The 103,735-nt window shown below is 37.9% G+C and overlaps 1 protein-coding gene and 1 pseudogene across 2 annotated transcripts; one reads left to right on the top strand and one right to left on the bottom strand.

Annotated features, from left to right (window-relative positions):
• Nucleotides 1-15,676: 15,676 nt before the first annotated feature.
• LOC110214634 (large ribosomal subunit protein uL1 pseudogene) lies at nucleotides 15,677-16,319 on the bottom strand (annotated as a pseudogene).
• An 8,020-nt stretch (nucleotides 16,320-24,339) lies between these two features.
• On the top strand, nucleotides 24,340-102,793 carry TRAP1 (TNF receptor associated protein 1). Of its 2 annotated transcripts, none has more exons than XM_020995521.2 (18): nucleotides 24,340-24,561; nucleotides 43,126-43,290; nucleotides 44,618-44,700; nucleotides 45,972-46,112; nucleotides 65,624-65,695; nucleotides 70,101-70,261; nucleotides 79,755-79,864; nucleotides 81,067-81,140; nucleotides 85,171-85,326; nucleotides 86,645-86,765; nucleotides 87,320-87,389; nucleotides 88,917-89,064; nucleotides 91,757-91,942; nucleotides 93,097-93,235; nucleotides 95,485-95,570; nucleotides 97,243-97,388; nucleotides 101,922-101,994; nucleotides 102,389-102,793. In XM_020995521.2, exons 1-18 carry the CDS (start codon nucleotides 24,465-24,467, stop codon nucleotides 102,488-102,490), a joined length of 2,130 nt encoding a protein of 709 aa, XP_020851180.1. In that variant the 5' UTR covers nucleotides 24,340-24,464; the 3' UTR covers nucleotides 102,491-102,793. The 2 variants fall into 2 exon arrangements, with proteins under 2 accessions (XP_020851180.1, XP_020851181.1); XM_020995522.2 differs by lacking the exon at nucleotides 24,340-24,561 and adding an exon at nucleotides 24,975-24,997.
• Nucleotides 102,794-103,735: the final 942 nt, after the last annotated feature.

The following is a 103,735-nucleotide window of genomic DNA, read 5'->3' as shown; positions in this document are numbered from 1 at the left end:
AGGGGAGGTTTATGGCACCTCAAAATAATTACAATAGTAACCTCAAAGATCACTGATGGCAGATCACTGTAACATACAGTAAATAATGAAAAAGTTTGAAATATTGTAAGAATTACCAAAATGTGACACTAGAGACATGATGTGAGAACATGCTACTGGAAAAGCCAACAAAAAATGCAACATCTGTGAAGCACAGTAAAGCAAAGAGCAGTAAAATGAAGTATGCCTGTAAAAAATGAAGTAAAACTCCTAAACTAGAGAAAGGGTAGGCAAATGAGAGCAGGTAGGAAGGGAAGGAGGAGAAAGGAACCTATGGCAATACATTGCATCAAAAATAGCTGAAGTCAACAAAATACGAAGACAAAATGTCATGGGAGACTGGCCTGTGAGTCCAGTCCTGAATGAGCATGAATATACTGCTCAGCTAATGCTGAGTTCATGGACTTTACAGCATGCATGGTATTGTATAACTGCATCTTATTTGCTGACCATATGATGCAGAGGCAGGCTGTTAACTGGTTATACAGCCTGAACTGGGATGCGTTCAAAAGGTACTATTCAGCCAGGCCTACTCCCTTGTGCTGACTCCTTCCTATCCTCCTGTGTTTTGGTAAAAAGACAGACACCATTTGAAGCCAACATAGAGCTTAAAAATCCAGGCTTCTGTTCTTTTCCTTTGGCTTAATTCTTTCCTGTTTTAAGTAGAGAGATTGAGTAGGCCTATGATTTTGTTAGCTCTGAAAGTTCAGGAAAGCAAGCCATCAAATCTCTCTCTCTTTCTCTCTCTCTCTCTCTCTCTCTCTCTCCTCTAAAAAAAAAAAATCCCTTAAAATAAAAGAGAACTGACAGAAAAGGAGCTGGGAAATTTGTCTTTAAAAAAAAAATCCCAGAGAGAGAAACTTTAGCGCAGCTCCAAACCCCATGGCCCACCCAACCTCCAGTCTTGCCTTCCTGTACACCAGAATCCCATCTCTGCTATTCTGTCCTGGATCCCCACGTATCCTCCTAGCCTACACATGTCTGTCATTGGCCCCATCATGTTTGTCCCCACCTCTCATGTATTTCTGTTTTGTCAATCCTCAGCCACCAGCCTTCTCTAGCTCTCCTCAGGTCTGTGAACCCTACCCTTGGTCAGTGAGATCACTGCTCTCTCACTAGGCTTCTTCCTCCATAAGCTGCCTATTTTTGATATTATTTTAGATTCCCCGTGGAAAGTTTTTATTTATGGGAAAAGGACTCACTGAAAGGAGGACTATTAATTGGAAAGTTTTGTTGGAGGCAGGGAATTTAGTCTGGGACTCAAAGCCCAATTTGAAATTAATCAAAATTTAGGGGAGAAATGGAAAATTCCAACTAGGGATAGAAAATTTCAACTGGAAAGATTGAAAATTGGGTACTACTCAGAAAAATCCATGTATTGTTTGTTTGGGTTTTTTTTGTCTTAAGCTTTTGTTTGGCTTAACTCTTTTCAGCAATACTATGATCCAAGACAACTCCAAAAGACTCATGATGGAAAATATTATTCACTTCCAGAGAAAGAGCTATGGAGTCTGAATGCAGATCAAAGCATACTATTTTCACTTTTGGGGGGTTTTTTGGGTGGTTTTCCCTTTTGTTCTGTTTCTTCTTTCACAACATGACTAATGTAGAAATATGTTTATAAAAGATTAATTGAAAAGTAAATACCAACTAACTTCATTTATCATCAGCTGCTCTGCTTAATTTCAGCTACAAGAACATCACACTCCCATACAAGGGATTCTCTGGTGCTCCCCTCTTTTCAGCTTCTTTTTGTCTATTGCATTCCCGTGCTAAACTCTTTGAAGACAGGGACTTTCTTTTTCTTGTCACCAGCATTTAGCATAGTGTGCTTAGTAAATATTTATTGACTACTGATCATACAGCAAAAACAAAATCTATGGTAGAAGAAAAGAAAGTGAAGCCCCATTCAATATAACAACAAAATGAACTCAATAACAGTATTCAATAAACCCAAAACTAAATTATTTAGGAAGGAACCCCCATTTGATATATTTGATATTTTCTGGAAAACCAGAAAGCAGTCTGAATAAAGTTGGGCTGGGAAAAAATGTTCTAAATCACTATTGATTAGAGAAATGCAAATTAAAACAACTCTGAGGTACTACCTCAGGCCTATTAGATTGGAAAATGACAAATGTTAGAGGAGAGGTAGGAAAATTGAGACACTAATTCATTGTTGGTGGAATTGTGAACTGATCCAACCGTTCTGGAGAGCAATATGGAACTATGCCCAAAAGGCTATAAAACTGTACATACCCTTTGACCCAGCAATAACACCACTACATCTGTATCCCAAACAGATGTATCACAAAGGAGTATATGGTGTATTCAGGGAGGATTAACATCTGTGGTGAGAGGGCTGCTCACCCACCTTTGGTGTCCACCTATTACCCAACTCTAACCTGTGACTCCAAGAAGCTGTAGTGTGCATAGTGGCCACATTCCAGTAAGTCATCACCAGACAAGCCAAACCACATTGAGGGTAGCCAACAGGATTCAAACCTGTTGGTGAATTAGGGGGCTAAAATAAGTGCTTGTGGAGTGTGCAGAGCTTGGTAAGACATGGAAGATGCCAAGAACACCCACCACATCCTGGGCCATCTCCAGCCATCCTGACTTTTGTCTGGCTGCTGGACTTTGATGATTCTGGAAGAAAGTGAGGCTGACTATTTTGTACAACTCTGCCTCACAAGGGAGGGAGGGAGAAAAATTTGCAACTCAAAATCTTACAAAAATGAATGTTGAAAACTACCTTTACATGTAATTGGAAAAAAACCAAAATACTATTAAGTGGAAAAAAAAACCCCAACTTAAATCCAAGTCACATGAAAGTCAAGATATCACTCATGTAATGTCACTAGTCTTCTTCAAAAATGAAGGATGAACAACAACACTCCCAAAGAGATTAGAGGGAAAAAAAGAAAAGGACCCACATGTACAAAAATATTCATAGCAGGTCTTTCTGTGGTGGCAAAGAATTGGAAATTGAGAGGATGCCCATCAGTTGGGGAATGGCTGGACAAATTGTGGTATACAAATGTAATGGAATACTATTGTTCTACAAGAAATGGTGAGCAGGCAGACTTCAGAAAAACCTGGAAAGACTTTCATGAACTGATGCAAAGTGAAATGAGCAATACCAGAAGAGCATTGTACACAGTAACAGCAATATTTTAAGGATGATTAACTGTGAATGACTTAGCTATTTCAGCTATTTCCAAGACAATTCTGAAGGACTTATGTTGGAAAATGCTATCCGCCTCCGAAGAAAGAACTGATGGAGTCTGAATACAGACCAAAGCATACAATTTTTACTTTCGTTATTTTTTTCTTCATTTTTAAATGTGTTTTCTTTCACAACATGACTGATATGGAAATACATTTTGCATGATCGTACATATATAAAACCTATATCAACTTGCTTGCCTTCTCATGGGGGAGGGGGAAGGAAAGGATGGAAGGAAAGGATGGAAGGAGAGAAGTTGGAACTCAGAAATTTTTTTTGAATTGTTTTTACAGGTAATTGTAAAAAAAAATACTAAAAAAAGAAAGAAATTGGGCTTGGACCAACATCTTACATCATATTTTACCACATTAAAAATGGATGTGACAAAATTGTAATGAAATTTATTTAAAGGAACAAAAGATCTAAAAGATTAAGGAAAATAATTTTTTAAAGTGGGAATAAAAGGGAATTGCACTTCCACATTGCAAATTTTATTACAAAACATTAATAGTCAAAATTATTTGGTACTGCTTAAAAATAGAAATTTAATTAATGGAGCAGATTAAACAAGGAGGAATCAGAAATATCTGAACTCTGTAACCTGAGTGCTCAACAAGTCTGAAAGCATAATTTACCAAGGAAAGAACTCCCTATTTGACAGTAATTGTTGGGGAAAAACAGACAGTTTTCAGAGAAGAAATCCAGGCTATCAATAGCCATGTAAAAAAAGACTGTATCTCTAATAATAAGATAAATGAAAATTGAAGCACCCCTGAGGTTCCACTTCAAACCCATTACATTGGCAAAGATGACAAAAAGGGAAAATGACAAATGATGGGAAGGCTATGGGAAAACAGGCACATTAATGCATTGTTGATGGAACTGTGAATTGGTTCAGCTATTCTGGAAAATAATTTTAGAACTATGCCCCCAAAGCCACTAAAATGTGCATATTCTTTGACCTAGTGATATCACTGCCAGCCTATACTATAAAGAGACCAAAGAAAGAAGAAAAGGACCCAAATGTACAAAAAGGAAAGGAAAGGAAAGAAAGGAAAGGAAAGGAAAGGAAAGGAAAGGAAAGGAAAGGAAAGGAAAGGAAAGGAAAGGAAAGGAAAGGAAAGGAAAGGAAAGGAAAGGAAAGGAAAGGAAAGGAAAAGGAAAAGGAAAAGGAAAAGGAAAGGAAAGGAAAGGAAAAGGAAAGGAAAGGAAAGGAAAGGAAAGGAAAGGAAAGGAAAGGAAAGGAAAGGAAAGGAAAGGAAAGGGAAAAGAAAAGGAAAAAGAAAAGAAAAAAGGCAGCTCTTTTTGTAATGGCAAAGAATTGGAAACTAAGAAGTTGCCTATCAATTGGGGAATGACTGAACAAATTACAGCATGTGAATGAAGTAGAGTATTAATGTGTCATAAGGAATGATGAAAAGGATAGTTTCAGGAAAAACCTAGGAAGTTATGTGAAAAACCAAAAGCCATACCCCATTAAAGAACTGGTCAAAGGATATGAATAAACGTTTCTCAAGAGTAATGGCAAACCAGTAGCAACCATGTGAAATATTGTTCCCAATCACTAATAATAAAAGAAATATAAATCAAGACAACTCTGAGATTTCCCCTCATTTGCCAGCAGAGTGGCAAAAGTGACAGAAGAAGGGAGGAAAATATGGATTTATGTGGTGCCTATTACATAGGCACTATATAGTATAATATAAATTTATATTATTATAAATTTAATATATTACATATTTATTTGTACTATTAATGTAGATTTATATAAAATCAGTTGCTTTATGTAAGTATTATCTCAGTTGATCTTCACAATAATCCTATAAGTGCTATTATTATCTCCATTTAACAATTGAGGAAACTGAGGCAAATAAAAGTGAAGTGAGTTGCCCAAAGTCACACAGCTAATAAGTGCCTGTCTTCCTGACTCCAGACCCAGAACTCTATCCACTGTGCTACCAGCTGCCTAATGGAAACAGTTGCTATTGGAGGGATCATGGAAAGAATGAGCACACTAATTCACTCTTGGTGGAGCTGTGAATTAATCCAGCCATTCTGGAAAGCAATTTAGAATTATGCAAAATAGCCATACTCTGTTTGGCTGTTTCTACATTTTTAAAATGTATTTTCATTTCATTAATATTTCCCAATTATATAGAAAAAAAATTTGAACATTCATTTTAAAAAATTTTGAGTTCCAATCTCTCTCCCTCCTTCCCTTCTCTTACCCTTGAGAAGGCAAGCAATATGATATTGATTGTACATGTGAAGTCATACAAAACATATTTTCATATTACCCATATAGCAAAAGAAAACACACACACACGCACAAAAAAAAAACCCACAAGAAAAATAAAGTTTTAAAAGTATGCTTCAATCTTCACTCAGAGTTCCTTAGTTCTCTCTCTGGAGGTGGATAGCATTTTTCATCATGGGTCCTTTGGAATTGTCTTGGATAATCGTCTTGATCAGAATAGCTAAATCTTTCACAATTGATCATCCTTAAAATATTGCTGTTACTGTGTAACAGTTCTCTTGATTCTGCTCGCTTCACTTTGCATCAGCTCATGTAAGTCATCTCAGATTTTTCTGAAGCCATTTTTCTCATCATTTTTCTTATAGCATAATTTTAACACATTCAGCTTTTTCAGCCATTCCTCAATTGATGGGCATCCCCTCAATTTCAAATTCTTTGCCACCACAAAAAGAGCTGCTATAAATATTTCTGTACCTATAAATCCTTTTCCTTTTTCTTTTATTTCTTTGGGATAAAGACCTAGTAGTGGTATTGCTGGGTCAAAGGGTAGGCACAGTTTTATAGCCTTTCAGGTGTAGTTCTAAATTGTTCTCTAGAATTGTTGTATCAGTTCACAACTCCACCAACAGTGCATCAGTCTTTCAATTTTTCCACATTCCCTCCCGTATTTGTCATTTTCCTTTTCTGTCATGTTAGCCAATGTAGTAGGTGTGAGGTGTTATTTTAATTTACATTTCTCTAATCAATAGTGTTCATACTCTTTGAATCAGAGATTCCACTGTTACGTATATACCCCCAAGGAGCTCAGTGACAGAAAGAAAGTCTTCCTGCACATTAAAGTATTTTTAGCAGCACTCTTTGTAGTAGTAAAGACCTGAAAATGAAGTTTATTTCCATCAATTGGAGTATGATTAAGCAAATTGTGGTACATGGCTACAATGGAACATTATAGTAATATAAAAAATAGTGAATATGATAAATACAGAGAGGTATGGGAAGATTTAAATGAACTAATAACAGTGAATTAAGTGGAACCAAGAACTGTTATGAAAATAATTGTGAAAATAATATACACAGTGTGTACAACAATACAAATGGAAAGAACAAGACAATCAAAACTGAATACTGTGGTGTTATAATGAGCAAGGCTGATTCCAAAGAAGAGGCATGAGAAGACATATCCCCCTCCTCCTTTGCAAACATGGAGACTATGGATGTGGAATACTGAATAAAATGTCAGACTCTAAAATACATGGATTAGTTTTACTGAACTTTCCCCCCTTTTTAAAAATTTTTACTCTAAGGAGTAATTTCTTGGGAAAGACAAGGAAGAATACATTGGGAAATGTTAGTGATGTAAAAATAAAACTTTATTAAATAAAAAAAAGACACCTGACTCCATCTATTGGGCGTTCCTGCTTCTACTTTTCTTTAACTTCAGATCTCCTTGACTTTGTCACTCGTTCTCTCCTTCCTTCCTGTAATCTCAGAAGTAGTGGTCTTTGACCATCCCTTTACTTGTACCTTTGATTCTCTTCCCTTCTACTACCTCTGGAACTTTGCCCCTTTTGATCATCCCCTGTCTATAATCTCCAATCTCTCTTTATTCATTGACTCTCTCCCTGCTTCCTGCAACCAAGATCTTCCTCTGTTGTCATATCACCTCTCTTTCAACTAAATTGTTGGAAAAAGCTGCCTATTCTCATTTGCTCCATTTCCTCAGCTCCCACTTCTTGAATACTTGCAATCTTGTTTTTGACTCCAAAACTCATCTGAAACTGTGCTTCCAGGGTTACCATGATCCCTTATTTGCTATCTCAGTCCTCATCCTTTGTGACCTCTTTCCAGAATTTGATACTATTGCCTGCCTCTTCCTTCAGGAATCTCCCTCTTTTAGATTTGTGAAACACTGCTCTTTTCTGATCCTCCTTCCACATGTCTGACAGCTTCTCCTAAGTTTCCTTTACTTGATAATTATCCATATCCCACCTCCAGTGTTTAGTGATCCCTGAGGGCTCTGTTTTGGCCCTCCTTTCTTTCTCCAGTCTCTTGGTGATTTCATCAACTCCCACTGGTTCAATTGTCTCTGTGCAGGTGTGACTCCCAAATCTGTATACCCATTCCTCTTCTTTTTCTTGAGTCATACATCAGTGTCTCCCTGGACTTCTCTACTAGGATATCCCATTGATATCAAATGAATTTCACTGAAAATTTAACACGTCTACAGTGGAACTCATTGTTTCCCCAAACCTATTCTTCTTCCTAAACTCCCTTATTCTGTCAAGGACACCACTATTCTTCTCTATTCACAATATCTTTTTCAATTCTTCCATCTTTTTCTCTCATATCCAATCAGTTGCCGAGTCTTATTGATTCACCTCCACAACATCTCTCTTGTCCATGCCCTTATCATCACTCACATGGCCAGCACCCTAGTCCAGATGCTCATTACCTCTCTCCTGGTTCATGGAAGTAGATGCCATACTAGCCTCTCTCTACTTCTAGTATATCCCCAGGCCAATCTGTCCTCCACACTGATGCCAAGTTGACTTCCTAACACACAGATCTAACCATGTCAATGGTGTCCCTGCTCAGTCAATTACAACGGTTCCCTGTTGTCTCTAGAATGGAACACAAACTCCCCATTTATCGTTTAAATTCCTTCACAATCTGGCTCCAACCTGTCTTTCCAGGCTGATTTCATATCACTTCCTCTCACTTTACATTTCAGCTAAACTGGTCCATGTCCTCTGCCCTGTGCACAACATTCCCATTTCCACGCTGTTCCACAGGCTTTCTTCCCTTCCCCAAGCCTGGAATGCTGTTCCCTCCTCCCTCCTCCCTCCTGCTTCTTTGAATCCCTAGCTCTCTACAAGGCTTAGCTCACATGCCACCTCCTTTCCTGATCCTCTCCTTGCTAGTCCATGCCCCCCAATTACTTTATATTTATATTTTTGTGTTTACCTATGTATATACACATATATTTACCTTCCGACAGAATGTAGGATCCTTGATATTGGGGATTGTTTTGTTTTGTTTGCTTTCTGTTTTTATATTACAATACCTGCTACAGAGTAGGCATTTAGTAAATGCTTACTGAATGATATTGACCTTCTCTGGACCTCAATTTTCTTCTCTATAAAATGGGGATAAACCCTGAGCTTCCAAAGCGATAATATGGTTGTGAAGATTAAATTAGAAGATGAATGTGAAATTGTTTTAAGGATATAAGGTGCCATGTAAGCGCCAGGATTAAATAGAGTAATTTGAATTCCAAATGAAGCATGGAGTCCATAGGAGACTTACTGTTCCTGTGGGGCTGGGCAGGTCAAAGGCTTATGAAGTCCTTTCTCCTGGAAATGCCATACTTTAGGCTGACTATTTTGTCTTAGATAAATTTAGCCCTGAGGCCTTAAAATTGACTGAAATGCCAAGCATTCACAACTGATTTTCTCTGGGGAGGTTTTTCTTCTCTTTCTCTTCACTTCAAAATGTAGAAACTACACGATCTTAACAAAAAATAAAATACCTCCTACTACCCTCCCTTTCTCCAAACTTTGTATTGGACTTCTTGATTTATCTAAGAGATTTTTAACAAGTTCTTACGAACCTGAGAGGAAGTGGCTGTGACTCAGGTAGAAATTTATCCAAAAATTGTAGCTTAAATCAACAAAAGCCAAAGAAAAAGGAATGAGTCAGAGCTGAGTTTCCCTCATCAGCAGGAACTCTGCACATCCTGCCTAGCAAAGGGATTGGTTGAGAAACCACGGACAGCACCGAGGTGGCTATGGATATTAGTCACCTTTTTTCTTCAGCTCCCAACTCTATGTCTGTCTTTCTTTTTCTCTGTTCAGAGGCAGAGCACCTGATCTTACCTCATTCAGTAGCCATTTCCCAGAGCCAGCCCAGCCTGCTGGATGCAGCCTTCTTCTTTTTGATCCAGTACAATTCAGCAAAGGCTTATTAAGTACCTGACATGTGTCTAATATTTCCCCTGTACTTTTTCTTTTACCCCTCCCTGACCATGCTGTCTTAGACCTCAGTTGGCCCCTCTGTTGACTATAAGAGCTAAAGAGGTCACTAACTTTGGGAGAAAGCATGGGCTAAGTCTCAAGTGAATAACTACTGATGTAGCCAGTTTGAGCAACTATTGGTATAACCAACATAATGTCGGTATTTGTAGGGCCATATAGAGTATGCCTCACATGGTCCATTTGCTCTGGCGATTACAATCTAGACCGCTCAACCCATATTCCTTAGCAACATGATGGAAAGACTGAAAAAACACTGGGCTGAGTCAGAAGACCTGGATTTTAGGTACATCTTTGCTACTAATTTGCTAAATGACCTTGAGCATATCACTGTATCTCACTGGGCCTCAGCTTCTGCATCAAGATGTTGATTTATTAAGAGATCATTGTACGTGTGTGTGTGTGTGTGTGTGTGTGTGTGTGTGTATGAGAGAGAAAGGGTAGGGGGAGGGAGGGAGAGAATGAGAGACAACGAGAGAGAAGAAGAGGAGGAAGAGAAAGAGAAGGAGGAGGAGGAAGAAGAGAAGGAGAGAAGAGGAGAAGGAGGAGGAGGAGGAGGAGAAGAAGAAGAAGAAGAAGAAGAAGAAGAAGAAGGAGGAGGAGGAGGAGGAGGAGGAGGAGAAGGAGGAGCAGGAGGAGGAGAAGGAGGAGGAAGAGAGGGAGGAGGAGGAGGAGGAGGAGATGGAGAAGGAGAAAAGAAGAAGGAGGAGGAGAAGAAGAAGGAGGAGGAGGAGGAGAATGCAGTGGGTATTGCTGTACCTGGAGTCAGGAAGACCTAACACTTATTAACTATGTGACTCTGGGCAAGTACCTCAACTTTTTTTTAAGCCTCAGTGTCCTCATCTGTAAAACAGGGAGAATGTCTATGTACAAAAAAAAAGCCACTCATGGCCCCAAGAGGTGGAACTTGCCTTCTCACTTTCCGCTAAAGGGGCCTTCTCAGCTCTAGACCCACACACAGGAACCAGATTCAGTCCTGGGGTAAGTTGGCCTCTAAAGGGAAGTGTTAGGCTCTCTCATACACTTTCCAAATCTTTAAGCCCAAGGCAAATAATTTATGGCTTGAGCCTTTCCAGAACTCTGTGATGAAGAACTTTGCAAAATTTAAAGCCCTACATAAAAATGTCAGTTTTTGGTATTACTAGTTGATCCATGAGGCCCCTTACAGCTCTAAACTTCTATGATACTGTGATTTTGGTAGGACCAAATCTTCTTAACTTTAGGAAGAGAATTTGCCTTACTTTAATGAATACCCACAAAGGGAAATTACCCAACCTCCTTCACTGGCCTAATCCTGTGTTGAACAACCTTTACAATAAAGAAGAAATTCTTTTTTGTTGTTGCTAAATTCTTTGCCCAGTCCTTTGAGTACACTTCCTTTATTCTGTCACCAGTCGAAGCTGAAGTTCCTGTCATCTGTTGGAGTAAAAACTTCATAAAGTACAAATCCTTCTTGACTTAGAGGTCTTGGGGACAAATGAATTGGACCCTCCTTTAGCTTTTCCTCATGTGCTTTCCTTTCTAGTACATCATTCTTCCTTCCACTATAAACCTTGGCAGTATTTCTGGGCTTTTCTTTTCTTTTCTTTTCTTTTGGGGGGGGCAATTGGGGTTAAGTGACTTGCCCAGGGTCACACAGCTAGTTAAGTGTCAAGTGTTTGGTCTAAGGCTGAATTTGAACTCAGGTCCTCCTGACTTCAGGGCCAGTGTTCTTGGGCTTTTCTTAAATTAATGCATCAGATAGGTGGCATTTGAGGAAGATAAAACAGAACCAGCTCGTTCATCAAAGCAAAGTATGGTAGAAGGATTGCTTTGTGGTTCCTGAATCTCAGACACAATCAAAGAAGGGTCTAACATTTCACTTTAGAGATGAAACTCAGACCCAGAGAGGGGAAGTAACTGGTTTAAAGCTATACACAGCAAGTAAACTGAATGGGCAAGACACTCTCATGTCCATTTCCTTGTATTTATTTCAGAGCCTGAATTTTGGGGATTTTTGTTGCTCACTACAGCTTTTTAAAGTGGTTCCTTCACACACTATCAAACTTCCCACAGAAGTCCCCTAGTTTTCACCTCTTTCACCCTTAGGTGGAATGACCAATTCAGAATTCTACCAACAGTGTGGTAGTCTTCCTGTACTTCCATAGCTACTTCAACATTGGCTATTCCTTTTTTCTGTTATGTTGGTCATTTGCTGAGTGCAAGGTAAAACCTCAGAATTGTTTTGATTTGCATTTTCTTATTTTTAGTGAGTTGGTGCAATCTCCAATGTAATTGTTAATAATTTTTTATTCTTCCTTTGAGAATTGCAAGTTCATATTATTTGATCATTCCCATTAAGGAATGGCTTTTGGTCTTGTATGTTTATCTTAGTTTCCTATATATTTTGGAAATCAGACCTTTGTCAGAAATATTAGATACAAACAGATGTATGGAGCAGTAAGCAGAACCAGAAAAACAATATACAATTACTATAATAAAGAACAACAACAGATATCCCAAAGGAAAACTCTGTAATTATAATGACCAACTTTGTCACTGAAGAAGAGTTGAGGAAATATGCCTCCTTTCGTTCTTTTCAGAGGTGGGATACTATGGGTATGAAATACTTCAAATGCTGTCAGACTCAGTTGAGAGGTTGGTTAGTTTTGCTGTATGTATTTTTTCCATTCTTCCTTTTTTATTTTTTGTTACAACGATGGTTCCCTAGGTAGAGAAGGCACATATATAAAATTAATTTTGAATAAAAATAAAAGTTTTAATAAAAATAAAAATCTACCCCTTCTAGAACCATTCCTTCATAAACTCTTGAGTTGAGTTAGGGCCCCAGAAGACAACTAACTACCATTCAGAGTTCTAGAGGCTATTCTGTGGGGAAATACTTCTAATACTGTAGCTCACAAGCCCCTACCGATGGACTTCTCATTAATTATCAACTTCCAGAAAAATTATCTTTTTATAAAGGCATTTGCTAAGAAGGTATAATAAGAATAGTTGGTACAAGACACGCCCCCAAAGTCTGTAACATATGGTCCCTCAGAAACACGTAGGCCCATGGAAAGATTAGGCTTAAACTTTAGAGTATAATGGTAGTCAGTTAGTTAATCATCAGGCATTTAGCAAGCAGGGGCTTTGTATCAGAATACAAAGAGAGACAAAAACATGATCCCTGACGTCAAGAAGCTCAAATTCTAACTGGGGAGACGTTGTGCAAAAAAAAAAAATTGTTCCTAAGAGTTATGTATAGTGTAAATGAAAGTTAATTTCAGAAGGAAGGCACTAGCTGTAGGGGGCACCAGGAAAGGCCTCCTGTAAAAATAGAATTTGAGCTGAGTCTTGAAAGAAGCCAGGAGGGGGAGATGGGGAGGAAGATCCAGGTTATTAAGAGCTTTAAAATCCAGAAAAAATAATTTTGTATTTTATTCGTGAAATAATTTGAAGCCATGGAGTCTATTAAACAGGGTGACATGGTCATACCTGCACTTCAGGAAAATCACTCTGGCAGCTAAGTGGAGAATGCATTGAAGTGGGTAGAGAGATAAGTCAAGGAGACCCACCAGAAGGCTATTGCAATAATTAAGTAATGTAGTAATAAGGACCTGTACCACAGCCACCAGGCTTTGTGGGTGGAGAAAAGGGGACATGTGGAAGAAATGTTGTGGTAGTAAGGCACACATGCATGACACACATGTGACAAAGGTATGACTCATAAAACCTAGTACTCTATGACCAGGAAGTCCTTTCTTGAGTCCATAGTTGGCATTCTTCGCTGGGGCAAGGGGTCATGAATCTTGAAGCTGCCTTCTTCCTCAGATAACTACCTTTCTTCATCGATCTATCCTTCGTATTTCTCTGCTCCCAACTAGATGTATGCACTGCCTGCTACTGGCCAGTGTCTCTGGTGGTATGGGCAGTGGAGTAGGGGGAATGTAAGATTTTTCCCACCACTGATCTCTGGTACAGGCACATGAGTTATTCCCAGAAAGACAATGAACTTGCCTCCATGATACAGCTTGCATCCATTCCTTTGTCCCCAATTTCTTTGTTCAGTCATTTTCAGTCATGTCTGACTTTTCATGAACCCACTTGGGGTTTTCTTGGCAAAGACACTAAAGTGTATTGCCATTTCCTTCTCCAGCTCATTTTACAGATGAGAAAATTGAGGTAAACAGACTTAAGTGACTTGACTAGATTCACACAGATAATAAGTGTCTGAGGTCAGATCTGAATTCAGGAAGATGAGTCTTCCTGACTCCAGGCCCAACATTCTATCTACTATGTCACTTGGTTGCCCTAACTACTTATCTACATAAGATTGTCCCCAACTACTTATATACATAAGATTCCCAAGGGAGTATAGGAGAAGAACTGATTATATTGAAATCAATCTCCCTAAGACAAGTTAGAATGACTTACTAAAGAAAAGAGCTTTTGAGCTAGGATGCATCTTTGAATAGGAGAGGCAAAACTTTTACCTAGAGGTAATAACCTTAATGACTTTATAGTCTCAGCTCTCTGGGAGCATAAGAGAAGAGGTTTCTGTTAATTCTAAGCTAAGGGTCATTGCCCTAGCTGAAAGAGCACCCTGGCTGAAAAGAAACACCACAACACCTCAGATGATGAATGCAGTGCCATCTAGAAAATCAAGGCTAAAAGCAGAAAGACAACAGTTATTCAGAGGCAGAGCATCCTATCTTACTTCATCCAACAGCCATTTCTAAGTGGCAGCCCAGCCTGCTGGATTATAGCTCAGCAGCAACTCAGCCTGGTGTGGATCCAACACAGTTATCAGGTAAACTGTTTGATCCAGCTGAGCATCAGACTAACCTATCTAGCCGAGACACTGAACTCTACAAGAAATGATCTCCACTGAGTCATCTATCTAGCTGGGACATCATGGTCTTTGAAGAACCAGCCCAGCTGAGCACTGGAACAAACATCACGAGAGAAAGAAGACATGGAGATCCTGCCTTTCTGGAGACATGAGTTGCCTTTGCCATGTGCATTCTCTACAAGTATGTCTCATTACCGCTATACTTTAATATCATGTCTACTCTTCTCTCCATGGACTCTGTGGTCTATCTCCTCCATTAAAATAGTGCTTCCCTGGCATTGAAGGAAATGTTTTGTAACTGCTATTCTTGCTATTCCATTTAAGTAAATGCCTTTTGTTAAATAACAGTCTATTGGTTGATTGTTAAGAGGAAACACACTGGTTGGGGTTTGTGAGCTAGTATTAGGGTGATAGTCGTTTACAAGTATACTCTACGAAATCTAGAAGTGGTAGCAACTAGGTGGCTGCTACTACTTAACAAACACCATATAAAATAAACATTACCAAATACATAGTAGAACAGAAGGAGTATTATACATGAAACTGAAAATCTTTATTATATACTACTTCCCTTTCTTTTCAATTAAAATTTCTTTTTTCATAAAATTTTATTTTTTCCAATTACATGTAAAAACAATTTTTAACATTCATATTTAATGTTTTAAAATTATTTTATTTTTTCACAATTACATGTAAAAACAATTTTGAACATTCATTTAAAAAAATTTTGAGTTCCACATTCTTTCCCTCCCCTCCCCCATCCCTGAGATGATAAACAATTTTATATAGTTATACATGTGCAATCATGCAAAACATATATCCACATTACTCATATCATGAAAGAAGACATTGTCTAAAACATGCAAAAAATAAAGAAAGTTAAAATAGTATGCTTCAAACTGTATTCAGACACTATCAGTTCTTTCTCTGGAGGTAGACAGCATTTTTCATCATGAGTCCTTTAGAATTGTTTTGGATCATTATATTGCTGAGAACAGCTAAGTCATTCACAGTTGGTCATCCTTAAAATATTGCTCTTACTATGTACAATGTTCTCCTGGTTCTGCTCAATTCACTTTGCATCAGTTTGTGTAAGTCTTTTCAAGTCATCACAATCATATACAACAATTTGTTCAGCCATTGCCCAATTGATGGACATCCTCTCAATTTCCAATTCTTTGCTACCACAAAAAGAGCTGCTATTTTTGTACAAAAGTCCTTTTCCCTTAAAAAAATTTTTTTTTGATTCATTAGCAGCTTCCGTCATTTATTAACACCATGTCGATTTAATATAGCCACTGGGGCTTGCCCATGGTGCTCTTGATGTACAATGCCCTCACATTTTGCCAGTTTTTCTTCATCAGAGAAACCAGGAAATTGACAGCCAAATGGATATTATAGACAAGCTCATCATCTGTCATCTTCACATGGCCAACAGCCACCACCAGACACAGCACCTTCTTCATCTGGAACTTCATAGCAGATTGAACCTCACCAGCCTTTGCCACCATATTCTCATTGTGGGTGAGCAGAGATGGAAACTTGCCAGCTCTGTTCAGACCAGAGCCCAGGATTCGAGGGATTTGCTTGATCAAGGACTCAGAGGCCAAAAAGGCACCATACTTTTTAGCCAGCTTCTTGACCAATTTCTTGTTCTTATTCAACTTCTTCAGGGCCTTGATATCCATGTGGGGGATTTCTACAGCCTTGGCCTCATCACAGTGCTGCTGGTCTCCCAGGATACACACAGAAAATTTAGGGTGGGGTGCGGATTTGAGCCTGACGGTGCCAGAGAAGCATTTGTCCTTTTGGGGATCATAGGATCTGCAGCTCCACAGTTTCCAAAAACTTTCTGCGTTTGCACTGGGTTCCATGCAGGACCTCCAGCATAGCTTCATAGAGTGTGTCACAAGAAACTTTGCTGCTCATGGCTGCTCACTGGTCACAAGCCGGTAAAAGAACCTTAAATTTTTTTTAAATTAAATTTTAAAATTAAAATGTAAAATTAATAAATTCAACCTGTAACTTTTAAAGCTGCCCTGTTTATCTGTGATTCTTTCTGACTTTCTCTCTGTTCTCTCCTGTACTCTAAAAATATGCTTCAATATTCCTCTCTCAGTCTCTGTCTCTGTGTTTCTCTTCCTCCCACCCTTGCCCCCCATATATTCTTGGAGGCCAAAGTCAAATAATTTGCCTGATTTTTTCACATTCTGAAATTGTATTTCTTATATTAAAGACCTAGTGGCATCTTTTAGTGGTGATGTAAATGAGCCATGATTTTTTAAAAATTCTAATATGAAGTAGATCTATATAGCACCCCCTCTTGCAGCCACAACCCTGTCTTATAATCATGGGTAAGGTCCCTAGAGGGCAGCTGCTGTCACCACAAGTTATGGGGAATCCTATGAGTTTGAGTTCCTTCTACTAAAGTCTACAAGTTCTCCATCAGTGTGCTTCCTTTTAACAGGCAGCCAGTTGACAGGATTAGTTCTTGGCAAAGGCATTTACTAAAATGGTGAAGTGAAAAACAGTAGCTACAAAGTGCAAGAGAGTAGTCTATGAGGGGATGCTGCATATTGATATTATTAACTAGGTTATGATTGATTGCTTTATGTAATTTTGAATTCCCTTCCCATATTTAGGATCATAGGTTTAACAAATAGGTTGTTTTTTAAATTTGTTGTTGTTTTAGCTATATTGAAGGAATAAAGGACTATCAAAGAAGGGTTGGGACTACTGCTCAGCGCAGATGGAACAATGAGAACAGATGATGGAGAAAAGGCAGAAGCTCTCAACATGTATTTTGTTTCTTTTTCCTCTGCTAAAGAGAAAAATCTTTGAACTGCAAAGAACAAAATAAAAATGGGCCATAGGAAGTTGAACTCCCAAATAGGCAGGAAGAAGATAAGAGAGCCTCTTCTGCTCCTTACTGAATATAAGTCATCAGATGCAGGACAATTATATCCTAGGGTACTCAGAGAACTGGTAGATGTGATTATCAATGATCTGTGAAAGATTATGGGGATCAGGAAAGATGCTTACAGGTCTTGAGAAGGGCCAATATTTTCCCGAATTTCAAAAAAGGGAAAGGAATCAGCAAACTATATGGCAGCAAGTTTTATTTTTATTAATAACAAAATTCAGGAATGTATTATTCTTTATTCTTTATTTTTCTCAAACACATTACTAACAGACTAGATAGTCAACATCTATATAAGGAAGCTTAAATCACTAATAACCAGCATGAATCATAATTTAAGATTGGAAGTTGCTTTAAAAATAATTTATTTCACTTTTCTCTCCCCACTTTACAGGTGAGAAAACTGAGGCTGAGAGAGTTTAGGTTACTTGCCCTAGGTCCCATTGTTAGTAAGGCGTACAGTAAAGTGATTCAAATTCAAGTCATCCTACTCTAAACCCAGTGCTCTTTCTACTACGTGAGGTTTGTAAGATAGCAATTATATTATTAGACTATTAATTTCCTTAAAATAGGCATAAGTTTCTGCATAAATTATTGTTGCTTTCTTGGCTTCTATAGTCCTATCCAAAGGCTGTCTCATAGTTCCTCTGTTAAGTTCCTTTTAGTCCTCTGCTTTCCCTTGTGATGGTTTAGGCAAGACTATTCCATGTTATATAATAATAATATCTAGCATTTATATAGTAAGTTCCTTTTAGTCCTCTGCTTTCCCTTGTGATGGTTTAGACAAGACTATTCCATGTTATATAATAATAATATCTAGCATTTATATAGTATTTTAATGTTTGTGAAGCCCTTTTACAAATATTAGTTCATTTTAACGTCATCACAACCTTGGAAGGGAGGTACTATTATTATCCCCATTTTACAGATGAGGAAACTGAGGCAGGCAGAAATCAATTAACTTGCCCTAGGTCACATAGCTAGTATGTGTCTAAGTCTGAATTTGAACTCAGTTTTTCCTAACTTCAGGTCCTACACTGTCATTATACTTCCACACAACTCTCTTCAGTGATTTAAAATTCCCTGTGCCCCAAGAAGCATTGAGTCACTCATTTTATGGGTATCAATCTCAACTATCACTCATGCTTTCCAAGTTGTTTTTAAAAGTGCTTGTCAAGTCTCTTGTAATCAGGCCTCTGAAATTCATGATGATGTGTTCCTGATTTAGTTGCTATCTCAAAATCTGTGGTAGCTGGACCCCTAGTGAAAAGGTCTTCAGAACGATACCTATTTCCACATATACTCCCAGTGATCCTTGGTAAGTCTCTTTTATGGGTATTTGCTGCAAATCTTAATTCCAACCTGTCCATCAGGTAATTACAAACTGATGCCAAGAGTAGGATACAGGACCTGATGTTACAAGTCTGTAGGTGATTGAGAATAGTGAGGAATATGCAAGAGTAAATGTTTAACAGTAGACTCACACACAAAAAAAGGACTCACTTTTAATTTTAATCTGTTTAATCTAATTTAATCAATTGACATTTTCTTCATCACTTTCTTTAAGTCTAGACAACCAACAAAATAATTAATCAAGCCCTTATTTGTAGCTTTTGCCAATTCCCAGGGTGTAAATGGTCACACAACATTTTATAATTGGCTCTCCTGAGCCAATATGAGCTGGCTTCAGCATACCTCTGAAATATTTGGCATGAAAGGGAACCAGGATAGTGTAGAGAAAAGCCTTCCCTCAATCTTGGCTTGTAGTACTAAAAAGAATCTTGGTATGGTGTAGGTGGAAGGCAGTCAGATAGTGAAGTGGATAGAGTTCCAGGTCTGGAGTCAGAAAGAATCATCTTCCTAAATTCAAATCTGATCTTAGACACTCACTAGCTGTGTGACCCTGGGCAACTCACTTAATCCTGTTTTCCTTAGTTTCCTCATCTGTAAAATGTGCTGCAGAAGGAAATGACAAACCAATCTAGTATCTTTGCCAAGAAAATCCCAAATGGGGTCATGAAATGATTAAAACTACTGAACAATAACAAAAATGGGATAGGTGGCTCAGTAATTGAACTAGGTTGTCATGAGTCATTTATTGGGACCAGGAGGAAGTTCCCACTGACAGTGACAGGTGGGAAAAGAAAGAAAGTAAATACATAGGAAGGACAAGTAGATGAAATTTTATGTCCAGAAATTAATGGCAGATCTCCAATTGATAAATGGTCAAAGGATATGAATGGGTAGTTTTCAGAAAAAGAAATCAAAGCTATCTATAGTGATATGAAAAAAAATGCTCTAAACCACTATTGATTAGAAAAATGCAAATCAAAAGAACTCTATGGTACCACCTCACACTCATGAGATTGGCTAATAAGAAAGAAAAAGAAAATGACAAATGTTTGAGACGATGTGGAAAAATTGGGACACTACTACACTTTTGGTAGAGTTGTAAACTGATCCAACCATCCTGGAGAGCAATCTCCAGCTATGCCCAAAGGGCTATAAAACTGTCCATACCTTTTGATCCAGCAATACCACTACTAGGTCTGTATCCCAGAGATAAAATAAAAAGGAAAAGGTTCTATAGGTACAAAAATATTTATAGCAGCTCTTTTTTTCCCCTTTAATAGTATTTTTCCAATTACATGTAAAGACAGTTTTCAACATTCATTTTTGTAAAAACTTGAGTTCCAAATTTTTCTCTTTTACTTCCTCCCTTCCCCCCTCCCCAGGACAGTAAGCAATCTAATATAGGTTATACATGTACAATCATGTTAAACATATTTCCACATTAGTCATTTAGCAGTTCTTTTTGTGGTGGCAAAGAATTGGAAATTATGGGGATGGCCATCAATTGAGGAATGGCTGAAGAAGTTGTGGTATATGATTGTGACAGAATATTATTTTGCTATAAATAACGATGAGCAGGATGGTTTCAGCAAAACCTGGGAAGATCTATGTGAACTGATACAAAGTGAAATGAGCAGAACCAGGTGGCCATTGTACACGGTAACAGCAATAGTATGTGATCATCAACTATGAATAACTTAGCTATTCTGATCAATACAACGATCAAAGACAATTCCAAAAGACTTATGATGAAAAAAGTGCTATTTACCTCCAGAGAAAGAACTGATGCAATCTGAATGAAGATTGAAGCATACTTTTTTGACTTTCCTTCTTATTCTTTTTTTTGGGGGGGGTCTGTGCTTTCTTTTGCAACAGGGCTAATATGGAAATATGTTTTGCATGACTTCACATGTGTAATCTGTATCAAAGTTCTTGCCTTCTCAAGGAAGGGGGAAGGGAGGAAGGGAGGAAGAGAATTTGGTAATCAAAATTTTTTAAAAAATGTTAAAAATTCTTTTTACCTGTAATTGAGAAATATTTAACGAAATAAATAAAATACATGGGGGGGGAATTAATAACAGAGTAAGATAACCCTACTGCCAATATAGCTGTTGCTGGAGTCTGTTTATTTGTTCCAAGCAGTTAGAGACTTCTTGAGGGACAAATACAAGAATTCATCTTGAGAATAGCTGAGTTATAGCATCAGCTACATCAGCAATCTAGAAAAATGCAAAATGCAGAGTAGTCTCTGGGCTGGTAAGCCAGGCTATGAATTTAGAAATAATACCCTTACCTCATTTTTTTGTAAGATAAGGCAGTGGGCAGAGGAAGTTTTAAGACCTAGCATAGATCCAAGAAATTAGCAAATGGATTTTTCAAGCATTAAATCTGTATTTGTGTACATGTCAATGTTGACACTTGTGTGGTTTCTTTTTTTTTTTGCCTTTTAGTATATGCCTAGTTCAGAATGTAAAGTTCAAAATGCATTGTCTTTGTTTTATTTTATTTTGTTTTTACAGAAGGTGCCAAGAGAGCTGTTAAAAATTCTCTAGCAACCTTTACTCTATGTGCATATGCATATATAGGGAGAGGGGGTGAGGAGGTTGGTGGTCCAAAAAGCAGTTTCTATGACTCCCAAGCCAATCTGATTAAATGTACAGTAAAAAGTTCTTTTGAATCTGGCAGCATTACATTTGTGAAACTATATTAATGTGTTATCAGACCTAACATCTCAAGCCTGGCCAACTTAAAGGAGTCAATTTAATGCAAGATTATGTATGAGGACTTAAATGTCTGTAAATATATAGATTCCATTGAATCTATGGGAAGGATTTTGTCCCCAGGATGTTTAAATTCTGCTTCCTAAGCTTTTTAATGGTTCGTCTTTTGGTTATGTTAACTTGAACGTGGTGCGTTGAAAAGTATAATGAGGTAGAAATTAGATCATCCCTCCTCAAACCTCCCATGGCACCCCTTTCCCCTAACCTCTCAGCTGAGGACATTGTTTCATACTATACTAAAAATACTGGGGTCACTCACAGAAAGCTCTCTTCTCCCCTTTTCCTCATTTATATCACTCAGATATCTTTCTATGTTTTCTCTTTTACTTGTCTCACATGATGCAGTGATCTTACACATCAGAAGCAGAGTTTCATGTGATATCCACAGGAATAACAAAATCATTGTGCATGTGATAGTAATGGCTTCGAATCATTGCAGACACAAACTTATGTTTCAAACATGCACATGCATGTTGCAGAGGAAAATATATATATTTGTAATATAATTTAGCATTTATTTACTGCTTAAGGAATCATTAATGAATTTTTATCACAAACATCTTAGACTATCATCTCACAAACCCCTTGGAGTTCTCAAACACTAAATGAGAACCAATGCACTAAATTAATGTATGACGTTTTGTTTAACAATTCCCTCATGAATGGGCATCTATTATCTTTACCATTCCTTGATATTACAAAAGTGCTGCTATAAATATTTTTTTGAGTGTGGGATCTTTCCATCAGTGGCTTCCTTGGGGATGGGGGTATATATATGCCTAACAGTGGAATCTCTGAGTCAAAGGGTATGGATATTTTAGTAATCTTATTTGCATATTTTCAAATTGCTTTCCAGAATGATTGGACCAAATCACAGTTTCACCAACCATGCATAAACGTTTGTCTTTCTAAAATCCAATATTGATTATTCCCAGGTTTTGTCATCCTTTCCAATTTGATGAATATGAGATGAAACCTCAGAACTGTTTTGTTTTACATTTTATTATTAGTGATTTAGAATATTATTTCATATAGTTGTTAATAATTTGTAATACTTCATTTTAGAACTATTTTTATTCCTTGTCCATTTATCCACTGGGGATCCCCACTGGGGAACCCCACTGAGGAATGGCTTTTGGTTTTATATATGTGTCAATTCTGTATTTTACCACCAATTGACCACTTCCCTTTTTGTCCTTGTTGCATTAATTTTGTTTATGCCAAAGCTTTTCAGTGTCATAAAATTAAAATTATTTATTTTATCTTTTGTGATTGCTTCTATCCATTTGGTGAAACATTCACCTCTTAGTCATAACTATGAAAATCAATCAGTGGGTCACCAGCAATTTACTAAGTACTTACTATCAGGCACAGTGCTTATGCCCCAGAAATACAAAGAGAGGCAAAAACTGTTTTTGCCCTGTACCACCCACAGTATTTCCAGTCTCAGTGCCTTTGCATTGATATTGGTCCTCATGCCTGAAAAGCACTATACTTCATCTTCACCTCTGCCTCTTAAAAGTCCTATTTCTTTCAAAGCTTAGCTCAAGCTCATGAAACCTTTTCTGATCTCTCAAGAACTAGTTTCTTCTCTTCCAAATTAACTTATGTTTATTTTGAATATATTTATGTTATATGTTATCTCTCTCAGATAGAAAGTAAGTCCCTTGAAGGCTGAGGCTTATTTTGTTTTTTGTCTCTCTATAGCTTAACACTCTATACAATGTAAGCACTAAGTAGATAATGATTGTTGCTTGATTGCTCTGCTGGGATTACATATGGAGTATTGCGTTCAGCTCTAAGCATCCCACTGTAGGAAAGACATTCATAAGCTAGAAAGCCTGGGGAGGAGGGTGACTAGAACAGTGACGGCCCTCAAGATCATGCCACATGAGGAATGACCTGGGTGAAATGGGATTAAGACCACTGGCTTAGGAGAAACATGCTAATCGTTTTCACGTATCCAAAGGGCTTTCATGTAGAATGTGGATTAGTTCTGTCTGACCCCGGAGGGAAGAACTTGGAGCAAAGAGTGAAAGTTGCAGAGAGGCAAGTTTGAGGAGAAATGTCCTAACAATGAGAGCTGAGACCGCCCTCGGGAGGGAGTGGGTTTCCATCTCACTACAGGGCTTGAAACAAAGGCCAGATGACCACTAGTTCTTGATCAGGTAGGGGCTGGACTAGAAGACCCCTCTTCTAACTTGGATTTGGGGAGTGCCTGTCTGAACAGGGGAGATGGGGGGGTGTCCTTAGAACTTCGAGATAACCAAGCTCCAGAACTTGGTAAATTTTAATGCGCTACCTGTCATCATCATCATCATCATCATCATCATCATCATCATCATCATCATGAGTAGCAGCAGCAGCAGCAAAAGCAGCCGATGCAAACCCTTCTTTTTACAGATGGGGAAACAGGACAATGAGAAGCGATGTGCACAAGTTTCGTACACTCGCGGCTTCGACACGATCAAGCAGACGGGTCTCTTTCTCTCTCCTCTACTTTGGCGCATCACAGGTCACAGGTCACACTTTATCATCACCTTCTTCCAACCCCACGGAGGTGCCTTGGGAGGCAAGCGGAGCGTTGCCCTTGGCGACCAGACAGAAGGTCACCGAGGTCCCCTTCCGGATCACACTGCAGCCGGTATGTCTTCGCCTAAGCCTGGCCGGCGTGGGAGTAGGTATGCCCGCATTCCAATCTCCGCTCAAGGATGCTTTTTGTTCTCTCCCCTCCCTCCCATGCTCCAGCACGAGATGCACAGGCTGTCGAGGGGTCGGTGGGAAAGCCTCCGAGGGTCACTTGAGAGGCAGAGGACCCAGAGCAGGATGGAGGGTGGCGGCGGAGCAGGCAAACGGCGTGGACGGCCTGGTCGCGCAGCAGGTGACGTCAACGGTCCCGCCGCGCGCCTCGCGAAGGCCCCGCTTGCTTCCTCGCTCTCAGTTTTCAGCTCTCTCTCGCCGACCTTACTCCTCACCCTTACCCGGGTCGGCTGCGGTGAAGCCCTTTCCCGGGAGTAAGACATGGCGCGGGAGCTCCGCGCACTGTTGCTGCTCGGGGGCCGACACCTACGGCCTCTGCTCGGGCCACGGGAGCCGGGGCTGCGGATTGTCGCCGGAGGTAAGGAGCCGGCAGGGGTGGCGACCCCCGCCCCCCACCCTCCAACCCCCGCAGCTTTCTCGGGCCTCTCCGGAGGAAGAAGTGAGGCGCAGCCCGCCGCCGGGGGAGTTGGGCTGGGGAGGAGCCGCGGCCGGCTGCGGAGGAGCTCGGACCCCGGCGCGGAGGCAGTCCACGTGGGATTGCAGAAGCCGGGCTGGCCCGGGGCAATGACGATAATTTCAAGCAACGAATGTTTTCGTTTTCATTTCCCTGGGTTGTTTTCGGTCTTGGGATTTGGCCCGATTATCGATTAGTAGGCGCTTCAAAAAAAATGTTGGGTAACCGACGTTTTTTAAACGCGGTCTGTATGGAAAACACTGAGGTAGACGCTGGAGGAGATTGAAAAAAAAAAAGACCCAGCTCCTGCCTAATAGAAGAGACACCAGCGGGAGCTATGGTAGGATATATTCGTGTTAGGGAGGTGCAAGAAGAGTGTTAGGGGAAGCTTGTCCGGATGGGAGACACTTTGTGAAAAGTGGCCTTGAGCTGGAATTATCAAAGAGATGGTGAAGAGAATGCTTGAAGGGTCTCAAGATCACAAAGGTCAGCACGGACGGTTCAGGTTGAGCGTGGTAGATTACCTTGAAGTGAGGAATGGGAAATAAGACAGGAAAAGTAAGACGGTATCTGTCCAATTGTGGAGGGCCTTGAATGTCAGGCTAAGGAATTTGAAATTGAGCAGGAGGGAGCCATTTAAAAGTTTTCAGCAGAACAACTAAATTATGCATAAGATTAGTTTGTCCATGAATTCTTTGGCAGAGTGGAGATGGCAAGGCCTGTTAGGAGGCTGATGTAATGGATTGGGTAGTTGATGATTGTCTCCTTGAGGGTAGTGGCTGTAAGGGAGAAGAGAGAAGGGTGGGGAGGGACAAATGAAATGATTGGGTGAGAGAGATTGGGGAGAGTCGAATCATTGACTTTTCCGCTGTTGGAGGCAAGGTGCCTGGGTGGTACCATTGACAGAAATTGTGAGAACAGGAGGAAGATTGGGTAATACCACAATGTAGTACAGTGGTGTGTGAATTAACTGGGACAAATTAAAAGAAGTTTATTAACATACACAATAAACATTACAACTTTTACTTCTTTAAAGAACTTTTAATATGCAATATATCCCTGTGCTGCAGTCACTTGCTTTACATAGTTTGATTGTGAGTGTGGAAGAGTTTGACATTTTCTTTAATTCAACGTGAAATTATCTTTAGGCATAGTTGATATTACTCATACCTTTGATAATGTTTTTTCAGATCTATCTATATGAGAACCCAGAGATTAAAAAAAATTTAAAGGGGCAGCTAGGTGGAGCAGCGGATAGAACACCGGCCCTGGATTCAGGAGGACCTAAGTTCAAATCCGGCCTCAGACACCTAACACTTAACTAGCTCTGTGACCCTGGGCAAGTCACTTAACCCCATTGCCTAACCAACCAACCAAATAAAAAATTTAAATTCTGAATTTAAACACCAAATAACATTTAGTATGCAGTACCTAGTATGTATGTAATAAATTAACATAGTTTTATGCCCTGTTTGTTTACCTCTGGCTTTCTTTCTTGTCTCTTTTGTATTTAAAAATATTTCAGTGACCTTTTTCTTTTTTTTTTTTTTTTCCTTTTTAGGCAATTGGGGTTAAGTGACTTGCCCAGGGCCACACACCTAGTAAGTGTCAGGTGTTTGGTCTGAGGCTAGATTTGAACTCAGGTCCTCCTGACTGCAGGGCCAGTGCTCTATCCACTGTGCCATCTAGCTGCCCCTGACCTTTTTCTTTTGACAGCCCCAATAGCCATTTTCTCATTTTCCCTTCCACTTTCTTTACTGTCATTGATACAAAAACAAACAAAAAAGCAAACCTCTTATGCATAGTCAAGACAAAATTTTGACAGTGTTCTCTGAAAATGGCAGACCATTCAGTCCTGAGCAACATACTTCCGTATTGTCCTCTGGAAAAGGGGTTGGTCATTGTGTTTTTAAGTCTTTCAAGTAGTTCCCCCTGCTCTTCATGTTCATGGTACTTATTGGTTCTGCTCACTTCACTCAGCATTATTTTATATAGATCTCAGGTTTCTCCAAATCTATTACTTTGATCATTTGTTGTGGTGAAATATCCAACATTTGTATACTATAATTTGTTTAGCCATTCCCTAGTTGATGGGCATCCTCTTAATTTCCAATTCTTGGACACTACAAAAAGAGCTGCTGTAAATATTTTTGTACATATGAGTCCTGTTACTCAATCTTGGTATGTTTGGCCTGGAAACTTACTAGTGGTATCACTGGGCCAAAGGACCCCACAGTTTAGTGACTTTTGGGGGCATAGTTCCAAATTGTTTTTCAAAAAGACATACTCCCAGCAACACCAATAACACATTGGTCAGCTGTTTTTCCTGAAGCCCTTCTTACAGTTGCCCTTTTCTTTTTTAATTTTCTTTGTTGGTCTTTAATAATAAATGTGATGAGGAATCTCAAATGTATTTTGATTTGTACTTCACTATTACTGATTAGGAATATTTTTAATAGGGGTGTTGATAGCTTGGATTTCTTTCTTTGAGGATTACCTGGTCATATCCTCTGGCCTATTTTCTTTAGGAAAATGGCTCTTGTTTTTATATATTTTAATTATTTACATATCTTGGATATAAGCCCTTTATCAGAGAAACTTACTGCAAAGATTTTTTCCCCTCAGTTCACTGTTTCCCTTCTAATTTTAACTGCACTGGATTTGTTTGTGCAAAAGCTTTAAAATGTTATGTAACTCAAATTTTCCATCTTATCTCCTGTGATCCTTTCTTTCCTCTGCTTGGTAAAGAATTCTTTATCCATAGTTGCTAAAGGTGTCCTTCCTTGCTCTTCTAATTTGTTTTTGATGTTTTATATCTAGGTCGTATATTGTGTGAGGTGTTGGTCTAAATCTAATTGCTTCCTAAATACTTTCTAGTTTTCCCAGCAGTTTTTGTTAAGTAGTGGGTCCTTGCCCCAGTAATTGGGATTTGAGGGGGTTATTGAAAATTGAGCTACTGTGGTTTTTTGCTTCTGTATGTTACATATCTAATTTGTCCCACTGATCTCCCTACCTCTCTGTTTTTAGACCTGTATCAGATAGTTTTAATGACTACTGTTTTGTAATAAAATTTGAGGTCTTTTACTTTTTTCATTTTTTCCGTTGGTATTATTGACCCTTTTGTTATTGTTTTTTTCTGGCTCTATAAAGTAATCATTTGGTAGTTTGATTAATATGGTGTGGAAAAGGTAAGTAATTCAAGTAGTACTATTATTTTTATTGTACTAGGATGCCCTAACTAAGTAACTAAGAGCAACCAAAACCTCTGGACTTTCAGTGAGGTTTTAAATCATCCAAATTCCCAAACCATTGATCTATGTTTCTTCATCTCTTTGATAAATTCCTTGTGGTATATATATAGAATGGTGCAAAACTATGGGGGTATTCAATCTGTATTTGGGAATTTTTGTAGTTCTAGAATAATTCTACTTCTCAGTATGTCAGTATTTTTATCAGAGTTGGCCATTTCCCAATAGGTACATGTTTTCTAAGCCCATTTAATTCTTCTCTACATTGTACTTGGATTTTAAAAGTGGAATTATTCAGTAACATGATCTTTAATTTATAAGTTGTATTTTTCATATTACATAAATAAAACTAATAAAGCCACTGTTTTAACAAGTTTTCTTTTGGGAAATGATTTCTCTTAGTCTGACTTCATTCTTACTCCTGAACTTCCTTGATGGAATATGGTACTGTGGAAAGAACATTAGATCCATAGTCAGAAAACCTACATTCAGATTTTACCTTCAATACTACCTCTGTGTGACCTTTTGGCAAGTCATTTCACATTCCTGGTCCTGTTTTCTTATCTGTAAAATGAAAGTGGTTGAATTAGATTGCTTTTCCTGTCCCTTCCGGCACTAGATATATACTCAGATGATGTTTATTATTCTGTGGATATCTATGGAATTTTAAAAAATGTGGATAAAAATAATATTTTTGGGATGAATTAAAACGTATTTAAATAGTCAGCCAAGCTGCCAGTGTATGAGAAAGCAGTATACCCCTACTTCCCCCACTACTACTCCAGTAAAAACTGTCAGACAAAGTAGTGATTAGGAAATCTAAGGAAAAAGTAGAGTGGGGAATCTTTCTAGCCCAAGATCACAAATTTGACCCATAGGCAGATGACCAAGGCAGGAACTGTAGAAAGGTGTAGTCCAGGATTATAGACTCAGCCTTGGACCTAGTCAGCAGTGTGGGACCTCCCTCTGGGCCAAGAACAGTGTTAGGCTAGCAGTGCAATAGCTCTGAACCTGCTGTGCCTTTTAGCTAGCTAATGGGGGAGGGAGGGCCTTAAAAGAAAAGCACGCAAACACTAGAGCACCACCCTGAGCTGTGTTGCTTGTGCACAAGGCTTTCTGGGTTCCTGGCCACAGGTTCCTCCACTCCTGGCTAGGAGGACAGTGACCTTGATCTAGCATAGAGCTTGCTGAAAGTCTGCAGCTTCTTGACTTAAGTTGAACCCTTCAAAAAAAGGTGATTTTTTGAAGGACCTAGTACTCACTCAGTATCTGAAGAATACGGCAACAGGACCCAGGATCATCCAAGACCATATGGTTACACATATGTTTGAACCTGTTATTTATATATCTTGGATATAAGACCTGTGCACAGAACGTGTCCCAATAAAATAAATAAAATAATGTCCCAATCCTGGAAATGAGGCTGGAAGAGTAACTAAACAAAAAAAAGATAAAGAGCTACCATGATGCCAGAGATGCCCAAGACAGAAACCTGAAAGAGAGAATAAAACACCTACAAGCAAAACTTCAAGGAAAAAACCCCCCCAAAACATAGCTTGAACAAGTTAGACTCCAATTCCTAATCTAAACAAAACGAGATTTGAGTTAAAAGTTATTAGTAATGGAATGAGATTGATAGAGCAAAGAATTGGAAAAGAAATGAGAATTAAAATCTTAGCACAAGAGGTACAAAACCATACCCAAGCAACAGACTCTTTGAAAGTTAAATGAACCAATTAGAAATTATTAAATCTAGTGAAAGTCTGTGAACAGGCAGTTTTCAGAATCAAAGCTATCTATAGTCATATGAAAAAAATATTCTAAATCATTACTGATTAGAAAAATGCGAATTAAAATAACTGTGGTACCACCTTACACTTATCAGATTGGCTAATGTGACAAAAAAGGAAAATGTCAAATGTTGCAGGGGATATGGAAAAATTGGGACACTGATGGTGCAGTTGTGAATTAATTGTTCCAACCATATTGGAAAACAATTTGGAACTACACCCAAAGGGCTATAAAACTGTTCATGCCCTTTGACCCAGCAGTACCACTACTAGGTTTATACCTCAGAAATTAGAGAAAAAGAAAAAGGACCCATACATACAACGATATTTATAGCACTTCTTCTTGTAGTGGCAAAGAATTAGAAATTGAGGGGATGCCCATCGATGAGGGAATGGCTGAACAAATTGTGGTATGTGGTTGTGATGGAATACCCTTATGCTGTAAGAAATGATGAGCAGGATGTTTTCAGAAAAACTTGGAAGATTTACATGAACTGATACAAAGTGAAATGAGCAGAACCAGAACATTGTACACAGTAATAGTAATATTGTATGATGATAAATGATTGTAAATGACTTAGCTATTCTGATAAATACAATGATCCAAGACAATTTTGAAGGAGTTATGATGAAAAATGCTATTCATCTTCAGAGAAAGAACTGATGCAGTCTGAATGCAGATGGAAACATGTTTGGTTTTTTTTTTGCTGCTTTATTCCTTTTTTGGCGGGGGGTGTCCTGTGTTTTCTTTTCCAGTAGGGCTAATATGGAAGTGTTTTACATGACTTCACAGGTATAATCTATATCAGATTGCTTGCCTTCTCAAGAAAGAGGGAGAGGAGGAAGGGAGGAGATCAGAATTATTTAAAACAAATGTTAAAAATGTGTGTTACACATGTAATTGAAATTTTTGTTATACATGTAGGTGAAAAAATAGAGATTAAATAAAAAAGATTGACTCTATGAGATAATATGAAATATTAAAACAAAGTCAAAGGAACAAAATTTTGAAGAAAACATAAGCTATCTTGTAGCAAAAAACAGTTGACTAAAAAAACATTAAGGAGAGAGAGAGATAATTTAAGAATCATTAGACTAGCTGAAAGCTATGATCAAAAAAAGGCCTAGATATCATTTTTCAAGAAATCATAAAAGAAAACTACCCAGACCTGTTTGAACCAGATAGCAAAGTGAAAATAGTCACTTTGTGAAAGAAACCCCCAAATGAAAACTCCTAGGAGCCATCTTGGCCAAAATCCAGAGCTTTCAGGTCAAATAAAAAATACTACATGCAGCCAAAAACAATTAATTCAAGTACTGAGAAACTACACTGAGGCTCACACAAGATTTTAGCAGCTCTAATGTGAAAGAATGGAGAGCTTGAAGTATATCCAAAACATAAAAGATAAAGGCTTGCAACTATTAATATACCCAGCAGAACTGAATATTAATGGTGCAGGAGGGGAAATGGATCTTTAATGAAATAAAGGTCTTACAGGCATCACTGATGAAAAGATCTGAGCTTAGCAGAAGCCTTGAAATACAGAGACAGGAGTAAAGAGAAGCAGAAGCGTAAAGTGGTAATGTATAAATGAGCAATTGGGAGAGACTTTATAAGGTGAAATGTTTGCATTCTGTTGTGGGGATGATAAAAGTAATCTGTCAGAATTTTAATGACATCAGTGGTTATGAAATTAAATAAGAGAAAAGGGAGGCCTTGTAGTAATTTTATTATGTTTTGATGATCTTAAAATAAAGGAAAATGAAGGCTAAAGGAATACTCTGGGGAAGAAAGAGGGAGGAATAAGAGAGGGAAACTTATTTAATTGGGAGCCAGAAATAGAAGTCTACATATAAGGAAGGAATTGAGGAGTGGGTATTATAGAAGTAACACTTTTAAATGAATCATTAAATGTGGATAAGTGGAAATGAATATTAATAAGAAAAAGATTATTTGTGAAAGATTCTATATATGTAACTTCTAACTTGGGTCTCACTCAAGCTAACTCCTTTGGTAGTTTAGATCTGATAGTGGAATGAAGTGGTACATTTGTAGGTCATTTAGCAGTTTATATAGCAGGAGGAGGATATGTAGCAAGGACACCATACACTGATGCAGCTAAAACAGAGCTCCCCTGCTTCTGAGTTGCCCATAGGAGTCCACTAGCCAATCACCAGAGAGACAAGAGCTCTCTTACATCTGTTTATACTTAGGGGATCACAAAATGATGTCAACAACCTGAGCCAGTTGCATCTTGGAAGGTGACTTCAGTGCCTTTTCAGGTGTACAGTTTTTAAGCCATGTGTTTTGGAATGTCATGAAATTGTGGAAAATGTGGTATCTGTAATTGCAGCTTGCCCTGCCTGCAAAGAATATTCTAAGGCAGACAGAAAAAGGTGTCAGTGGGGTTGTAACTTAGTTACAATCCCTAACATTTCACTACTTAAAAAAAAAAGGACAACTTTTAAAAAATTGTTTGCTTTTGATCTTTTGTTTTTACATCGCCTAGATTTCCCCTTTTGTCTCTTGCCCTGCCCCCTCTCCTTCCCAGAGAGCCATTCCTTGTGACAATGTTTTTTTAATAAAGAAGAGAAAAAATTTACCAAATCCAATGATTCTGACATTATCTTCAGTGTCCCCTAGCTACACACTCATTACCTCTGCGAAAGAGTGAAAGGAGTGAAAGGAGGTGAGACACTTTCTTCTATGAGGGGCACTGTTAGTGAATGTGACATGAATGAAGAGCAAGGAAAGGAGACTGTTGGATTAATTGGATGGATAGAAAGAGAGCCAAGAGAAATCAGTGTCAAGAAAATCAAGAGAAGAAAGAAGATCCAGGAGGAAGTGATAATGTCAAGTGCTGCATATTAGTAAAGAAGACCAAAGTTGAGAAAAGGTTATTAGATTTGGCAAGTTTCTTTTGAATGATGAGTGCTTAGCAACAATTTATTAAATACCTACTAAGTAAAGTATTATGCTGGGCTTGGAATACAAATCCAAAAATAAAGTTTTTAGAGAACTTGCATGGGGTAGAGTAGAGACAATACATATTTATATGTAAATGGGTAAATAACTACAGTCTAATTTGCTGAGGGAGGGAGCACTAGTAAATGGAGGAATCCACAAGATCTTCAAAGAAGAGATCACCACCAAGCCTTGAAGGAAACCAGGGATTCTAGGTGGAGGAGTAGAGGAAGTGCATTCCTACCCTGAAGGACAGCTTTCAGTAGACATGGAGGTGGGAGATGGGATGTATAGTTGGGTGAACAATTATTGCACTTTTCCTGGAATGAAGAGTACTAGAAGGTTAGTAATATGAACAAGTTTGGAAAGGCAATTTGGAGCCAAACTGAAGGACTTTCATTTCCAAGAAGGACTCTTTGCTGCTATCCCAGGTGATGGGGAAATGGTGATTACAAAGAGCCAACATGTCTTCTGTCAAGAACTAACCCCATTTCCTTTTTTTGACAAGATTCCTAAAATAGATGAGAGGAATGCTGAATGCTAATATAAAATACTAATTTACCTAGATTTTAGTAAACCTTTCAGTAATGTATTTTATATTATTCCTGTGGAGAAGATGGGGAGATATGGATTAGAGAAAACATAAATAGATTCAGAAGTGGTTGGATTGTGGGCCTCAAAAAATTAATTGTTAATGGTTCAGTCTGTTTGTCTGTGGAAGGCCTTAGGGATTTAAATGGTCTTGGGCTGTTTAACATTTTTATCAAAATAATTGGATTGGATAAAGGCATAGATAGCATGCTCATTAAATTTGCAGATAACACAAGACTGGGAGGAACAGCTAACATACTAAATGACTGTGAAGATCCAAAAGTATCTTGACAGGCTAAAATATTGGGCCAAACCTTGTAAGATGAAATTCAGGAAGGATAAATGTAACATTTTCCCTGCTTTCTCTTATTGATATACGCATTTAGGGATGTAAATGTTGGTCTATGCCTAGTTTCTGCCATATTTTGTTCCAGTTTTCCCAGCAGTTTTTGTCAAATAATGAGTTCCAGAAAGCTGAAGTCTGGGTTTATCAAACAGTAGGTTGCTATAGGCATTGACTACTGTGTCTTGTGTACCTAACCTATTCCACTGATCCATGATTCCATTTCTTAGCCAGTACCAAATAGTTTTGATGACTGCCGCTTTATAATATAGTTTTAGATCTGGTATGGCTAGGCCGCCATTCATTGCATTTTCCCCCCTGTTAATTCCCTTGATATTCTTGACCTTTTGTTCTTCCAGAATGAATTTTGTTATTATTTTTTCTATAAATAATTTTTTGGTAGTTTGATTGGTATGGCACTGAAAAAATAAAATAATTTAGGTGGAATTGTCATTTTTATTATATTAGATTGGCCTTCCCATGAGCAATTAATATTTTTCCAGTTGTTTAGATCTGACTTTATTTGTGTGAAAAGTGTTTTGTAATTGTATTCATATAGTTCCTGGATTTGTCTTGGCAGGTAGACTCCCAACTATTTTATATTGTCTGCAGTTATCTTAAATGGAATTTCTCTTTCTGTTTCTTGTTACTGGGCTTTGTTGGTAATATATAGAAATGCTGAAGATTTATGTGGGTTTTTTTAATAGCCAGCAACTTTGACAAATTTATTAGTTATTTCAAGTAGTTTTTTAGTTGATTTTCTGAGTATACCATCTTATGTGCAAAGAGTGATAGTTTCCTCATTGCCTAGTCTAATTCCTTTGATTTCTTTTTCTTAATTGCAAAAGCTAGTATTTCTAGTATAATATTGAATAATAGTGGTGATAATGGGCTTCCTTTTCACTCCTGATCTTATTGGGAATGCTTTTGGCATTATCCCATTACAGATAATGCTTGCTGATGGTTTTAGATAGATACTACTTACCATTTTAAGCAAAGCTCCCTTTATTCCTATGCTCTCTAGTGTTTTTAATAGGAATAGGTGCTGTATTTTGTCAAAAGCTTTTTGTGCATCTTTTGAGATAATCATATGATTTCTTTTGGTGTTATTGATATGGTCAGTTTTGCTGATAGTTTTCTTTTTCTTTTTTTTTGGCAAGGCAATCGAGGTTAAGTGACTTGCCCAGGGTCATACAGCTAGTGAGTGTTGTGTCTGAGGTCAGATTTGAACTCAGGTCCTCCTGACTCCAGGGCTGGTGCTGTATCCACTGTGCTGTGCCACCTAGCTGCCCCAGATAGTTTTCCTAATATTGAACCAGCCCAGCATTCCTGGAATAAATCCCACCTGATCGTAGTGTATTATCCTGGTGATAAATTCCTGTAATCTTCTTGCTAATATTTTATTTAAAATTTTTGCATCAATGTTCATTAGGGAAATCGGTCTATAATTTTCTTTCTCTGTTTTGACTCTTCCTGGTTTAGGTATCAGCACCATATTTGTGTCATAAAAGGAATTTGGTAGTCTCCTATTTTCCCAAATGGATTATACAGTATTGGAATTAATTGTTCTTTAAATGTTTGGTAGAATTCATTTGTAAATTCATCTGGCCCAGGGGCAGCTAGGTAGCACACTGGATAGAGCTCCAGCCGTGGAGTCAGAAGGACCTGAGTTCAAATATGACCCCAGACACTTGACACTTACTAGCTGTGTGACCCTGGGCAAGTCACTTAACCTCAATTGCCTCACTTAAAAAAAAAAGGCAAAAAAAAATTCATCTGGCCCTAGGGGAATTTTTTCTTAGGGAGTTCACTGATAGCTTGTTCAATTTCTTTTTCTAAAATGAAGTTATTAAAGTATTCTATTTCCTCTTCTGTTAATCTGGGTAGTTTATATTTTTATAAATATTCCTCCATTTCACTTAGATTGTCAGAATTATTGAGATACAATTGGGCAAAATAGCTCCAAGTTGTTATAATTTCCTCTTCATGGGTGGTTAATTCACTCTTTCATTTTTTGATACTAGTAATTTTGTTTTCTTTTTTTTTAAAAAATCAAACTAAGTAGTTTTGTTTTTTTTTTAAGGCCGGTGTGAGGCCGGATTTCAGCTCAGCTCCTCCTGACTTCAGGGCTGGTGCTCTATCCACTGCGCCACCTAGCTGCCCCTAAAAAAATCAAACTAATCAATAGTTTATCTATTTTACTGATTTTTTTTTCATAAAACCAGTTCTTAGTTTTATATATTGGTTATTTTATTAATCTCTCCTTTGATTTTCAGGATTTCTGATTTGTTATTTAATTGAGGATTTTTTTTTCTAGCCTTTTTAGTTGCATGCCCAGTTCATCGATCTCTTCTTTTTGTATTTTATTGACATAAGCATTTAGAAATATAAAATTTCTCCTAAGTACTGCTTTGGCTGCATCCCATAAATTTTGATATGTTGTCTTATTTATTGTCATTCTCTTTGATGAAATTATTAATTGTTACTGTGGTTTGTTGTTTGACCCACACGTTCTTTAGGATTAGATTATTTACTTTCAAATTAATTTTTAATCTGTCTTTCCATGGCCCTTTATTAAATGTAATTTTCATTACATCATGATCTGAAAAGGATGCATTTAATATTTCTGCCTTTCTGCATTTGATTGAGGTTTTTAATTCCCTAATAAATTGTTAATTTTTGTGCAGGTGTCATGTATCTCTGAAAAAAAGGTATGTTCCTTTCTATCCTCATTCAGTTTTCTTCAGAGACCTATCATATCTAACTTTTCTAAAATTCTGTTTACTTCCTTAACGTCTTTCTAGTTTATTTTGTATTTAGATTTATCAAGTTATGAGAGGGGAAGGTTGAAGTCCCTTTCTAGTATAGTTTACTGTCTGTTCCCTCCTATAACTCATTTAACTTCTCTTTTAGAAATGTTTACTATTTGGTACTGGCTAAGAAATAGAGTGGTAGATCAGTGGAATAGGTTAGGTACACAAGACACAGTAGTCAATAACTATAGCAATTTATTGTTTGATAAATCCAAAGACTTCTGCTTCTGGAATAAGAACTCAGTATTTAACAGAAACTTCTGGGAAAACTGGAACATAGTATGGCAGAAACTAAGCATAAAACAACACCTCACACGGTGATACCATAAGCAAATTAGGAGAGCAAGGAATAGTTTACTCATCAGATCTATGGAATAGCGAAGAATTTATGATAAAACAAGAGATAGAGAACATTATGAAATGCAAAATGGATAATTTTGATTACATTGAATTAAAAAGTTTTTGCACAAACAAAACCGATACAAACAAGAATAGAGGGAAAGCAGAAAACTGGGAAACAATTTTTACAGCCACTTTCTGATAAAGGCCTCATTTCTCATATATATAGAGTTGAGTCAAATTGATAAGCATGCAAGTCATTTCCCAATTGATAAATGGTCAAAGGATATGAACAGGGAGTTTTCAGAGGAAGAAATTAAAGCTATCTATAGTCATATAAAAAAATGCTTAAAATCACTATTGATGAGAGAAATGCAAAGTAAAACAACTCTGAGGCACCACCTCATACCTATCAAATCGGCTAATGTGACAGAAAAGGAAAATGATAAATGTTGGAGATGTGGGAAAATTGGGACACTAATGCACTGTTGGTGGAGTTGTAAACTGATCCAGCCATTCTTTGGAACTTTGCCCAAAGGGCAATCAAACTCTGCATACCCCTTGATCAAGTAATGCCACTACAAAGTCTGTATCCCAAAGAGATCATAAAAAATGGAAAAGAACCCACATATACATAATATTTATGTCAGCTCTTTGTGGTGGCCAGGAATTGGAAATTGATGCCCATCAGTTGTGCAATGGCTGAAAAAATTATGGGAGGGGAGAGGGAAGGAGAAAAATTTGGAACTCAAAATCTTACAAAAATGAGTGTTAAAAGCTATCTTTACATGTAATTGGAAAAAATACTGTTTAAAAAAAAGATTTGGATGCTATACTATTTGGTGCATGTATGTTTAGTAATGCTATTACTTCATTGTTTATGGCAGGGCTTAAACTTTTTCCATCTGCGAAATTTTTGCGTTTCAGCAGCATTCATTGTTGTTGCCTGGTGGGAGGACATGTGTAGTACAAAGTGGCAGTGCTTCGTATTTAGAACTGTTGCCAACTTTGTAAAACTTTGTATTTACTGTTGCCAAATTTTTTGAGACCACATGGGGTTGTGACCCACCATTTAAGAAGTGCTGGTCTCTGGTACCTTTTAGCAAGATATAGTTTCCTTCCATGTCTTTTAATTAGATCTAGTTTTGCTTTTGCTTTGCTTGAGATTATGAAAGCTACTCCTGCTTTTTTTTATGTCAGCTGAATTGTAATAGATTCCTCTCCAGCTTTTTACCTTTACTCTGTATATATCTCTCAGTGCTAAATGTGTTTCTTATAAACAATATATTATAGGATTCTGGTTTTTAATCCGCTCTGCTATCAGTAACATTCATAGTTTTGATTACTTTGTATTTCCCAACATCCTATTCCCCTCCCCCCCTGTTTATACTTCTCTCTCTCTCTCTCTCTCTCTGCTTTCACTTCTCTAGGAATTCTTGTTAGGTTTTGTCTGGTCTGCATTTTTCTTTGAAGCTTTGCTTGTAGAGATTTTCAAGTTATTCTTTTCTGTTTGAGTCTTGAGCTCCCTTGTCACTGTAAGTATCTTTTTACGGTCAAGTTCTTTTTCTCTTTGTTCATTTGTGTGTGTTATTTTTTTTTTAATTTTGGAGGCAGTGGGTCAAGGTCATACAGCTAGCTAGTAAGGGTCTCAGGCTGGATTTGAACTCAAATCCTCCTGACTCTAGTGTTGGTGCTCTGTCCACTGTGCCACCTAGGTGCCCTGTCTTTACTCATTTTTCCAGACTGCTTCTTGACTTTGGACTTTATGTTAGTACTGGGGTGTTTGGCCTGAACTTCTGTTCTTTTATATCCGTCTGCTCTTTTCTCAGCTCAGTCTGGGAGTGTGAAAGTTTTCAGCGGTAAGATTTAGCAGTGATTATGTGATACAGAGGTTTTGAGCCTGAGAGGCTATGTAAATGGTGGCGTCTTCAACAGAAATAGGAAAGTTTGGTAAAAAGGTGAGTTTGATAGGAAAGATGACGAACTCTGTTTTGGGCATGATGAGTTTGAGAAACATCCAGCTGGAAATGTCCAATAGGATATAAGCTCAGCAGAGAGATGAGTTGATATTTAGATCTGTGAGTCAAATGGCATGGAGATAATAATTAAACTCATGGAAATTGATGAAGGTGTGTGTGTGGGGAGAGAGGAGAGAGAGAAATTGTTAACTGTTAACTGAAGCAGTTCAAGTAGGATGAGGACTTTGAAAAGGTCATCAGATTTGGTAATTAAACCATTGATGACTGGAAAGCAATTTCAAGAGTTTCCCGTCTGCTTGGGAAGACAAAGTTCACGAATATGTGAAAAGTCAAATAATAGTAACAGAAGAACTATAACAAGGGTCACTTTTCAGATGCATGATAAATTAAGGGGTATGTGAAGCCAGTGTGAGCTGACCACTTGGTCAGGGCAGGTAGGCTTCATGGAGGAAGAAAGGTTTTGAGCTTGGCTTTGCAGGATAGGTAGAATTTTGGTTGGGATGAAATCTGTAGCATTGTCCTTCTTCCCTAGGCCTTTTTGTTTTTGTGGCATATTCTGCCTCTTAATGCTTCCTATTTTTTGTGACCTAAACCACCAAATAATTTAACACTAGAACATTGTATTGTGTCATTGAGGTTTGTGGTTTTTCCTTTGGGGCATTGGGGGAAAGAGGCAAAGGAAGAAGCATTGTAGATAACATGTTTGGTATCTGGTTTAAATAGTATTGCATTATCTATTTGAGACTTAATTCTGTATGTCCTTATTCACCTGAAATCTAGTTGGTTACTAGGTGGGTTTCTAATTATTATATCCTTGGAATTGTACTGAGAAATATTAGAAGTCTCTTTTGGAAACCATTATGGATCACGTCCTTCACCTCTTTCCTTTTCCCAGTTCTGGGTTCTGCTTTGAATTTTGACTTGATGGAAAGGAAGCCCCAAGATATTGGAATCTCATTCCTCGGATTTTTCTATTTCTTGTGAAATTCATGTGTTTTTCCCCCTTCTGAGTTTAAGTGCAGGGGGAGAGGCTAAGAGGAAGAAAAGGGGCCAGTTTTAGTTAAGGAGGGATGAAGATCAGGTAGAATGTATGAAGGTCCCTGAAATAGTTTGTGGTTGTTTCAAGGGAACGAAGATTAGAAAAAGAGCAAAGCTGGAGAGAATGAAACTTTGAAGAAACACAGTTTACCAAATGTTGTTCAATGGAAATGAAGCATGAATTACTTATAAACAGGATTTACTGCAGTGAAAAACTGGCAGCCTTTCCCCTTTTTACTATTTAAATCCTTTATGTGCCAGTAAGTCAACAGGCACTGATGAAGTACCTGTTCTATGTCTAACCCTGTACTGGTGCTTTTGGGGGAGGTAGTCAAAATGAGCATTCCTGGCTTCAGGGGCAGATAACATGTGAACAGGTGAGGATGAGCATCGCATTTGTGAGGAACAGTGAATAGACAATCTGGCCTGGTATGGAAGAATAGATGAAGGTGGGACCAGTTGTTGAAGGCCTTTCAGTGTCAGAATGAAGTATATTTAGATTTGGTCTGAGAATCAGTAGGGAACCAACCATATTAGTTTTTTAGCAAGCCAGACATTGACAGTGAAATTACTGTTGAAAGACTCTTCTGTTGTTAATATAGATAAGATAGGTTGATAGGAGATGGGAAAAGGAGTTATGAGGATTTTTATGTGGATATAATTATAACTATTGGGTTTTGAAGCACTTAATCGTTACAGTTCCTTTATTTCAAGTAGACCATGAACTCTTTGAAGTTAAGGGACGGTTTATTTTATCTTTATATCCCCAGGGCATACCTAGCACTATACCTTTTCTTAGTGGATCCTTAATAAATGCTTGTTAAATTGAATGCTTTCTTGGCCATCCTTTAGCCTGTGAAATTCCCTCCCTCAGAAATTCTGGTCTGGCACCTCGGATCAGCTGGTCATTCATTGATCCTTTGCTATCCTTTGTTCTTCCAGTACATATCTTGTTCAACTTTTTTTTTCTGAAGTAATCCATTGAAATTTAGTATTGATTTATTTTGTAATTATAACCTTCCAAGTAAGAATGAATCACAGCAGAAAAGTATTGATTCAAACCAAATGGCCCAAAGGGCATCGGCTCTTTAAAAGTTTGTGCTTAGATTCTCTTTGACCCAGAAAGAGCACCCCTAGAAGATTAAAAAAAAAGAGGGAGCAATTCTGTATGTCCAAAAAGTATAGGAGTCCTTTTTGTGGTGACAGAAAACTGGAAACTAAGGGAGTTCATGTCATTTGGGAAATGGGAGAATGAATTATGGTGTATTAATGTAATAGAATACTGTTGTGTTTTAAGAAAGGAAGAAAAAAACAATTTCAGAGGAAACATAGATTTGTATGGATGTCAAATGAAGTGAGTAGAACCAGGAGAACAGTTTTTTTGTTTCTCCACTTAATAGTATTTTATTTTTTTCCAATTATATGTAATAGTTTTCAATATTCACTTTTATAAGATTTTGATTTCCAAAATTTTCTCCTTCCCTCCCCACCTCTCCCTCCTACCTCCTTCCCCAATATAGCAAGCAATCTGACATGTTATACATGTACAGTCATGTTAAATTTGTATCCACATTAGTGATGTGAAAGAAGAATCAGAACAAAAGGTAAAAACCACAAGAAAGGAAAAAAAAGTGAAAATAGTACACTTTGATCTGCATTCAGATTGCGTAGTTCTTTTTCTGGATGTGGACAGCATTTTCCATCCTGAGTCTTTTGGAATTGTCTTGGATTGTTGTATTGCTGAGAAGAGCTGAATCTGTCATAGTTGATCATCACTCAATGTTGCTGTTACTGTGTACAGTGCAGGAGAGCAATTTATGCTGTACTATCAACATGTAAAGACAATTCATTTTAAAGATTTAAGAACTTAGGATCAGTACAATGATTAGTCTTGATTCTAGAGGACTGATGATTGAGTTTTCAGTCCACCTGATGGATTAAGAAAACTTGGCACACATTTTTGGACATGGTTACTATGAATTTATTTTTCTTGGCATGCTTATTTGTTATAAGGGCTTTTTTTTTCCAGGTGTAGGGAAGGAGTGGGAGGGAGAAAAAGTTGTTTAAAATTGGGGAAAAAAAATTAATTTAGAAAGCAAAAACAAAACACAAAAAGGATAGTACTCATGCTGCCAGCCAATGAAGTTGATCTTCTTGGTATCCAATAATGCATGTTTTAGTTTTTGTCATATGTATATACCTGTCTTGTCTGTGCTAAATGATCAGCTCCAGGAAGGCTATCTGTCTTCTCTCTCTCTCTCTCTCTCTCTCTCTTTTTCTTTTCCTTTCCCTATACCATCCTTCATTTATTCATTTATAATATCCTTGCCCTTCAAATAGTAATTGTTTAATAAAGAACATTCAAGGTCCTCTGTAATAATGGCTTCCACTTGCCTTTCCAGTTCTATTTCGTATCACTCATCACTCTTTGTATACTTTTTCAGTTAGACTGTCCTGCTAGCTTTTTCTTGTACAGGATATTCTGTCTCCATCCTTCATATCTTTGCATGGGTCATCCACCATGACTTATATGCCCTCCTTATCTCTGCCCATAGAATTCCTAGCTTCCTTCAAAGCAGAACTCACATGACACATCCTATCCTGTTAGAGCCTTTTTTCTGAATCTCCTTGCCTTTCCCATGCTGTTACTACTTTCTCTATCTTAAAATTAGTTTGTTATTTCCCTTCCAGCAGAATGCAAACTTCTTTCTGATAGGTTGTTTGTTTTTAGTCTTTGTAGCCCTAGTACGTTTATTTGCTAATATGCATTTAATAAATGTGTGTTGAATTGAAAGGATTGTTGAATGGATGATGTAAGTCATTGTAGCAGTTCATATGAATGATGGGTTTATGTTTTGTGAGTTTACCCAATATCCTAGACTATATTGACTTTTTGAGATGTACGATGCAGTTAAAGAAAACATGGGAAAATTTTGAATTAACTTCAAGTACTTCATTTTTTGTGGGGAGTTATGGGCATTTTTGAAATGCCACCAATTGGTGGCTTTAGAAAAATCCACACCCTTTTCTTCTAGAGGTCATAGTTAGAGTACACTAACTTGTTCACATCTATTAATAGGCAGCCAGATGGAGCCTTGGATAGAACCCAGGACTTGGAGTCAAGGAAGACTTGAATTTGAATTCTGCCTCAGATGTTTACTTAGCTATGTGACCCTGGGCCAGTTACTACTTCTTTATGCTTTAGGTTCCTCATCTGTAAAATGGGAATAAAAATATTGCCTACCTCAGGGTTTTTATGGTGATAAGGTTACTTAACACGTAAAGCACTTTGAAAACTTTAATGTGCTATATGAATATTATTACTATTATTATTTTCCAACCATTTTGAATTTTTTTTGCAGGAAGACTCTCCCCATGTCTGTGGAGAACTGTTGAGATTATGAGCCCTATGCGAAACCTGGCTGTTTCTAGCATCTATGGTGGACAGAAATATAGTACACAAGCAGCTGAAGATAAAAAAGAGGAGCCACTGCATACTATCATCAGCAGTACAGAGACTGTTCAGGGTATTAACAGGAATTGGTTTGGGTATTGCTATTGGACTCAACAATAGGAGATAGTTGAGATGATGGAAACAATTATGTGATAGAGCTATCTATTAACTTTGAATATAGCAGGCCTCAGACACTTAAGATGTCTCACTTTTCCCTCAAAATAATGTGCCATCTCTGTACAGCAAGGACTTCTGGCTTTCATCCTAATGTGTCTCACACCCTCTGGTGGCTGCCTATAAAACTAGGGGATGTGGTGCCATCTCCTTAAATGATGATTTTACTAGTGATCATCAGAGGTGGTAAGAAGTAAATTTGGAGGTTACTGGTGGAGCTTCTCCAAGGATTCTTTTCTTGGAATTGTATCTTTCATTACCCAGGGGTTTAAGAAGCTTTCTAAAGATTAACTTCACAACCATTTTTGAAGTCTATCCATTTCTGGTTTTCAATGTCCAGGTAAAAACAAAGGGTGTGAAATAAAAAGGAATGAAAATAGATTCAGTTTCTTGGATATCGTCTCTAAGGGCTGATAAGTATAAAAAAATTTACCCTAGAGATTGTCAGATAATTGTGCTGTCTGTAGCCTATAAAAAGAATATCTAAGACCAGTTCCACAGTCTTAAAGTATTTGCCAAATTGATACTAGTGGAATCTTTTTAAAAGCATGAATCCAGTAGTATAGTCATTTTTATATATGTATTTTTTCTTCATCAGTAATATTTTTTCATATTTTTTTCATTAATTACCTGTTAAAACTATTTTTTAACATTTGATTTTTTTAAAAGTTTTGAGTTCCAAGTTCCTGCCTCCCTCCTTTTCCTCCCTCCTCACTGAGTTGATAAACAGTTAGGTATAGATTATACATGTGCAATCATGTAAAACATTTCCATATTGATGATTTTGTACAGGATATATATGTATTTTAATTCATACTGTTTGAAGTTTTTGTCATGTAAAATATGTTACTTGATCTCAGGCCACCCAATGGAAATATGTAGTGTGACTTAAAATGATGGAATCACTTCAGGGGTGTGAGTTATTTGAGTTAATCGGGACATAGATATGGACTAAGTTTCTTTTTCACTCTGTTCTAAAAAGGAGCCCTAGAAAGCATGAGTCTACTGATCAAAGTGGGAAAATTTTGTAGGACTTCCTTACCAGTAAGATTCAACCAGAAGTTATATGTTCCTGAAATGTTCATTGACTCCCTTCATACCATTCACTGTTGAAAAAAAGAAGAGCAACAATCATTAAAAGTCATCTCCTCCCCAGTCATTTCTATATGTCCTTACAGGAAAATAGACGTTAGACTTTAGTGACTGTGTGTGTGCTTACTTACTAGGTTCCATCTCCAAACATGAGTTCCAGGCTGAGACAAAGAAGCTTTTGGATATTGTTGCTCGGTCCTTGTACTCAGAGAAGGAGGTATAGTACCTGTTAATCACTCCTAATCTGGCATTGTTTCTGTTGGCAAAGCTGTATTTTTTACACAGTTCTGAGGAATGCCAGATAGTATGTTAGTTATGAGAATGTACTGAACTCTGGGCAGGTTCTGTTCTAAGTTACCAGAGTCCTCACACAGAAATCTGCTTTTAGTTTCACAGATAAATACACCCAGATGGTCCTTTGCATAGGTTGACTCTAGAAATAAATTTTATTTATTAGTTGACAATTTAAATCAGTAAATCCCCTTGACATGTTGAACTGGGGTGATAAGGAGTTGTGGTCATTTAGGTCCAAAGTAACTAAAATTCCGTTGTGGATGAGTTCTTGGTGTGCATTATGGTTGGTAAATATGCTGCCTGCCTTAGCTACCTTAAGTTTTGGAGTTTTTTAAGGTGATTGCTTAAAAATCAGCCAATGAGCCATCTTTCTGGAGGACATATTATGTGCTGTATTACTAAGTAACAAGCTCTCTGAGGAGCTTAGAATTCTCACAGGGGACACAGAATACTTAAGAAATGAAGAATAGAAAAGTCGTAAATATATGTATCTATAGCCAGTTATTGCTATACAGAGATACATGTTTGAGTTTTGCGTTACAGAGAGGAGTAAAATGAAAGGGTAAGATGTGTATATGGTAAAGAGGAGGGTGCCTTAAAAGAAATATTGTGTAAAGCACTGTTTTAAGTACCTCAGTTTACCCCAGATTCAGTTCTACTTGAGGTTAAATTGAGTACTTTATGCAGTTTTGCATTACATATATTTGCAAAGTGAAGTCTGTTATAGATTTATTTTCAGTTGTCCCTGATAATGGATTTGTAATGGGTCTTACATATGTTTGTAGAATACAGTTGATTTCAGTTTTATAGAGATATTTAATTGAAACTCACCATTTGAAAAAGAAGCAGTGAATTTTTCTTCTTTTATGCAGCAGAAGAGATATGGTATAGTAAAAAAAAATCTGTGATGGCATTTACCTTTGATTTTAGAATTTTACATGACAGTTCCATAACTTTTGGCTTTATAAATTCAGAAAAGATTCCTTGTTATGACTCTGTTTATCCCTCCTGAAGAAAGGGTTTGGTGGAACTTCCTCGAGAAACGTCTTTGCAGTTAAAAAGTCAGGAAAACCCTTAGTTCAAAGAGCCAAAGCATTCTGGGATTGTTATTCCCAATCATGTAGTGGTTTTAATTGTAGCTAAGTATTGCAGTATTTACTACAGGTTACTTCCATTTTATCTCCCTTTCAATAGGTATTTATACGAGAACTGATCTCCAATAGTAGTGATGCCTTGGAAAAATTGCGCCATAAGTTGATTTCAGAAGGTCAGACGTTGCCAGAAATGGAGATTCACTTGCAAACAGACACTGGAAAAGGCACCATCACAATCCAGGTATCTCCTTTACCTAGTCTTGTATAATTAGAGAAATCATCTCTTCCCTTTCAGCACTTCTAATGGGTAATATCTACAAAAAGATTATGGAAGGATACATGGTACATTATAGCCAGTGGACATATTTTGCTTATTAATTTCAGAGAGTAGACATCCTACTTTTTCATTCTAAGTTGATAGGTTTTTAGAACTATAGGATCTTGGAACCCAGAACCTTAGAAGTCAAACATGGTACCTTGGACATAATAAGTATCTCATAAATATTACCTTAACTAAATTGAGTCAGATCCTCCTTTCTTATTTTCATGTGAAGAGATAGGCTCAGAAAGGTTAACTAACTTGTTCAAGATGGCACAGCTAGTTAGTGACTGTAACTCTTACCCCACATATTTTTTGAATTTGATTGCCCATTGACCTGGGCCAAGGGTGGGGAACTTGCCATCTTGAGGCCACATGTGTCCTTCTAGGTCCTTAGGTGTGGCCTTTTGACTGAATCCAAGTTTTATAGAACAAATCCTCTTATTAAGGGGGTTTGTTTTGTGAAGTTTGAATTCAGTCAAAGGGGTGTATTTGAAGACTGAGAGGGCCACTTGTGGCCTTAGGGCTGCAGGTTCCCCACCCCTGAATTTCTGGGTATTCCCTTCATCATCATAGGACTAAATCATCTCTGCCTTTTCAATCTGTATAATTCTTGTTCGTGTTCTCTCATAGATCTTCCAGAGAGTATCTGCCAAACACCTTTGAAGCTTTTTTCTGTGTTATTTTACGTTTTACATATGACTTAAATAGATTTCATCAGTGACAGCAAAATGCTTAGCCCAGTGCTGGCACCTAGTAGGCACTGCCTCTGTGAAACTCATTTTTATAGTCATTGCATATATTGTTTTGCTGGTTCTGATTACTTCACTTTGCATCAGTTCATGTAAGTTTTTTCATACCTCTTCATATTTATTATTTCTTCTGGCATAGTAATATTCCATTAAATTCATGTACCACAATTTGTTTAGCTATTCCTGAATCAAAGGGTTTTATTAAACACTGGGTTATTGTTTAGTTGTTTTTGGCGCTTGCTAATTTTGTCTGTTCTGTTGATCCTACATTTCTGTTTTTAAGCAGTACCAAATAATTTGATGATTACTCTTTTATGATATAGTTTGAGGTTTGAGAGTGTAGTATTTCTTCTTCTTTCCTACCTTTTTCCCTAGCTAATCACTTGAAATTCTGGTTCCTCAGTTGTATTTTGTCCAGTTTTGTAAATTTCTTTCCATTTTGACTTTGATAAAGTTGTAATATCAATAAGAACCTTTTGTCTTAGTGTTGGAGGGACAAAAGTAATGATTTGTGGGGCAGCTAGGTGGCACAGTGGATAGAGCATCGGCCCTGAAGTCAGGAGCACCTGAGTTCAAATAGGGCCTCGGAAAACACTTGACACTTGACTAGCTGTGTGACCCTGGGCAAGTCACTTAATCTCAATTGCCTTAAAAAAAAAGTAATGATTTGTTTAGCTAGGTAATAATGGAACAGCCATTGAGATAGAATGAATCTTAGAGGAGATCTAGTTTGTGTGTAATTGAATAAGGATACCTCTATAAATTGGTCATTTGTTTAATCCAGTGCAGGAATACCCAATACCAGTTCCTCTTTTGTATGTCTCTAATTGTTAGGAAGTTTTCCTTGACATCAGGCCTAAATTTACCTCTCTGCCACTTTCATGTAATTTTCCTAGTTCTCTGCTTTGGAGTATAGTAGAGCAAGTTGAATGCCTCTTCCACGTACCAGCTTTTCGAGTACTTAAATGCAGCTATCGTGTGTCCCCTAAGATTTCTCCTCTTTGAACTAAATCTTCTCAAGACCCTTTACTGTCTTGGTTGGCTTTGTCTGAATGCTTCAGTTCATCAGTGTCCTCCCAGCATTGAACTATAGTTCTCCTGATGTGGTCTGGCCATGGTAGAGTATAGTCAAATCACCTTCCTACCCCTGGACTTGATGCCTCATAATACACTTGAAGGTTGTATTATCGTTTTTGACTGCCAGTTCACACTGTGGAATCATAGAGGGCTGATAGTTCAGGTATTTTAAAATACAAACTGTTAGTGGTGCGCTAATAAGTGTTTAACAATTGGTTCTCTGCATGCTTTTTAGTTTAATTTGCATTATTAACATTTTCTCCAGTCTGTTCAGTCAGCAAAACAATAAATCAGGTTCTGATTTTTAGCAATTGTTGACTCCTGAGGTGTAAATGCTCACATTGAAAATAAAATAATAGGCTTTCAGAGCTGATACTAACTGGTACACCTCTACAAACCGTCTAGCCACGCGTCACCCACCTTATATGTCTCAAGTTGATTTAAAAAAAATTTTAATTTTGAATGTAAATACCAAAAAAGAGCATTTCCGTGTACACAGCAGAATATAAAAAAGGACTGTGTATGAAATTACGAATTTCCATTTCATACCACTTGTTTTTTTAAAAAGCGCTTAATGAATTACATGCATTACTTTCAAAACTGCCCTGTTACCTTCTTTTGTCTTTTGTGCATTTGAAAAAATGGCCCCCTTTTGGGGGCATCTAACTCTTATCTCCCCCCCCCGCCATGCCTTTAAAAAATAGAAAACAACAGCAAAAAGCCTCTTACAATGAAAACATAGTCAAAAATGAATCCACATAGTGACTATATCCAAACATGTCTCTTTCTGGGCGCTCTCTGTCAGAAGATGTGTATAACATGCTTTATCATAGAGAATATGTTGATTATTGCATTCATCAGAATTTCAAAGCTTCTTTTCTTTATAATATAGTTTTTTGTGTGTAAATTTTTCTCATGATTCTACTCACTCTCCTCTGTGTTGCTTTATACTACTCAGAAATCTCTGAAATAATCTCGTCATTTTTTACAGTTCAGTAATACTCTATTACATTCATTTACTACAGTTTGTTCAGCCATTCCTTAATTGACAGGCACCTCCTTAGATTGTATTTCTTGTCCTTATTCTGTTCTGTCCTGTCCTTGGGTGCCCGTCCACCCCCCCATTTTTTAATGCCCCTTTCAAGATCAGGATGCTTGTTTTGCTTACCTCCCTGATATTATCCTTTCTCTTAATACTCCCAATACTTTCACCCCTGATTGTTTCCCTGTTGAGTTTGATGTATTTCTGTACCAAACTGTGCGTGTTCAATCCTCCTTTGTCCTTTTCAGATAAGAATGAAGTTAATTTGATGCCCACTTTCTTCTTTTTTCTCCCATGTTTGTATACTTATGTAACTAACTCATAAGAAATAGCAAGTTCCACTACCTCTTTCCTTCTTTCTGATTTTTAGTGTGTTCCTTTTATTCTGTTCTCTTTCCCCTCTTTAATAACATTTTTACAAGCATTTATCTTCCTTCCTGCTCCCCTTATTAAACTTTTTTTTTAAGAAAACCCTCATAATGAATAAGTATATCCTAGCAAAACAAATTCCCATATTGATCTTGTTCTGCATTCTCTTTGTCAGGAGGTGAATACTGTGTTTCATCTTTGATACTCTGGTCAGGGTTTGTCATTGCATTGATGAGAGTTCACAAGTTTTTCAAAGTTGTTTTTCTTACATGATTTCCTCTGTCTCTGTTCACCTGTGAGTAAGTAGGAGTAGAACAATAACATGGTGACATTGAATTCATAGTTGGAGTGTTTTTTTTTAAGATTTACTTAGGTCTGAAATGGAAAATCACAATTGTTGAAAATCACAACTATTATAATTTTACATTCTCCCTGTAATTTGATTAGATTTTTCCGTCTCATACTTAGATCTTGGGAGTTCATAAACTTGTCATGGATCCCTTGGCTGTGTGTTCCTTACTAGAAACACAATCTGAAAAAGCAAAGACCTAAAGAGAATCAAAATATAAGGTTAAAAGAAAATTTGCCATGTGTTAGACGGATCCAGAAAAACAGGAGTTGCAATTATGTTATTGGACAAAGGAAAAGTAAAAATTCACAATATGACGGCAGAGGTAAACAAATTACATTATCCTTAGAGAAACCTTATAAAGTGAACCAATATCAATAAGAAAGAAATATGCATTAAATGCCATACTAATATAATAGTAGTAGGAGTCTTTAATGTTCCTCCTTTGGAGCTGGACAGATCAACAGAAGAAAAGCAAAAGGGAAAAATATGGAGCTGAAAAACTGTTGGAGAATTTAGAACTAAACAATTTATAGTATCTAATGAATGGGAGCATTAAAGGATATACATATTTCTCTACACCATATGGCACCTTTACAAAAATCAGCCATCTACTCTGCCACCAAAAAATTATAAATAAATTTTTAAAAGCTAAAATATTGAGCTTGTGCTATATAGATCATCACACCATAGAAAAAATAATGACAAGCAAAAAACATAGACTGAGAGATGTAATGGCATCTTGAACAATGAGTCAAAGAATAAATTACAGAAATGATTAATGGCTGTAAAAGACAATGATTAACATCAAGACAACACATGAACATTTTTGGGATGTAGCTAAAGCAGTCCTTAGAAGAAAAATTCTATAATCTTCCCCCTCAAATACATGAACAAAATAGACAATTAGTGAACACAATGAAAAATTGGAAAAATTTGAAAAGCGAAAAATAAACTGGAAGTAAGCATTAAAGGGGAAATCTTGAAAATTAGAGAAAAGAGGTAAATTGGAAAGAGACTAAAAATTAGTTTCTTGAGAAGACTAACAAAAAAATTTTTTTAGGCAGCCTGAAGGAAAATCAAATTAACAAAAATTAAAAATGATCAATATAAAATCACAATAGAGAAAAATAAAAAGGATTATCAAGAGAAACATTGTTTAATTCTGCTTTCTGTTCTGTTTTGCAACCTTTCTCTGCCTTTTCTTCTTACTTAGCAAGATTCAGATCACTATTTTTTTCTTTCACTAGTTTTTATTCTTTTTTTTCCTTTAACACCCTTCCCCCCTTTAAGACGTGCCCATTAGAGCTGAAGTTTGTTTTGCTTGTGACTGTTCTTTCCCACTTAAGCCCCTCTTCCTTCCTCATCTGTTTTCTACCTCCCATTCCCCATGTAATGTATTTCTATACCAGACTATGTGCTCCTTTTCTTCTGCCTACCCCCTTTATGTTTTGTATATTCTTCTGGTAACCCTCAATTGTGAGTAATAGTAAATTCCCTCTCTCCCTCCCTCCCCCCTCCCAAACACACCCACTTTTTCCTGGTTTCTTCCCTTTCATTTTTTTCTTTTTAAAACAGAACAAAACTACCCCTAAGCCCTAGGTTGTCTTTATTCCCATGGAGGCTGTGGATTTCTGAAGAGACATTTCTCTTCCCCATTTAGATACAGCCTCTTCCAATTGTTTAACACTAGGAAGCCCAATTTAAGAATATTTCAAAGGATCAGACTGCCTCACCACAGTGTATTTTTTTTCATATCCATAAGGCAAAGGAAAGAGAGATAGTAGGTTGAAAATCTTTATTTCAGAATAAAAAATTTTTGCATCAATTGACTCATCTGTTCTGATATTAGAGGTATTTACCTTTCTAGCCCTTTAATGTGTCCATTGTTTGCATTTCACAACTTTTATCTAGCTCTGGTCTTTTCATCTGAAATATCTAAAAATTCACTTCTTTTAAAGCTACACTATTTTCCCCCTGTAGAATTATACTCAGTTTTTCAGAATATACTATTCTTGGTTATAAACCTTTTTTGGGGCAGGGAGTGTGTGTGTAAGTAATACTGTATTCCAAGAATTCTTTTTAGTAGTTGCAACATAGTCTTATGTGATTCTGACTACATGTCTTTGAGAAATAAACTTCTTTTTCCCTTTGTTTACAGTATTTTTGTCTTTAACTTGGAAGCTCTGGATTTATGCTATGACGCTCCCAGTTGTTTTCAGTTTGGAGTTTCTTTCATCTGCTCTTCCAGTCCGTGTGGCCAAGCCATTCTTTTTTCTTTTTTTAAAAAAATTTTTAAATTAATTGATTTATTTTTAGTTTTCAACGTTTGCTTCCATAAGCTTTTGAGTTTTAAATTTTCTCTGCCTCCCTCTCTTCCTCTCTCCCCAAGGTAGTGTGCAGTGTGATAATAGGCGGTACATATGCATTCTTATTAAACATTTTCACATTAGTTATGTTGTAAAGAAGAATTAGAACGAATGGGAGGAACTACGAGAAAGAAGAAACACACAAAAAAGAGAGAGAGCAAATACTATGCTTTGATCTGCATTCAGACTCCATAGTTTTTTTTCTGGATGTGTATAGCATTTTCCATCACGAGTCTTTTGCAGTTGTGTTAGATCCTTGAATTGCTGAGAGGAGCTAAGTCTTATCAAAGTCAGTCATCACACAATGTGCTGTTACTGTGTACAGTGTTTTCCTGGTTCTGTTCACTTCACTCAGCATCAGTTCATATAAGTCCTTCCAGGTTTTTCTGAAGTCTGTCTGATCATCTTATAGCACAATGGTATTCCATTACATTCGTATACCACAGCTTGTTTAGCCATTCCCCAGTTGATGGGCATCCCCTTAATTTCCAGTTCTTTGCCACCACAAAAAGAGCTGCTATAAAAATTTTTGTACATGTGGGTCTTTTTCCCATTTTATGATCTTTTTGGGATACAGACATAGAAGTGGTATTGATGGGTCAAAGGGTATGTACATTTTTATAGCTCTTTGGGCCTAGATGCAAATTGCTCTCCAGAATGGTCAGATCAGTTCATACCTCCACCGACAATGCATTAGTGTTCCAATTTTCCCACATCTTCTCCAACATTTATCATTTTCCTGTTTTGTCATGTTGGCCAATCTGATAGGTGTGATGTGGTACCTCAGAGTTGTTTTGATTTGCATTTCTCTAATCAATAGTGACTTAGAGCATTTTTTCATATGACTATAGATAGCTTTAATTTCTTCATCTGAAACATGCCTGTTCATATTCTTTGACTGTTTAGCAATTGGTGAATGACTTATATTTTATAAATTTGATTCAGTTCTCAATATATTTTAGATATGAGGCCTTTATCAGAGATACTGGTTGTAAAAATTCTTTCCTAGTTTTTTGCTTCCCTTCTAATCTTGGTTGCTTTGTGCAAAAACTTTTCAATTTAATGTAATCAAAATTATCCATTTTGCATTTCATAACCTCCATCTCTTGTTTGGTTATAAATTCTTCTGTTCTCCATAAATATGACAGGTAAACTATTCCTTGCTCTCCCAGTTTGCTTATAGTATCAGCCTTTGTATCTAAATCATGTACCCATTTTGACTTTATTTTGGTATACAGTGTAAGATGTTGGTTTATGCCCAGTTTCTGCCATACTCTTTTCCAGTTTTTCCAGCAGTTTTTGTCAAACAGTGAGTTTTTTTCCCAGAGGCTGGAGTGTTTGGGTTTATCAAATAGTAAGTTACTTATAGTCATTGACTACTGTGTCTTGTGTACCCAGCCTGTTCCACTGATATTCTTTTTTTCTAAAACTGTTCATGTGGCCAAGCATTCTTTTTTTTTTTCCTGAGACTGTTCTTGTATTTCTTAGGGGGGTTATTCTCGTCTTCTGGGTAGGTTACCTCTGTTGAAGAAAAGTATTAAGAGTCTACTCTGTTCTTTAGGCACAAGTTTTCCACAAACAATTTTATTTAACATCAATCTAATATTCATGCATTTCTAGCATAGAGATGACTAAACCAGCATAGTCTGTCCCCTGCAGTGTCCTTAATCTTGTCCTTCTGCCCCAAGATTAACTGAGGTAACATTTATAAGAATCTTGAATAAAAGGTAATAATACATTAAAATACAGTTTGGGGTTTAACATTCCAGAATAATAGTCACTACTTTGTTCCTTTATTCTCCTTCCTTATCTATTCCCCTGCTCTACTGGGTAATCAGAGGGGTCTCTTTTTTCTGATCATTAATTTAATCCTATCTGAATTGAGAAAAAGACTCTTCTTCTAGTTAGTCCATAGCCTAAATTGCTTCTGGGAATGAGGAGGGTCGGAATCTTACCAGGACAAGCTGTACTCTGTTTAAAGTTTGGTTTCCATTCTTACTCCATTTCCTTAAGAAGGACCTTTTTTTCCCCCTTGTTCTGCAAGGCAGCTGCTGGCACAGTAAATAGAACACTGGGCCTGGAGTCAGGAAAACCATAGTTCCAGTCTGGCCTCAGACACTTACTAGCTGTATGACACTTCCTGAGCAAGTCATTTAACCTCTTTTCCCCTCAGTTTCCTCCCAGGGTTGTTGAAAGAGTCAACTAAGATAATATTTCTAAAAGCACTTAGTACAGTACCTGGCACATAGTAGGTGCTGTATAAATACTTATTTCCTTCCCTTTCCTTGTCCCAACTCACCTGAGGACATGAACTTAGAAAGGATTTTTAGGCCAGAGAAGTATTTCCTAATGTTTATACAGAAACTGAAAAGCAGGTTTTTAATATGCTCTAATACATGGTGCCCATGTAAAACTGACTTACTGTTACATATGCTTATTAAGGCAGATGATACTCTAATACGACACCATCAGTGAGTGCAATCAAACTTTGTATCATCTGCTCTCAGAACAAACCATCAGCCTGCTTCCTTAAGGTCTCAGTAAGTGTCTCCTACTGGGTGCTCACAACAAGGTCTTCTCTGCCCAGCTAGAGGCTATCCATGTGTCTCTGAGATGGCAAGGTGTGTCAATCAGCCCTGCTTCCATTTTTTTTTAAGTTTGGATTTTTTAAAATTAATTTATTTTGATTTATCAACAATCATTTCATAAGCTCTTGAGTTTTAAATTTTTCTCCCCCTCGCTTTCCACCTCCCTCCCCAAGACAGCATGCAGTCTGATGTAGGATATACATATACATTTCTATTAGACATATTTTCACATTAGTGATAATTGTAAATAAGAATTAGAACCAGTAAGAGCAACCATCAGAAAGAGGAAACAAAACACAACAGAAGAAAAAAAAATAGCAAATACTATGCTTTCATCTGCATTCAAACTACACAGTTCTTTCTTTGGATGTGGATAACATTTTCCATCATGAGGCCTTTAGAGATGTCTTAGATCCTTGTGTTGCTGAGAAGGGTTATGTCTATCAATATTAGTCATCGCACAACTTGGCTGTTAACTGTGTACAACGTTCTACTAGTTCTGCTCATTTCATTCAGCATCAGACCACAGAAGTCTTTCCAGGTTTTTCTGAAGTCTGCTTGTTCATCATTTCTTATAGCACAATAGTATTCCATTGCATTCATATACCACAACTTGCTCAGCCATTCCCCAATTGATGGGCATCCTCTCAATTTCCAATTCTTTGCCACCACAAAAAGAGCTGCTATGAATATTTTTGTACATGTGGGTCCCTTTCCCATTTGTATGATCTCTTTGGGATATAGCCCTAGAAGAATCAGCACTGCTTCTTGAGTGAACACAGATATTCAGATTTCCAAGTGTGAGAAGCAAGGTGTCTGTACTAATCATGAACTAGGAGCTGCCTGATATCTGGGACTCTGGGAGATTTTTGTGGTTCTGGCTGAAGACCAGACTCATATGTCTGACTTAATTTCAAAACTACCACTCAATTGCTTATTGCAGAAAACAGGCAACATAACAAATACTTAGTCACAGAATAGAGACTTAAAAACAAAATGGAGTCACTCATCGTAAGTTAACTTATTAACTTACCTACTCCCACTGCATATATTTCCATTCTTTAGGCTTCTTTTATCCCATAGTATTTCTTCATTGTATTAAGAGTTTTCTTCTGTTTACTGTTCTCTCTGACATAGTTCTCGGATTGAAATTTTATGCCAGAGTCAGTCCCTTCCAGATCCTTTCCTCTCGACTCTGGTTACTGTGTTGTAAGTTTTATCTAGATAAGGTGGCTGGAACCAGGCTTTGCCCTGTGTTGTAGTCTCTGACTTCTGCTTCCTTGTCATGTTGTTGGTCCAAGGTAGGTACAAGGACCAAGGACCAAGCCTCTGTCCTGTCTTTAACTTCTTCGGCAATTTCAACCATGAATTCTATCCTCTTCTGTGGCTCTGACAGCCTCCCAGCCACATGTGGAAGACTATTCTGGTCTAAAATTTCTTGAAGGCCCCTTGAGGTACCTGCCCAGTCACCGTGCATTCTCTTCTTGGGTGGGCAGACACCCTTAAATTGAGGCCTTGTCTCCCTGCAACAGTGGCCTGCCAGTCTTCTAGTCTCTACCTTAGCTCTGACAGGTCATGTTGGAGATGCTGTAAAGTACAGTCTTTTTACCAGTGATTTAGTGAATGAATGAGTGAATGAAGGCTCTATTAAGTGCTTACTCTGTGCAAAGTACTGGGAATATAAATAAAAAAGTAAGAGAAATTCCTGCCCTCAAGGGGATCATCTGATGTGGGGGATGACATACAGGTATGCAACTTGAAGTTCTCAGTTGCAAGTCAGGTGGAAAAGTCCTATGGTCCTTAGAGTGTAGTGACAAAACAGATGTTAATGCTTCTTCTTTACTATTAGTACACTGATAAAATCATATCAGTTTCTTATGTTAATAAATCATTCGACAGTGCTGAGGACTTTAGTGGCAAGAACTTTCTTTTCTGGGTCTTTAGTATCTGTGGCAGCAGCTCCTGCAGGAACAATTACTAGGCTTCATCTCTACAAGAATTGCTTCCCAGTATAAAATCTGGAAACTAAAAACTAGAAACATTGCTAATTCCCTGAGGCTCTTCATTGGACTGTCTTTACACCCTCATTCCATTGCAGTACTGCTTAGAGCTCTAGAAGGCTTTTGGCTGTCTTGTGCAGTTCTGGGCTGAATGGGGAATCTTAATGGTAGTTCTCTTTGATTTTTTTGGTCACTTTTTACCTTAGTGCCCTTTTATATTTTTGCTGCAGTGTTTTTTAGGGACACCTGGGCTGACTGGGACTTTTCATGTTTCCACTTTAACCAGACATATTGATGACTTTGTCTTAACTTCTCACTGTTAATTCCTAATGATCTTTCCTCCCCACCCCAATTATAATGCTTCCCAGTAGCAAACAAGTATAATTAAGCAAAACTAACCAACAGTTGACTGTGACTGATAATATGTCTTTTGCCAGTAGTACTCTGGAGTCAATATTGGTCACATTGATCAGAGTTCTCATGTCTTTTTAAAAATTAAATTAATTTTTTTCCATAAAAATTTTATTTTCTCTACTTTCTACTCCCTCCCTCCCCAAAGAAGAAGGAAAAAAAAACCCTTTTACAGTGAATATACGTAGTCAAGCAAAATAAATTGTCTCATTGGCCATGATCAAAAAATATGTGTCTTAAATCCTGAGTACCCCTTTCTTAAGAAGGTAGGTAGCATGCCTTATCATCAGTCTACTAGAGTCATGGTTGGTTATTGCATTGATCAGAGTTCTTAAGTGTTTGTTTTACAGTGTTTTTATTGTATAAATTGTCCTTCTAGTTTTCACTTCATTCTGCATCAGTTCACACTCATATTCCCAGGTTTCTCTGAAATTGTCTCATTAGAAGTATTACATTCGTATGCCATAATTTATTCAGCCATTCCCTAATTGATGGGTACCTCCTTAGTTTCCAGTTGTTTTCCCCTACAAGATATTTTTGTACATGTGATTCTTTGACACTACAACAAGTATTTTTGTACACATGAGTGTTTTTTGTCTTTCTTTGATCTTTTTGGATAAAGACCTAAAAGTAGTATTGCCATGTTGAAGTGTATTCACACGTTGAGAGTAGGCTTTCCAGAGTAGCTGGGCCAATTCATAGCTCCACAAACAGTGCATCAATGCACCTGTTTTTCCACAACCCTGCCTGTGCTTGCCATTTTCTGGTTTTTTGGTTTTTTGGTGGGTTTTTTTTGTCATCTTTGCCAATCTTTGAGGTGGAACTTCATAGTTGTTTTACTTTTCATTTCTTATTTCTCTAATTGTTAGTGATTAGGAGCATTTTTATATGGCTAATGATAGGTTGAATTTCTTTCTTTGAAAACTCCCTGTTCATATTTTTGACTATCAGTTGGGGAATAGCTCTTATTTTTATAAATTTGAATCAGTTCCATATATATTTTGATGAGATCCTCATCAAACTCACTGCAAAGATTTTTCCCCTAGTTACCCATTTCCCTTACAATTTTGACTGTTCTGGTTTTGTTTGTGCAAAAAAAGTTTAAGCTTTATGTAATTAAAATTGTCCATTTTATCTTTTGTGATCCCCTATATCCCTTATTTGGTCATGAACTATTTCCATAATCGTAAATCTAAATGGTAATTTCATCCGTGTTCCTCTAGTTTGTTTATGATGTTACTCTCTCTGTCTAAGTCATGCATGTATTTGGAGCTAATCTTGGTATATTTCCGGAGTTGCTGATCTATACCTAATTTTTGGTACATTGCCAGTTTTTAGCAGTTTTTGTTTAATAGTGAGTTCTTACCTCAGTAACTTGGGTTTTTGTGTAATCAAACACTGGGCTTCTGTATGTTATGAACCAAATCTGTTCACTAATTGACTTTTATATTTCTTAACTGATATCAAATTGTTTTTATGATTAATGCTTTGTAATAATATAGTTTGAGAACTGGTATTGCTAGGCCCCCTTCCTTTCCTCTTATTGTCGTTATTTCTCTTGACATAATGTAATCAAATGCAGCACTAAAAAAGAGTATACATTATGACTAGGTTGGATTTATGTTAGAAATTTAGGGTTGATTCAATATTAGGAAAACTATCAGCACAACAGACTGCATGAATAACAAGAATAACAGAATTGTATGATTATTTAGTTGCAGACAAAACTTGATGAGATACAACACCTATTTCTGTTAAAAAAAATACTAGAAAACATAGGAATAAATGAATCTTTACTATGATAAGTAGTATCTAAAACCTAATGCTAACATTATCAATAACAAGGATAGAATTGATCTCATTACAACTGATCTAACTTCTACTCTCCATAACTCTGAAATTTCTCTACCTGATTATACCCCTTAGTCCCAAGTCACCCTGTTTCTCACTCCTTTCAAGTCTACTCTCTGTCTTCAGTTTATAACACCCAGCTACAATATTAACTCATTTTAAGCTTAGAGGAAATATAATGGCTTCTAAAATCCATCTTCTTCCTCCTTAGGGAGTTTATTTTAGACAAAAGGTTAAGAGTTCAGTCATAGTCACTCTGGACACCCCAGTTAGGAAAAGTAATACTTAGGCTTGGGGTGGGATCTCTACCTAAATTTTACGTTGATGATTTATTTCTAGAGTTTACCCCTCTCCCGTTGTTTAAGACAGAATTCAGTTTACTAAAAACATTTGGATAACAAAACATTATATTAGAGTGTCTTTGAATAGGCAGTTCATAATAGGGATGCTGGAGAAAGAGTCAGTCTTTGCTTGGGACTTTCGTTAGCAGAGATGCCTGTAGAGCTGATGACCTCTTGGATATCTCCTTTCCCTGGCACAGCTCATTTCTACCATTGTCTCCTTAAGGAGAGGCAGCTGGGTGCTATGGTAGTTAGAATACTGGGCCTGGAGTCAGGAAGACCTGAGTTCAAATCTGGCCTGAGACACTTACGAGCTGTTTGAATCTGGGCAAGTCACTTACCCCTGTTGGCTTCAGTTTCCTGCCTGTCAAATGAGCTGGAGAAGGAAATAGCAAACCACTCCAGTATCTTTGCCAAGAAAACCCCAAATAGTCACAGAGAGTTGGATATGACTGAAACAACCGAACAAAAACAGCCACCATTCCTTAGGGGTATGGTGGACTGTCACAGTTTCTCCAACTTTATCTTCCCTGCAGCCTCCAGTCTTTCCACTTCTTTCTCCTTTCTCAGGTCATCATTCTTGCTTTGGCCTGTTTTCCTCCCTTCCCAATCTTGACTCTGTCATTAGCCACTTTCACTCTGCTTTATCCTTCATCCTCGAGTCTCTTGCCCTCTTGTCTTATTGCAGTTTATACCTTTCTACACTGTAATCCTAGGTTATTTCCATCTACCTTCTCCGCTGTTACTCATAGACTGTCACACAACTGTGCTTACCGAGTTCACTGTAAATTTACACTTTTATTTCAACTAGTCCTTTCCCGTTTGAATGCCAGTCCTTTTACTCTTCTCTGATTAACTCTATCGTACTCCCCTCAGCGTCTGTTCTTACCTTCTGTTCCTCAAGCCAACCTCAACCTCTTCTTCATCTCATTAGAAAACCTTATTTCATACTTCTTAGAGGCCATCTGTCACATACTCATTCTTCTCTTCAGCTTGATGCTTCAAGTCATCCTCCCACTCTCTCCTCTTAATGCAGACTCAGAAAAAGAGTCATCCCAAAAGCTTGCCCTTTTGATCATTCCATCTCCTTTGTCCACTGTCTCCTTCTCTATTGGTTACAGACATGCCCATGTCTATCTCATCCTTGGAAACCTCCACTTGGTTCTTCAGTTCTCTCTTATTCTACATTTGTCTTCCCATGCTCAACTAAACTTCTGGAAAAAAGCTACAGTTCTTGCTTCCACTCTCTCACCTCCACTGCATTCTTAGCCCCTTTCAGTCTCATTTTCACAACCTCATCACTCACCTGTTTACTCCAGGGTTACTAGTAATCTTTTTTTTGTTCTGTTTTGTTGTTTTGTTTGTTTTTTGGTCTAGGCAGTGGGATTAAGTGACATGCCCAAGGTCACACAGCTAGTAAGTGTTAAGTGTTTGGTCTGAGGCCGGATTTGAACTCAGGTCCTCCTGACTTCAGGGCCGGTGCTCTATCCACTGCGCCACCTAGTTGCCCCTCTGCTTTCCTGACCTTTTGAAACCTCCATTTCACAGTAGTACTTAACTTCGCCTGATTTCAACAGGTTTCCTGTTTGCCTGTCTAAATGTTTCTTCTCAATCTTTGAGTAGTCCAAGGGAGTAATGATAAAGACTTAGAGTTCTGAATAGATGTTGGAAATGTTATGGAGGTAAAAACAACTCGGCTTGGCAACTGATTGGATGTGGAAGTGAAGGAGAGTGAATTTGTAGAATTTTAGAACTGAAAGTTATTTCAGATCTCTAACTCTGCTGTTCTATAGATGAGGACCAGAGAGGGAAAGAACTCTGCCAAGAGCGCATAACTAGTAAGTGGAGAGGAGGGCTTGATCCTAGATCATTTTAATCGTGTTCTAGTGAGTTTGGTACAAGTTAGGCATAGATTATAGAGGGAATATGGTTCTGTCCTGAGTCAGCTTTCATGCACAGAACACCTATTATTTTTTTGTACTGATTGAATGGGATTCATCTCAAGTTGGGAATTTCTTTCTATATTTGTCTGATAGTGTTATTGGTTTCATACAGCATCTATGAGGTAGAGGAGACTCATTCTGACCTTTAAGTCACAAAAGTAATTATTTGTCTGTATACTCCAGTTAAAAAAAAAACCAACCAAAATAGGTTTAGCCATGTCTCAGGGATATCCAGGTTGCTGCTGTTCCTTCCTCTATTCCTCAGGTCCTTCTCAAGGTATCATCAGAACTCATTCTGGAGTTTACTTTCTGCTTTGGTAACTTTATTTTTGACACTCTTCGATTTTAAGTTTTCTCTAGAGCAGGAAGGGATTACTGAATCATTTCCCCCCCCTTGGGTCATTCCTCTTCTCCTTTGGATAGTTTTGAGGGGAATTCTTCGATGTTTCTTCTTTTTCAGAAATTCAGTAAACATTTACTGAGCCATCATGCTTGAGCTGTGTCCTGGGTGGCATAGGGTTCTAGAGCCACGCAGTCCTCACTCGGTAGCTGTTGGATCTTGGTAAATAATTTCCCCCTTGTGAACTTCAGTTTTCTCTAAATAATTTACAAATATAAACCAGTAATAAATGCTAAATCACTTATTTTTCCTACACATAAATTCCCATAAATATTGCTTAATAAGTGCATCAGAAGATTCTATAGTAAATGCACTAAAGAAACTGTTAAGTAAAACCAAGACTGGTCTCTTTTCTTAAAGAAATATGCTTTAAGGGCCTGGAAAAGTTCATTGTAGTCAGGAAGATATTATGTGGTTCGTTAATATTTTTTGCCCTCTTAATTTTGCATTACGCATCTGCATATTCTTGGCCAGGCGTGTTTCCTCCTTGTCTGCATAGAAGATAATGCCTGACCCTTTGTGAAGCTCATCCTTTTGGGGTTTGCTCTTTAGGGGTTTCTCTTGAGAAAAATGACTGGTGGTAAGGAACAGTGCCATCTGGTAGCTTCATATGGGAAGTGCAGTAGTTTTTCTAATGTGATGCAGCCATGTAGGATTGGATACATTTAAAGAAGAGCACAATTTCAAAAGAAGGTTTAAAGTTTGTACTGATTTCAAAGGATTTTTGTCTCCCTATTCATAAATTATTAAATTCTTGGCAACAAATGCTTGACTTAACTTGTTCTTTCTTCAGTAGTAAAGGAGCTGTTGGTCCAAATACTGATGTTAAAAAGTGAGACTCTCACAATAGATGTCTGCAGGTTCATTTAGTGTTATGGCCAAAGATGGTGGTTAGGTTTATGTTTTCATTCTCATTATTCCTATTTCATACACATATGTTAACATTAACTTGCTATGTGACTTTTGGGACAAAGTAATAGGGATTTGGTGTCCAGAGTAATACTCAAATTGATTTGTTAGAAATGATACCTTCAACTGGGTTGTGCCTCTCCTTTTCCCACATAGTAATGGAATTTTGAATACCAAAAACATATATGTGATTTTAGTATATTCCTTAGGTAGTTATGTTTTTGTGTATCTTTTCCCCAAAGGATTCAGAATCCAAAGAAGGACAAATTGACATTAGGCACTAAAGTCAGGGAGGAGATAACTATTTGATAGTAGTAATCTCTGGTTGTCACCGTTGATCCAATAAATGTTTGTCCTGAAAACTGTTGTCATTTTTAACTTAAATATGACATAATAGCACTTATAGTTGTGTTTTTACTTTTTAAAACATTGATAAAGTCATAGTATACTAGAGCTAGAAGGAAATTAGAAATCACCTGGTTCATTTTACAAATGAGCAACCCAAAGTCCAGGAATGGTAAGTGGCTTATTCACAGTCACGTAGCAAGTTAATGTTAACAGCTGAGTCTTGAATTCAGGTCTTTCAAATTCTATTCCTTCATTCTTTACACTATATTATACTGTTCCTTTATTCTGAATAAATACCTTTGTGGGCCTTCCAGTATTCTGCTACAGGTTCTCAATTGAAAATTAAGATTTCAGATGGATTCCATGGATGTGGCTGGGGAATGTATTAGGGAAATTCACTATTCAAAATAACTTGTAAAGAAATATTTTGTAAAGTGAAGAATGCTTGAGGAATTTGAGAATAACTTTTATAAATTCAAATTTTTGTGTAATAATGGTAGCAACCATTTATATATGTTGTTTTACATCATGTAAACTGTTAATTTGACAACAGTCCTATTGGGTAGGTAGTGTGTCTAATTATCTCTATCTTACAAATAAGAAAACTGAGGCCCAAAAATTTTTTGAGGATTTGCCCAGTCACAGTTCTTATCCAAACCTTCTAGCTCTGTGTCTAGTGTTCTTTTCACTAAACCATTCTCTTCAGTGTAAAAAAACAAAAAACATAGGCATTGTCAAAAGATTTGCACTTATAAAGCAAGGAAGTATACCTAAAGCTAGAAAATAATTTTAAAATACCTAACTACATAGTATGGATTCATTCTGCAAGTGAGACAATATACCCTCATGTACTTTATACATAATGAAGAACAGCCTGGCTTTCATAAGATAAAATGTAAGTTGTCTGTTGTCCTTGTCCTCAATCCCAGCATTCTATTGAAATGTGATGATATATTCAGATGCATGTTACTACGCAGCAATATCTCTTATTATTATAGGACAACAACTAAAACATCCTCAAAAATGCTTTAACTTCAAGGAGCAAAGTTTAGATGGTGATAGTAGAGTAGTTAAACAGTAGTCTACAGAAAATTGTAATATTTTAATAATTTATCGATATTTCAGAAGCATATTTGCACTTTAAACCTATAAGTATTAAGTTACCATTTGGAAGGTATGTCTGCGTCATATTTCAGACCATAAAAACTCTGAATACTGTCTCCCACCCCTGATCCCCCACCTTAAAACTGCACCGAACAACCTGGCATATTTACCCAAGGGATGCATTGCCTGATTAGGGGTATAGCCAAAATGTTCATGTCTTTCTAGGCTGCTGACAGTTTCTATGGCTCTTTAGACCTGTTTGTTCCTTGAATAGTTCCTAAATAGTAGTGTATTAAGACTGGGACTAAGGGCAGTTAGGTGGCGCATGGATAGAGCACTGGCTTGGGAGTCAGGAGCACCTGAGTTCAAATCCAGCCTCAGACACAACACTCACTAGCTGTGTGACTCTGGGCAAGTCATTTAACCCAATTGCCTTACTAAAAAAAAAAAAAGACTGGGACTAACCTGAAAGGCCATACTTGGGCCTTTGGGAACAAACCTATCTTAACTTTCCCCTACTCTAAACTGTGGTGTGAAACAAAGATCAGCAAACTTTTCAGTGAAAAGAGCTAAGTATAGCAAACTTTTGAGTAATTGGTCAGCAAAGAACCAATAAAAGAATTCCCGTTTCCATGATGGAAAATGTAAAACCTAAAATGAATGAAAACGATAGGATAATAGCCGTTTTGTTCTTGTCATTTTCTTTTTTGCCATTACTAGGTAGAGTATAGTACCATATATGATGACAAAAACGTTTGACTAAATGAAAAGAGAGTATGCTAAATCCAAATGAGTGGATGATGCTGCTAAAATAAACTACAGATGTCATATTTTTTAAAAGACTCTTTGGAAGTATTCTGTTCATCCTCTCGTAGTCCAGTGACATTTAAAATCAGTCAGTGACATCTATCCAGTGCTCCTCCTTTCTGCTACTCCTTTCCATGTCTTATTCCATAGGAAGAAGGTTGAAATCCTAGGATGTTAGAGCTGAAGGTGATCTTGGAAGTAATTTAGTTTAACCTTGTTCTACAGATTAAGTGACTCAGATCTACAAAGGAGAAGAAGCATCTGGTTTTATTTTGCTCCAGAAGGCAGAACTAGGAGCAAGAGGTAGAAGCTGTAGAGAAGCAGACTTTAGTTAAATGTAAAGAAAACCTTTTTAACAATTAGAGCTCTCCAGAAGTGGAGTGGACTGCCTCAGAGGTGGTGGATTTTTTTCCTTACTAGAGATCTTCAGTCAAAGGTTAAATGACTAGTTGTTGGATCCTTGTCTTCTGAGGTCTTTTTTCAACTCTGAAATTCTGGGATTTGCTTAAGTTAGTGAAAGAGCTGGAACTAGAATTCAGAATTCCTGGCTGCCTGCCTAGTACTCTGGAACTCTGGACTAAACCACAGTAGAATCACTTTCCCAATATTATGTATCACTCTGCTGCCTTTTTTTTTTTTTTTGCCATGGATGTTCTGAATCACTGTGCCTATTTACTGTAGGACATTCATAAATTTAAATAGTTCAATTAATATGAGAAGACCTAGCATATTGTCTTTTAGTGGTATTAATATTACTTGGCTTTCTTCTTCAGGACACTGGCATTGGCATGACTCAAGAGGAGTTGGTGTCCAACCTGGGAACTATTGCTAGATCAGGCTCAAAGGTAAGTAAATTCCTTGTTGCCTGTTCTTTAATTTTGTGTAAGGGTTTTTGGCTCTTCAGCAAACAAGGGCCCTTTCTTTTTAGAGCAGTTACCTCCAAAATAAGCCTCTTTGGAAGCAAACCTTAGTCTCCTTTGGACTCTGCCTGACAGGTTGCTGTTTTAAGTAATACATTCGTTGCGAAGTTGCATATAAATCTTTTTCCTTAACACTACTATTTTTTGAAGTTTCCAAGTTTCTATTACGTAGTATATGTTTGGGCCAGAGTGTTTGGTTCCTACGTATTTCCTTAATGATTGTAGATTGATCTCTTTGCCATCATTAAAATTATCTCAAGGAGGCAAACCAATTATTGTGACCTCCAGGACCAGTTTTGACTTTGAAACTAATGTACAAATATGCTTTAAGAGATGCCTCTAGGTTTGACAGCTATACTTATTTAGTCCCACTGTTATTTTCATTTTTTTCTTTCTGGTGTTGTTGCAGTCATTGTTTGATTATATTAAATTATAATAATAAAGTCAATATAGACTTGAAATATATGTCTGTCTCTGAAGAATATAGCATCTAATAAAAAACTAAAATAAAAGGGGTTTTGTTTGTTTTTTAAACAAAAGGTAGTGGGGAGGGTGCTAAATACTCTAATGACTTTTTAATAATTTTGCTGCTTGGAAGGGGGCAACTTTTTATCATTCTTTTTGGGGGTAGATTTAGAACTTTAGGGATTCAATACAAATGTTAAGTGTTTGTAATATAACAGTCACTGTTTAGGCAACAGAGTTACAGTGATGAAATAAAATATTTCCATCTTCAGAAAATTTCCTGTCTGTTTGGGGAGTTTGGGTAAATAAATTACTGGTCCAGATAGAAGAATACTCTGAGAAATTTGAAGAGTGAGATTATTTTCAGATTTTGTGGATGGACTAATACCATAGTTGAGCCTTTAAGTAAGAGAGATTTCAGTAGACAAAGAGGGGGTTTTGGAAAGGAGGTAGAAAGTTCATTCCAGGGATGATAGCCTGCTTAGGCAGAGTATGAAAAATCAAGACAAGAATGGGGAGCAGAGAATAATCAAATTTGACTGGAACATGGGATACATCAAGTATTGTGAAATAAGGCTAGAAAAGTAGATTGGTGTTAGATTGTGGAGGACCTTGAATGGAAATTTGTCATGTTTATATTTTATTCAGTGGGTAACAGGAACCTGCTGAGTGGTTTTAAGGTTTATTAAAGTTTTGGTATTATCTGAATGGTACATTAGGATAGATATACAAGACAACAGTGTGAAGGATAGATTGGAAAAAGGACAGGCTAATAGACACAGGAAAACAAGTTAATAGACTATTATCCAGTTTAGAAGTTGTAGATGACCTAAATAAGGTAATGGCAAAGTGAATTTGAAAAGGAAAAAATGGATACGAGGAGTATTACATACATAGGTAGAGTGTGGCAACTAGTTGGATGTGTGGGTGAGACAGAGCAGTGGACCAAATATGAAATCAAAGTGCCTGGGTTCCTCGGGAACTCATCAAGAGAAATAAGTTAACTGAGGACAGCACGATGCAAATGGAAAAGCCAGTGAGACCTAAGAAGGACAATGGGCTAGTCTGAAGGTAGAAGGAGGGATAGTAAGGAGCAAATAAGGGTTATTTAAAAGGGAAAAACAGTGCGTGTTGAAGGCAGGCTACTTATTTCTGAGGGTGTTTAGTTACTGCACAGAATCATGGAGGCTCTTAAGAGTTCAACTGGATCTCAGAAGCCATCCAGATCAACTTGTATGTGCTTAGAGCACAGTGAAGAGGAGTGTACTGCCTCTTGAGCAGTCCATTCCACTTCTGGGTAACTTAGCCATTAAAGCTTTTCCTTATAATAAGCAGAATATATGACTTTGTAACTTCTATTTATTTCTCCTAGTTCTCTTCTCTGCAACTAAACAGAACAAGTCTAATTAATTCCTTCATGACAGCCTTCCAAATACTTGAAGACAGCCATCATCTCTTTCCTAAATCTTCTCTAGGCTAAACATCCCCAGTCTTCAACCAAATCACATACGTCATGTTCTCCAGCCCTTGCACTGTCTTCAGCATACTTTTTTGGCTTGCTCTAGGTTATCTTTGTCTTTTCTGAAATGTGATGACCCCGGCTGGATTTAGCAAAAATATTTACCCCTTTTATTATAGACACTGTGCCTTCCTAATTGCAGCTTAGAATAGCATTAGCTTTTTCACTGTTATATCATACAACAGTTGACTTATACTAAGCTGATAGTCCACTAAAACCTCCAGAGAGTTTTGCAAAAACTCTGTCTGGCTATGTCTGTCTCCGCCTGTTTTTGTAAAGTTTTTTAAAAATTTTACTTAACTGATTTTAAAGATTTTATTTAACTGAAACTTCTTTGCATTAAAATCTCTAGTTCACTTGTGTATTACTTGTACTTTGTACATATATACATCCCAGGTCTATGGGTTTTTATTGCTGGCTCTCGTTGAATATGGTCTCTCATGAATTACTGATCCTGTCTTCTGCTGTTCTTTCTCTGTTGTTGTACATAGTGCCTCTGTGGTGCCAGGCACGTCAGCTATGTGGAAAACTTTTTTCCTCTAGCTTCCTTTTTGGATTTACAAAATTCTATCCATTTTTTTTTTAAAAACAAAGGGAAACTTTCCATCCCTTGCCAAAAACCCATCTTCACTATATTTGTCCACTGGTGTGGACATAAAAGTCTTTTTCTTAGACACTAACTTCTTAGCTAGTTATTCACTTCACCTCTGTCCCCCAGGATCTCCAATTTTTACCCAGGTCTTTGTAATGCTTAGAAGTTTTTTCTAGATTGGAAATCAAAAGGATGCCAATCATTTGGGGAATGACTAGACAAGCTGTGATACATGATTGTAATGGAATATTCTGTGCTATAAAAAGTGACAAGCAGGATGATTTCAGAAAAACCTAGAAAGACTTACATGGACTGATGCATAGTGAAGTGAACAGAACCAAGAAAACGTCGTACCCGGTAACAGCAGTATTGTTAAATGAAGAACTGAATGACTTAGCTATTCTCAGCAATACAAAGATCCAAGACAATCTCACAGGAGTAATGATGAAACATACTGTCTGCCTTCAGAGAAAGAACTGATATTGATTTAATACTGACTGAGCATGCTATTTTTCATTTTCTTTCATTCATTTTTTTCTCTTATTCAAATTTTCTTATGCAGAATGACTGATGTGGAAATGTTTTACATAATTGCATAGGTATAACCTGTAACTGATTGCTTACTACCTCAGGGAAGGGGAGGGAGAGAGAGAATTTGGAACTCAAAATTTTAAATAAAAATGTTTAAAACTTTTTAAAGTGCTTTCTAGGTTTCTTCTGCTGTTATCATTTATCCCCATATTAGTCTCCGGAAATGGGTAATGGTCATCAGGTTTGATAGTTTTCTAGAGGCTCTCAATCTGGATACAAGTTCAGGAAGACCGTAGACCTCTGGTTTATATGTCAGATTAACTGATAGCAGTCTGTGCTTTTCAACAGAGAGTCTTTAGCAATCACTTCTCTTTCACTCTCTGACCACTGTTGGGTGACTTTTCATTTGATGTCACCTGTTAAATCTAAATCATCATTCCTTGCAATATAAGATAGTCCTTTCTCCAGAGATAGTTTGGCTTCTCCCATCTACAGAGCTCTAAAGGCTCTGTAAGCCTTTTTCCATCCTTCTTTGTGTTTCCCCTCCTCCTACGTTTCCTGGGTCCTCTTCCATCAGTTCATTTACCTTGTGTTTATTTTGTACATATTTGTTTATGTACATATCTCTTCTAGTTGAATGTTAGCTGCTGCAGAGCCGTAACTGTTACATTTTTGCTTTTGTTTTTCCAGGCCTAGCGTAGGGCCTGGCCCATAGCTGGTGCATGATTAATTCTTGCTGGTTGATTGTTATGCTATCTTTGAACTTCTTGACACAAGTTAAAATTTCCCTCTTGCCTCATTGCCTTCCTTTTGTCATCATTTACAGCTTTAAATGCCTTCTTTCAAGGAATGATGTGTTCTCCCTGGTTCTATTCTGCCCTGGATAGTAGGGATGTGTTTCCCCAATCTTTTTCCTTTAGGGCAGAGACATAGGTGTCAGATGATACCAGCAAGAAAATAACCATAACCCACATACTGAAGTTCCCAGCAAAGCTTTGTTCATTGCCCAGAGAGACTTAATGGACTTCATCAAGAATTATTCATGAGGACCACCTTGACCCAGATGAGTCATGTCCCCATTAGGGACTCTTTTGAGTTGATCCTGGGGGTCTTTTGGAAAGGTTGTACAGTGAACATATCTGCCAGTTACCTCCCTGTAGAAGAATAGTAGGTACCCCAGCACGGTAAACTCTAATCACTCTTCCTCCCTCTTTCCATCACAGGCATTTCTGGACGCCCTGCAAAACCAGAGTGAGGCAAGCAGCAAGATCATCGGGCAGTTTGGAGTGGGCTTTTACTCTGCTTTCATGGTAGCTGAGAAGGTGGAAGTTTATTCACAGTCGGCAGAGCCTGGGAGTCCAGCTTACCAGTGGCTCTCAGATGGGTGAGTACGTGAAGAAAGGCTAGGCCCTAAGGATTAGCACTCGGCGTGTAATATATTGACAACCTAGTAGACTGCTTGGGAATATCACAAAGGGAGGGTTCATGATTTTTTCCCCCCTATGTGGATAAGTATCTCCTGTTTACGAATGAAATTCAAGTTGAAAAATCACTAATTTGGAAAGAAACTACTTAAAAACTCTGGGATGGAAAGAATCTATTTCGTTTTTTAGCTGACATCTATATATCAGTTTCTGATAAGCCAGTGATGCTTGCTGTGGTAAATGTGAGTTGTCAGCCATGTGAGATACAGAGAATTTTGCAAGCTTTTATTTACAGAGTTAAGATATTTCTGTCAGTTCCTTTCATATAGTAAGTGCTTTCCAAATATTTCATAAGTCATTGAGTTGGAAATCTTAAGGTACCAGATTGAACCTTTTACTCAGCTTACCTCATCATCAGAGGGTTGGACGTGAGGTAATGAAGTTTTTGGCCTCTGCACTCATGAAACTGTTCACTCACCTGTGGAGGGTTTCATTCTACACGTGGAGGGAATACCCAGACTGATGCAGTTTTGATTTCTGGAAGTATTTCAGGATTTCAAGTACTAGATTTATTTAACATTTGTTGAATATCAAGACTTTCTTCTGACCACCCACCTTCTATCTCCTGCTGCACATGTCTCCTAAGAGAAGGCGACGAGGGGCCAAACCAACTTTCATCTATGCCACCATGACTCTCTAGACTTCCACTTTATGGTCATACTCATCTGATCTCCAGCTTCAGGTGAAAAGAGGGACAAAACCTTCCTCTGCCTCTGGGCCTTCATCTCCTTCTGTGTGTGTCCCTTGAGGGAATGCTGCTGGGACCAGTGGATACAATTAAACTACTTCTATATGCCCTAGAACAAGGCAACTTTGATCTCCTATTGTTCCCTGATCTCTCTCCTCCTGTAATGTGGAAACCCTTCCTGGAAGAGAAGCAGCCTTCCCTGTGACCTCAGGCTTTCTATTTCCTGCTACTTCATCTGCAGCCTCTGGAGGGAAGAGAAGTGAAATGAGGCCTCCCATCTGCTTGGGCTTCTTCCATCTTGTGCTGTACTTGTCTTCTTTCTTATCTCCAGCCTCCTCTTGGCATGTACTATATTGACAACCTAGTAGACAGCATGGGAATATCACAACAGGAGGGGTTTCCTCCCCCCCCAGAGGATGAAGCACCATTTACTGAGAACAGCAGAGTAAGTGGCATGCAAGTGGTCTATAATTCCCGTTTAACTTAAATGCCAGCAAGACTCTAGACCCTTAGCTGCCTGAGGGCTTTCCCCTGAAGTCACTTGCAGTCAGTCTTCACAGTATAGAGATGGCAACACAAAGATGCCATTGAGTGGTATCTCCTACTCATTGATGAACATAATCACACCTGGCCATGCCCTGTACATCCCATTGATTCTGAACCCATATAGGTAATCATCCAAACCTCATTCCCCATCCCCTACCATCCAGTTCAGAAGTTCACAAACTTATTTGGCCTACAGACCCCTTTTAAAAAAATTACTCAGAGCCCCTCTGAAAATCTACTTTCTTTAACCCTTTGGTGGGTTTTTTGAAATGTATATCGTTTTTAAAAAATATAAAATTTTTTTGAAAAAAATTACACATCTTAAATTTAATAACTTATGTAAATTTGTGGGATTTTTCCTGAATTGAAATTTTGGTGATGCATGTAACTGTATAGTATCATATTGTAGACAAGTCATTACACACACATATTCCTGCCATTGCCTGCTGGACTTCCGAGACATGCTCACTTGCCAATACTTGCTTGTTAAGACTTGTCAGCGGACTTGATCACTGATCAGTTATAACTTGCATTTTGTGTGTTTATTTGGAAAATAATGTAATCACTGTGACTTTTAACTCCATTACACAACAGATGAAACATGTAGGAACATGGTTTTTCAGAATTTTCTTCTCTTCTTTCCTTATGCTTTCACTGCTCTTTTATTTATTCAGTTTATTATTTATTCAGTTTATTCAATTGCCCTTCATTTGCACCCCAGGCTACTACCACTCCCCTGGATTGTTCCACCGGGGGTGTTATCACCCACTTTGGGAACATATGACCCAATTCGTTATTTCCTTCCCCCTCAACCCTTCCACCCAAAATCTCAACCGAATACTACCTGTCCCATTCATTGTGCCCTCTAAAATGCCTTTTTCATAGACAACAAACTTTCCTTCATCCTAAATCTTTAACTCTTCCACTCCTTCCATCTTTTAGCAATCACCAAGACCTGGCTTTCTCCTGTTAACAGCCTCCCTGGACACTCTTTCCAGTACTGGATGCATTTTCATTCATTCCCCTTGACTCATTGGTTGAGGCAGGGGAGTTAGAATACTCCTTGCTCCCCATTGCCACTTCCAGGCTCTCCCCATGCCTCCACCATTGAGGAATCTTTCCTCCTTTCAGGTTCATGTAATCTATATTTACCATTCAGTTAAAATCCTGGTAATTTATTTACAGCCAGGTGTCAGACTAGCAGCTGCAAAACTTAGGAGCCCAGAACTAGATTAAAATGTAATTGGGAAATGTTCAACAAAAATAAAATAAAAATATGATACTACACAGATAATGTTAATTTGTGGTATCCAAAGTCAGAACACTTCTTGCAGGGATCATTTCTATTTGAGTTTGACCCTACTGTTGTCCAGGTCACTCCCCTTCCTTTCTCATTGCAGTAGCTGGTTCATAATTTTTCTCTCCTCCCTAACTCCTGCCCTCTCTTCCCCTCAGACTAAGGGGCCTCATCATACATGTTCACTCTTCCTCAGACACCCCAACCACTCAGTTCCTTAACCTACTCACTCCCGTGACGTATTCCTCCGCCCATCTCAGCTGCAAAGATTGTCATATCCTTGATTTTCCTATTGCCCACAGATGTTCCACCTCCATGTTCAGAAATTCCAAAATCTCCTTAACTGACCACAATGTGTAGGTTTTCCACCACTCCCTCTTCTTTCCCTTACCAAACCCTACTCTTTGTCCATCCCAGGACTTCCCTTGATCTCTCAGTTCTCTCCCAGGCCATCACCCTTATACTACCCCGGCTCTCCTTTCTTCTCTATCTTGGCTCCTTAATGAGTCAGTTCAAATCTACACAGCTCTCTTCTCTTAAGTCCCCAGCCCCATTATCATATTGCTAATCTTTCCCTGTCAAACCTTGGCCTTGGATGACTTCCACAATGCACTGCCTTTTCTCCTATTCATTTGCTATTGAATGAAGGTGGAGAAAATCTTGACTCCTCTGAGTCTAGTACGCATTTTTGTTATACAGATGGCCCTCACTTGTTATAGAAGGCTAACCTTCTGTACCTTCTAATTAACTTACTTTCTCACTGGCTTTTCCAACCTTTTCATCCCTCCTCAAACCTCCCATGGCTCCCTCTCACACTCTCAACTGAGAGCCTTATCTCATATTTTATAGAAAAAATTGAAGCAATTTGCTGAGAGCTCCCTTTTCTCCCCTACTCATCTCATCTCATTCAGCAGATACCTTTTGCTACTGTCTCCTCCCTCACCCCGCTTCCTTCCATCACCACTATTGTCCTATGTCCCTTTTGCCCTTCGTAGGTAAACTTATTGGAAATCCATAGGTGTCTCTGCTTTCTCCTCTATAATGTAGCTTTCAGCCTCATCATTCTACTGAACCTGCTCTCTCCAAAGTTACCATTGATTTGCTGATTGATAAATCCAGTGGCTTTTCTCATTTCTCATTCTTCTTGACCTCTCTGCAGCTTTTGAGGCTGCCAGTCACCCTCTTTCTTTGTTTGTTTTTGTTTTTGCTTTTTTTTGGTGAGGCAGTTGGGGTTAAGTGTCTTGCCTAGGGTCAGACAGCTAGTAAGTATCAAGTATCGGAGGCTGGATTGGAACTCAGGTCCTCCTGATTCCAAGGCCACCCCCCCACCCCCCCCCCCCCGATACTCTCCGCTGTAGGTTTTCAGGACACCATTCTGTCCGGGTTCTTTTGCCTTTGCTGGGTGATCATCCACGTCACACCCACTAGTACACTCAAGGGTCAGTCTGAACCTTCTCTCTTCATGCTACTTCACTTAGTGATCTCATAAGCTCCGTAGATTTAATTATCATCTCTGTGCTGAAGATTCCCCAATCTACCTATCCTGCCTCAACCTCTATTAACCTCCAATTTCTCATATCGGCTGCCTTTCAGATATCAGAACTGGATGTCCAGTAAGACATCTTAAATTCAACAGGACCAAAACTGAACTTAATGTCTTTCCTCTCACACCTTCCCCTCACTTTGAACTTTGCTATTACAACATCTTCCCAGTCCCCCAAGCTCGGAAGGTAGGTATCATCCTCAGCTTCTCAATATCCTCAACAACCCCCCCCACCCTTGTGTTATATCTGTTGCTAAGGCCTGTCGATTTGTAACACCTCTCTGATAAGCTCCTCTCTGTCCTCTGACACTGCCACTGCTCTGGTCCAGACCCTTGTTACATCATGCCTAGACTGTTGTACTAGCCTGCTGGTGGGTCTGCCTGCCCCACGTCTCTCCTCAGTCCAATCCATCCTCCCAGTTGCCACAATGACTTCCTAAAGCACAGATCCAGCCATGTCACTCCATACTCAGTAAACTCCAGTATCTCCCAATCGATTCTGTCAAATAACAACTTAACCAAATGTCAAAAAGATCTAAAAAATATAAAATCCAGTGTTGGCAGAGCATTCTGATACATTGTTGGAGGGAATGGTCCAACTTTTTAGAGAGCAATATGTAATAAAAGCACACTGAAATGATGATACTTTTTCTGAAAGCAGACTAAATGCCCCTTTCCTCCTTCATTTAGAAATTTTAAGAAAGAACTTAAAGATTAACCTACTCTGAGGCCTTTGGACTGATCTCAAAGAGAAGCTCTTATCAGTCATTCTTTAACTATCAGTTCCAAAACAAAGACCCGCTCTCCTCTCTTTAGAGAGTCTGTGGAGGACTTCTTCCTAAATGAATTAGGGCTGTCACCTGATAAAGTCTGGGGAGAAGGGGTAAACCTTGATTGATTGATCTGGAAGCAGTAGTTTTGCCCCATTCCCTGAAGGAATTAGGTTAATTCCACCTAAAAGAAACAAGAAACCTTTTTGATTATTTATGTCTATAGAAGTATAGTTTGGATTCTTTTTTGAACAGCTAGTTTCCACTCCAAGGATGAGCTGAAAGTAAAGTGATTTACTGTGATGAATCAAACTGTTAACTAAGTTGTTGTTACCTACAGTGTAGATCCTTGTTTGCTGTTAACTGATGACTGAAATTTACTTTGTGACATCAAAATGACTTGAGTTAGGTGTTGTAAGATATAAAGAGAGTCTTATATTTAAACATTTCTTCCTTCAAATAATTGTAGATGAATAAAAATTATTTTGGAAGCCTTGTGCATAAAGTACAGAGAAAGAATTTTCTTCAACATTTTCATCTCTATTATTTCTTTGCTAGGAATCTATTCCAAAGTCACTAAAAGAGGAAAAAGAGTATTTTTAAAAAATTCATAGTTATTCTATTTGTAATAGGAAAAAAATTACAAATCATCTGGAGAATATCTGAATAAGTTATGACATTCTAATGTTAATATGTTATGGTTCTACAAAAAAATATAAATATAATAGAGGAAGCATGAAGTAGAGGATAGAGTGATTGCCTTGGAATTAGAAAATGCTGCATTCAAATCCCACCAGACGTTTAAAGTCTATTAAATGTCTACTGAGTGGCAGACACTGTGCTAAGTGATGGTACTGCAAAGAAAGGCATAAGACACTCCCTGCCCTCTAGGAGCTTACACTCTAACAGGAAATATGTAAAAAGAAGCTGACTTGGAATGGGGTGTGCTGTGTGAAGTCCTGCAGCTGTTTTGGGAAGTGATCTGAGGAGGTGTGAGTTACAATGTTAATTTCACATTTCAGAATAATGAATTCAGAAACTGGATCATAGGGAGTTAAGAGAGAGATCAGAGCAAGTAGAAGCACCTATTGTATATGACCTTCTCAAGGAGCTTAGCCATAAAGGACAGAAGAGATATATGGGCAAAAGCAGGATGGACACGGACATGTTTGTTGGCTGTAGAGAAGGAGCCAGTAAACAGGGACAGATTGAAGATAAATGAGAGGTTGGGGGTGGGGGGTAGAGAGAGAGTAGTCTGTTAGGGATGGGATGGAATGGGATCACTGGAATAGGTAGAAGGGCTAGCCTTAGGAATAAGGCTACTTCTTCAAATGAGATGAATGAAGGAGAGAATAGCAAAAGGCATCTGTATGATATGCAGTGAGCAGAAGGGGAATTCCCTTTCTTGTATTACATAAATTTTCTGAGATGTCAGTAATCCTGAGATTTCTGTGTTGTGATTTCCAGGTCTGTCCTCAAGTCTTATGTGTTTTCCAGTAACTTGGATAATTCTTTTTAATCCTCAGTTGCTCTGTATTGTGTGCAATTCTGCTTCATTATTTTTGCCTGATCTCTTTTTAAAGCATCTTTTAATTCTGCTTATTTCTTTTCTCAGTTTTTAACATCAAATTTTTCTTTTCTCTGGCCCTGTAGTTATTTTTAAGCAGTGCTAAATCTTGGCTAATCTCTTTGAATGTCATTTTTTCAGTTGAGGGTGTCTCTTGAGAGATCTTTTGTAGCTTCCTTTTCTAGTTCTTTTGCTTTAGGTTGCTGTGCAAAATTGTTAGGTACTAGCATTTTTCATTGCTTATTTTAAAATTTTGATAGGTTTCTCTTTTCTTTTTTAACCATCTTTTCTCATAATAGTCTCTTTTCTGGGGTGGGGAATATGAGAAGCTTAGCTTGAGCATCTCAGTAACATCTTCAATTAGTTTTTCCTTCTGAGGGCTTCTTGATAGTAAAAAGAGAAGTTAAATCTTAGCTCCACTTTCCTTCTTCCAAAGGATATTAATTTTATTCTTCCTAAGCTACCTGATTTCCTTTTCTATTAGCATTCATGGCCTCCTAGTTTCTTTCCTTCATTCTTGTCATAGATTATAACCCTCTTTATATTTTCTTGTATGTTTTGAAGAGAACAAGTCTGCAGCATTCTCATCAGCTTCCACAGTGTCTCCTCCTTGAGATATTGACCTTTGTAAAAAAAAAATTACATTGGAATCTTGTTTTTTCATTACATTCCCCACTGAATCACCCTCACTATCTTCCATGGAGCCTATAACAATGAGTGTTTTAAAAATATTTTTGAACAGGTGGGTAAAACTAAGCATAACCAAAGAAGTCTGACATTAGCTGCAGGGTTTTACCACCGTAGTTCTCCACTTGTGCAAAGCAGGGAGAAATGCTTTCTCATTTTCAGTGTTCACTTTGGATTGCTTTGTTGTTTTTATTGTTGCTGTTCTTTCCATTTATATTGTTTTAATTGTTTGGTATAACATTTTTCTGGTTCTGTTTACTTCTCTGTATTCGTTATTTCCAAGAACCTAATAATAATATCCACAGCATTCATGAACCCACAGTTTATTTAGCCATTCTCCAGTGTATGGGCATCTACTTTGTTTCCAGTTCTTAGCTACTACAGAAAGTGCTGCTATAAACTTTTTGGCATTCACAGAACCTTTTTTTTTTTTTTAAGCCTTTTACCCTCATGAGGCTGATGTTTAGTGGACTCTATGTCAAACGGTTTTGTAACATTTTTCATAAGTTTCCAAAGATGTTCTATAATAAAGGAGTATTTTTTATTGCTTTTCCCTACCCCCATAATAATCATGGGTGGGTGGAACTTCTCACAAGTTGTGTAGATGTTTCCAGAACATAGCTTGGTTTAAACAAAATGGCTTCTACAGTGTTAACAAATTTCACATTGCTTTTGATTTTCTAAAGCATGTTGTTTTATTTTTATTCCATTATATCATATGTGACACTAATACCAGCAGCTCTGCGGTTTAGAGGAAGAACTAAATAAATATTTATTTAGTTATTTATAACTCTGAAAATTGTACTACAAATTTCCAGTGTTCATTTTATGAAAATAAAACCAAATTAATACTTTGGCAAGATCCCATCAAGGTCCCCTTTTCTGGTTCTCTTTATTCTTCCTCTGTTTTTGCAGAAGATTTTTCCATTTGGTTTTCTTGTATTCATTAGAGACATAAGACCTGGAAGGAAGAGCATAAAAAAACACTAGGTAGGACCAGAGATGTCCTGGAACCAGCTTATACAAGGGGAATCAATTATGAAATTTTCAGTGAGAGCATGTCCACCTTGGAAAATGGCAGATGCCACACATCAGGGCTTGTTTTATTGATTGTCTAGACAAGAGGTGTCAAGCAATTACATCTTGAGCCAGATTAAAGTGCAATCGGGAATATATAACAAAATAAATATAACAAAATAAAAATACAGTAGAACATAGGTAATGTTAATATGTGGTTTTCCAAGTCATTATACTGCCTGCAGGGATCCTTAACCTCATGTTAAGTGGCCCCATTTCCATTTGAGTTTGACACTAATGGTCTAGACTTAAAGAAAGTGATAGAAAACATGTCAGTAATGTAGATTAAAGTTAAAAGTATGTTGTGTATATTTGTTTATTCTGAATGAATAGCCAGTTGTTAAACATTTACCAGCACATTCCTGGGTAGGCTTCAGAAAAGTATTTGGAATCTTTCCGAAGTATTCAGTATTGTGTTCTTAGCCTTCCAGAACTCTTTCGGAATTCCTGCTTGTTAGAGCAACAAGCAGTAACTAGTCTTTCCTAGATCAAAGCAGCAGTTGTTGGAGCCCTAAAGTTCTCTTTAATAATAAGGGGAAGGGGAAGAGAACAAGCATTTAAGTGTCTGCTATGTGCCAGGCATTCTCCTAAGTGCTTTACAAATAATATCTCATTTGATCCTGATGACAACCCTGGGAGGTAGGTGTTAATATTATGCCCCTTTTACAGTTGAGGAAACCGAGGCAGACAGAGGTCAAATGAATTGCACAGCTAATAAGTGTCTGAGGCTGGATTTAATCTCAGGTCTTTCTGATTCCAGGCCCAGCGCCCTGTCCATTGTACCACTAGTTGCCTATAAATAATAATCTTGTACATGTCTGTAAGTGCAAGCATTATTGTTCTCATTTTATAGAATAGGAAATCAAGGCTGGGAGATGGGAAGTGATTAGCTTCACACATACCCTCCCAGGTGTTAGGGGCAGAGCCAGGAGTTCAGGCACCCCGTGGAATGAACGCTCTTTCCAGGACAGCATGCTTGCTGGCAGTCTGTAGTTTTCATGAAGTGGAAGATGTCATCTTGGTTACCATTAAGGGTATAGGAGAAACAGCTGTAATCAAGCAAATAGCTATCATTATTGTTTGCTTTGGATGGCCATTTAGGATCTGTGCTTAGTTTTTGTCTAGCCTTTGAAAGTGTTCTAAGGCAAAATAACTGATTTTCTTTTTTAAGATTTATTAGTACTAATATGAAATTATTTTTCCTCCTTTTCCTCTTAGCTCTGGAGTATTTGAAATTGCAGAAGCTTCAGGTGTTAGAACTGGAACCAAAATAATCATCCACCTCAAATCAGACTGCAAAGAGTTTGCCAGTGAAGACAGAGTACGAGGTGAGCAGAGAAGGAAGGACCCTTTGCCAGACCTTTGGCTCTGCAACCTAGACTTGATCTGTGAGCAGTGCACAGCTGAATCTCAAGTTCTGCCCTTCCCGAGATTCTCACTCTGTGCTGTAGTTCCACAGAAACATACTTAGTTGGGGTAGGGCTTGAGTGAGGAGTAGTGGTGCTTTCCTATATAGGACTGTTGATGAAAATCACAGCTGTCCTTTTGAAGGGTGGCATAAAGGGAAAAGGTGCAGACAGGGACCAATCACAACATATGTGTGTATGAAGAGGAGAATCCTTGTGAATGGGTTGGTATTATAATCATCACAATATAATAAAAGTTTACATCTATATTTTGCAGTTTTAAAAAGCATTTTTCTCATCAAAACTCTGGGAGGTAGATGGGTTTGGTGTTCATGGTTACAAGGCTAATAAAGAGAAGGAGCAAGTACTCAAACTCAAATCTTCTGATTTCAAGTCCATAACCCTTTTTGCTCCACTGCCCTGTTGTGATACAGCTCTTTGGCTAGTTGCATGATTATCATTTGGTCAAAGTTTTCACTTAGACCTTATAAAAAGAGAAAGATTGCTTGGAAGCAGAGGATTTTTACTTGATCTTGTTCCCTTTATAGGTTTCTGTATTCAGTACATCTTAGGATTTTGAAATAATTCCATTTTATGCCACATCACCTGGCCTCCGTACTCCTATGCCTGCTCACCTGATTGCTGCAGTCCATAGCTTCCCAGAGGCCTTCGCTGATGTGCACACAGACATCCCTTCCAGCTAAAAGTGTTAAGTGACTGCCTCTTCCAGTGTCAGCCTCTCCTTTGCCCCAGTCATCTTTCTGTTCCTGCTTGTGTATGTGTTGGGTTCACCCTTATTAAAATGCAAACTTTTTGTGCAAAAAAAAAAATTCCATTTAAAATCTCTCCTGCCCAGCCAGTTGTTTCTTTCTACTCTTGTGCACCACAGATGACACAATTAAAGACATGCGCTCTAAATCCAATTATTTGAATACTTCATAAGATCCACGGTTTCATCTCCCTTACAGATTTAGATTACAACCCATGAGTTGCTGTGGCCAACATTCTGGTGATAAATCTCATTACTTTTAGCTAGTTAATCCATTCAGCAGGGTCCAAAGCTTGTTTTCTTACTCTCAGTTTTAATCATCAGTGTAATACTTTTATTTTATTTTATTTTCCAGATGTAGTAACAAAGTACAGTAACTTTGTTAGCTTTCCCCTTTACCTAAATGGAAAACGCATCAACACTTTACAGGTAAGACGTAGTAAAAGATCCCAAAAGGATATTCTGTAGATAGTCTTGGGAACAAATGGCTCCAGAAAGGGGTGATGAAAGCTGCTAGTATCAAAAACTGAGTCCAATAACCAGTCCAGGTCTCATCTATGTAGAAATCCCGTCTTCAAAATCCTCCACCAATGGTTATATCATCTTCACTTGAAGACAGAGATCAGCAATCAGTCCATCAACAAGTACTTAACTGAATGCTTACTTAGTGTGTGCTATTGATGATACAGAATGCAGGGGGAAACAAAGATCAAGCAAAAACAGCCCTTATCCTCAAGGGGTATACATTCTAATTGGGGGTGAAGTGGAGCAACACATATGAATCAGAACATACAAGAGAGAGAATTCATGGAAAGTAACCCTGTGGAGGATGATGGTGGGAGAGAAAGGGACAGGAAAGGTATCCTAGTATCCAGGTTGGCTTGAGCAAGCCAAGGGTTCTAAGCCCCAGAGGCTGGGAAGGACATTCCAGGTATGAGTAACAGCTGGTACAGAGGCCTGAGGATGAGAGGTGCAGTGTCCTGTTTGAGGAGCAGCAAATATACTCTAGGGCTGAATCCTAGAGTGTTTTAAGGGGAGTAGACTGTAAGATTAGAAAGATAGGAAGTGACAAGGTTGTAAAGCACTTGAGGTAGTAGGGAACCCTGGAGTTGATTGACTATAGTTTTGTTTTTTTTAATAAGAAAATCATTTTGGTAGCTATGTGGACAACAGATTGGAGTGGGGAGAGTTTGAGCAGTGGAGAGTCCAATTTAGAGGTGTTGCATTAGTCTAGGCAAAGAGGGATAAGGGCCTGAACCAGCATATGGCTTTGTGAGTAGATAGAAAGAGATATATGTAAAAGAACATAGAGAAAGAAATTACATATTTTGGCAACTGATTGGATCTGTGCGGTAAGCAAGAAAGAGGAATAGAGTATGATATCAAGCCTTTAAACCTGGGTGACTAGAGGTAGAAGAGAGAAAGTAGATGCACCCAATGTAGATGACTTTTTAAAGAGTAGCTGAGAAAGTGAAGAAAACTATAGGATGAAAGATGGAAGAGTATGGCACAATCTAGTGAGGGTTTATTTTTTATTTTATTTTTTTAAATTTTTAGGCAGTTGGGGTGTTAAGTGACTTGCCCAGGGTCACACAGCTAGTAAGCATGGAGTGTTTAGTCTGAGGCTGGATTTGAACACAGGTCCTCCTGACTCCAGGGCCGGTGCTCTATCCATTGCACACCTAGCTGCTCCCCCCCCTTTTTTTTTAATGATGTTAGATGGGCGTATTTGTAGGCAGTAGTGAAGGAGCTAGTAGATAAGGAAGAGATTGAAGAATGGGGGAGCAAGGTATGATGGCAAGGACAGTGTTGAAGAAGTTGGGAATAGTTCAGGGTTGGGGTTTGGCTAATTATGATCAGTGATAGATTTTATTTTTAATAGTTTTTTATTTTTTCCCAATTATACATAAAAGACAATTTTAAAATTCATTTTTAAAAAATCTTGAGTTCCAAGTTTTTCCTTCCCTCCCTTGTCTCCTCCTCCCTAAGACAGTAAACAGTTTGATATAGGTTTTATATGTGCAGTAATGTAAAACCTATTTCCATATTATTCATGTTGTGAAAGAAGAAACAGACCAAAAGAAAAAACCAAAGAAAGTGAAAAATAGTATGCCAGTCTGCATTCAGACTCCATTAGTTCTTTCTCTGAATGTGGATAGCATTTTTCCCTGGATGAATCCCCTGGAATAGTCTCGGATTGTTGTATTGCTGAGAATGGCTAAATCGTTCACAGTTGATCATCATCCAGTATTGCTGGTACTATGTGCAGTGTTCAGGTTCTGCTCACTTCATTTTGCATCAGTTCATGTAAGTCTGGATTTTTCTGAAATCCGTCTGCTCATCGTTTCTTATAGCTCAGTAGTATTTCATTACATTCACATGCCACAACTTGTTCAGCCATTCCCCAACTGATAGGCATCCTCTCAATTTCTAGTTCTTTGCCACCACAAAAAAGAGCTGCTGTGAATATTTTTGTACAAATAGGTCTCTGTCTCTCTTTTTTTAAGTCTCTTTAGGATACAGACCTAGTAGTGGTATTGCTGGATCCAAGGGTGTGCATATATTTGCTTTCCGGAATGGTTGAATCAGTAGTGATAGACTTTAAAAGACATACAGAGGAGTTTATTTTTGATCCTAAAGGCAATAGGGAGCCACTGCAGTTTATTGAGTAGAGGAGTAACATGGGCAGATATGTACCTAAGCAAAATCATTGGCAGGTACTGTGTGTAGGATGCTTTAGAGTGACTTTAGGCAAAGATACCTATTAGGGGGTCATTTCAATCGTCTAGACAAGTGATGAGGACCTGAAGTAGATAATATGGCAGCTAATTATGTGAGTAATTAAATGCAAGAGGTATTGTGGAGATATAAACAATGAGATTTTATAACTGATTGGAGGCATGAAATTGACTAATGGTGAATATAAATTTAATATGGATTTCAAAAATGGCAAGCCAGTGGAATTTTTTGAGTACAGCAGTGACATGATCAGATCTGTACTTAACTGTTCTTCAGTCCAGTGAAGCTGGCCCCTCTGTTCTCCTCTCTACCTTTGCTCTGGTCTTTCTCCATGCCTAGAATATACTCTCTCCTCACTTTCTGCCACCTCATTCTTTCATTAAGACAGTTCCAGCACCACCTTCTACCCGAATCCTTTCTGCATTCCCCCAAAGACTAGTGTCCTCCCTCCCTAACTTCCTTGTATTTAACCTCTCTTTAGTTTGTATTTAGTCTGTACATACTTACTATATAAATTTTTTTGGCCATTATATGCGTAATACCTTACATGGTGTCTGACATGTAGTAAATACTCATTAAATATTTATTGATTGGTGTTCTTAGGTTTGGCCCACCATTCTAGATTCTTATCTTTAAGTTCCACACCATATGTTAGCTGTCCCTACTAGCTTTGCGTTTGGTCAGCATGGCTTCTTTGCATCCCCAGTGCTTGGCGAATAGAAGGCCCTTCCTTAATAGGATCATAAATCTTTACCTGGAAGGAACTTCAGAGGTCATTCAGGCCTGCTTCCTCATTTTGTAGACGACAGAACATGCCAGGGAGATTAAGGGTCTTACCTGAGGTCACACCAGTGGTACGCATCAGAGGCAGGATTTCAGTTTAGACCTTGGAATACAGAGTGAGTGCTCTTTCCACTGTGCTGCACCACTTGATTGATCACATGCCTTGAATTTGTCATGGTTTGTTTTTAAAGTTGGCATAGGGTGAAAGACAGATCCTTACAGACCTTCTTACAAGTTAACATCAACACATAAATGATTACTTGGGGTCATTCATGTTTATTGAAATAAAGTTTTATTAAAGATATATTTTTTGGGGGGTGTGTGTGAGGCAGTTGGGGTTAAATGACTTGCTCAGGGTCACACGGCTAGTCAAGTGTCTGTGGCTGTATTTGAACTCAAGTCCTCCTCACTCCAAGGCCAGAGCTCTAGATATTTCTTTAAATGGTGGTTTATTGTGAACCATATCCCTCTAGCCAACTTTTTGCTCGGGATGTTTAATATCTTGATCTTATTTCCTTCATCATTCTGAGGCTCCTGAGATAAAATACTCGCTCCCAAAGTCGTATTCTCTTGTTTTCTTCCCATTTCTATAACAGCCTTCTATGAATATCTTTATAACACTTCCAAAAGTAGTGCATAGTTAGGCTAGAGAGTGGGCACAGTTGCTTCTGAGTTTTTTTCATGTCTGCCCATAAACACCCAATCTATTATATACATACCTTCTGTAGGAGCCTGGAGAAAGAATCAGTTCTCCTCTGATTAATTTGCCAAATCTAATATTTTAAGATATCCAGGCCCTAGCACCATTTTGTTGACTGGAGCTAACATTATAGATGTTGATTCACTAAAAAATTAAGTTAGACATGCTTGTCTACATTTACTTGATGGAAAGAAGCATTTTAAATGGATTGCATTTCCAATTTATCTCCTTTTGCAGGCACTTTGGATGATGGACTCTAAAGACATTAGCGAATGGCAGCATGAGGAATTCTACCGCTACATTGCCCAAGCTTATGATAAACCCCGTTATACTCTTCACTACAAGACGGATGCACCTCTTAACATACGGAGTATTTTCTATGTGCCAGAAACAGTGAGATACTCATACTCTGACTTTTGGTCTTAGGGGGATGTGGTGAGACTATAGAATGGAAAATAATGCAGTGTTTTCCGCTACTTAAGGAATAAACTTTCTACGGTTGCTTTCAATACTGGAGTCCCTTAGCTGTGACTAAATGGAATAACCAGGGCAAAAGAAGTTAAAATATTTCCTAGCAGTGGCAGTGCCTTAGCTTCCTCATCAGATTATGACCTAGATAATTCCATATCCACAAATAGAACTTAGAAGTTACATCTGAAAGAAAGATGTGTTTGTGGATGTATTGTAAATACAGGTAAACTCCCACATATGGGTCAGAGGCATTTTGGGACTTTTGAAATGGTGTTTTCAGGAGAGATAGAGAAAAGTCCATGCATTCAGGACTCTAAGCCGAAACCTGTTTTAGGCCAATAATGTGACTTGAGGGGAACCCTTGTGGGTAGCAGCTGCCATCTATGGGTTACTCTCTCCTCCAGGTGCCACTGTGCAGGAGTCCAGTGCTTTTTGTAAAGATGCTGCACATTTTGAGTTCTTGACAGCAGAAGAGACAGATAGTAAAAAGAGAGAAGGCAGGGGTGGGAGTGGAGTATAAAAAGATTGAGTGGTTTTCTTTCCAAAAATATCAATCCCATTGGCTAAATACCATTAAATACTGTAAGATGTCATTGTTTTATTATGAATGCTTAGTTCATTTTTAAAAATAAAAATCTCTGAGAAGTTCCTAATTAATTCTAGTTAACATTTAGCAGGGGATATTTCACCACTAACTGAATGGGACCCTGTATTGGATGAGGGTAGGGGCATGGCAGGAAAGGAGAAAAGAGGAGGGGGATGGAACAAATAGCTTCTTTCACAGTTTTGTCCGGGCCTTGTCCTGAACACCTAGTCTTATTTTATACGGTCTCTGTTTCCAATTAAAATCAATATCTTGATAACTCCCATTTACTTTTTTTAAAATAGATTTTTATTGATATTTTTTATTTTTACATCATCTTGATTTCCCCCTATGTCTTTTCCCTATCCCCTCCCAGAGCCATTCCTTATAACAGATAGTTGTTTTTGGAAAAAGAAAAAAAAATCAGCAACACTGCTCATTATATTGAAAAAATATAACATATTTGATGTTCTACACCTGCTAAACTCTTCACCACCCCACCAGGACGTGCCTTCTCATGTCATATCTCTTTTTAGGGGTCACATTTGTTCTTTATAATTTTGCAAGATTTGTCTTTAATTGTTTTGTAATTCTTTTCCATTTACAATGAAGTAGTCATCCCACTAGCTTTTATTATTCTTTCTTCCTATTCTGCAGAAGCCATCTATGTTTGATGTCAGCCGGGAGCTGGGCTCCAGTGTTGCACTCTATAGCCGCAAAGTTCTGATCCAGACCAAAGCTTCTGACATCCTACCCAAGTGGCTGCGCTTCCTGCGAGGTGTGAAGGCTAGCCCTCTTTGTTGCCTTCCTCAGAAATGGTGGAACTTGGCCGCATGTGTGAATGATACCTAGTGCCAAAGGTCTATGTTGAAATTACATTCAGAAAATTCCTTTAAAAAAAACAATTCAGCCAGTCTTTGTGTCTGAGACCATTTTAAATGTACCTTCGGTCAGGAATAGCAACTAAGGACGTTAGCTTCAGAAAGATCTCTACCTTATCTAGTGTGCCAAATCTCTTTTTTTGTTCTTATCTGTAGGTTTTAATCTCAAAAATTCACAAAAAGTGTACTTGGAAGAATAATCAGAAAAATTGTCTCCCATTATCATTTCTTTTCTTTCATTTACCCACCACCCCCAGCTGAGCTCATTTTCAGTATTAGCTGAGAAAATGGAGAGGATGATATTATTAAAGAGTACTGGTAGGTGACAAATTTGGCTTACTTACAGGGAGACCCTGTGGACAGCAGTAAGAGTAATTTGATAGGTGAATGTGAACAGAGACAGACCTCTGAGAGAGTTGACTTTGTTTTTTTGGGGTTTTTTTTATGCAAGGTGTTGTGGACAGTGAGGATATTCCCCTGAATCTCAGCCGGGAGCTTCTTCAAGAAAGTGCCCTTATCCGGTAAGCACATGTTGGAGGAGGAAACATTATATTTAAAAATGAGGACTCCAAGCCAGTGTTTTTGTCCTGTCATCAAGTTCCAAGCTATCAGCTGAGAAAATAAGAGCTCCAGAAATACACGAGTTTAGATGTCACGTTCTCAAGTAAATCACAAGATTCAAATACGCCAACATCATTTTTTCATCCAGAACTATGAGACTGTCATCAGATTTGCCTGGTCCTTTGAAGAAAAATGACAGATAAACTTACTCACCCTCAGCTGAATCTTTAGCAGAGAAGATCTTAGGTCCAAAATGCGAAGGGAGCCATGAAGGTTTGAGATGTGGTGTATTGGCTTAATGGTGTGGTTTTGGTGCAGTATGACTCCTTGTGAAGGCAGTGAGGAGTTAGAGTCTGGAAAGCTTCTTGTAGACTGACAGCCAGCCCTGGGGAGTGTTGTGGGGCAGGGCAGAATTTTGTATCTCTTAGTCTCTTGTTTCCAACAGCCTTGGCTATCAGTAAAATATGAGGGGGAAAAATGGAGAAAAGATGGACAGTGTGACAGAGAGCTGAGGTATGGGGTGGACAGAACCTTGGGCTTCATCAGCTCATATTCTTTTTTTTCCTTTTATATCTTTTGTTTTTAGTTTTATTGATCCCATATTGTTTTGGCACAACAAACTTTTCCAATAAATGCCTAAAAATCAGTTCATTGCTTATAATATAAAGAAGGGATGCTGCTTTTGACTTAGACAATGTTACTAACATTAAGCATTCTAGTTGACTAGCGTTTTATTATCTCTGCAAGTTAATTTTATTTATAAAATTGTCATTGTGTATATTATTCTCCTTTTTTGTTGTACATCACTTCATACAAGTCTTCCCATGCTTTTCTGAATTATTCACATTGATCATTCCTATAGTACCTTAATATTCCATTACACACTTGTACCATTGTGTTTTCATCCGCTCCCAATTGTTTAGTATATATATTTTTCAATTCTAGCTTTTTACTGTTACAAATAATGCTGTTAGGGACATTTTTGTGCATTTGGGTCTTTTCTTGCTGTGATTCCTTGGGATATTTTCCTTTAGTGGAAACTTTAGGTCAAAGAGTATGAACAGTTTGGCAGCTTTTATTGCACAGTTTCAGATTGTTTTCCGTAGTTGTCAAACCAATTCAGAGCTTAATCATCAGTGAAGCAGTGTTCCTCTCGTACCATAGTGCTGCCAGCAATGAGTTTTTCAATTTTTTGGCATCTTTGCTAGTTTGGTAGATGTCAGTTGAATCCTCTCAAGATTGTGTTGATTTTCATTTCTCTGATTATTAATTATTTTTAACATTTCTGGTGGTTATCCATAATTGAATCTTAGAGATTTGTTCATTATTAAATGTTTGCTCCATATACAGAATATTGCACTAGAGATTGGTGATACAAGGATGAAAAATGTTCCAATCTTTGCTCTCAAGGAGTTGGACAATTTAGTAGGGAAGTATTTGAAATTGATGTCTTGTTACAATAATTTTTTAAAAATTTCATTCTGCAGAAAACTCAGAGATGTTTTACAACAGAGACTGATAAAATTTTTCATTGACCAGAGCAAAAAAGATCCTGAGAAGTATGCCAAGTTCTTTGAAGATTATGGGTTGTTTATGAGGGAGGGAATTGTCACTATTGCCGAGCAGGAAGTCAAGGTAAGAACTTCTGTTTTAGGCACCATTGAGGCAGGACAGGTCTGGGGAGGAAATATGAAGGAATCAGTGCTAGGATCCAAGGGCTCCAGGCTGGATTACAAGGCAGTGATTTTCCTTTTTTCATTTACCCCAGTTTTTAAAAATCTGACATCCCAGCCACCTCCTATATAGTGTCAATGGAAAGACCCTCCCAACTTATCAGAAGGGATAGCCCTAATCAGGCTATGTTTTTTAGGCATCATTAGTAATGTTACCACCAGACTCCTCTGGAGGGATTGGTCAGTTAGCAAGGACTTTATTACATACCTGCTCTGTGCCAGTCATTGTGCTAGGTGCTAGGGATAGAAAGACAGTAATCAAAATGTCTCTGCCCTCAAGAAACTTGCAGTCTTTTGGGGAAAACAACATGTGCACATAGAAAATACATATAAAATAAATACAAGTTAATGTAAATAGATGTAGACAGTGATGCCTTGCTGAGAATTTGGTCATGTTGAATGAGTTGTAAACTAGAATTTTTATACTTTATCCATTTCCTTAAATGTAGGTCTTTCCCCTTCCTACTTCCTTCACCTGCCCCCAAAAAGAGCTCTCTTTTGAAAGGAGAAATGATAGCAATTGAAAAAGGATTAATTTACTGTAAGAAGACTTGTTTTTAAACAGTCCTTTCAGTTTAGATAAAGAGGTTTCATTTATTTTTATTTTCAATGCTCCTTGTCTCCATGACTTATTCTTTTTTTTTTTTCTTTGTAAAGACTTGGGTTTTGAACTAGATAGATTTTGGAGGGAGATTGTAACCAGTGCTCATACTGACATGATACATATTGCCCTCTCTGTCGTACTCTTAACTGTTCTCTCTGTGGATTTGCTGGTCACCTGAGATCCTCTGATTAACCTGCCAGGCAGAGACCTGAAATCCTAGTTCTTTTGCACCCTACTCCCTCCCTGTGTTGACAGACATTGTCTTCAGCCTCTTTTCTCTTTTTTTGTTTTATTGGTTGGTTGCTTTTTTTTAAAAAATGCATTTTTATTGATATCCTTTGTTTTTACATCACCCTTATTTGCTGATGTGTCTCTTCCCCCTCTTCCTTGTAGAGAACCCTCCCTTCTAATAAAGAACAATATTGAGAAGTCTGATATCATATTTAGTATTTCAGAATTCCAGTCCTTCTCCTTAGCAAGTGAGGAGCGTGCAGAGGCACCTTCTTGTGGCTCTTCTTAAGGACCAAGCTTGAGCATTTTAATTTCACAGGTTTAATTTGCATTGCGTATTATGTCGACATTGTTATAGTCATTGTATATATATATTTTTGGTTTTGCTTAGTTTTGCATGAGTTTGTTTAAGTCTTTCCATTTTTCGCTGTATTCATCATAGTTGTCATATCTTAATGCACAGTGAATAGTTCTGTTATATTTGTTTATCAGATTTTGTTTATCTGTTCTTCAGTGGGCATCTACTTTGTTTCCAATTCTTTGCTATTACAAGAAGTGCTGCTGTAACTATATTGGTTTGTCCCTTTACTCTAAATTCTGGTTATCCTGACTTTCTTTGAAAGATATAGACAAGTTCATATCTTAATCCCCCTTCTGTAATGTGTGTATTTGGGCTAGTTTTACCTGATTGCTGTGGGATTTCCTAATAACTGGATGAACCTTTAGATTCCTATTTTCATATAATCTAACTGATTTAGAGCTGTAAAGAGGTTAATTTCTAGAGAATAGGAATCCACTAGAAGAGGTCTTTAGGGACCATAACTGGGTCATGGTAGTAGAAAATCTCTGGTTGGAGGCAGTCACACTTCTTACCTGCAAGGATACCCAAGTTAGTTGAATACCTTATAACTCTTGTAAGACATGACCAGTCAACCCACTTCATTCTGGAATTACAGTAGGCCAAGAGAATATTTGTTACCCTCTGATTCCTAGGCTTATTTGGATGAGCTGATTGCCCTGCTCCTTTGTGGTTTTTTGTTTTTGTTTTTGTGTTTGGTTTTGGTTTTTTTGTTACTGTATCATACTATGTGCTTCTTGAAGTTGTGTGATCAGAGTTTAAGGCTGCTTGACGGGTCCCCTGGAACCCCACACTGCCTACCAGCATGTCTTCTCAACTAGGAACTGACCTCAAGACAAAACAGTCCTTAGTTTAGGGTATGTGTTGGTTTCAGAGTCCTGAACCACCCGTGATAGACCCCAGGAGGTCATGGAAATATCCTAGCAACTAATTGCCCTGTCATCATTGTATTCCCATTAATGAGAAACCTCAGACCTAACACAGAAGATTACATGGCTGAAACTACCCTCTTTGTTGTATTCCCAAGTTTCATTAGATACTTGTCTCATAATCTTTGAGCTGGAAGGAACCCTAGCAGTCATTTGGTTTAGTGCCCCTGTTTTATATGAGGAAACAGACCATGTGATTAAGTATTTGTCCAGAATTTAGTGGTAGAGGCTAATGTAAAACTCAGATTTCCTACATGAGGAAGTACTCTTTACACTCTGGAAAATAGTTGGGGTGGGGGTGGGAAGTTGAGGGGGTGACATGCTTAGAGAGACATACTGTATGGAAACAGAGCAGACTAGAATAAAAATATCCTCTTTAACTAATAGTGGGTCACTCCCTAGTCCTCTGAGAAATCTAGCCTAGTTCATCTTGGAGCTAGATACTGAAATATGCCCCTACTTCTGTTGCTAGGAGGATATTGCAAAGCTCTTGCGTTATGAATCATCAGCTCTGCCTCCTGGTCAGTTGACCAACCTTGTGGAATATGCCAGTCGAATGCAAGCTGGTACCAGGAACATCTACTACCTGTGTGCCCCCAACCGACACCTGGCTGAAAACTCACCATACTATGAGGCCATGAAGCAGAAAAATATGGAGGTAAGTGAACTGTCAGAATCGTGTGGGCTCAACTGAATAGCAACTAAGAGAAGCCTGCAATTAACCTTATTACAAATATAATTAAGGTTGGCAGGGTGGGATCTAGAACGTGCAGCAAAGTCACTCACTCACCACTCAACAACTGCTATCGCTTGTAAGATTGGAGCTCTAAGACCTTAAAGGCAGTTGAGTCCAGCTCCCTGATTTTACAGATGAGGAAAATGAGGCACAAAATGATGAAGTGACTTACCTGGAGTCTTAAGACTAATAAGTGTTTGAAGGGGGATTTGAATCTTTGTGATTCCAAGTCCAGTACTTTCCTACTATATCCCACTGCCTTTCCATGGTCCAACTTTAGTAAATTATTGTCTTTATCTTCCCCGTTGCTTTTGGTCATCTCTGAACAGTCTCAGTTTTCTGGTTACCCCAGGAGAGAGATTTCATACTCTGTAGGCTCCAACTTAATTATAATTTTGCTGCTACTGTGTTTGAATGTTGACAGATAAATGAATGATTTATATGAAGGAGGACTGAGTAAGGACTTGAAAGAAGACTTGCTTTGGTTAATATCTTATTTTTGCTCATTTAGTCTTCATAAAAAGGAAACTATAATGAAATATTTTAACAGAATTCATGTAGACTTTAAGAACTAAAAGGTACCTTAGAGGTTACCTGGTCCATTTCCTAACTGCATCTCTAGTGATAGGGATTTTGCATCTAGTTCCAGAGTCCCAGTCTTATTCCTAATGCCTTAGCAGAGTTAGATGCTTTCCTTGTTAATAAACCATTTCTTTTTTGTTTTTGTTTTTTGTTCTTGCTTTTTTGGTGAGACAATCGGGGTTAAGTGACTTGCCTGCCCAGTGCCACACAGTTAGTAAGTGTCAAGGGTCTGAGGCCGGATTTGAACTCAGTCGTCCTGACTCCAAGGCCAGAGCTATGCCACCTATAATAATGCTGCCCCATTATAAACCATTTCTAAAAACAATTCCAAACAATCTGCAACTTCTCCCTAGTATATTATTGGCTGCCCCTGACTAGGAAATTCAGTGGAATAAGAGAACCATTTTTTATTCACTATACTCATTGCTTTTCTACCGCCATGAGTGACTTCTAGTAACCTTGGGTCTATGTAAATGCTATCTGGCTCTTCACAGGTGCTCTACTGCTATGAGCAGTTTGATGAATTGACTTTGCTGCATCTCCGAGAGTTTGACAAGAAGAAGCTGATTTCTGTGGAAACTGATATTGTTGTCGATCACTACAAAGAGGAGAAGTTTGAGGAAGGTTCTCAAGGTGGGCTTCTTACATTTACAGGTTCCTATTCTCTCACTAATAGGTAGTAGCATCGCAGTATATCCTGCCACGGCATCCTGCATTTCCTAATTACTTAATATTAGTTTTTGTTTAAATGGGGGAGAGGTGGAGAGTAGATGTTACAGTAAACCATAGTTGAGATAAAGAAGGCATCAAACTGGCTTCAGTGTGCAATCTTTTACTTAGGTTTCTTTACTGCCTTATATATTAGTGAATTAAGCAGATTAAAAAAAACTATCTGGATGTTGTTCACAGTGATTATTAAGACAGAAATTGATTGGCAGTGGATTAATGGCAAATGATTACTCATCAGGAACCTGGAGATTTTTCAGATAGTGAATCTTGGCTCCTTGAAATTGATCATGCTGCCTAGTCTGTTTATTTAAAAAGTAATAATACTTTTGCTATTCCAGATAAGATGGTATGGATCCTTTTCAAGATCCTAGGTGACAAGAAAATCTTTTCTGTTTTTCTCTCTGAGTTTTAAATAAAAAAGTCTTTTACTTAGCTAATGCATTTTTTTTTCCTGTAGTTATTCAGCCCTTTCAAGTCTCAGGCCCATTGGTGTTTTGCAGTGAAAGTTGTCATTTTGATTTCTGTTGGGAGGTAGTGCGTGGATATAACCCAAATATACAGGGATTGAGAGGAAGTGTCATTTTTTTTCCTAATTAATTTATCTATTTTTAGTTTTCAACATTCACTTCCATAAGATTGTGAGTTCCAAATTTTCTCCCCCTGCCCGAAGACAGTGTGCAATCTGATATAGGCTATACATATACATTCATATTGAACATGTTTTCACATTAGTCATGTTGTAAAGAAGAATTAGAACCAGTGGGAGGAACCACAAGAAAGAGGAAACAAAACAAATAAAATATGAGAGAGCAAATAGTGTACTTCAATCTGCATTCAGACTCCGTAGTTCTTTCTCTGAACGTGGATAGCATTTTCCATCCTGAGTCTTTTGGAGTTGTCTTAGATCCTTGCATTGCTGAGAAGATCTAAGTCTGTCAAAGTCAATCATTACACAGTGTGGTTGTTACTGTGTACAATATTCTCCTGGTTCTGCTCATTTCACTCAGCATCAGTTCATATAAGTCTTTCCAGGTTTTTCTGAAGTCTGCCTGCTCATCATTTCTTATCACACAATAGTTTTCCCTTACATTCATATACCACAATTTGTTCAGCCATTCCCTAATTGATGGGCATCCCCTCGATTTCCAATTCTTGCTACCATAAAGAGAGTTGCTATAAATATTTTTTGTTTTTGTGTTTTGGTGAGGCAGTTGGGGTTAAGTGACTTGCCCAGAGTCACATAGCTAGTAAGTGTCAAACGTTTGGTGTGAGGCCAGATTTGAACTCAAGTCCTCCTGACTTGAGGGACCGTGCTCTATCCATTGTGCCACCTAGCTGCCCCTAAATATTTTTGTACATGTGGGTGCTTTTCCAATTTTTATGATCTCGTTGGGATGTAGCCTTAGAAGTGCTATTGCTGGGTCAAAGAGTATGCATAGTTTTATAGCTCTTTGGGCATGGTTCCAGATAGCTCTCCTGAATGATTGGATCAGTTCACAACTCCATCAACAATGCCTTAGTGTTCCAATTTTCCCACATCTTCTCCAGCATTTATCATTTTCCTGTTTTGTCATGTTGGCCAAGCTGATAGGTATAGTGTGGTGCCTCAGAGTTGTTTTGATTTGCATTTTTCTAATCAATAGTGATTTAGAGCATTTTTTTTCATGACTGTAGATAGCTTTGATTTCTTCATCTGAGAACTGCCTGTTCATATCCTTTGACCATTTATCAATTGGGGAATGACTTGTATTCTTATAAATTTGAGTCAGTTCTCTATATATTTTAGAAATGAGGCTTTTATTAGAGACATTGGGTATAAAAATTGTTTTCTAGGTTTCTGCTTCCCTTCTAATTTTGGTTGCATTGGCTTTGTTTATGCAAAAACTTTTCAATTTAATGTAATCAAAGTTATCCATTTTGCATTTCATAATGTTCTCTGTCTCTTGTTTGGTCATAAATTCTTCCATTCTCCATAAATCTGACAGGTAAAATATTCCTTGCTCTCCTAGTTTGCTTGCAGTATCAGCCTTTCATGTACCCATTTTGACTTTATCTTGGTATACAGTGTAAGATGTTGCTCTATGCCTAATTTCTGCCATACTATTTTCCAGTTGGAAGAGACAGTTTAGTTTCTAGTTTTCTTTCTGTCCTAGCTACTGAACGTCTTTCTGAGAAGGAGGCAGAGGATCTAACAGCCTGGATAAGAAATGTACTGGGTACTCGGGTCACTAACGTCAAGGTGAGTCTACTCTTGGTGTTTGAGGCTAAAGATACAAAAGCAAAATTGATGAATAGTCCTTAGACACACACTAAGTGAATGTGTGTGTCTGTGTGTTCATGGCACTGTGCCCTGTTACTATTTAGGAATAATTAAATAGGTTTCCCTCTCAGTTCATATACTAAAACAAATAACTTTGATGTAGCAAAACATACACTATGGGACAGTTATGTACAAATTGCATCAAATAGCTGGCTGTTTATAGAACGTTTAATTCTGTCTCATATTGTATCTCAAGTTATGTTACATATGATTGTCTTCAAAGGAAAGGAAGTGAATAAGCTTGGATCTCCACTTTTTCCTCCTATTTAGTGGAAAAAAGCTTTGTAGAGAAGGTGGGAGTCTGAGCAGACTAATAAAGTAAGAGGGTAAGAGTTCTTGGTGGACCTTAAAAAATGAATCTTGTTAGCCTACAATATTTGAGTCGTAACTCTTCACAGGATACTAAATGAGGAATACTACATGAGCTACCGTGGGAAGATAGAGAAGAATTAAGATATAAACCCTGTTGTCCAGAAGCTTACAGCTCCTTGAGAGTTCACCTGGAAATAAAGAATTTAATAAACATAGGAATCTAAGAACATTTATCAAGAAATGCAGATAGAAATTTATATAACATACAGCAGGACCAAATGAAGGCATAATTAATTATTAAAGGGTTACTTATAGAGGAAAGGAAGGTAGAGTACAAATGAAGTCTGTATTGAGCCAGGTATTGCAGAATGAGAAGGGACACGGATTGATTAGTGAGTGAAGGGGCATTCTTGGCAAAGGCAATGACAGAAACAAAGGCATGCAAATGAAGACAGCAGTCTTGTAGGAAAAGATAATTAAATTAACTTGTCTCAACTGTGTCTCTTAAGTAAATTAAAGACAAGTGAAATTTGTAGAGTAGGCAAAGAGTACCAGAGTTTGATGAAGAACCTTGAATACTAGACTGATTTTGGATCTGATGTGATCGTGGCCATGATAGTACATTATGCATTCTTGGACAAGGAATGAATATGATGAAAATGGGGCTTGATTATTTTAGCAGTTGTGTAAGATTATTCTAGCAGATGTGTTTAGCATGAGATGATGAGAAAGGAGAATTTAAGGCAAAGGAATCAAATAAAAGACTGATGCAACCACCAATGCAAGGTAATAGCAGCTCATTGAGACAGGGAGGAGCTGTAGAAAAGATGTTGCAGAGTCAAGAGACCTTGGAGCTGGACTGCTTGTGTTGAAGGTTGGGAAGATGAGAGACTATGACAGAGGACAGTTTAGAATGGCTTAACTTTGAACTTGGGGAAATCAGAGTAATGGCTGAAATGTGGCAATGGAGGTGGGGATAATTTCCAGTCAGGATTTTGTAACAGTATCTCCCTCCTAGCACACCTGAAATTCCTTAAACATGTGTTTCTTCTCGTAAGGATAACTGCCCAGGTTCTCAAGTGTTACCCTTATAATTGGTGAGTAGTTGAGAGGGAAACCTTAATTAGAAAAGTAGCTAGTTAAGGTTTGTAAAAATATATTTCCTCGGAAGAACAGTTGATGGTTAATCATGTCTTGTTGTCTAAGAGGAATTTGAACGTTGACCTTATTAAAATTCTAGCGTTCCTTTCTGTGCTTTCTCATCGCATTTGGTCTTTAGGTGACTCTTCGTCTGCACACCCACCCTGCCATGATCACTGTGTTGGAGATGGGGGCTGCCAGGCATTTCCTGCGCATGCAGCAGTTGGCCAAAACCAACGAGGAACGTGCCCAGATTCTACAGCCCACCCTTGAAATCAATACCAGGTACAGCTGACTATGTCTAGGGATTCAGTCAGCATCTGAATTTAGTCAGAGTCATTTTCCCTGTAATAGATAAATGAGTCAGCTATCAGGCTGACTCTTAGTTAATAATGTATCTTCCTTTGTACCATCATGGAGCAAGAAAGGTTGTCATATTTGTTAAGAAGAGAGGCTTAAGATTGAGGAGGAGGAAAAATGAAGCCCAGTATCTGGGGGGGGTAATCAGGGCCTGAAGTCATTGGGGGAAGGATTTGGGGGTATAGATCCAGCAGAAAGGCCAAGGCCAGGATATACCACAGCAGCAGTTCTGGCATCAGTCTTGAGTTTGACCTCCTTCCTAGTTGCTAGGTTGCAGAATTTTGAACTTGACTTTTGTAATCTACAAGACATAATAAATACTTACTAGCATGGACGTATAGTTAGCATTACTCAGAGCCCTGGGATGGAGTATGAGGAGTAGTATAGAAAATTCCTACAAAAAGTTTAGTTCTGTGAATAATCAAGGAATTGGAAATTAATGTTTATAATCAAGAAGTCACAGTGACCAGATAAAATATTATGTTCTTGCTTCCCCATCACTACAGCATAAAAGTGTCATCTGCAGGGATGTAAAACTGAATGACTTGCCCTGAGTACACATAAGTCGGAAGAAATAGAAACTAATCACTATACAAAGGACCTATGGAAAGCCTTGAGGAAATTGAAACTATTCTCAATGAAATTTTATAGCATATGTCTATTAGAAATTTCTGACCTGTAGGTAATCTGGTTATTTTCCCCACAAATTTATTTATATATTTATTTATTTGGTTTGTTTGCTTTTATAAATTTATTTTAATTTTATCTTGTTGCTAATTTTAAGTACTTTTTTGTATTTGATGAATTGAATCTCAAATTGTTCATAATAACTCATTAAGGAGAAATCACTGAATTAATATATTTACAGCAACTTTCTTGAAATGTTGCCTTTTCATAGTTTCTTTTGTTTTTAGACATAAGCAGGTATTAGGACAGGGGTGGGGACCCTGCAGCCACCTGTGGCCTTCTAGGTCCTCAAGTCCATTTGACTGAATCCCCTTAATAAAAAGATTTGTTCTGTAAAACTTGGACTCAGTCAAAAGGCCACACCCAAGGACCTAGAAGGTGGCAGGTTCCCCACCCCTGGATTAGGAGCACTGGAATTCTATAGCCTGTTAAATCTTTCTCTTTGGACACAGGAATTGATTTTAGATATAGTACTGGGTAATGATAAGGTGACAACTTAATGACCTTCCTTCAAAAGCCCCCTTAAAAGTGTAGCAATGGGTTGTTTGCTGTGCTTATTAGCAAGGCTGAGGAAACTGTAGATGATAATTTTGATAATAAAATAATTTTGAATGCTGTACTACAGTTAGATAAATAGATGCATTGAACAAAGATAATCATTAGTTATGGCAATGTTTAAGATGACAATGTCTTTGAAAAAGAAAACTAAAGCATATTTTCATATTCCTTAACAGTTCTGAAGAAATGATGTTCCACGTTATTTGATTTAAAATTTTCCGTTTATGCATAGTGGCTAAAAGCTCCTTTCATCAACCATCCCATTTCCATCGAACGTTGGTCCTTTCTCTTCTTTGACTCCCTTCTTCATCCTGATATAGCTAAAATAAACCTCAGACTTCTCTGTTATCTTAGATTTTCATTCTGAGTCTTAGTGCTCCTGACATTATCCTGTAAAAGTGTCCTTGCTTTCATCTTTTCTACATATCTTTTTAAAGTCTAAATTGGTTGGTGAATTCTCTGTGTTCACATTGGTCTCTCAGATGACTCTCATTTTGATTCCTCTTCAGAATTATTTATGTCTTCTAATTTTCCTCTTTGAGATCTTCCCATCCCTTCTGAGCTAATTTCCTCTATAGAATCTACTCTCCCTGAATGTAGGGCAGATGGTATAGCCTGTGCTTGGCTGCCCCCTCTTCTGTCACACAGTGAGGCAGTGAGGTGGTGAGAAGAGCTTTGAATGTGGTAGCCAGAGACCTGGCTTTAAATCCTCACTTCCTTTTCATCCTGCCTTTGGCCCCACTTGGGCCTGTTTCCACATCTGTAAAAGGAAAGGGCTTGTATTAGATGACCTCTGAGATCCGTTTAGGCTCTAGATGTAAGACCCTGTGATTACCAAAGTCCCTTCCAGCTTGAAGTGTGTGATCCTATGACACTTTGAAGTCTGCTCTCAAAATCTAAGTTGCATATCAAGATTATGCTCAGCTTTACTCTGTCCCAACTCAGGGCCCCCATCATTTTCACCCCCAGCAACCATTTGGAAAGATTCAGAATAAAATTTCCTCTTGTCCTTCACCTCTTAAAGGAAAAAAAATTATCATTAAGCCAAGTCAGAAAGTTATTGTTTACTTTGCCTTTGGCAGAGAGAAAGAAAGCTCCAGCAGATGTCTGGATAACTGAAGTCCCTCCTCGATATTTCAGGTACACAGTTTTGTGCAGGACTTGTGATCTGTTTCCCAAACATCTCTTTACTCTTTTTATTCAGGTGGTCTATAGGATAATCTAGTGAGAAGCTCCTTGTTGTTTCTGCCTCCATCAATTTTTAACCAAATGTTTTCTTTCTACCTTTCCTCCCACTTTAGTTGCTAATTTTCTTCAAGACTCCATGTTCTTACCCCACTTTTATCTATTCAGTTTCTTCGCAGTAAGATGTACCCAAATTCTTGTCATAGGTTTCACCCCCCAACTCTGTGACACCTGGGAAGTCACACTTGGACCTTGCATTAGGACCTCTAGTTCATCTTTCTTGTTGCCTCAGCTTTGACCATCTGGGTCTAGACAAAGTAGATTCAAGGCCTTGGATCCTTTTCTTGAATTTTGTGTCCCATGAACTTCTGGTTGTCTCAGCTGCTATTCTTCTTTCATTATAGCTACTCTCTGTGGTGTCCAACAGTGGATACACATTGGCAGTTTCCTCTTCTCACAGCCTTTAAAGCCATTTTGATTAGATTTGCATATCACAAGTGTACTTGAGTACTCATATATGTGATGTATGACACGAATGGTGCTGAGCAAGGCCTTTCTGTCCCCAAAGTAACTTCTTCACTCTCTGTCACAGTGCCTGAAATCCCCAGTACTAGGCATTCAAAATGCATTTGGGTTTTGAAGGCTTTTCAGTCTTCAGGAGTTTGTACACTGAAATGAGAAAAACCCTAGAAAAGGTAACATCTCAGACCCTTGTTAGTTAAAACTTTAAGAGGGATTATTTGGTAGCTACCTGATCTCCCCATACTGGGGACAGTTGAAAGGGGTGTGGCTTCACTGGATCAGGAACAGTAAGAAAGGGCCAAAGATTAAATCATTTTTCCTCTGTCCAGCCTTGATTAGGAGAGGAGTGTAGAATTTAGGGAGGGAGATCTTGATCGATGTCTTTTCCTATTCTCTAAGGGCTATTTGAGGTAATTATCTTTCTCGAGTTCAGTGGTGGGATTTTTTTTTGCTTTTGCTTTTCTTCCATATTCCTTTGTTCTAATCCTCTCTCATCCAGACACTGCAGGCTGTAAAGTACTAGTTGTTTCCATAAAATTCATGAGCTCATAGGTCTAGTCCATCATGCATTGTGTTTCCCAGTTGTGTATCTCACTGGGTACTCAAATTGCTTTTAGGTTCATTTTGCATATTTATCCGTCTCCTCCTCTGGAGCATCTGTGCCCATCAGGAAGTTTCTGGAAGAAGAAAGTAATGATGAAACACAAAACAATTCACCAAGAACTTATGAAAATTACTGGAAAACTGATAATCACCTTAATTGACTTGATTTGTATAGGTCTACTCTATTTTAAATAAACCATATATGAAAACCCTTATTTTCAAAACAGGTCAATTAGAGTTGTTATTTACTTTACAAAAAGATTCTTGATTTTATAAGGGATTTATGGTAGGATTATTTTAAATAGTGAACTCCTTTAGTACGCTTCTTAGAATTCTTTTTGTATGTCATTTTAAAAAAAATTTATTTTGATTTTTCAAGTCACTTCCATAAGCTTTTGAGTTTTAAATTTTTCTCCCCCTCCCTCCCCAAGACAGCGCGCAGTCTGATATAGGCTATACATATATGTTCCTATTAAACGTATTTTTACGTTAGTGATGTTGTAAGTAAGAATTAGAACCAATAGGAGGAACCATCAGAAAGAGGAAACACAATACAACAGAAGAAAAAAATAGAAAATATCATGCTTTGATCTATATTCATACTCCATAGTTCTTTCTTTGGATATGGATAGCGTTTTCCATCATGAGGCCTTTGGAAGTGTCTTAGATCCTTGCATTGCTGAGAAGGGTTAAGTCTGTCAGTATTAGTCATCGCACAACGTGGCTGTTACCGTGTACAACGTTCTCCTGGTTCTGCTCACTTCACTCCGCATCTGTATGTCATTTTAAAATATAAGTTGCACCAATATCAGGGCAATACTAGGTGTCTGGCGCATAATCCAAGCACTGTCACAGTGATAGCTGGTCTTGGAAACATTCTTATCATATTGGCCTACATTGCAGGCATCCTCTGATCAGGAAGCTGAATCAGTTGAAGGAGAGTCAGCCTGACCTGGCCCAGCTACTGATTGATCAGGTGCGTATGAGAATGTCTTTCTGGTGAAGAATGGTCTTCAGCACTTACGGCTCCTGCCTCCAAGAAACACCTAAAAGGAAAGCTGATTATGTTGGAAGAGTTATGGCTGCTGCTGAGACTCTGTATTTTCCCCTTAAGTCCCATTTTGAGAAAGAAGATCCACTCATATCTTTCATCTATAGAAGAAAGTCTTTCCTGATGTTTTTGTTTGTATTTACTGCCATGCATTAGAATAGAAATGAGAGATATGCCCTGCTGGTTCAGAAAAGCCTTGCCCACTTTTGCTACATCTGAACCAGAGAAGGCTGGGGATTCCCAGCTCAGTGTGGCTTTCTCTTTCTTTTTTTCTGCTACACATTGATGTGTATTTCTTCTCTTTCCCTTTGCTTTGCAGATATATGAGAATGCCATGATAGCAGCAGGACTGAATGATGACCCTAGACCAATGGTGGGCCGTTTGAATGAACTTCTCACCAAAGCTCTTGAAAAACACTGACTGCAGCTGTATTCAAAGGACAGAAATCTCTCTGGCAAATCCTAACAGTCCTTTAAGGGATTGAATTCATTTTGAATTTACGGGGCATCAGAGGATGTGCTCTTACTGTAGAGAGAGTGAAGAATGGAAATCTGTACAATTCATAGTCCTTCTGATCTTTTGTAGCAAAAAGTAACAAGAAATCTTCCTATTACACAAAAGCAAACCTTGAACTGTGAAGGACTGGCTTATACAAAGGGAAATATCAGAGATATAAACCTCTTTTGTCTTATTCAAGGAAATTAAAATGTTTTTGAAAACCTCTCTTCTTGTTCTTCAGAAGAATAAGAGATTGAAATGATTTTCTTTTGCTTTGCCCAGAATTAACTTTGATACACATATGTGCTAATACTCATTTGGTACTTACCTTTATAGATACATAGATACAGATACTGGCAGCTAGGTGGTGCAGTGGATAGAGGGTAGCCTGGAGTCAGGAAGACTTATCTTCCTAAGTTCAAATCTGGCCTCAGGCATTTAACTAGCTGTGTGACCCTAGGCAAGTCTTTTAACCCTTTTTGCCTCAGTCGCCTCATCGGTAAAACGACCTAGGGAAGGAAATGGCAACCCACTCCAGTATCTCTGCCGAGAAAACCCCAAATGAGGTTGTGAAGAGTTGGACATGACTGAAACAACCGAATGACAAGAAGGTGCAGATACATGAGGATAGTATAACAATAGTAATGTCTTTATGCTAAAGTCATATTTGTGATCTGCCAGCAGTAGAAAATAATGTGGTGGAACACATCTGTAGTTCCTGCTCCTGGGGAGACTGAGGCTAGTGGATCACTTGAGCTCAGGGGTTCTTAGCTAAAGTAGGCTAAAGCTGATTGAGGTCTGGTACCAAGACGGTGAGCCCCTAAAAATGGCAGGTGGGGGCAGGGCACCAGGGAAAGACCAGCTCAGGTCAGAAGCAGAGTAGGTCAAAACTCTGACACCACATAGTAGTGGGATCATACCCATGAGTGGCCACCGTACTTCAGTCAATCCGGGGTTCCCCCTCATCTCCCCCTTCCCCCCAATAAAAAAGAGAAAGAAAATGATTTGAGGTTTTCTGGAAGTGGGAATAGAATTTATTTTGGGGCATCCTGTACTCTCATCCAGACCCCCTTCTGACTCATAGTGTATTTGCAAGATGTCTTTCAGTGAGTCTGTAGTCATGGAGTCCAATAAAGCCAATTACCTATATATTAATGAATTTGTGAT

This window comes from Phascolarctos cinereus, unplaced genomic scaffold, assembly GCF_003287225.1.
Source record: "Phascolarctos cinereus isolate Bilbo 61053 unplaced genomic scaffold, phaCin_HiC Scaffold_4;HRSCAF=312, whole genome shotgun sequence".
NCBI classification, from domain to species: domain Eukaryota; kingdom Metazoa; phylum Chordata; class Mammalia; order Diprotodontia; family Phascolarctidae; genus Phascolarctos; species Phascolarctos cinereus.
This window is presented reverse-complemented; position numbering and strand designations above follow the sequence as displayed.

Bases quoted from the DNA above. Each gene is read 5' to 3' on its own strand.
- TRAP1 (XM_020995521.2), top strand. From the start codon at position 24,465: ATGGCGCGGGAGCTCCGCGCACTGTTGCTGCTCGGGGGCCGACACCTA. The intron at 70,262-79,754 runs GTGAGTACGTGA...TTTTCCTCTTAG, and splicing joins TACCAGTGGCTCTCAGATGG to CTCTGGAGTATTTGAAATTG. The intron at 81,141-85,170 runs GTAAGACGTAGT...CTCCTTTTGCAG, and splicing joins AACGCATCAACACTTTACAG to GCACTTTGGATGATGGACTC.